Source organism: Thalassophryne amazonica, chromosome 3 (assembly GCF_902500255.1).
Source record: "Thalassophryne amazonica chromosome 3, fThaAma1.1, whole genome shotgun sequence".
Classification (NCBI taxonomy): Eukaryota; Metazoa; Chordata; class Actinopteri; order Batrachoidiformes; family Batrachoididae; genus Thalassophryne; species Thalassophryne amazonica.
In genome coordinates, this window is record NC_047105.1 from 124,060,186 (window position 1) to 124,204,364 (window position 144,179).

Genomic DNA, 144,179 nt, shown 5'->3' on the forward strand with positions numbered 1-144,179 from the left:
ATATATATATATATATATATATATATATATATATATATATAGTGAGATACAATCTGTCCTCACCCATCGTCTCCCTCAGACTGACAGCTGACTTTAATTTCAACCTCTTCCAATAAATTTGTGGCAGCTTGTATTACACTCGAAGGTTAATATCATACAGGATGCTGCTTTTGTAACATTTCACGTAGCCTATTTATTATTTTTCTTTACCGGTAGTTTAATACTGATTCTAATCTTGACAACTACTAAGGACTTTGTTGTTGCCCACATGCAGTGGTGCACACAGTTCCGCTAATCTGCTAAGCAAACATTTTTGTTAGCAGATTAGTTTTTCAGCTAACTTTGAAAACCATCAGCGGACCAATTGATTTCTGCTAAATTTAGTTCCAGTAACTTTCAGTAAAAGTAAGTCCCTTCAGCTGCTCCCTTGTTTGCACTCGGGGTCGCCACAGCAAATCCAAGGTGGATCTGCATGTTGAATTGGCACAGGTTTTACGCCGGATGCCCTTCCTGACGCAACTCCTCATCACATGGAGAAATGTGGCAGGGGTGGAATTTGAACCCGGCACCTTCTGAACTGAAACCAAGTGCTTTAACCACTTGGCCACCACCCCTGCACCCCTTCCAATAACTTTCAGTCCATTAACATTTTTTTGCTGGTATAGTAAGTAAAGCTGAAAAGTCAGAAGAACCATCTGTAAAACCTAAAATCCTACATGTTAATTTCTGTTGTGTGCTTTGCAATAAACAGACCACTGTGAGAAGTTCAGTCCTCCCCCAGTAAAAGTGGACAGACCAACTACTATTGCAAAGAAAGAAAAAGAAAAAAAAAAACAATTTGTTTTCAACATGCCAATAGTCAGTGGGCAGGAGACATGAAGCGCAAAGCACCTTTCACTTATGGTTTCATTTAAAACCAACTAATTCCAGACAGTTTAGCAAAATTAACAGCAACTCTGTCATTTTTTTCAAAGTGTAAATATGATATTGCTCATATTTTTTAAAAGTAATGCACTAATTCCTGAAGGTTTGAGCATTAAACAGACACGTGCTGAAAGGCATAATGGGAAAATTCAAATGAGCGCCTCTCATCACTTCCTCCCCATCAAAATGCAGAGAACACTGCCATCTACTGGATGGGAGTGTAGACCAACATATTCAGAACATCTAATATAAGTGGATCACCGATCACACGCATTGTAAAAACCAACACACAAGTTACAGTAACTTACAGGGGATGTCAAAATTGGCATGTTTTTTGTTTATTTCAGTTTCACAACAGTATATTTATATATATATATATATATATATATATATATATATATATATATATATGAATTTGTATATTTAAAATACCACAATTCACCCCATAGGGATATCCCATAATCTCTTGCACACTAGAGAGTTGCTGCACTCAAACTACATGACGACAATTTCAAATGGACATTATATAACTAAAATGTAACTTTATGCCCTTCATAACATTTGTAACAGCCTGCTGCATGAGACCCTGAAAACCTGCTAAATTTTTTTTCCAAATATTCAGTTTCTTCCAGAATGACATGAACATGAAGCGAACACAGCTCACAGTGATTCCCCGCCCACTGTAAATAACGATGAAACTAGCTGAGCTTCTTGCAGGTTACATAAACAAACACAATAACATCTATTAACCCAGATCATATATTCACGTGAGTTTTAGAGACACGTCTCTGTTTAACACTCAAACCTTCAGAATTTGTGCATTACTTTAAAACCAAAACATATAGCTGATATTTTCACTTTGTAAAAATGACAGAGATGACATTAATTTTGATAACTTGTCCAGAATTAGTTTATTTAAAATTTTAACCATAAGTCAAACCTGCCTTGCTGTGCATATCTCCCGTGACACATCTATAAGACTGTATGGCTGTGAAAGTAAATGATCTTTTGTTTTCACTTCACTTTTTTCCCCCCTTTCTCTTGTCATCAGGTCTGTTTTGTTGAGAAAAGGTTGATCTTAGACAGAAGTGCTGGCTTGCTGTTTTTTTTGTGATTGCCTTTGATTTATTCAAAATTAACAGTAGCTGCATGTGTACTGGAGTCAGTACTAAAAGTTATCGGTTTAGCTTTTAGCTGTAACTTACGCTTTATTTTTTAGGGGTTTATCGGCACCCTCCTCAGAGTGCCGCTCTCACTGGACCAACATCTCTGCTATTTTGGCATTGTGGGATAACTCGCCCACAGTTTGAGCTCACCGGACTACTTTTACGAAACTACTCAGCGGGCCTCTCTTGTTGGAGCGACATCACACAGAATGTGTCTCTCCCCAGATAGATCTCTTTCAGTGTAGCTTCTTGTTCTGACTTTAACATGAAGTTAACACCCAAGTCTTTCATTGCCAACTGTAAATGGTAATCAAACCATTCCAATCATATCTTTCTGAACTCTTCCGCATCAATCTCCATCATGTCAATGTTTACAATGCTCATAAACTCTTAAGTTTCTTAAATATTTATTATGGCCACTCTTAAAACTTCAGTTCTCTTTATAATTTTATTACTGGTAAGTTTTAGAATTGATTTAGATGAGATATACTCATTATCTCACGGGAATATATCACAATTATCTGGGAACTACTTTTTGCACAGGAATTCATCAAGCACATTGGCACGTACTAACACAGAATCCCCAGAAGGGATTGTTCGGCCATAACGAGAGTGTCCACCTTTTAGCTTGTCATAAGCTAAGCTAGTGGCGCTAGTGAGAGTGTGGTTTATCGGTTTAGCTTTATAAAAGCTAAGCTTTCAATTAGCGGATTAATGGGCAGCTTGGTTAGCTGTGCCCACCACTGCCCACCTGTTTATTGATGTGTTAGCAGGACTATACAAACAATACTATCAATAATAATAATAATAATAATAATACATCCATTTTCAGAACCCACTTATTCCAGTTAAAAGTCATGGTGGGGGTTGGAGGGGAGCGGTCAATGGAGCCTATCCCAGTGGTCATTGGGTGACAGGCAGGGAAGATCCTTGACAGGCCACCAGTCTATCGCAGGAGGAACTGGAAGAAACCAGAGCACCCAGTTGCAATCCATGCAAACCTGGGCAAAACATACAAACTCCATGCAGTCTTTTGGTTGAAAGTGAATCTGGCAATGGCAGTAGAGCAAGCATCTCAGCCCACACTCCCTATCCTCAGCCAAGTCCTCTAACTCTCCTGGAGGATTCCGAGGCATTCCTAAGCTAGTTGAGAAAAATAATCTCTCCAGCATATCCTGGGCCTTTCCTGGGGCCTCCTCCCAGTTGGACATGCTTGGAAGTCCTCCCGAGTAATGATGACCAGGGGGCATCATTACTAGACACCGGAACCTCTTCAGCTGATTCTTTTCGATGTGAAAAAGCAGTCCCTCCTGGATATTCGAGTTTCACACGCAATCCCGGAGACAACTGACAGAGGAACCTCATATTGTATCCACAACCTTATTCTTTTGGTCATTATCCAAAGCTCATGACCATAGGTGAGAATAGGACCATAAATTTACTGATAGAGAGCTTCGCCTTCTGGATCAACTCTTTCTTCACAATGAAGGTCCAGACGAAAGACCAGCATCAATCAACCAATCCCAATCTGTCTGTTGATCTCATTACTATTATTATTATTGATGCCACTGTGGAATAGTGGTTAGCACTGTTGCCCGACAGTGAGAAGGTGCCAGGTAGATAATAGCGTTAACAGAACTGTATCTTCAGAGAAAACTTTCAGTGGGGTAATTTGGTTCTTTGCAGTGCATAAAAAAGTGAAAGTCTGGTAAAATAATCCATCAAGAGAAGAAGGAATATCATACAAGAAAAGAGATTAAATTAAATCTCAAATCTCCCATGTGCCTTCTGGGAAACTGTAGCTGAAACTTCGTGTCTTGTTTTTAAGAAAATCATTCGCTGTTCCAACTGTGTAACTCGTGTGGAAAAGGGAAAAGTTAGGCTATGCAGTTTCTTCCGAGCCCAGACAAAGAAGCCTATATACAGTAACTTGTTTAGAAGTGTTGTGGATGTCTTGGTGGCTATCCTCACTACTCTATTCCCTGCACTCTTTACAGATTCAACACATTGTACCATACTGTTTGTATTTCTTAATGCTTGATGTAAATGAAGCCAAAAGACATATTTAGCAACTTGGAGATGTTCATGTATCCATCCCCGACATGTCTAAAGCTTACTGTGAGACATCAGAAGGAAGATTTACTGTAAATTCAACAAATATACCTATAACTGTGTCACACCGATATTCTAACTGCATTTTTATTTCATTATCTCCAAGCAGTTCTTTTTTGTTGTTGTTGAAGTTTTGGCCATTTGCCAACACCTCGATCTCTGTTTCACAAAAGTTTATTTTCTTCTGGCTTTTTGCCATTATTCCAGTGAGGAACACAAGCAACATGTGGTTTTTAAAAAGATGTTTTGTTACCATATGTGGTTAATTGAGGGTAAATGACCATGAACACACACGAGCGTGGTGAGATTTATCAGCGTCTGGTACTGATGTGTGTACAGCCAGCATGCGCTTGTTTGATGAACATGGATTTTTTTTTTTTTACTTACTAAATTTTGTTTGTGTAGCAGCATGTAGAACCTTTCCTATGCAGTTTGGTAAAGGAGGCCCCTGCAGTTCTCCTTTAATACATCTTAAAAATGTCATGATTTGTGATTTCTGAATGCACCTCATACTTGGTATTTATGTGCCCACTGATGAAATATTTTTGAGTGAACCTTAATGACTTGAGTGAGTTGTAGGGACAATATACAAAGAGTTTTATGTTGGGATGATGTTAATGCTGTTGTTCGTGTGCAGTGCAGCAGTTAAATTGCAGCCTGATCAGACAGTCTCAATGCAAACGCTGAAATTTTGCGACATTTTGTGGGATTTGAAACCTCAATACCACACACAAATTACAGTTGGTCTATTTACACTTTCATTCAGTAAATGGCAGTGTTCTCTGCATTTTGACAGAGGGGGGAGGAGGAAGTGATGAGAGCAGCTCATTTGAATTTTCCCATAATGCCTTTTGACACATGTGTCTGTTTAATGCTCAGACCTTCAGAATGTGTGCATTACTTTAAAACCAAAACATATAGCTGATATTTTCACTTTGTAAAAATGACAGAGATGACATTAATTTTGATAACTTGTCTGGAACTAGTTTATTTAAAATTTTAACCATAAGTCAAAACTGCCTTGCTGTGTATTATCTCCTGTGACACATCTGTAACAGTGTATGGCTGTAAAAGTAAATGATTTTTTTTTTCCTCCACTTTTTTCCCCTTTCTCTTGTCATCAGGTCTGTCTTGCAGAGAGAAGGCTCATCTTAGACAGAAGTGCTGGCTTGCTGTTTTTTGTGATTGCCTTTGAATTTACTCAAAAATATCAGTAGCTGCATGTGTACTGGAATTTTCCCATAATGCCCTTTGACACGTGTCTGTTTACATTCAGCGTGCGCTTGTTTGATGAACATGGATTTTTTTCTTTTTACTTATTAAATTTTGTTTGCGTACCAGCATGTAGAACCTGTCCTACGCAGTTTGGTAAAGGAGGCCCTTGCAGTTCCCTTTTAATGCATCTTAAAATGTCATGATTTGTGATTTTTGAATGCACCTCATTCTTGGTATTTATGTGCCCACTGATTAAACATTTTTGAGTAACCCAATCCCTACACAGTTCGCACTATCAGAGCTAAAATCATGTGGCTTCACCTCCTGTCTACTTCAGTGAAAGTGTTGTTTGTTTTGTTCAGCATCCTGGTGAGTTGGTGCTTTACTGTTTTCAACAGTTTGTGTTCAGTCAGCGGTCTGCTGATGCCCATCAGATTCAGGGACTACAAGTCAGGAAGAAACTGAGTGGTTTTCGTCTGTCCATCGTCATCCTCCCTCTAATGCAAAGAGAGAGAGTGTGTGTGTGCCTGATTGTGTGACGGTGGAGCAGCATCAGGGCAATGCATTGGGCAAAAACAGCAACTGAACCCCAGCTTGTACACAATTGGGAAGCAGATCACAGATTGTCCTTCTGTGAGTACCATATGTTGTTCAGGTCAGCCTCCAGACAGACCCGGTGTCTCCTTTTTTGACATCCAGCACTCCAATTGAGTCCCAAAGCAGCAGCAATGACAGAGGGCAGAGGTCCCTCTTCTTAACCCCCACCCTAACCCCTGTAACCCACCCAAAAGTCATATATGTTTCTTATTATATCCATGAGTCCACCTCCATGTAGATCCAGTCCTCACCCAGCTCCAGATTCAACAAATAAGTTAAACATTACAACAATAAATGGGAATCAACGCCCAACAAAACATGCAAGTGAGGGATCGGATGGAAACCAAGCGAAAGATGTTCTCTGCTTAAGAAGAGAAATATCTCTGTTGCTTTGTCGGGAATCCCATGCAGGTAATGTTATAATGTCCATAATCATGGCATAAAATGAATCACATGACCTTGGACTTCTCAGTCACTCCTGCTTGCCAGTAGTTGCAAAGGTGGGGTGACTCAAGCGGGAAAAGAACCTTCACGAGTCTCTTTATGCTCCTTCTTGACTGCGGGTGCAGGGCATTTCCTTTGTCTAAAGGCGGCTCCTGTGGTTGCGGTCCTGATATCATCGGCAAGTGTGTATCTCCACCATCTTGCGGCACTGTTTACATTTAACATAACAGCACCAGTGGAACTTACAGCTGCACCTGTCCACCACCTCCACCTCCTGCGTCTGGAAGCCACGGCCACAGCACATCAGCTCGCAGCCGTCGATGGCCTTGGATGTTCTGTTACACTGGCGCCCCACTGTGCCCAGCATGCCTGGTGTGCGTGGGTCATAGTCGCAGAAATCTGGACTGGGCTCTAGATAGACCAGATCTTCATCTGTGTGAGGTTTGAACTGAGAGTTACGGGGCACGAGGATTTTCGTGGTGCCCACTTTGCGTTGCTCTACTTCAGTGGCACCATCAAACCTCTCCTTGATGAGGTTGCCCACCTTGCGGAATGGCGGCATTGCTCTCCAGCATGTCTTCACCTCACAGGAGCCCGACACACCGTGACATTTACACTCCACACGCATGTGGGACAGAATGGCCTGCAGAGAAATCAAAATGTTAGCTGACAAAAGTTCTGATTTTGCACTGATACATCTACACAGATGGAGAGATGATGGCCACATTACATCGTCCGTATCCCATCCAAAGATACTGTGTATACTGTATCAAACACACTAATAAATGCATTTTTTTTTTTTGGTGTTGAAAGTCAATTTTTTATTTTTTTTTATTTTTCTATGTCAAAATATTTTTATGTCCAGGACAATCAGCAAAACAAAGGTCTTGAAAAATTCAGGGAACAGGCCTGAGATACAAAATCAATGTGTGGATACTGACCTTAACCCTCTGGGGTCTGAGGGCATTTTTTGGACAGTTCACTCGCCTGGCATAAATGTTTTATTATTGCTGTTAACAGCTCTCCCTGCATCGCACAATCAAGTTTTATGTCTCTCTTTTTTCAGGACAACCTATGCTTTCAGAATATATATGTTTTTGTTGTGTTTTATAAGTGTAGTAAAGGTTTATAATCAAAATAGGCAAGGAAAAAATAAAGCGAAAAATAATTTTCCACACACATTTATTCAAAACACACAGCAAACTAAAATAAACAACTGTTTTGACATTTTATAAAGGTAATCTGAGGTCTTGTGTGAAAGACTGCACAACAAAAAGGTTCAAACAATAAACACAAATGCACATTTTGAACAATATACACAAAATGGTCTATGCGTTTTGTTGTCCATTGATATGGTAAACAGTGCTTTATGCAGAGAAAGCAACAGAGTTACCTAGTAACATTCACATGCAAACTAGTGGAGCAATCCTAATAGTTACACACTCTTTGTTTGAGCATGTGAGATTGTCATCAGAGGCTCTCCGTCTGCTCCTGCTTTCACTGATCGCTGTGCATAATGGTGCAGGGCGCACTGAGTATGTACTAATAGTATGTACTCATTGGAGCACCCAGGGAGCTATTCAAACGGGCCATCTAGTAACATATCAGTCCTGGAAATGAGGTAAATCTGCCCTATGATTGGATTTTGGAAAACTATGTGACGGTGAACCAATTCCGATTGGACACTCACATTGCGCACATCATCACCATGATGATGTGCACCATGATGCACTGAGTGTTTCTTTCTCTTTTTGCTCTGTATGCACCACTCTGCATTTAATCATTAGTGATTGATCTCTGCTCCCCTCCACAGTATGTCTTTTTCCTAGTTCTCTCCCTCAGCCCCAACCAGTCCCAGCAGAAGACTGCCCCTCCCTGAGCCTGGTTCTGCTGGAGGTTTCTTCCTGTTAAAAGGGAGTTTTTCTTTCCCACTGTCGCCAAGTGCTTGCTCACAGGGGGTCGTTTTGACAGTTGGGGTTTTTCTGTAATTATTGTATGGCTTTGCCTTGCAATATGAAGCACCTTGGGGCAACTGTTCGTTGTGATTTGGCGCTATATACAACCCCTGGCAATAATTATGGAATCACCGGCCGTGGAGGATGTTCATTCAGTTGTTTAATTTCGTAGAAAAAAAGCAGATCACAGACATGACACAAAACTAAAGTCATTTCAAATGGCAACTTCCTGGCTTTAAGAAACACTATAAGATATCAGGAAAAATAATTGTGGCAGTCAGTAATGGTTACTTTTTTAGACCAAGCAGAGGGAAAAAAATATGGACTCACTCAATTCTGAGGAATAAATTATGGAATCACCCTGTAAATTTTCATTCCCAAAACTAACACCTGCATCAAATCAGATCTGCTCGTTAGTCTGCATCTAAAAAGGAGTGATCACACCTTGGAGAGCTGTTGCACCAAGTGGACTGACATGAATCATGGCTCCAACATGAGAGATGTCAATTGAAACAAAGGAGAGGATTATCAAACTCTTAAAACAGGGTAAATCATCATGCAATGTTGCAAAAGATGTTGGTTGTTCACAGTCAGCTGTGTCTAAACTCTGGACCAAATACAAACAACATGGGAAGGTTGTTAAAGGCAAACATACTGGTAGACCAAGGAAGACATCAAAGCGTCAAGACAGAAAACTTAAAGCAATATGTCTCAAAAATCGAAAATGTACAACAAAACAAATGAGGAACGAATGGGAGGAAACTGGAGTCAACGTCTGTGACCAAACTGTAAGAAACCACCTAAAGGAAATGGGATTTGCATACAGAAAAGCTAAACAAAAGCCACCATTAACACCTAAACAGAAAAAAACAAGGTTACAATGGGCTAAGGAAAAGCAATCGTGGACTGTGGATGACTGGATGAAAGTCATATTCAGTGATGAATCTCAAATCTGCATTGGGCAAGGTGATGATGCTGGATCTTTTGTTTGGTGCCATTCCAATGAGATTTATAAAGATGACTGCCTGAAGAGAACATGTAAATTTCCACAGTCATTGATGATATGGGGCTGCATGTCAGGTAAAGGCACTGGGGAGATGGCTGTCATTACATCGTCAATAAATGCACAAGTTTACGTTGATATTTTGGACACTTTTCTTATCCCATCAATTGAAAGGATGTTTGGGGATGATGAAATCATTTTCCAAGATGATAATGCATCTTGCCATAGAGCAAAAACTGTGAAAACATTCCTTGCAAAAAGACACATAGGGTCAATGTCATGGCCTGCAAATAGTCCGGATTTTAATCCAATTGAAAATCTTTGGTGGAAGTTGAAGAAAATGGTCCATGACAAGGCTCCAACCTGCAAAGCTGATCTGGCAACAGCAATCAGAGAAAGTTGGAGCCAGATTGATGAAGAGTACTGTTTGTCACTCATTACGTCCATGCCTCAGAGACTGCAAGCTGTTATAAAAGCCAGAGGTGGTGCAACAAAATACTAGTGATGTGTTGGAGCGTTCTTTTGTTTTTCATGATTCCATAATTTTTTCGTCAGAATTGAGTGATTCCATATTTTTTTTCCCTCTGCGTGGTCTAAAAAAGTAACTGTTATTGACTGCCACAATTTTTTTTCCTGATTTCTTATAGTGTTTCTTAAAGCCAGAAAGTTGCCATTTGAAATGACTTTAGTTTTGTGTCATGTCTGTGATCTGCTTTTTTTCTACAAAATTAAACAACTGAATGAACATCCTCCGAGGCCGGTGATTCCATAATTTTTGCCAGGGGTTGTAAATGAAATTGATTTGATTTGATTTGATCACACAGCTTCTATGAGGAGTACAAATATGGCTGGCTGGCTCGAAAGTCCGTGGAGTTAACTTTTCAGCAAAAAAAACTTTCTATAATTTAGTAAAACTTGGTCTTAGCCGTCATATACCCCAGAGGGTTAATTTGTAGATCCACACTCAACTGCTGAGATGAACCCTGCCTTTGTTTAAAAGGGAACTCCACTGTTTTTCAACCAGGGTCCCATTTTTAGATGTTTTTGAGTTCATCTTTTCACTTGTGACAAAATCAAAAATTCGGTCCCCCTGCCTTCACGGTGCATGTGTCATTCTGGAGTGTCAGCAGCGATTCACAGATTATCACCAATTTCTGCTTCAAACTGCCACATTTCTACTTATCTGATGGTTAATAATCACATTATTCACTTTGATCACTTTGGGTGTAGAGAGTCAGACTCAGACATGCTACTGTTGCGCTGTGATTGCTCTGCCATCTTTTATGATGAAATAATGCTGAATTTATGTGGAAATGATTGTTGTACAAAAGCTTCAGATATCTGTTGCTGAGACAGATGATGACTGGAGTGCAGTTTTAAGCAGAAACAAGGCGATTATCCGTGAATTGCTGTTGATAGTGCAGCAGATAAGAGAATATTTAGAGTGGAATCCTGCAAATGGTGATAAAAGCATCAAATTCGTCAGAAATAGTCCTCAGACAATCCTCTTTTGATTAACTGATTGGCCACTTGAATTTTCAGTTGGCGTTCAGGTAGAGGTCAATTGAAGAATTGCACAGGAGTCAAAATTAAAAGATGCTCCAATCATACTGAAACCTATTCCACATCATGCCTGATCATAAAGATTCCAAAAAGGTATGAGTTGGACGGTCTGTGACTAAATTCTATGGAGTTATGGGATAAAAACAGCAAGAATGGTGACAAAGGTTTGTACAGGGGTCAAAAGTTAAAGATGCTTCAATTTTGGTAAAAAGTGATGCAAATTACTAGTTGAGTTAACATGGTTTTAAAAAGGAATAGTTTGGACCATGTATCATCCTTACTTATCACGTTATGGGGTAACATATGTCACATGTCATAGAATCCAATAGACTTGTTTGACCTTTACTTTGGAGACCAAGCATTCAACACTGTCAAAACTATTCCGTTTCTTAATCCTATTAGTTCAACCAATAACTTGCATCACTTTTTACCAAAATTGGAGGAACTTTAACTTTTGACCCCTGTACAGAATGAAACTGAGCTTTGTCACCATTCTTGCTGTTTTTATCCCATAACTCCATAGCATTCAGTCACAGATAGTCCAAACTATACCTTTTTGGAATCTTTATAATCAGGCAAATAATGTGGAATATTTTTCAATATGATTGGAGCATCTTTTAATTTTGACCTCTGTGTAATTCTTCAATTGACCCCTACCTATCCACTGATTGAAAAGTCAAGTGGTCAATCTGTTTTTTCAAAAGAGGAGTGTCTAAGAGTATTTCTGCTGAATTTGATGCTTTTATCACCATTTGCATCATTGTTTCAATTATCTGCTGCACTATGACGCTCATAAATGACGCATGTGCAGTGAAGGCAGTGGGACCGATTTTTAGGAGGGAATGTTCAGTCTGCGACACCAGCATTGGCTAGGAATGCAAACACCATCACGGGATAAAGCGCCTTGTAATTGTTCAGGGCAAGTTGAAAATCTCACAGTAAATTGCTTCTTATTGCCAATGCAAGTATCTGGTAGCATGGACAGAATCCTTACAGACATAAAAATGCATGTCTACCTCAGTAAATGTAAATACAGGTTTAACCATCTGGAGTCCTGGCTATTTTTTGGTGTTTTTGACTACTTTTGGTTTTACCTTCATAATTTACCTTAAAAAAAAAAAATTTACCTGGCCTTCTTTGGTGCCATTTTTTCAGCATAACTTCACCTTGTGTGACTTTACAGTTTTTCTTTCATTTTGACATACTGCATTAAAACAGTGACCCTATATTCACCGTAAAACATAAAATTCTGTCATGTTTTGGTCCTGTCATATGTCACATGTCATAGAATCCAATGGACAGTGACCTTGTTTGACCTTTACTTTGGAGACCAAACATTCAGCACAGTCAAAACTATTCCATTTATTAATCCTTTTATTACAATCAATAATTTGCATCATTTACTGAAATTGGAGCAACTTTAACTTTTGACCCCTGTACAAATTGAAACTGACCTTTGTTACAATTTTTTACATTTTAAATTTTCAATTTATTTTCAATTATATAGTGCCAAATCAACACAACTAAGGTCTAACCTTTCCAACCCCCAAAGCAAGCACACAGGCGACAGTGGTAAGGAAAAACTCCCTCTGATGATTTGAGGAAGAAACCTCAAGCAGACCAGACTCAAAGGGGTGACCCTCTGCTTGGGCCATGCTACAAACATAAATTACAGAACAATTCACAGAACAATTCACAGACGAATATACAAGAAATGCTATTGGCGCACAGGACAGGAGGGTCACCAATACGAATACAACTCCCATCTCTGGATGGAGCTGCACCTGCAAAAAACAGAATCAGGCATCAGAAAGACAAAAAATACTATATAATATGCCAGCATTAAACAACAAGAAAAACAGAGAAATACTAAGGTGATCTCCGGCCACTAGCCTTAATCTTCACTAAAAGACCCAGAATTTAGGTAAAGTTGAGGCCGCAGCCCGCTCCAATTACTAATAAATTAATTAAAAGAGTAAAACACCAGTACCAGTATGCTAGGGAAAATAAGTGAGTCTTAAGTCTGGACTTGAAAATCTCCACAGAATCTGACTGTTTTATTGACGCAGGGAGATCATTCCACAGAACAGGGGCACGATAAGAGAAAGCTCTGTGACCCGCAGACTTCTTATTCACCTTAGAGACACAAAGTAGTCCTGCACCCTGAGAACGTAAAGCCCGGGCCGGTACGTAAGGTTTAATTAGGTCAGCTAAGTAGGGAGGTGCCAGTCCATGAATAATTTTATAGGTTAGTAGCAGAACCTTAAAATCTGATCTCACTGGGACAGGAAGCCAGTGAAGGGATGCCAAAATGTGTGTAATGTGGTCAAACTTTCTGCTTCGTGTCAAAAGTCTGGCTGCAGCATTTTGAACCAATTAGAGACCCCTAATGCTAGACTGTGGTAAACCAGAAAACAGAACATTGCAGTAGTCCAATCTAGAAGAGAAAAAAGCATGGATCAGGGTCTCAGCATCAGCCACAGACAGGATGGGATGAATCTTCGCTATATTTCACAGGTGAAAGAAAGCAGTCCTAGTAATATTTCTAATGTGGAGGCCAAAGGACAATGAAGGATCAAAAATTACCCCAAGGTTCCTCACTTTGTCAGTGTGATGTATGACACACGAGCTGAGGCTGAGCATTAACTGGTCAAATTGATGCCGTTGTCTCACTGGACCAAGAACCATCATTTCAGTCAATGTCTCTACAAGTTCAACCCTTTAACGACATACAGATACACAACTGATGACCCAGTCCAGGGCACCATTTAAAGGGTGTATGTACATTGTCACTGTTCCTGGACAATCACAAACTAGACACGTCATTTCCTCATGCAGCTTCTCCAGTACTACAATCCAGGTATCCACTGATTCCACAAAGATCACAGAGATGTTCTTCATCTCCCACTCACACACCATGCTCAGGGTGCCTGTGGATAGGCTGGGTATGATGTCTATCCATGTGTCCGGGATCCTGTGATCTTTCTGGATGTCCACGAGAGCAGCCTGGTCAACCAAGTCAAACGTTTTGTCAAAGTCAACATAGGTTGCAAAGAAATGCTGCTGATATTGACGCTTGCATTGATTGAATGAGCACTCAAAGTACTAAGATGGTCCAAAGAAGAACCCATGAAATATTGAAGTAGATTCAATTCTCATAGTGGATTTAGATTTTTTTTTTTTTACATTTTCTTCAATTTATCAACACAAATAGGTCTTGAATCTCCGTAATGAGAATTTAACATGTTGTGAACTGCTGGGTATTTCTCTGATAGTGTGAAAAAAAACATATTGACACATTTTCGATGCATTGTGTCACAGATGTACATGGTGGGAGCCGTGGTGGAGGTTTGCACTCCAACTCAACTGTCAGGCCCGGCGCCAGAAAAAAATATTAAGGGGGCGATGAGTTTATCACAGGGGGCGGGGTCGCCCCCCCCCCAAAAAAAGAGGGTACCTGCCTCTGAGCGTGGGTAATGAATTGGGTGCGCTCCTAGAAAGCTTGTGTATTTAGGCTACACTGTTGTAAGAGACTGAGTGAGTAAGAGTAAAGAGTGATGACAGTATTTTTTTAATTATTATTGAACGTATAGACCCTCGGTCAAGTGATCTCCTGCATACCACAAAACCAAATCAACAACTGATCTGAGAAACGACACGAGACAGTAGATTAACCCCACATACAGCCCTCCATCACAAGCGCAAACACAGCGCAATTGGGCACGACAGTCACACAACAGGTCAAAGATAAACCTTTCATGTAGATATACAGTGGTCCCTCGTTTATCGTGGGAGTTACGTTCTAAAAATAGCCCGCACTAGGCGAAATCCGTGAAGTAGTCAGTGTTATTTTTTACAATGATTATAGACGTTTTAAGGCTGTAAACCCCTCACTACACACTTTATACACTTTTCTCAAACAGGCATTAACATGTTCTGACTTTTCCCTCCTGTGTAAACACTCTCAAAGTTCAAACCTTAGTAGAAAAATAAGACCAACCTGTTTTCAGGCCCAAACATTTGTTTGAGAAATAAAAATAGAACGTTTTTCCTATAAATAATTATGATGGCTTTTAGAACTAACAAATTTAATTTTAACGATCAACCTACGAGGGTTAGGGACACATAAGAAATTATTAATAGTGACTGACCAGTATTTCACAGTTCCTCTGATCGCGCCTCTTCGTCCTGGCGCCGCACCACTGTCGTGCCTTTTTCCACTCACACCTCACTGCAGGTGTCTTTTTCCGAGTGAAGAACACAGTTATGGGTAGTTGTTGGCGCTCTTTTTTCTTCTGGGCGAGAAGATTCTTACACTCAACAAAAATATAAATGCAACACTTTTGGTTTTGCTCCCATTTTGTATGAGATGAACTCGAAGATCTAAAACTTTTTCCACATACACAATATCACCATTTCCCTCAAATATTGTTCACAAACCAGTCTAAATCTGTGATAGTGAGCACTTTTCCTTTGCTGAGATAATCCATCCCACCTCACAGGTGTGCCATATCAAGATGGTGATTAGACATCATGATTAGTGCACAGGTGTGCCTTAGACTGCCCACAATAAAAAGCCACTCTTAAAGGTGCAGTTGTGTTTTATTGGGGGGGGGATACCAGTCAGTATCTGGTGTGACCACCATTTGCCTCATGCAGTGCAACACATCTCCTTCGCATAGAGTTGATCAGGTTGTCAATTGCGGCCTGTGGAATGTTGGTCCACTCCTCTTCAATGGCTGTGCGAAGTTGCTGGATATTGGCAGGAACTGGTACACGCTGTCGTATACGCCGGTCCAGAGCATCCCAAACATGCTCAATGGGTGACATGTCCGGTGAGTATGCCGGCCATGCAAGAACTGGGACATTTTCAGCTTCCAAGAATTGTGTACAGATCCTTGCAACATGGGGCCGTGCATTATCCTACTGCAACATGAGGTGATGTTCTTGGATGTATGGCACAACAATGGGCCTCAGGATCTCGTCACTGTATCTCTGTGCATTCAAAATGCCATCAATAAAATGCACCTGTGTTCTTCGTCCATAACAGACGCCTGCCCATGCCATAACCCCACCGCCACCATGGGCCGCTCGATCCACAACATTGACATCAGAAAACCGCTCACCCACACAACACCACACACGCTGTCTGCCATCTGCCCTGAACAGTGTGAACCGGGATTCATCCGTGAAGAGAACACCTCTCCAACGTGTCAAACGCCAGCGAATGTGAGCATTTGCCCACTCAAGTCGGTTACGACGACAAACTGGAGTCAGGTCGAGACCCCGATGAGGACGACGAGCATGCAGATGAGCTTCCCTGAGATGGTTTCTGACAGTTTGTGCAGAAATTCTTTGGTTATGCAAACCGATTGTTTCAGCAGCTGTCCGAGTGGCTGGTCTCAGACGATCTTGGAGGTGAACATGCTGGATGTGGAGGTCCTGGGCTGGTGTGGTTACACGTGGTCTGCGGTTGTGAGGCTGGTTGGATGTACTGCCAAATTCTCTGGAACTCCTTTGGAGACGGCTTATGGTAGAGAAATGAACATTCAATACACGAGCAACAGCTCTGGTTGACATTCCTGCTGTCAGCATGCCAACTGCACGCTCCCTCAAATCTTGCAACATCTGTGGCATTGTGCTGTGTGATAAAACTGCACCTTTCAGAGTGGCCTTTTATTGTGGGCAGTCTAAGGCACACCTGTGCACTAATCATGGTGTCTAATCAGCATCTTGATATGGCACACCTGTGAGGTGGGATGGATTATCTCAGCAAAGGAGAAGTGCTCACTATCACAGATTTAGACTGGTTTGTGAACAATATTTGAGGGAAATGGTGATATTGTGTATGTGGAAAAAGTTTTAGATCTTTGAGTTCATCTCATACAAATTGGGAGCAAAACCAAAAGTGTTGCATTTATATTTTTGTTGAGTGTATAAACAGACACACAGAACACAATGCGCGTGCTCTCCCTTTGCGGTGCCGCAACAGGTGTCCCGTCATCTCGACAGAACACTGGCCTGCTTGATGAGGACGCAGAGCACAATGTGCTGTAAAAAAAAAAAAAAAAAAGCATGCAAAATTGGACTAAAAAATCTGCGAAACTGTGAGGCGCTGTATTTTCCAGTATTTCTTTTTCTTTCTTTTTTATTTTTATTTTTGATAACGAGGCGAGGTTGATGACGTGAGGGGACGTCGCCCCCAAACGCCCCCTCGTGGCGCAGGGTCCGTCAACTGTGATCACGAGTTGATTCACTGAGCAGGAAAGAACCCCTCATATTCTGTTCTTGTAGGAAAATAAATGCTTAGATGCTTGAAATTGGATTTTCTGTTGACCCACTGATGATGTGGGAGGAAGCAAACACTACCTTACTTAAAAAAAACTGAATTTTAGGGAGCTTATAACCTTTGCACAGCTGCACTTACCTCTTAACCAACTGTAGTGTTCTACAAGTACACTAATTCACATTTCACAGCATGTCTCTTTAAAAAATGCAGAAGAAAAAGCTGAAAATAACATTAAGTATTTGGAGGATATGGGGTGGTTTTATTGACATTTTTGTGGTTTGTGACTCAGTTGAAATTACCTTCCTGCCAGCCTCGTTGTTGTGCAGGTTCATGAGTGCTCGGCTGGAGGACTGGCCTTTACCTCTCTCCCTCACATCCACAAAGGACTGAGAAAAGGCCACTCCGTACGCAATGTTATCACTGCAGCCAGACCACTGGAACCCTGTGACAGCATATGAATCATATAATATTGTTCATTAAATGATGCTATTTTACTGACATGTTAATTGACTCTTCTCAAACCAGCTGAACACACTTTCCTATACAGTCTTCAATACTTATCCTATTTTTGTTGCACCTTTAATTCTTTGATTTCTTCCACACATCCATCTGAGCATTATTCTTTTCCTGCACTCCCTTCATTGCCCATGTCTCAGCATCATTAGCACATCCATAATAATCTGTCCTCCTGCAGCCTAATAGTGTCTAGATTCCTGTTTTGCCACAAAAATGGCCCTGAACATTTGAGGAACTAGACATTTTTACATTCCAACATTAACCTTTTCAGCAAATTGAGCCAAAGTAGCTTTTCTGTTGGATTAGACCACACAGACCAGCCTTCACTCCTCCATGTGCATCATCAGTAAGCCTGGATTAGGACCCTGTCACCAGATTATCAGTCTTAATTCTTTTGACCACTTTTGTTAGATACTGACCACGACAAAATGAGAACATTCCCCAAGACGTGTAGATTTGGAGATGCCCTGGCCCAGCGATCCAGCCATGACAAGTTGGCCCTTGTAAAAGTCACTTAAATCTTTATGCACCCCCATTTTTTCCTCCTTCAAACAACATCATCTTTAAGGACAAAATGTGAACTTATTGCCTAATATATCCCGCCCACTTACAAGTAGCTGGAGAAGGCCAAGGGGACGCCCCCGTTTCACCTGGCTGCGGCAGCTAAATGGTTATTTTAGAGATGTTGGAATGGACCAGTCGTCTGCCAGGATGGTTGGCATCCAGGCCCCAAGGTGGTTCGGTGGTGTTGTGAATGGAGTGAAGCCCAATGCATGTTCCCAGACTTGAATCAAAAGGTATCATTTTCAACTGTCAGTCCCAGCTATCCCAGTAGTCAGTGGGTGAGAGGGAAGTACACCCTGGACAAGTCGCCAATGTTGTGGTTGATGTGTCTATATCATTGTTGGTCTTACTATTTTTTTTTTTATAAACATGACCTTTAAGCCTTTAACCCAATTCCTTTGGTCACACAACACACCTGATACACTTTTACAGTTGTTCCATCCCAACAAGTCAGTCATTTCTGTACCCAATTCTCCATCTTATTCTACCACTGATTCTATTTAAACTTATTCACTCTTTGGAATTGTTTGCTAGACAACTGCTAGCTAAATTCTGAATCTGATCTTTATTAATGGCCCCTTCACACATAACACGAAGTTGGGTGAAAGAGGCAGAAAATGTCAGATAAAGACTGAAGAAAAAAAACAAAGCGGTGAACCTCGAAAAAATTAACAGATGGTTGGACAGCCATGTACGATCCTGCAGCAACAGTTTTGTGCACGCTTGTGTGCACATGCATGAACAAAATGTAACCACGTGAGAGTTGTGATACCATATCGCACTCACACAGCAGCGGAAGCAATCACATGTTGTACAAATGTACACAAATCAATGAAAATGTGTGAGGACAAAATAATGAGAGGGCACAGAATATTATAAAAACAGTGAATGTACTGTTTAAATATAAGACAATCATGTTTCTGGTAATGATTTGTAATTGATGCCTGATGACAGTCTGTGTTGGAAAGAATTACAATACAAGAATTATTGTCCTGCTGTTCCTTTTTGTTCATGAATCATGGCCATGGACGTAAACAAGGAATTAATGAACTGCCATGAATGAACTGAGACGCTCATATCATGAACACATCAGCTGGCTCTGCACGCCCAAGCTGTCTAGAGTGTGGCGCGCAGAAGGACACCATGTCATGTCATGTCATGACATTTGGATCGCCAGCTGACCATTTGCATGATCACACGGATATTTTCACATGGGGCAGCCTGGGTGATGGAGTCTGTAGTGCGCATTGAGGCATTGCAGAATGTGTAGCAAAGGTGATATGTGGTTTTATTTTTTACCATGTCAGGAGAGCTTGCTGATATGTGCATTGTGATGGTGTGTTGAGAGGTGATGCTCTTCGTGGCATGATATGTGTTCTCCAGCTGTGAGTAGTGATGACACAGTGGTCAGGTGCAGCTGTGACTGAATGGTCATTGCCGTGCATGCTGAGCCATCATCAGAGGCGATCCAAAGTTGATCTAGTGAATTTTTATTTTTTCCCCATGTCGTTATCATTTGCAGACATGTGTGCACCACCGTGCCTTGCACATGGGTGATTGGAGCATATGTGACAATATGTGTTTCCCAGCAGCTGCGATGTGGAGCTGCGCAAGCTGCAGGAACGCAGTCACTGTCAGCTCCCTTCCTGCTTGACTCTGAATGACATCCAACCCATGATGTGATTACATGTCAACCACGGCTCCCTGAACAAATGTATAACTGTAGTGGGTGTGAGTGCATATGATCATGTCTACACGAACATCACATCAACGATGAGCAAAACGTCCACCTGTCCGGAGTAGCAATGCGCTCACATGAATGGGCTCAAGGCTCAGTCAGGCTGTCACATGACGGACAGACTGTGTGGACATTGCAATCCTGTGTCACGTGATGTGCCTGTCCAGTCAGTTGGCACACTGGCGCCGTGACACGCAGCTGGAGTGGCAGGGTTTTTATTTTATCTCTGTTGTGGTGGTGTGGGAATGCTGCTGGCCCGACTGACAAAAATATGCATTGATTAACAGGGGAGCTTTAAGTGGGAGACAGTAAATGGGGTGTTTCTCAGTGACACTACATTGGAGTAAGCAGGTTTATGGAAATGAATGAATGAATGTTTGTGTGGGATCAAAGTTGCCTAAAATGTTGGGGTTCAGTCCCTTGCTCAAAGGCACTTTGACGTTCAGCTGCAATCGGGGATCAGATGGTGTTTTCAGTTAGTGGCAATCTCACACTAACACTTGAGTGGACTTACAATCCACTGAGCTGCTGGTGGTCCCTTGTGGCATCAAGGTGAGCACGGGTTGCACAAAAGACAGAGAGTAGATGATGAATGGAATAACACTGAGCTAACTCACAAATACAAAACCATACCAGAATTTAGTACAAAGGTGTGAAACCATGTTTTTTAGCAGTTGAATCAGTGAATGCAGTCATTTTATTTGCAACAAATGCAAATATTTACAATTATTTACAGAGCATCACCCTCAAAAAAAATGGCAAAGTGAAATACTGATTGAATACAGGACAGCTTGCTCTGGATCCAGTGCTACAGAGTTGATGAGAAGAGGGAGAACAACAGTAACACAGGTACTCATTATGTTTCTAATCCGATGTAATGATATCGATTATTTCACACAGCTGCAGAGGTAGAGAATGAACAATCATCATTTAACTGCTGCTTACATTTACTCATAAGAGAAATGTGAGAATTCTGTCACTTTGTCGTGTGTTGAGATAACATCCAGAAAATTCCATGAACAGTGTTATTAACACATTACAAATATTTAACCTGAATTATTCACTTCTGACATTTTCACATTTAAAATGCAAAATCTGCATTTTTTTTTTCCCCTCCGTCCCCCCTTGTGTTTATGTTGACTTTATGTGTGGGACAGAGTGAGAGTCTTACCCTCTGGACTGACTCCATGCACCGTGTGGTCACAGCCACATTTTTCCAGCTCTCCACTGCTGCAGGCCCGTGTTACCGCAAATGCCACACTGGCTGCTGAGATGGCATACACAAAGGCTGCCTCACGGGTGCCTAAAACACACACACACCAAAAGCCTTTTCAAACACTGAAGATGGAACACTGCAGGCATCATATTGCTGTAAACTAACAGTATGTCAGCCTTCAAACATGCATCTGCTCCTGTGTGTAGCCGTCAAATCACCAGGATGCTGGTCACATTCTTTACTGTCTCACAGGGACCATTTGAACAGTCAAACATATTTTCACTGGCCCTATAAACCGTATTAGAGGCACTTGTTTACTTGTCTTAGTGCTTGTATTGTTACACTTTTTCAACATTTCTAACAGGTTTTGTCAAAATTGGTTCATTCATTCCTGGGGAAGAAACTCCTAAAAATCCAGATGCTCTTTGTCAAATCATAACTTCTCTGGTCAACCCAATAATGTGTGTGCAGGCTATAATCAGAACTGCACACCAGTCCAGGTCACTGCTCTCCTACAACACTCTGCCCCATCATCAGGAGGAGGAGGTAACATTATGCTCTCTTCTTTCACATCTTCTCCCACTGCTGTGTGGGGTTGATGCGCTTTAAGAGTTTTAAAGCTGTAATCTGTTGAGACTCTTTCCCTGATTTCTTTTGGTTCCTGGGCAAAGTACAGCCGGGCATTCATTGTCTTCCTCTATGACAAGGGCCAATGTGGGACTGAACCACCAACAATTTGGTATCATTGTCTGAACATGGACCAAGGAAGCCTGTCATGATAACTACATTATAAACATCACTCATTACTCACTCATCTTCATCTGGTTGGATCGGGTCACGGGGGTAAGAACTCCAGCAGGGGACTCCAAACTTCCCTTTACCGGGCCACATTAACCACCTCTGACTGGGGGATACTGAGATGTTCCCAGGCCAGTGTGGAGATATAATCTCTCCACCTTGTCCTGGGTCTTCCACGGGGTCTCCTCCCAGAATTACGTGCCTGTAACACCTCCCTGAGAAGGCACTTAGTGGGTAGCCTTACCAGACGCCCGAACCACCTCAGGCGGCTCCTTTCAAAGCAAAGGAGCAGTGGCTCTACTCTGAGATCCTCATGGATGACCGAGCTTCTCACCTTATCTCTAATAAAGACACCAGCCACCCTTCTGAGGAAGCCCATTTCAGCTGCTTGTACCCGCAATCTAGTTCTTTTAGATATGACCCAACCCTCATGACCATAGGTGAGAGTAGGAACAAAGATTGAGCAGTAGATCGATCCCTTTTCATTACAACAGTATGGTAAAGTGACTGCAATATCGTCTCTGCTGTGTAGATTCTCAGGCCAATCTCATGCTCCATTGTCCTCTCACTCGTGAACAAGAACCTGAGGTACTTGAACTCCTTCACTTGGGGCAAGACCTCATTCCATAGCCGAAGTAGGCCATCCATGGGTTACCTGGTGAGAACCATGGCCTCATATTTAGAGGTGCTGATCCTCCTCCTATCTGCTTCACATTCGGCAGTGTACCGATCCAGTGAGTGCTGGAGGTCACAGGCTGATGAAGCCAATAGGACCACATCATCTGCAAAAAGCAGTGATGAGACCCTTAGCCCACCAAACTGAAGACCCTCCTCCCCCAACTATGCCTCAATATCCTGTCTATGAATATCACAAACAGGATTGGTAACAAGGCACCACCGTGGCGGTGGCCAGCCTCCACTGGAAAAGATTCCAGTTTACTGCCGAGAACCTAAACAGAACTCTCATTTTGTGAGTACAGAGATTGAATGGCCCTGAGAAGGACCCCCTCACTCCATACCCCTGCAGCACCTCCTATCTCCCGAGGTACCCAATCATACACCTTCTTCAAGTCCACAAAACACATGTAGATTGGATGGGCATACTCCCAGGCACCCTCCAGGATCCTTGTGAGACGAGCTTGTTGGTTGTTCCACGGCCAAGACGGAACCCGCATTTTTCCTCTTCAATCCCAGGTTTGACTCTCAGCCGAACCCGCCTTTCCAGCATCCTGGAGCAGACTTTACCAGGGAGGCTGAGCAGTCTGATGCCCCTGAAATTGGAACACACTCTGATCCTTGTTTTAAAATATGGGTCCAGACCTCAACACAACGTTGAAGAGACGTCTCATCCACGACAGTCCCTCCACACCCTGAGCCTTTAGCATTTCAGGATGTATCTCATCAACCCTCAGGGCTTGGCCACTACGGAGTTGTTTGACTACCAACAGGAAAGCCACCAAGGCACCCAGACAACCCAGAAGAAGTTATAGGCTTATGTGGCTGTGATTGAAGATATTGCGCACAGTGCAGATTTTGCATTTTGCATCACCTCTCTTAGCTTCATAATGGAATAAAGTGGAGAAAGATATTCCTTCACCAAAACATATCAAATCCAGGCTTGCATCTCAGATGTACCTTCTGGCAATTTGTAGCTAAACTTTCAGGTCTTTTTAAGAAAATCCTCCTCTATACCATGTCATCATGAAACTGTATTACTGGTGATACAAAATACAAAGCTGTTCAAATAAAGTCCAAGACATATTCAGTGACAGATTCACCATCAGAGAGCCTCATGCACAATGACCACAAAAGACTCCAAGCTGTCGTTGATGTTAAAGGGGGCAATACACATTATTAAGAACAGGGATATGTAAACTTTTGATCAGGGTCATATGGGTAGTTTCTGTTGTCCTTATGATTTAAAAAAGAGTCAGCACAGTTGTTTGACAATAAATGGCTTCACCCAACCAAAAGCCATGAGTGAAAAAAGTTTTTGTGTTATTCATATTCTCTGAAAAATGGCCAAAAAAAAAAAACAAAAAACTTTTGAGCACAACTCTAAATGCTATGTATATTCTTAACAGTTAATCAGCAATGTCTAACCCTAACCCAGGGTAAATTTGTGTTATGGAATCCGCACATACCTCCGGGCCTAGCCATATGACAAAATTTTCATGTAACTAAACTAGTTCATATAAATGAAGAATAACACATAATTTAAATCCCATGTCTTTCTTTTATTTCCTCTATTATTATTGTTATTTAATGGATAATTTTAACTTTATTATAATGATTGAAAATCACAGACCTTTAAAAATATATTTTTAATGACCGCTCAGGGATCAACTGCAGTACTTTGATGCTCCAGCAGGGGGCCATGGCCCTCCATCTTGGGAATCTGTCCTGAGTTGATGAGGCCAGCACGCATTTGACATTTAAATTCAGAATGTGCTAAAGTTCAACACAATAATTTTTTAATGCCGTCCTTGTGTATTTTTTAGTTATTTGTTGCTGAGATCCAGATTTGACATGCAGAACTTGTTTTCCAGTTTTGATGTGTGTAATGAGTGGCCTATAAAGCAGCGTCTCTCTTACCCTGGGTGACCACTTTGCCAAACACAGGCATGGTTTCCAGAGTGGAGCAGTTCCACCGACGGTTACGAAACTGAAACTGACACTCGTCTATCGCCAGCTGGGCTCCACGCCGCACTGCATCCATTACCTCCACACTCCGCTTACAGATCTGAACCTGGAGCACACAACACAAATCAGAATTGTTGCCACGCTACAAGACAGTGAAATGAAAAGTATATTGTGCTCATTTGCAAACTGTCCTGTGTTCAAGTGCTGTGCTTCATGTTTTTGTGCTGCTGTAGGTGCCTGATGAGCAGGGACTCATTTGGTAAATCACCTGCTGGGGTGATCCACTGGACAGAATACTCACAGGCTTCCACCTGATTTGGAGTAGTTAGGTTGGTTTGAGTGATCTCAGGTGATCATATTTCCCAGAGAATGTGCACATGCTCATACAAAGGCATGGTTAAAACTAGAGCCCTTCATTATAATCCTTCCAAGAATATGTTGGTATCAGCATTATTTTTGCCAATATGATAACTGCTGTCAAGCGTGGCAGGGACCCCATCACCCCTTGGTCACATTAGATACAAGAGACAATTGCAAAGCAACCAGCTACCACGCATTTTCATTCAGAATTGGCATTTTAGAGCAATAAGAGACAAGTGGTTGCTATGCTGCCAGCCAAAAATAGTAGTCTACATTGTGCAAATGCTGAGAGATGGAACCCAGCAAGTGCCATTCCAAGTGAAGGCAGAATAATGGTTTGGTAAACAAATTTTAGGAATCATTACCATTTTTTAAAGAAGACAGACATATTGATATCAGAAAATTTTGACTCTGTCATATCAGTATCATATCAAAAATTCATATCAGTTGGGCTCTAGTTATAACATCTTTAGAGTTGTGGGGTGAGGCGAATACCTGTCTCTGGATCAGACCTCGTAACCTCTCGCATGTTTCTTCATCCCTGATGCTTCCCACCGATGACAGTTTGGCTAAGTACCTGGCAAAAAAAGGACAAGACAAACATTTATGATTCACGATGAAAAGAACAGAGGAAAATTTAGTGTACAAGAAATGTGAAAACATGGACACTTGAATCACTTATAAGAAGTGACTGTGACTGTAGTTCAGAGGCTGCTCGATGTGGCTGGTAACTGTTGTTGAGGCTGTGTTTGGAGTATTTTATTGCAAAGACCTGGAATAATCTGCCTTGTTGAGTGGTGAAACATCCTAACGCATCATCTAAGACATCTCCAGTGCAATAATCGTACTGAGTATAGTTTATTTACATACCGCAGGGGTGGTGGCCAAGTGGTTAATGTGTTTGGTTTCAGTTCAGAAGGTTCTGGGTCCAAATCCCACCCCTGCCACATTTCTCCATGTAATGTGGAGTTGCGTCAGGAAGGGCATCCGGCGTAAAACTTGTGCCAATTCAACATGCAGATCCACCTTGGATTTGCTGTGGCGTGTTGTGCAAACAAGGGAGCAGCCGAAGGAACTTACTTACTACCAACTTAAAGTGCAGAAAGTATTAACAGTGCTTCACTTTTACCCACATTTTGTTATGTTACAGCCTTATTCCAATATAGAGTAAATAAATTTTTTCCCCTCAAAATTCTACTCACCCATAATGACAACATGAAAACAGATATATATTTTTTAAATTCTTGAAAATTGATTTAAAATAAAAATCTAGGAAATCACATGTACATAAGTATTCACACTATTTGCTTAATATTTGTTGATGGAGCAGTTACAGCCTTGAGTCTTCATGAATATAATGCCACAAGCTTGGTGCCCCTATCTTTGGGCAATTTGTCCATTCTTTTTTTGCAGAACCTCTCAAGCTCCATCAGGTTGGATGGGGAGTGTCGGTGCACAGCCATTTTCAGATCTCTCCAAAGATGTTCAATCAGATTCAGGTCTGGGCTCTGGCTGGGCCACTCAAGGACATTCACAGAGTTTTCCTGAAGCCACTCCTTTGATATCTTAGTTGTGTGTTTAGGGTTGTTGTCCTGCTGAAAGATGAACCATCACCCCAGTCTGAGGTCAAGAGCGGTCTGGAGCAGGTATTCATCCAAGCTGTCTCTGTACATTGCTGCATTCATCTTCCCTCAATCCTAACTAGTCTCCCAGTTCCTGCTGCTGAAAAACATCCACACAGCATGATGATGCCATGACCATGCTTCACTGTAGGGATGGTGCCTGTTTCCTCCATACATTACTCCTGGCATTCAAAGAGTTCAATCTTTGTCTCATCAGACCAGAGAATTTTGTTTCTCATGGTCTGAGAGTCCTTCAGGTGCTTTTTGGAAAACTCCAGGTGGGCTGCCATGTGCCTTTTACTAAGGAATGGATTCCGTCTGGACACTCTTGCAGGCCTGATTCGTGGATTACTGCAGAGACGATTGTCCTTCTGGAAGGCTCTCCTCTGTGGAGAGAGAAGAATCTTCCAGGATGCAAACAGGATGCACCTGAGCTCAGTTCTGACCTTCATTTCAAAGGCTGTGAATACTTATGTACATGTGGTTTTTTTATGTATTTATTTTATAAATTTGCAAAAATAAAAAACAACTAAACAAACAACAACAGCCAAAACAAAACAAACAAACAAAAAAAAAACTTTTTTCACATTGGGGTATTATGAGGTATTGTGTGTTTAGAATCTTGAGGAAAAAAATGAATTTCATCCATTTTTGAAAAAGGCTGTAACATAAAAACAACGTGGAAAAAGTGAAGCACTGTGAATACTTGCCGGATGCACTTTATTTATGTGTGTGTGTGTGTGTGTGAGAGAGAGAGAGAGAGAGAGAGAAAATACACTGAAAATGTGTTAGTACTTTTAGCAGCTGTTGACTGCTTCATCTGTTAGGTCCACTTAATGTGCGATTACTGAGGAAATAAGCGGCCCATAACTTTTAATTAATGTAAATTGTTTAGATTGTTGTTATTATATACACACTGTTATTATTATGATCAGTATTATTATTATATTTTATTATGACTTATTTTTTGTCATTTGCTTTTTAAATAGACCCCAAAGAAAATAAGTGTTTTCACTTTTTTGTTATCCATGTATTTTTAACACATTTACAATCATATTATGTACTTGCATTGAACTTACAAAATAAAATCATGCATGCATGTGTGCACACACGCATGCAAGCCAGAATGTAATTAGCAACGTTAGCTAATATGCAGTTTCTCCAAAAATATTAGTCCGAACAACGTTCCGGTTTGGCGCCGTCTATCCTTGACCCAAAATACACTAGTATTCCAAACAGCAAATGTCAGCTGTCCCCAGTCACATGCATGCAGAGCTTTTTGTTTTTTCTGCATTCTATTGCAAGCAGGTGCTTTTAATTTTTACACACACACACACACACACACACACACACACACACACACACACACACACACACACACACACACACACACACACACACACACACACACACACACACACACACACACACACACACACACACAAACAGAGACGGTGGTGGAAAAAAGCAATACTCTTCAGTCATGGTTATGACAACATGACACTTAACTAAAATGACTAAACCAATTGACAAAAAACACAATAAATCAGTAACACGAACAACACTGTTAAACTAACATGAACCACAATAACAACATTTGAAATCCCAAAACTCAGAACCCCCATGGTGCATTGCAGCACGATGTCCATTGTGTACTGGTTTGCTAAAATTGCTAATTTCTCCAAAAATATTGGTCCTATCAACTTTACATTTTCATAGCGTTCATCCTTGACCCAAAATATATAAGCATACCAAACGGCAAATGTCAGCTCTACCTGGTTTCTGCGTAATTGAAGCTACACACGCGTACACACAGAGGTCACTTGGCTCTATATATATATATATATATATCCTGCTAAATTAATTAAAATTGTCTTAATGAAAATTCTAAAAACAGTGCAAACAATCAGTAAACACAATAGCATTAATTATACATAAATAACACTACTACTACTACTACTACTGCTGCTACTACTACTCCTGCTTCTACTACTACTCATAATAATAATATATGGAGTGTGAGCTCGGTAGATGGATTGGGGCAGCATCTGATGTTTTTTTCTGGATGCTGTACCGGACCATCATGATGTAGACGGAGCTGAGCCAATTTACCAGTTGATTTACACTCCTATCCTCACCTATGGTCCTGAACTTTGCCTAAAGACCGACAGAATAAATTCGCTGATGCAAAGAACGGAAATGAGATTCCTCCATCATGTATCTGGACTTACACTCTAGGAGGTACTCAGAGTACAGCCGCTACTTCTTTGCATTGAAATGAACCAGCTGAGGTGGCTCAGGCATCCGGTGTGGATGCCCCCCGGTGGTCTCCCTCGAGATGTCTTCCAGGCACATCCAAATGGGAGGAGGTGTAAGGAAGACCCAAGATATGCTGGAGGGATTATATTTCTCATCTGTCTTGGAAACTCCTTGGGATACCCCAGGAAAAGTTGGAGGACTTGGCTGAGAATAGGGAAGTGTGGGATGAACTGCTTAGTCTACTGCCACCACAACCCAGACCCAGGTAAGTGGCAAAAAATTAATGATGAATAACAATCTGCATAATTCTTGCTAAATTATCAATACAAGCCACAAATACAATATAAGCAATCTGACAGGACAAATTTCAAAATGTTTTTGGACAATTATAAAATCATTTCATGACATCTTTTTGTCATTATTATGTACGTGACGTGTCCCCGCGGTGAACACAGCTTTTCTATGGTTTTCATGTCAACCTATAGTCTGTACATTATACGGATTTTTCCGAGTTTCAGAGTCATACGGACGTACAAATAAAGTTGGATATTCAGGGTTTGGTCTGTAATCAACCGTTTCTGCAGCACGACTTCACTTTGAAGCCGTGAACCATTGAAGCAATGCTTCGATCCACTAGCTCGTTGGTTCTTTGATTCGCTGCTCTTCAGAAACGGTAAGTCCGCTTCTTAACCCCTCTCAAAGCCATTAAAATACCTTGAGTCACTTTTGTGTGGATTAAAGTCACTAACTGGGACTCTTGTCTTGTTGCAGTCAAGAAACGAGAATCGTCCTCCGTTCCGTTGACACAGCTTCAAACGCTACGTGTCTCTCTGCTGAGACAGAGTCCGCTCGGAATAACTTCAAAACGAATTGCCGCTTTAAATAAAATGACACCTCTTTCCAAATGTTGTAATAGAGACAAGAAACAACAATCAAATAAAAAATTTTTTTCCTCCCAAAATGAGACATGCTGTATTTCTTTATAAATTACATCCTGACGTGCAGCACAGCAGCTGCAAGAGCTCAGCTCAGATATATGGAAAGACATTCATGCCAATAATGTCTGAAAGGAAATGCTTTTGACAAAAACTACAGATTTTGTTTATTCCTATTTATGTCCAGAGATCAAGGATCCACCATGCAGAGTTTATTATGTCCAAAGTTTAAGGATCCAATGACCAATTTCATATTTATTTACTTTAAGACTCAATAAAATGTTCAATTTCAAATCAATTTCAATTTAATGGGCTTATAAAGTGCCAAATCACAACAAAATCTAAATATACTAAAACAAATACATCACAATTGTACACATATCACAATTGTGGTATGTGCACTCAACAAAAATATAAACGCAACACTTTTGGTTTTGCTCCCATTTTGTATGAGATGAACTCAAAGATCTAAAACTTTTTCCACATACACAATATCACCATTTCCCTCAAATATTGTTCACAAACCAGTCTAAATCTGTGATACTGAGCACTTCTCCTTTGCTGAGATAATCCATCCCACCTCACAGGTGTGCCATATCAAGATGCTGATTAGACACCATGATTAGTGCACAGGTGTGCCTTAGACTGCCCACAATAAAAGGCCACTCTGAAAGGTGCAGTTTTATCACACAGCACAATGCCACAGATGTCGCAAGATTTGAGGGAGCGTGCAATTGGCATGCTGACAGCAGGAATGTCATCCAGAGCTGTTGCTCATGTATTGAATGTTCATTTCTCTACCATAAGCCGTCTCCAAAGGCGTTTCAGAGAATTTGGCAGTACATCCAACCAGCCTCACAACCGCAGACCACGTGTAACCACACCAGCCCAGGACCTCCACATCCAGCATGTTCACCTCCAAGATCATCTGAGACCAGCCACTCGGACAGCTGCTGAAACAATCGGTTTGCATAACCAAAGAATTTCTGCACAAACTGTCAGAAACCGTCTCAGGGAAGTTAAGCTGCATGGTCGTCTTCCTCATCGGGGTCTCGACCTGACTCCAGTTCGTCGTCGTAACCGAATTGAGTGGGCAAATGCTCACATTCGCTGGTGTTTGGCACGTTGGAGAGGTGTTCTCTTCACGGATGAATCCTGGTTCACACTGTCCAGGGCAGATGGCAGACAGCGTGTGTGGCATCGTGTGGGTGAGCGGTTTTCTGATGTCAGTGTTGTGGATCTAGTGGCCCATGGTGGCGGTGGGGTTATGGTATGGGCAGACATCTGTTACGGACAAAGAATACAGGTCCATTTTATTGATGGCATTTTGAATGCACAGAGATACCGTGACGAGATCCTGAGGCCCGTTGTTGTGCCATACATCCAAGAACATCACCTCATGTTGCAGCAGGATAATGCATGGCCCCATGTTGCAAGGATCTGTACACAATTCTTGGAAGCTGAAAATGTCCCAGTTCTTGAATGGCCGGCATACTCACCGGACATGTCACCCATTGAGCATGTTTTGGATGCGCTGGACCGGCGTATACAACAGCGTGTACCAGTTCCTGCCAATATCCAGCAACTTCGCACAGCCATTGAAGAGGAGTGGACCAACATTCCACAGGCCACAATTGACAACCTGATCAACTCTATGCGAAGGAGATGTGTTGCACTGCATGAGCCAAATGGTGGTCACACCATATACTGACTGGTATCCCCCCCCAATAAAACAAAACTGCACCTTTCAGAGTGGCCTTTTATTGTGGGCAGTCTAAGGCACACCTGTGCACTAATCATGGTGTCCAATCAGCATCTTGATATGGCACACCTGTGAGGTGGGATGGATTATCTCAGCAAAGGACAAGTGCTCACTATCACAGATTTAGACTGGTTTGTGAACAATATTTGAGGGAAATGGTGATATTGTGTATGTGGAAAAAGTTTTAGATCTTTGAGTTCATCTCATACAAAATGGGAGCAAAACCAAAAGTGTTGCATTTATATTTTTGTTGAGTGTATGTATATTTAGTCATGGACATGATGAATATTGTTACCTGCTGGACTGTTTCTAATTTTGATTGGTATCAATGGAAAATGTCTTCTGTGAACTGTCTGTATCTCAATATATTATTATTAAGAATATATGCAGTCATATTTTTATTGATTTTATCAACTGAAAAAAAAAAATCATATATAGATTCAGGTATAATTGAAAGATTTTGGCAATAAATTTGATCCTGTTTACAGTGAATTTTTGTTATAGTGTTGTTTTTTTAGGACATCATATTTATACAATAAGAAGTGTTCACTATGGTCCATGAAGTATAATAAATATATTAAAAAAATGCATCTGTCAGATTTTCACTCTGGATCCAGCCCTGATCACTCATGCTGTTTGATTACCGTTTGATATCACTAACCTTCGGATCTCCTCCTGCACAATATGTGACCCTTAACAGGACTAAGCGGGTTCAGAAAATGAATGAATGAATGAATAAGTAATGTACACATTTATTAACCTCACATGCACACATGCTTGTGAAAGTAAATCAAAACTATTCCATTAACTTAAAAAGTCTGATCAATGGTTAGTCGTCCCAATTTAATCAGATTCAATTCAAATTTTTGACACTGTTTTGCTGGAGCAGCTCTTCAAAGCATGCTGGGTAAAACTTACACAGCAGTTAGTGATGCATAATTAGCAAACATGTTGGACTTTAACCCTTAAAAAATGAAGCAAGGCTACATTCCCATGAGGCTGTGGGAATGTTTTGGTTAAATGTCTGGTTGTGAGGACACTGAGAGGAGGGAAAGTGGCTTATCGTGCACGCCACCTCCAGGCCAGACGGGTCACAGAGATACAGTGCGCACACTCCAGCGTCATATCTGCAGCTGCACCTGACAGAAATAGGCTGCTCATCACTGTAGCGTCTACACTCTCAGCACGGCGGCTAATCACATGTTGAGTCTGAAAAATGTATTTTTCTTCAAACAAGCATCACGTTTTCCATGTTTGAGGCATTTCCTCCTTTTCGTCGCTCAGGATTAACATGTTCGTATGTTTAAGTTTAGAAACAAATTCTGCCACCTTCAAAGAAGAAACATGGATCAGGGATCACGCACGCACACACACCTACGGTCAATTTAGTGTCACCGAGCTAATGTGCCTGCTTTGATGGTGGGAGGAAACAGGCCCCCTGAAGAAGCCACACCGAAATTTTGCAATATAACATTTGTTCGCAGTCCAAACAGAGTTAAATACACTCTATTATAGAGTGAAATCAGCTCTACCGTCTTGTCAAATCACATTTTTCAACTCCAATAAGAGTTGTTCACAACATGATAGAGTTGATTTTACCCTGTGATAGAGTTGATTTAGCACTGTGATCGAGTATATTTAACTCTATCTGAACTGGGACCAAATGTTATGTATATTTTATTCTGCAGCAGTCATGTTTATAATAAGGCACATTGTAATCTCAATAACAAGTCACATCAGGTCCCGATTTGAGAAATAAGTGCTGTATAGGTCCCAAGGCCCATTGATGCCGCTGGAGTTTGGAGTCGGAGAAGAAAGTTTGATCATATTAGCCTAATGTCAGGCTGCCTTCACTGGCTTCCCGTCAGTGTGAGATCACAGTTTAAGGTTTTGTTCTTAACATACAAATTCCTTCATGGACGAGCACTTCTTTATCTGGCTGAGTTAACCCTCTGGGGTCCGAGGGCATTTTTTGGACAGTTCACTAGCCTGGCATAAATGTTTTATTATGGCTGTTAACAGCTCTCCCTGCATCCCACAATCAAGTTTTATGTCTCTTTTTTCAGGACAACCTGTTCTTTCATAATATATATGCTTTTGTTGTGTTTTATAAGTGTAATAAAGGTTTACAATCCAAAATAACAACGGAAAAAGTAAAGTGAAAAATAATTTTCCACACACATTTATTCAAAACACACAGCAAACTATAATAAACAACTATTTTGACACTTTATAAAGGTAATTTGAGGTCTTGTGTGAAAGACTGTACAACAAAAAGTTCAAACAATAAACACAGATGCACATTTTGAACAATATATACAAAATGGTCTATGTGTTTATGCTCCAGTCTGAGGAGCGGCCCCTCTCCCTCACCTCATTGATGTGGTAAACCGTGCTTTACACCAGAGGGAGAGAGCCACAGAGTAATCCAGTAACATTCAAATGCAAACTAGTGGAGCAATCCTGATAGTTACACACTCTTTGTTTGAGCACTTGAGATTGTCATGTGAGGCTCTCTGTCTGCTTTCACTTTTGCTGTGCATAATGGCGCAGGGCGCATTGGAGCTGTTAGGGGGCTATTCAAATGGGCCAACTTGTAAGATATCACTCTTGAAAATGATCTTTGGTTTATCACGTGAGGTAAATCTGCCCTACGATTGGATTTTGGAAAACCATGTAATGGTGAACCAATTCCGATTGGACACTCACATTGCACATGTCATCACACAGCTTCTATGAGGAGTACAAAGATGGCCGACGGTGGATCGAAAGTCTGGGGAGTTAACTTTTCAGCAAAAAAAGTAAGTTTCTATCTCATATCATTAAAAAAAGTTATAATTTAGTAAAGCTTGGTCCCAGCCATCGTATACGACGGCGTCGGCCCCAGAGGGTTAAACCTTATGTGCCAGCCCGTGCTTTTTCTCATCATATGCCTGTTCTGAGGAATATTCTGCCTGCTTAAGTAAAACAGTCTGATTCCACTGATTCATTCAAATCCACATTAAAGGCTAATCTGTTTTCTCTTTTGCATGATTAATATTATCCTGCAGCCGGTTTGCTCGGTGTAAGCATGATCGTGTTAGATGTCAGAGGCTAAGCTGTGTGGGACCTGGTTAGTACTTCGATGGGAGATGTCTTTGGAACACCAGGAGCGGTATGCATTTCTCCAGGTAAAACTGGAGTTGCATCAGGAAGGGCATTCGGCGTAACACTTGCAACAGATACCAATGCAGATCTGTTTCTATTTGCTGTGGTAACCTCGGACAAAATGGGAGCAGCCAAAGGGACAACAACAACAACAACATTATCCTAATTTTTATGTTTGTGCTCTGGCATGCACTGTCAACTGTGGGACCTTATATGCAGACAGGTGTGTGTCTTTCCAAATCATGTCTAATCAACTGAATTTACCCCAGGTGGACTCCAATTAAGTTGTAGAAACATCTCAAGGATGATCAATGGAAACAGGAGGCACCTAAGCTTAATTTTAAGCTCAAGGCCCTGAATACTTATGCCAGGGGTGGGCAATCATGTGCCATGAAGGGCCGAGACACTGCAGGTTTTCCTTGCTACCATCTTAGCAGGTGATTTCATTAATATTCGGGTGTCTCAGTAGTTGATTTCATTGATGACCAAGTGTTTATGTTCAGGGGAGAAGCTCATCAGCAACCCACCTGCTGAGGTGATTGGTTGCAAGGAAAACCTGCAGTGTCTCAGCCCTTGTTGCCCACCCCTGACTTATGCACATGTGATTTCTTAGTGTTTTTTTATTTTTAAAAATTAGCAAAAATCTCAATTTTTTTTTACATTGTCATTATGGGGTATTGTGTGTATAATTTTGAGTGGAAAAAAATATTTCAACCATTTTCGAATAAGGCGGACAAATTGTGGAAAAAGTGAAGTTCCTGATTGCTGTTCATTGGAGGATCACTCCAGTGCTTATCTCCGGATTTTATGTCTATGACTCCCATTGGATAGGACCAGTCCAACACAGTTTACTTCCTCTGCCAAGACCACTAACCATTTCCAGCTGAGTGGGCTGAGACAATGCAGATGAAGTGTCTTTGTCAAGGACATAGACAGGCAGCATAAATGGATTCAAACCCATGTCTACATATTGGCAGGCTAGCTCCTGATCCACTCAGCAACCATGTGTGAAAACTCTACTTTAAAATGAAACAGATTCACAGAGTATGGTGATTGTTCACATTAGTTGAGATATGATGGATTTAAATAGTTGACCAGGAGTCTTTGAGATTTTGTCCTCTTCTGAGATCATGTGGATTCGACCAATTTTAAAGATTTACTATCATAATGAAATTTTCATAATCCTGAAGTTAAAAAAAGACCCCACACTAAAATCTACATAAAATCAAAAAGCAATCTGGATGGGCTCAAAGGAGTTGATCAGAAGGTCCACAATCCTTGTTTGCTCTGATTTGTATGGCTGCTTGCAAACATTTGACTGTTCTTCCAGTAAAATTATTAGCAGGTCAGTGTTTTAGTCACATTCAGTCAAACACAACACTATCTTTTTGTCCCCACAAACATCTGCTGAAGACAGTGTCTTAATGTCAAAATGTCTCTTATTAAAGGCAAATGCCAACAAAATGAACTTGAAGGTTATTATTATTATTCCGCAGAAATCAACTTTTCCCTCCCTTTAAGATTTCTGAAGCTTCTTTTATGAGTCTTGGGTTATGAGTTCTTGAGACCACACATACCTCGTTAAGCCCTTTTTGCCCGTCTTGGTCAACCTGCTGCATGTTTGCAGACTGCACACAAATCAGCAGAAACAAGACTGACTTATAAAACTTTCAAATGCATCACAGGGATGTGCTGAAAGCAGAGATAAACCCAGCTTTATGACATCAGAAAGTTAATTTCCTTTATCTTGGCTATGTCAGCTACAAGTCACAACAGAACTATCAGTTTTGTAAACAAATATGCAGTATTTGTCTTGCCATGGGAGTAATGATGGCAGCAATACTAATACTGAATTATACCGAAAGGGTCAGCTAATATACTGATTTGAATGTTTATTACAGAGGCCCTTTTTTTGAATAGTATAAAAACCTCATTACTTCCACAGATATAATATATTGAGATGTTTCATGCCTTATAGCATGTCAGAATTTAAATTAAAAATGTCAAAGCCAAAATGATAGAATGCACATGTGTGGGCACCCTTTAATAAAGTAAGTCCTACAGTATGTAGGCCCTGAGGCCCACTGGTGCAGGTGCTTATCTCTGGATTCTATGGCTCCCCCCTGGCTGGGGTGACAGGTTATATTACCAGCCAGTAGTGGGAGTATTTACTTAAAATAACCTAGGGAAGTTTTTTCATTCACAAATTCCAAGTAAATTTTACAAGAGGGATTCTTAAGTAAATTTTAGTTGCATATATTAGTTTTTCTAAAATAATAACTCAAGTAACATTTACTAGCAATTATCAATTGAATATTTTCATTGAATTTTGCTTTGTCTTTATTCATAAAAAGTAAAACTTTTCAGCTGTTCCCCTTGTTTTTACTCAAGCGTGCAATTTAGAACTAGAAATTAGGCGGGGGGTGGGGGGGTGGGGGGGGGACGAAGTGCGAGGCCTGCAGGGCTGAAGCCCATAGGCTGGGGGTCTGGGGGCTGCTTTAGGCCCTCAGAAGCCAACGGTTTCTAGAAGATAAGCTCAGATGCATTCTGAGCATCCAGAACAGTAATTTTAATGTTTTGAGAAAACCATAAAGTGCACACCATTTGACTTATGCAATTTGAAACTGTGGATATAAGTACTTTATTCTGAGAATAGCCAGCATTGATTTTATTAACATCCTGGTGTAAATAAGGTATCACCACATGTGTAGAACTCAAAAAGAATGATAGGTTGAGTTTTCATTAAAAAAAAAAAAAAACAACTGCAATGTGGTAAAATGTATTCATAAATATGAAAGAACAGGCGCTTAATTAATAATTATTAACTATCGCATGCTGTATTTTTTTTCTCAAGATTTGTTTTTGCATAAGTTTGAAAAAAAAAAAAAACAGATCATAAGTTTAGGATAAATTACTTATCATGAATTAAATTTTCAAAGTGGCACTAATGACAACACTTATACTGAACATAATTTCACTTGCATAGACTGATTTTGGAGATCAAGCAATAATTGCAAATGGGCTTTCTGAGGTCCCAGATAGCTTTTCTGATTTCCTTTTCTAACTTTCAGAATTTAGTAAATTAGCATATGGTCCATTGATACTTATGTGTAGACACTAGTCCCTAGAGGCAACTATTTTTGGTTTCAAATCTGGGCAAATGCAGTTCCAGAAAATTCAGAATGTGACAAACAAGAAACAGGTGTTGTAAACAAGTCAATGCTGCTAAAAATACAAACTTGCAGAAACAAAGATACTATTCTGACATGGTTTTGCATATAAGACTGACATGGTTTGCACATAAGACTGGCATAGCATGTTTCAAGTACACACATATATGTCAGAAGGTGGGGGGACATAACATATTCTGTCCCCCCTGGTTGAAAAGATGGGGGGGACATGTCCCCCCTATCCCCCACCAAATTGCGCCCATGTTTTCACTCAAGGTTGCCATAGCAGATCCATTTTGGATCTGCATGTTGATTTGGCACAAATTCTACACTGGATGCCCTTCCTGACGCACCTCCACATTACATTGTTTTCACTCAGAGTCACCACAGCAGATCTTGGATCATTAGTTCATGAATGTGTTCATTATAAAACAACCATCGATGCATCTTGATGCATCTTGATGCATCTTTTTTCGAAACAGAATTCCTTTTGTTTCACTGTCTGACAAATTTTAATACTTTTAAATAATTAAGTATAAGTATATTATATATTATATATAGTATATTATTAAAAATAACTATTTTTAATATTCCATGGTTGGCAGAGGTGTTGCCAAGTGGTTAATGCACTTGGTTTCAGTGCAAAAGGTTCCCGGTTCAAACCCCACCCCTGCCGCATTTCTCCATGTTATGTGTAGGTCCATCAGGAAGGACATCCAGTGTAGAATTTGTGCCACATCAACATGCAGATGCAAATTGGATCTGCTGTGAAAACCAGGGGAACAGCTGATAAGTTTTACTTTTTATGAATAAAGACAGAGTAAAATTGAATGAAAATATTCAGTTGATAATTGCTTGTAAATGTTACTTGAGTTATTCTTTTAGAAAAAACTAATATATGCAAGTAAAATTTACTTAAGAATTCTCCTTGTAAAATTTACTTCGAATTTCTGAGTGAAAAAACTTTCCTAGGTTTTTTCAAGTGGATATCGCTCCAAATTTTTTTCAGTGTAGTCGAACCCCTTATCCCACTGATGTACCTGCTCCACAGGTATGATGTAGAGCTACTATTTAATATAGCACAATAAAATCATCACTTTTATATCCAGTTTTGTTTTGACAAGCCCAGGGATGGATACGGGAACATTTCCAAGTCAAAATCTTTTTTTTTTTAAGAAACTGCTCCACTTCACCAAGAAAACTGGGTTTTTAATCAGATTTATATCATCATTTTAATATTGAGTGATCGCTGAAGCTGTGTTTATGTTGTCATGTACACTCTCTAAAAATGAACCACTGTCTCAACAAGAAAACGTGATGCAGAAATTTGCATAGGCTTTTTTTTTTAAAGTTATTTCAACTTACCTGAAGTTATTTCAACTTAAATAGAGATGTCTTGTGGCATTAACTCAGTTAAAAGTTGAAATAACTAAGTTGAAATAACTTTAAAAAATCTATGCAAATTGTTACATCAATTTTTAAAATGTATAAAATGTGTGCAATGTTCCTCTAAAAATATCAAAAATATCAAAGTTTTTAAATACATATAACTTGATTATACTCTTTAATTAAAAAGAAAAAGTTTCTCAAATTATTTTTTTCTATTTTTTATTATGTCTAACTATCTACACTCTAAAAAGGAACTGCTGTCTCTGAAAAAAACTGTAAGAATTTGCATAGATTTTTAAAAGTTATTTCAACTCAAATATTTCAACTTTCAACTAAATTAATGCCACAAGACTTCTCTAGTTAAGTTGAAATAACTTTTTTAAAAATCTATGCAAATAGTGTCATCACTTTTTTCTTTTTAATACAGCGGTTCATTTTTAGAGTGTATTGTTTATATATTCTATAAGAAAATAAAGGCCACTGACACAATTGTTTTTCTTATTTGACCCTTGAATACAAATTGTTATTGAGATATTAAAAAATAAAACATATGGTTCTTCCAGAGGTCTGATAGGTCAAACACCTCTCCACATCTTCATTCACCCTCTCATCTCCTCGTCACAGTGGTCTGATAATCTCTCTGTTTGATGGCCTTCTTCTTCTTCTCTTCCCTTCCAGACAGCCTCATTATTTACCACTCATCACCGTGATAATCCCACTCCCTGCCACTCCACCACATCTGAGCCACGTCCACTCATATCCACTCTCACATGTGACCTCACCCTCAAACGGTTGACTTTGCTTCCTCAGAAATGACACCGTGGCCTTGAAGCCAAATAGATATTCAGTGTCTTCTAAGTTTAATTGTTACATCCCCTAATGTGCGCTTTTCAGCGATGTTCTGTGACATGCTTTTTAGTCCTCATGGTGTAAAAGTTAGCACTGGTACCAGCCAAAAAACAGGTGCATTTAGTCAACAATCAATTAAAACTTCTCAATTGAACACAGCTGATCTCTCTCTTTAAAAAAAAAAATATGAATGAATCTACTCCAGAGTAGCTAAATTTAATATTAGGCATTTTACAAAGTAATAAATCAATCAAACTTGTTGCAGTCCAAATAGGCATACCATTACATACAATACATAAAACAAACATATAGCGTAAAAAGGCATTATATCAGCTAATATTAAAAAAAAAAAAAAAAAAAAAATGTGGGGCGTCCCAATGTTTTCCTCACTATAAATTGCTTTTCTATCAATTACAATTCACAAATCATTTTTAAGACAAATCGTTTCAAGACATTTTTTTAAATTTTATTTTATTTATACAGTGGTCCCTCGTTTATCTCGGGAGTTACGTTCTAAAAAGAAGCTGCGATAAGCAAAATTCACGAAGTAGTCAACTCTATTTTTTGCAATTATTATAGATGTTTTAAGGCTGTAAACCCCTCACTACACACTTTATACACTTTTCTCAAACAGGCATTAACATTTTCTCACTTTTCTCTCCTGTGTAAACGCTCTCTTTTTTCTTCTGGGCGAGAAGATTATAAACAGACATAAGCAGAACTCTCCCTTCGCTCACTGCCTCCGGAGGTATAGTTGCGGGACCCGCAAAGAATCCAAGTCCTCTCTCAGTGGCCACGGAGCTCTGCGGCTGCGGTCAACATCCGCATCAAAACAGTGAGCGTAGTCTCTGGACCTGTTGCCAGATTTGGCACAGCTCCGCACAGCAGACAGGAGGGCGGTGTGAGTGGCCCGCTGCTGCGTTTACTGAGCCCGCAGACTCAGTAAGCGCATCGGAGGCAGTGAGAGCAATCGTGGTGATGCCGACCGGTGCCACGACCGGCCCGCCTGATAAGGACACAGAACACAATGCGCTGTTAAAAAAAAAACATGGAAAATTGCACCAAAAAAAAAAATCCGCGAAACTGCGAGGCCGTGAAAGGTGAACCGCGTTATAGCGAGGGACCACTGTATTACCTTCATCTCTCAATATTATTCGATGTACTGTTGCACGCATCATCAGCCCTACACATGGACCTGTCGTGCTACTTTCAGACATGCAGCTAGGACAGTTTACCAAAGTGTCTGACACTGAAATAATTCAAGATTCAGCCACGGGTTGTAAGGTGTCCACCAGTCCTTCCAGCCTGCCACCTGACAATGCACAGCAACATATGGCCATTTCATCTTCATTTGAACGATGTTAAAAAACACAGGTTTTCATGGTGCATTGTAATGTTTTATGTGACTGCAGCTGAAAATTCACAGAATTAAACCACAAATAAAAAAAAATGTAATGCAATGCTAAAATGACCTTGGTTGTATAAGCATTGTGTTCTTTATAATTTGCAGTTGTTTAATTAATTATTATGATCCAATTATCTTACATACAATTTGTAGATGTTCAGTAAAGCCCCTCTATCAATCACTTAATCAAAAACAATATTTACGTATTAACAGCGTCTGAAGGAGGCCTGTGCGTGTGTGTGTGTGTACATGAGCTTTTGACAAAAGCGGAAGTTGTGCAAATCAAGGAGTATATGTAGATCACCCTCTGTGCATTTGCAGGTATTAATGACACAAATTTAACTCCACAGGAAGTTAACTTTGAGTTAGCTTCAAAATGTCTTGTAAATGACTCCAGAGGTATTACCAGGTTACAAAAGCAGCGTTTTCAGTTTTAGAAGTGTTTATTTCTCACTATCTTTTACATAATATATGACAAAGAGGATATATTTACACATAAACAAAACTGAGTTTTGCAGCTAGCTACCAACCTGTGACATCACCATGCTAACATTCAAGAAATGTCTTGTAAATAAGTTCAGAGGTGTTATTAGGTTCCAAAAATGGTGTTTTCAGTTTTAGAAGTGTTTATTTCTCACTAGGTTTTACATAATATATGAGAAACATGTACATAAACCAACCCAGTCTCACGGATTGTCATGATTCAGCAGCATGGGATATATATTAATCTATTTGTTCATCATTGTCATGGTTCGGTCCTGTTCAAGACTTTGATTCCTTCTTTCTTTTCCTCCTCTTCAGCTCCTGCTTTGTTTTATTAGTGGATTATTTTCATCATGTGTTTATTCTGTGTTCCATTTTGCTTTGTCACTTTGTTTCTTTGTCACTTTGTATTCCTTTGTCATGATTCAGTTCCATTCTAGTTTTGTCTTGCCAGTTTGTGTTTTCATTTTTATCATGAATTTATCACATTTACTGTATATGCTTAGTCACATGTTCTGATTATTTTTTTTATCATTGGTGTTGCTCATTAGATTTGCAGTTCAATCCATAGTCATTTTGCCTTCGTCAGTTATTGTATTCTCTTGTCTCAGCCAGTAAGTGTTTCATCCTAGCTTTGTTTAATTTAATGTTCCTTGTTTTTCTCTCTTTAGACTTGTCACCGTATTTCTTAGTTCTGCCCCTTTTTGTTTCGCTCACACATTATTGATTGTCTAGAACGCGTCACGTTATTCAATTAGTTTTTCTGTCACCTACTTATCTTGCTTTGCACTGCTTTGTTTTGCCCTCCTGCACTTTCTTGCCTTTCTTCCCTCTTCTTTGTTCACTAAACCCCACCTCCTTCCAGAACCTTCCACACCTGCTCCATATCACCCTGATTAGTCTGCTCCTATTAAAACCCACACAGTTCCACAGCTCACTTGATTGTTGACTTTGACCACTTTCTCGCCTCTCATCTTGTCCAGTTTGCACTCTAGTATTTTTGACCTTGCTTGTGTACTCCGTCCTCCGCCTCGTCGTAGCCCTGAACTCTGCCTGTTTTTGACTCTGCCTTTGCTCTGCCTGCTATACTCCTTGACGCCGTTGGTATGAACCCTGCTCATTTCTTGACCAAGACCCTGCCTGTTCCATGTCTGGTACCTCTGCCTGTATGTCTGACTTCATGTGTACCAAACCCACTGCCTGGTCATCAGGTAAAGCTACTTATTCTCCACAACCAACCATGTCTGCAAGTTTGCACAGGTCTCCTGCTGCTTCTTGCATCAAACCATCACCAGCCCTGATATTGTCATATTGTCACAAAAAGTGCCAAATTTTCATCATGGGAGCACAAATTCATTCTAATTCATTCTGTGATGGCTGCACGTAATTAAAAGTGCAGCGGGGGGGGGGGGGGGGTCAGGGGTGGTTCAGGTTAGGGTTGGGGGTAGGGTTAGTAATAGTGAGTTAAAAAAAACCCTGTCATGAAAATTTTAATCATTTTGTGACAGGAGGACGATAAACAAAATGTGAGACTGGGCTGACATAAACACACAAAACAAAGCGGTTTTGGAGAGAGCAGCCACTGACGTCATGGTGCAGCTCTACTCTGACTGGCTTTCACCCCTGCCACTCAAAAACAAAACAGAACAGATTGAAACAGAATGTGACATTTTATTAACCTCTTAAAAGATATCAAGGTTAGCCATCTTTGAACTTGTCCAAGGTCTGTGCCCCAAGAAGGTTCCCTGTGAATTTGAAGACTGTGGCCGTGATAGGACTGGACTTATGCTGAGCACAGACAGACAGACAGACAGACAAACAGATAAACAGTTGGACAGATGGACGCAAAGCCTTTGCAATACCTGATGGCCATATTTGATGGCCCTCGGGTAAAAACTGATATTAAAAATTTGTAAAGCCACTCTGACAGCTGGCATTTGTAGCGTTTAAAAAACAGAGACAAAGCTGAAAAAACACTGTCCAGGAAGCAGCCACATGACCTGCAAGGGTTAAACACCACAGAACCCATGTGAACCCATGTGTGAACCCATGCAGTGGCCACCAGTAGTGGCGCTGAGGCCTGGTGAGTACAGCACGCCAGTCGCTGCCATGAACACTCCAGCCACATGCCTTCTGTGTGACAGTGGTGACAGTACCTTCTTAAAGCGGAAAGATAACGGTGCTGAGATCAAGACTGGATGATAAAATCATTTGCAGTATTCTCTGACTGGGGAAAGTTTTTGTGAAGTGCCAGGGAATCCTGGACCTCACAATGTGAACCGCTGTCCTCGAGCTGTCTGAGGTTATTTGTGTTCCCACGTCTTCCCTGACCAATGCAGAGCGAGTCCAGTTCATCTCTGCCCAGCTCCAGTCTGGTCGACTGCAGTTGTGATCCTCCCATCAAAGCCACGTGTGATGTCTGATACCTTTTTTGTTGGGGAGCAGAACCTTGGACGGGGTTCTGAGTGTGGGTCAGAACATCCAGCTGGGAGACCGTCAGAAAGAAAGAACACCGAAAACCAACAATGACAGCAGGACGCTGCCCTCTGATGGGCAGCAAAATCCCCCAAAAGACATAAAAAGCTGGACATGGTCCTGCTGGCCTGACACTGACCCTGGAAACGTTTCATAAACATTCAGTTGTGTTTCAGGCCTCTGAGGCTTTATCTGTTCGTTCTGCTGCATACAGCCTTCACTCTCAGCCAAGGTTAACAAAACACCCCAAGAAGGAGACAGAGGAGTCCACCCATGGAAGGACAGACACACACACCTTCATCCCCCGTCTCATCATTCCTCTCCTTGTGTCTCTCTGCTCTGTGCCAATCGCGTGCCTCCATTCCAGGGGCCTAAAGCCCAGTGGAGCCAGTGGTGTTGTAAAGGCTGCCATGTGTAATGCAACACAAACACACAGCGTCCTGCGAACACACCACAGGCCAGGTGGAATGCTGCTTAACACACACACACACACACACACACACACACACACACACACACACACACACACACACACACACACACACACACACACACACACACAGAGCCTCAAGGGAGGCCAGACATCAGACAGCAGGAAACACATCTGATGAACAGGGAATGTCAGCTAACACTAAAATAGTAGATACCACACAATGTGCATGTGATCTGATACCAACTCACATGAAGCGCCGTCGACTGAAAACAAGAAAGAAAAGTGACTGAGAGCATATGACCATCGCAGAGCCACTGTCAGGTTTGCTTGACGTCATCATGTGACCTCAATGATGACAGAGGACTCATCAGAGAATCTCTCTCTCTCTCTCTCTCTCTCTCTCTCTCTCTATATATATATATATATGAGGTCTGTTAGAAAAGTATCTGACCTTTTTATTTTTTGCAAAAACCTGATGGATTTGAATCACGTGTGCTTGCATGAGCCAACCTGGGCATCATTTTTCGGAGTCCAGCATGTCCTATGAGGCTTCAACACAGAGTTGCTTTTGTTCCGCCGTCAGCAGCTTCGGCATGAATTTCGCTGCAACTCTTTTCATGGCCAAATCTTCTGTCACAGTGGAATGTACTGAAAAAGTGCTGATGTCCACCTCTTCCGCAATTTCTCGGACAGTCACACAACGGTCCCACATCACCACAGCGTTCACTTTGGAAATGATCTGGTCATTTCAGCATGTTGATGGCTGACCGGAGTGCGGCTCGCTCTCCACCGTTGTGCGGACGTATTTAAACCGGTTGTACCGCTCCTTAATCTGTGTGATGCCCATAACATTGTCACCGAAAGCTGTCTGAATCTTCCGAATGGTTTCCATCTGGCTGTCGCCCAGTTTCTGGCAAAATTTGATGCGGCGCTGCTCCAGTCGTTCCGCCATTTTCCTTGCAATGAAAATCCGACAAGAGACTACACACGTCCTCACACAAAGGCTGCTTGCCAGCAAATGACGCAATCGACAGGCGTGAAAAAATTCACGCATGCACACAAAGGTTCAAGGTTGGCTCATGCAAGCACGCGTGATTCAAATCCATCAGGTTTTTGAAAAAAATAAAAAGGTCTGATACTTTTCTAACAGACCTCGTATGTATATATACGAGGGTAGGCTGAAAAGTTCTAAGGCTCCCCATGAAGGAGTAATGCATTAACTGCATTATAGTGAGCCTTAGACCTTTTCAGCCTACCCTCGTGTGTGTATATATATATATATATATATATATATATATATATATATATATATATATATATATATATATATATATATATACAAGGTCTGTCAATAAAAACAGTCCTTTTTATTTTTTAAAAAAATTATATGGATTTGAATCACGTGCGATTACATCAGCCAAGGTTGAACCCTCGTGCGCATGCTTGAGTTTTTCCACGCCTGTCGATGACGTCATTCGCCTGTGAGCACGGCTTGTGGGAGGAGTGCTCCACCCCCCTCGTCGGATTTTTTTCTTGTGAGAAAATGGCCGAACGCTTGGAGCAGCGCTGCTACATTAAATTCTGCCAGAAACTTGGCGACAGCCAGGCAGAAATGATTCGAAAAAATCCAAACGGCTTTCGGAGATGAAGCCATGAGCAGCACACGGATTAAGGAGTGGTACAACCAGTTTAAAGACGGGCGCGTAACGGTGGAGAGCGAGCCGCGCTCCGGTCGGCCATCAACGAGCCAAAATGACGAGATCGTTTCCAAAGTGCACGCTGTGGTATGCGGGATTGTCGTGTGACTGTCCGAGAAATTGTGGAGGAAGTCGCCATCAACAGGACTTCGGCACATTCCATCGTGACGGAAAATTTGGGCATGAAACGAGTGGCGGCGAAGTTCGTGCCAAAGTTGCTGATGGCGGAGCAAAAGCAACATTGTGTCGAAGTCTCACAGGACATGCTGGACTCCATTCGCACTGATCCCAGCTTTATGGACACCATAATCACCGGTGATGAGTCCTGGGTGTACGGGTACGACCCGGAAACCAAATTCCAGTCGTCAGAGTGGAAGCATTCTATACTCAACAAAAATATAAACGCAACACTTTTGGTTTTGCTCCCATTTTGTATGAGATGAACTCAAAGATCTAAAACTTTTTCCACATACACAATATCACCATTTCCCTCAAATATTGTTCACAAACCAGTCTAAATCTGTGATAGTGAGCACTACTCCTTTGCTGAGATAAACCATCCCACCTCACAGGTGTGCCATATCAAGATGCTGATTAGACACCATGATTAGTGCACAGGTGTGCCTTAGACTGCCCACAATAAAAGGCCACTCTGAAAGGTGCAGTTTTGTTTTATTGGGGGGATACCAGTCAGTATCTGGTGTGACCACCATTTGCCTCATGCAGTGCAACACATCTCCTTCGCATCATCCGTGAAGGAGAACACCTCTCCAACGGGCCAAACGGCAGCGGATGTGAGCATTTGCCCACTCAATTGGTTACGACGACGAACTGGAGTCAGGTCGAGACCCCGATGAGGACGTCGAGCATGCAGATGAGCTTCCCTGAGACAGTTTCTGACAGTTTGTGCAGAAATTCTTTGGTTATGCAAACCAATTGTTTCAGCAGCTGTCCGAGTGGCTGGTCTCAGACGATCTTGGAGGTGAACATGCTGGATGTGGAGGTCCTGGGCTGGTGTGGTTACACATGGTCTACGGTTGTGAGGCCGGTTGGATGTACTGCCAAATTCTCTGAAACGCCTTTGGAGACGGCTTATGTAGAGAATGAACCTTCAATACACGAGCAACAGCTCTGGTTGACATTCCTGCTGTCAGCATGCCAAATTGCACGCTCCTTCAATCTTGCGACATCTGTGCATTGTGCTGTGTGATAAAACTGCACCTTTCAGAGTGGCCTTTTATTGTGGGCAGTCTAAGGCACACCTGTGCACTAATCATGGTGTCTAATCAGCATCTTGATATGGCACACCTGTGAGGTGGGATGGATTATCTCAGCAAAGGAGAAGTGCTCACTATCACAGATTTAGACTGGTTGTGAACAATATTTGAGAAAATGGTGATATTGTGTATGTGGAAAAAGTTTTAGATCTTTGAGTTCATCTCATACAAAATGGAAGCAAAACCAAAAGTGTTGCGTTTATACTTTTGTTGAGTACATCGCCAAGACCGAAGAAGGCGCGCCAAGTGCGCAGCAACATCAAGGTAATGCTGACTGTTTTTTTTACTCCCGTGGTGTGGTACCACCACAAGTACGCACCCACAGGTCAAAAACATAACAAAGGAGTATTACAGGGATATCCTCTGTCGTTTACGTGATGGTGTGCGGCGCAAGAGACCAGAGTTGTGGGCCAGAGGAAATCGGTGCCTCCACCACAACAACGCGCCAGCTCATTCCTCTCATTTAATTCATACTTATTTGACCAAAAACCAGGACTCCGGTGGTTCAACAGGCGCCTTACTCTCCTGACATGGCCCCTTGCGACTTCTGGCTCTTCCCAAAACTTAAAATACCATTAAAAGGAACGCGATTTGAGACAAGAGAGGACATCATGGCTGCGACGATGGCGGAGCTGCGCGCCATCCCGAAAAAGGCTTTCTTGGAATGCTTCCAACAGTGGCGACACCGCTGGGAGAAGTGTGTGGAGTCCCAAGGAGAGTACTTCGAGGGTGATTAGGTTTCCAACCCTCCAGGTAAGCCAGTTTTTTTCCCAGCCAATGGTCCGATACTTTATTGACAGACCTCGTATATATATATATATATATATATATATATACGAGGGCTGTCAATAAAGTAACGGTCCTTTTTATTTTTTTCAAAAACTATATGGATTTCATTCATATGTTTTTATGTCAGACATGCTGAACCCTCGTGCGCATGTGTGAGTTTTTCCACGCCTGTCGGTGACGTCATTCGCCTGTGAGCACTCCTTGTGGGAGGAGTCGTCCAGCCCCTCGTCGGAATTCCTTTGTCTGAGAAGTTGCTGAGAGACTGGCGCGTTGTTTGATCAAAATTTTTTCTAAACCTGTGAGACACATCGAAGTGGACACGGTTCGAAAAATTAAGCTGGTTTTCAGTGAAAATTTTAACGGCTGATGAGAGATTTTGAGGTGATTCTGTCGCTTTAAGGACTTCCCACGGTGAGAGACGTCGCTCAGCGCTCTCAGCCGCCGTCGTCAGCCTGTTCAAGCTGAAAACCTCCACATTTCAGGCTCTATTGATCCAGGACGTCGTGAGAGAACAGAGAAGTTTCAGAAGAAGTCGGTTTCAGCATTTTATCCGGATATTCCACTGTTAAAGGAGATTTTTTTAATGAAAGACGTGCGGACGGGTCCGCGCGTCGAGACGCAGCCGACGCGGTGCGGCGGCACAGGAAAAACACCTCCGTGTTGATAACCATTTGTAAAATCCAGGCGGCTTTTGATGGCTTTCAGTGGAGTGAGTATATGAGAAATTGTTTAACAGCAGGACATGTTCCAACTTGTCCTTAAGGCTTCCAACAGAGGTGTTTTTCCTGTGGCGGAGCGTCGCGGCGGCTGCGTCCCGACACGCGGACCCATCCGCACGTCTTTCATTAAAAAAATCTCCTTTAACAGTGGAATATCCGGATAAAATGCTGAAACCGACTTCTTCTGAAACTTCTCTGTTCTCTCACGACGTCCTGGATCAATAGAACCTGAAATGTGGAGGTTTTCAGCTTGAACAGGCTGATGACGCCGCCTGAGAGCGCTGCGCGACGTCTCGCACCGTGGGAAGTCCTTAAAGCGACAGAGTCACCTCAAAATCTCTCATCAGCCATTAAAATTTTCACTGAAAACCAGCTTAATTTTTCGAACCGTGTCCACTTCGATGTGTCTCACAGGTTTAGAAAAAATTTTGATCAAACAAAGCGCCAGTCTCTCAGCAACTTCTCAGACAAAGGAATTCCGACGAGGGGCTGGACGACTCCTCCCACAAGGAGTGCTCACAGGCGAATGACGTCACCGACAGGCGTGGAAAAACTCACGCATGCGCACGAGGGTTCAAGCATGTCTGACGTAAAAACATATGAATGAAATCCATATAGTTTTTGAAAAAAATAAAAAGGACCGTTACTTTATTGACAGCCCTCGTATATATATATATATATATATATATATATATATATATATATATATATATATATATATATATATATATATATATCCTGTGCTTTTATTTTGATGTGTTTTGTTGCGTGTGTGTTGGTTTCCTGTTTTGCATCCTCCCAAATGGCTACACCTGGAGCGGGCTTGGGCTTGTTTTGGCCAATGACTGTAGGCGTGGTGGTGGAAGTCAGGGGATCGGGGACACTTTATAGGATGGGAGTGTTTGTAGGCGGGGAGAGGCAACAGTGAGAAGACGCGAGCACTGGAGAGAACAACGAGAACGGCACGGTGGAGGAGAGCTCGGGTTGGAGCAGCAGTAGCAGCAGCAATCGTGGTGGCAGTGGCAGTGACGACGACGAATGGTGGTGTGGAGCCAAGTACAACGTGTAACATGGCAGGTGGGCAGAGTTACTCTCCCCCTGCACGTAAGTGATTGTTTGGTACTCTGGCGTGGGGGGAACCTGACGGTTGTTATTAGCCTGTGTTGCCATGTGAATGAGTGACTGCCTTGAGTTTTATGTCGCAGCTTTGGCTCTGTCGGTTGGAGGACTTCCAGAGGGAGAATTAACAGGTTGGAAAACCAGAGCACGACGCGCATCACGGCAGCTGGGCAGAGTCTCTCTGCCCCTGTGTGTAAGTTTCATTTAGTGCTCTGGGAGGATTTCAGCTCTGTGCTTTTGGAAGGGTTGTTTACTGCTCCGAGCTCCCTGTGTTTCAGGCGTCCTGGAGAGGCAAAGCTCGTGTTATACAGCCGGACTCCACAACTAGCTCCCCCCCTCCGCTTCCTCGTGCTTGGACTGATTTTTTTTTTCCTTTTAGTATATTTTTGTATATTTTACTTCTATCTTGTAATAAATTATTAATATTAATGGTTCACTGTTTGGTATTTTGGTTGGTTGCACTGCTTGCCTCATTTTAAAAGAACCTCTTTGGTATTTTACTATCTGAGGTCCTAGTACTCACCAAACACTAGGTGGCGTTGTCTGGCTGTTTTATTTATCCGTCTCGGCCATGATAGAAATTTTGGCATTGTCAGCAGGATCTGACCAAAGACCATTAAGTTCTGTTTTATTGTAAGTATTGTTTTGAAAATGATGATAATGCTAGTTTTTCCCAGTGCGCCTTGGTTGCCGAAGTTTCATGGGCCAAACAGCGACATTAAGTATGGGGAGTGGAAAGAACACATGTCCGGTATTATTAATTCACAAAGTTGAATTTTTATTGGGAGCCTTGGCTGGAGAGGCCAGATTACAAATTAATGTGTCAGATGTTGGAGAGCGAGACACGAGTGCTAAAATCTTTACGTGTCTTGATTCACTTTATGGTGAAAACGTTCCTGTTGCAGTACTCAGGTCCCGTTTTTTTCGTCTGTGTTCAAAAACCCAATGAGTTGGTTGAGTCTTTTACTCTTCATTGGAGAGCACTTTATTGTAGGCTGCAGCAACACAGCCCTGATGATGTACCTACCGAGAGTAATCTGCGGGATCAAATGCTGCTGGGACTTCGAGAGGGACCTTTGTCACAAACCCTTCGAACATATGTACGTCGTAACCCAGACCTTGATTTTTCCACTGTGCACCGGGAAGCTTTGCTCCTGGAGGAGGAACAGCGTGGACGAGTGGGTATTGATACTGCATGCTCAGCTGCTGTTGGTGAGTCACAATCTTATACACCACCTGGAGTATCTTATACATCTTATACACTAGCTGGAGAGAGGCTCTGAAACAAGAAATTATGAATGACATTAAAGACCAGATGAAAGGGCTTACCCAAGGAATAATGAACAAAATAAAACTGCTTCTACAGCATTCCGTAGCAGATCTCCCTTCCGTGCGCTATCCACCAATATCGAGGCAAAGATTTCATAATTCCAATGAACAGACCAGAGACAGTCAGCCAATATGTAAGCAGTGTAGACAAGCCGGTCATATGGCAGGGGTCCTGGTACACCGCCTTTAAACTAGCTACCCCTGCTGCTGAGGTCCAAGCAGTAGGGACAGCCTCTGAGGCTGATTATCAGGGGGCCAAAACTCAGTTTGTGGAAAAATGCCCAACTATTGAAGTTTGTGTTGGCGGTGTCTGGAATATTGGACACTAGTTCACAAGTAACCATAATTCAACAAAGTGTAATCAGGGGTCGAAATACATTTTTTAATCTACTTGCACTGGTGCTAGTAACCAAAAAAAAAAAAAAGAAGACCCACCAAAAAAAAAAAAAAAAAAAAAAAGTTACTTGCACAACTAAAAGTCAGTCTGATATCAACCTTAAAACTCCTCCTCTGATGTGTCAGACTCTTCCTCTCTGGGGAGAGTTCGAGGGGAGAGCAGGAGCAACAGACAGTTTTTATTCACGTGCGCACGTGAATTAATCGTCCGTGAAGATTATTTTGTTTATTAACTACACCGATATATAATAAAACAAATTGTAACTGGTTTATAACACAATTATGACAGTTTGAGGGGAGAGAGAGCGAGGAACCGCAGCAGCAGCCAGTTTTTTTTTCACGTGCGCGTGCGAAATTATCGTTCGTGTAGATAATTTTATTAACTATACAGATGTATAATAAAACAAATGGTGACTGGTTTAGAACACAATGATGACAGAGTTTGAGGGGAGAGAGAGTGAGGAACTGCAGCGGCAGCCAGTTTTTTTTTCTTTTCTTTGTTTACATGTGCGCACGAATGAGACAGGAGGTCCTCAAACTGGAGCTCCTGCATCTCCAGTTATTTGCTACAGCTCCTGCAGCAAATAATGAAACTCCCCGAATTGGGAACATCTTATGAGGATGTTGTGAACCCAGGGACGGCGCCGCTGGTGACGTTTGTCAGCTTTCCACAACAAATAGACCACAGCAATTCGCTCCATGTGTGAGAGTCATAAAACGCAGGGAAGATGAAGACAACACACTGGAAATTGTTTTTTTCCATATTTATTCCTTTACTGGTTCATTCTACTGGTGCTTATAGTTGATAAAACTTGGATATAGTTACTGTGTAGGCTCTCAGTTGTCCAGGTGGTTTCCATAGGAGAGAAGCTTGAATCTTCGGCTGGACTGATAATGCAGACTGAGGTCCACTGGTGCCCTCTCTGCGGTGCTGGTATAGCCTTTTGTGTAAAGGTTGCTTAGTCTCACCTATGTAGTGTTCGTTACAGTTTTCCTGACATCTGATAGAATACACTACATTGCTCTGTTTGTAACTAGGGATCCTGTCCTTAGGGTGAACTAATTTCTGTCTCAAGGTGTTAACCGGTTTAAAGTTAAACTGGATTTGTGCTGTCTGAAGATCCTCTGTAGTTTTTCCCCTACTCCTGCTAATAAGGGAGAGACACTCCTCTTCTTCTTGTCTCCGTCTCTTGTCTATCTGGTCTGTTTGTTCAGTCCAGTTGAAGATTCAAGCTTCTTTCCTTGGATAAAGTTACTTGCACCAGTGCTAGTGCAGTATAAAATTATGTGCACCGCTCAAATAATACATGCACAAACTAGCACATGCACGTACTAATTCAACCCCTGGTCATGGAACAATATTTCCCCCAGATTGAAAGAGATACAACTCCCCTGGTGTTCGCTGTGAAAGCCGCAAATGGTCTTAGTATACCATATTCTGGGTATGCAATTATGGACTTTGAAATTAAAGGAGTAAAAATCCCAGACAAAGGCGTTGTTATTTTTAAGGACAACTGTTCTACTCATCCACTGCTTATTGGAATGAATGTGATTGGTGCATGTTGGGATGTTGTCTTTAAGCATGAGAAGTCTGCTCTTTTCGCTCAGAAATTGAAACCCTGGAAAGTGTGACAGAAAGCGTTTGCTGTATGCTAGAGGGCCACCACAAAGGCAAATAATGGGTTTATGTGTTATGTTCGACCAGCTCGTCGGCACATGGTTCAGGTACCACCCAAAAGTGAAATCATTGTGTGGGGAAGGCTTGTACAGGGCCTAGTAGTTCTGATTATTCTGCAGTACTGGAGGCTATGCCTAATGCGGAAGCATGGGGAGTTGCCAGAACCATGTTGGTCGTGCGAGGTGGGAGGGTACCTGTCAGTGTCTGTTAAAGATAAAAAAGTGCTTTGACACTATATGACCCCTTCATTATTTTATTGGATCCAAGATGATTTCATTTTTCAACCTGCCCATGGAATATTAAAATCTGGATGAAAAGCATCATGAATCAAATCTTTTCAGTCTTAACCCTGAACGAACTCCAAGTGGTTGCTAATTATTGATCATTCATGACTAATCAGCATTTGACTGCAGTGCATCAGTTTACGTACAAAAGCACCATATTTGAGATACGGTGAGGAAAATAAGTATTTGAACACCCTGCTATTTTACAAGTTCTCCCACTTAGAAATCATGGAGGGGTCTGAAATTTTCATTTTAGGTGCATGTCCACTGTGAGAGACATAATCCCAAAAAAAATAAATAAAAAATCAGAATATCACAATGTATGATTTTTTAAAATAATTTATTTGTATGTTACTGCTGCAAATAAGTATTTGATCCCCTACCAACCAGCAAGAATTCTGGCTCACACATACCTGTTAGTTTTTCTTTAAGAAGCCCTCTTATTCTGCACTCTTTACCTGTATTAATTGCACCTGTTTGAACTTGTTACCTGTATAAAAGACATCTGTTCACACACTCAATCAATCACACTCCAACCTGTCCACCATAGCCAAGACCAAAGAGCTGTCTAAAGACACCAGGGACAAAACTGTAGACCTACACAAGGTTGGGATGGACTACAGGACAACAGGCAAGCAGCTTGGTAGAAGACAACAACTGTTATGATTATTTATTAGAAAGTGGAAGAAACACAAGAGATTGTCAATCCCCTCGGTCTGGGATACCATGCAAGATCTCACTTTGTGGGTAAGGATGATTCTGAGAAAGCTCAGAACTACACAGGAGGACCTGGTCAATGACCTGAAGAGAGCTGGGACCACAGTCGCAAAGATACATTAGTAACACATGATGCTGTCTGGTTTAAAATCCTGCAGGGCAGCAAGGTCCCCCTGCTCAAGCCAGCCATGTTCAGGCCGTTTGAAGTTCACCAGTGACCATCTGGATAATCCAGAGGAGGCATGGGAGAAGGTCATGTGGTCAGATGAGACCAGAATAGAGCTTTTTGGAATCAACTCCACTTATTATGTTTAGAGGATGAGAACAACCCCAAGAAAACCATCCCAACCATGAAGCATGGGGGTGGAAACATCATCCTCTGGGGGTGCTCTTCTGCAAAGGGGACAGGACGACTGCACCGTATTGAAGGGAGGACGGATGGGGTCATGTATTGCGAGATTTTGGCAAACAACCTCCTTCCCTCAGTAAGAGCATTGAAGATGGGTCATGGCAGGGTCTTCCAGCATGACAATGACCCCAAACACACAGCCAGGGCAACTAAGGAGGGGCTCCATAAGAAGCATTTCAAGGTCCTGGAGTGGCCTGGCCAGTCTCCAGACCTGAACTCAATAGAAAATCTTTGGAGGGAGCTGAAATTCCAAACCTGAAAGATCTAGAGAAGATCTGTATGGAGGAGTGGACCAAAATCCCTGCTGCAGTGTGTGCAAACCTGGTGAAATACTACAGGAAACCTTTGACCTCTGTAATTGCAAAACAAAGTGTAACTGTACCAAATATTAACATTGATTTTCACAGGTGTTGAAATACTTATTTGCAGCAGTAACATACAAATAAATTATTAAAAAAAATCATACATTGTGATTTCCGGATTTTTTTTTTAGATTATGTCTCTCACAGTGGACATGCACCTAAGATGAAATTTCAGACCCCTCCATGATTTCTAAGTGGGAGAACTTGCAAAACCGCAGGGTGTTCAAATACTTAATTTCCTCACTGTATAAAAATGACAGTTATTAAATCAAGTTACTTTGTTATGAAAAGTATTTAAAAGGAAGTTGACCTACATGTGCTGCTGAGCAGCAGGAAACTAACGAGGTTTTTTTTTTTTATTGCTCATATCAGAGAACAACAAAAGACAATCTGTGCATTGTGGATGTAATGATAGTGTGATTTTTCCTTGGCGCTATTAAAAAAATACTTATGGTCTACTGCTGTTGTTTAAACTGTGCAAAGAAGTGCTTGGCCTGGACATCCAAACCAGTTATTGCTCCCTAAAACACATTGTTTATTTACTGATTAAGTCAGTGACGTGATATCGCCACAGCTGTATCCGCCATGGCAATCCCGGACAAATGGGAGCAGCTGAATGGGTAAAAACAACAACATTATTTATTGTTTATTTATTTATATTTTATGTTATTATTATTTACAGGGCTGTGCCTTCCTGGCTACAGTCAGGGAATTTCCAAAGCCTCTTTTCACATAATACCAGAATTTTACCAGCCCACAGACATCCTGAACACTTTGTTTGCAAACATGTCATCATTTCAGCAGCATTTGACATTTGATATCCGTGAGAGTGTTGTGCGACATTCAAGCAGCACTCATGCAATATGAATGCAGACATTTTCGCTGTGAATCTGTGCGATATTTGTCCACATTCAGGTGGCATGTGCTGATGTGTCATTAGTATCAATTCAGTGAGATACCAACTGAGAATGTGTCACTAATACCCGTGTTTTATTGCAACTTTGTGTCTCCAGCTACTCTCCAACAGTCGCAGGCAGCTCAATAAGATACTGCCTTAAGGGGACTGGCGTTGCTCCACATATGGCAGCCACACATGCAGGAGCTGTGGTCTGTCCCTATCTCACAAGTGTAACCATGTAGCTGCTGCAGCCAAGTGATACATGGGCATTCCTTTGCCATTTTCCAGTCACTCTGGTTCTCAGCACCTTCATGCTGGAACATGTTCAGGAAAATGTGTCACATTACCACAGTTTTGCAGTTGATGATCCCCCATAATGCAAGTAGTACAGCTTAAGGCCCCTTCACACATAACACGAAATTGGGTGAAAGAAGCCGAAACCGTCTGAAAATCTGTGAACAAAAATCAAAATGGGGAACCACGAAACATTCCACCTGCTGTCGGGAGGGACACATGATCGGACAGGCGTGCACTATACCGTGGCAACAGTTTCATGCACACACACGAGCCTGCACAAAGTGCACAGTGCAAGCACCTGGAATGAGTGGCACCACATTGCACCACTGCTGTAGGGGTAAAAAACACACAAACCAAAAAAACAAACACTGCAATTTTTAATATTTAATGCCTCTTATCGAGCAGACAAAACAAGTATGATCCTTCTGTTCCTCTGTGTATGACCCATGGTCATAGACGTACAGTCATGAAATGACATTAATGAAGCAGTGCGCTCTTATCATGTCCACATCTGCTGGTGCCACGTGTCCAGCCAGCCCCGTGCGTGTGTCCAGCCGGCCCTGTGTGTCCAGCGAGCGGCATGCCAAAAGACACCGTGTCATGTGGACCATAGCTTACATGGTGGATGTGACATTCAGATCACCAGCTGAGTGTACACATGATCAGACGGCCCTTTTCTCCTGGCACAGCCTGCCGATGTGCACGCTCTGTGGTCCCTGCAGCCCGTTGCAAAGGTGATATATGTTTTAATGCATTTCCACGTGAGGACAGCATGCACACCCACGCACCTCACAGTGGAGAGTTGTAGGGTAATGTCCTTCATAACACAGTACGTGTTCTCCAGCTGTGACTTGTAGGTCCACAGATCTCAACAGCAGCGGCTCGCGCGGACACACCCACCTTTTCGATCAGGTCACAGAACAAGGTGTCACTCTCTGTTCCTTTTTTCTGTGATTATTTTATTATGGGTTTGTTATGTAATTATGTATGTAGTTATTGTTGTATGTATTTATTTAATTGTCCTATTCTCTGTGTTTTTAATTTAACACATCATGTGCACTTGAACTGTGCTGTCTGCTGGAACGGACGAGAGCATGAGAGCCTGCCCACACATGTGCATTGCTGGAGTGTTGTTCTTGTTGTTGATGGCAAGACATATGTCCTCCAGCTGAGTTGCAAGTACACAGTGGTCAGCTGTTCCACCTGTGCACTGCACTGGACAGCGATCACACTCCTGGACCCTCAGCCACAGCTGACAATGCTGGATCATGGTATGTGTGTGTGTGGGGGGGGGGATGACACTCTACATGCCATTTGTGTGTGTGTGTGTGTGTGGGGGGGGGGGATTGAGCACATCACACCATATGTGTTACTTGGTAAAGGCACACTCGTGTAGCACTTTCATTTTAAAGCTCGAATGTTGCCATCTGCACTCCACTATCATGCTGGGAGCATGAAAAGCCCTGCCTTTTCTAATTTGGCTGACATCTACTGAGAGGGGGTCGAATGGGCACTCACAGGGCACTCGCTGTCTTTCAGCCAGTGGTGTGCGCAAATGGTGTGGCCACGGCTGTACGAGGCATTTGAGGCAGCTCCGATTTTCGATGAGTGGCATACATTTCCTCCTTCGTGTGCCAGTTGGCTTCACTCGTGTTATGTGTGAAGGGGCCCTTATTTGGGTTCCCCCATGTGACCACTTTATTGACATAAACTCATTGCAGCAGCACCCAAGGATTCTCCAAAGAAACATGGTACAAATGAAAGGGATCAGAAGGCTGATGGAAACCCTGTATGCTCTGAACAAACCTGACTTCCTTTTATGACATTTTTGTGACTTCATCGTAACAACATTTAACACCAATAAATCACAAATATTTTTATGAACAATATAAACTTTAGATCATCTCTAGTCCTATTGGTTGCGGAAATATAGCAGACAGTATTTTTTTTGTTTGCTATTTTTATTGACTTTGACCTTTTTTTAGTCATCTCTAAAGTTAATCATCTTCAAATATTTGCCCAAGTAATATTCCCAACAAGTTTTAAAAAAAAAAAAATCCAGTCATTTTTTAGTTATGTTGTAGACATTTAACACATTTAACACCAATAAATCACAAATATTTTTATGAACAATATAAACTTTAGATCATCTCTAGTCCTATTGGTTGCGGAATATAGCAGACAGTATTTTTTTGTTTGCTATTTTTATTGACTTTGACCTTTTTTTAGTCATCTCTAAAGTTAATCATCTTCAAATATTTGCCCAAGTAATATTCCCAACAAGTTTTTAAAAAAAAAAATCCAGTCATTTTTTAGTTATGTTGTAGACAGACAAACAGATGCACACACACACACACACACACACACACACACACACACACACACACACACACACACACAACACAGCACACACACACACACACACACACCACACACACACACACACACACACACACACACACACACACACCTGTGTCCATTTACAATGCTGTGCTTTGCCTGTGTGCAGGGTAAAAATATTCACTTCTTCTCTTGGCTCATTGGTTGGTATGCAGTTATCACAAGCATACAGTGAAGCACCAGGACCCTCAAGACTTGGATGATTGTCCTCCTGAAAAGCATTGCCGTATAACTCTGACCAGAGACTTTGTGACTTCATAAACTCTTCTCAGACCTCACAGGTCGAGTTCCTAGAGACATGAATGTCACTGCCAAGGTAAGTAAATCTCTCAACAAGTTCAAAACTCTGAGCACGTACAGAAACACTGCTGACAGCTGAGTCCTGAAAGTTGTTAAAAGGCTCATTGTTAATCTTGAGCCAGGACGATTGGAAACCAAGACGCACTGACTCCCCACTCAGCTTCTCAATTGCTGCAACCAGGTCATCTGTTGATTCCACAAAGATCATGGCAAGTCCAATCTGGGAGCATGTGCTGGTGCTGTGCTTTTCCGCATCCACGACACCATGGAACCACTTTGGGTCCTGGATGGCCATCACCAAGGCAGACAACCGGTCCATTCCCACATTTGTAAAATAGCCATATATGTGCCGCAGCCAGGTGAAATGTGGGCAACCCCTTGGCTTTCTCCAGCTACTGGGGTCCTCAACACCCAGGCAATTGTGTGCTGGATCATGCACAGAGAAATGGGCCACACGACCAAAGTGTGAACGCTGACACTCCTTCACAATGCAGATGACTATGGCATCAGATCAGTGACAAAACCCCACTTGCGCAAATAATCACTCAGCACGCGCAATTTATGTCTGCGCATGCGCGCAAAGGACCTCACTGGAGAAATGAGTTTAAACTTAATATTAAATCTCTATTATTGATTGAATCCAATAATGTTTTAAAAGTAGTTTCTTTTCTAGACAAATTTGATTTGTAAATGTTTGCTTGCCCTATATTTTCTTTTCTTTTATTATTTGTAAACAATATTCAATAACCCCCTTGTGTTCTTGTATTCATATTTTTTATGTATACAGTTATTTCAGGATTTTGTTTGGATTTGATTCATGAATAAATAATTTTATTTTTTTTAAGGAGACACTGTTGTCTCCTTCAGGGAGGTGGTGGCGTCATGGTTTGCACGTGATTCAAGAGGTTTTAATTTGTCATCTGATGGTTAATAATCACATTATTCCTTTTGTTCGTTGGGTGAGTCAGTCTGCAGATGAGTGTCAGAAGGTGTTTTTTAGGACTTTCTGTAATTTGTTATGAAACAATGCTGAATTTATGTTGAAAAGATTGTTGTACAAAGCTTCAGAGATCTGTCGCTGAGATAGACGATGACTGGAGTCAAGTTTTAAGCAGAAACAAGGTGATAATCGCTTAATGCCGTTGTCTCCAACTGACTTCCGTGTCAGAGGAGGGCTGTCAATCAAACCTCGCTCTCCAGACATGGCCAATCACAGCTGAGCCAGTGCCGACCTGGTTCCCTCCCCCCATAGTGCCATAAGTTTCAAGCGAGTGAGCAGGAATTCTCTGTGCGCGAGCAGAAATAAACTTCACGCGAGCAGAAATAAACTTTGCAAATGCAGAGATCAAATTCGAGCGGCTGGGGAGAGTGCTAGTCCTCGTGCAATTAATATATACGCATGAATGCATTTTTACGCGAGTGTGGGGTTTTGTCACTGATCTGACACCATAGGTGACACTCCTCATCTTAGTCTCTCTTAGTAACATTTGATCCACAAAGCTGAGTGAATTGTTCCTTTCTACTAAATGTAACTATGTCACTTGGCTTCACAACCAACATCGAATCCAAGTAAACACTGAGCAGAATAGGGCCCATAACCTATCCCTGATGGACCCCAGTCTTGTGATGGAGACCTTCCCACTGTCGCCAAGTGCTTGCTCATAGGGGGTCGTTTTGACCGTTGGGGTTTTTCTGTAATTATTGTATGGCTTTTGCCTTATAATATAAAGCGCCTTGGGGCGACTGTTTGTTGTGATTTGGCGCTATATAAATAAAATTGATTTGATTTGATGTCAGCATGATGTGGTATGAGGGTGGTTTTGGTGCTAAGCTTTGTTTTTTTATCTCTGAATATTTTGTTAAGCTCATTTCATGTCGAGCGGAACTTATCACTATTTTCAATATTACACGCTAATGCAAAGAAAACTACTACTCACCAGTTCTTTCCCTGGCATGAACATTTTTGGGATCTGCACAGACATGTTGCTGACTTTCATATCCAGATAAATACATCATCTCATGATGCAAACAGATGGAGTTTATCTCATCCAGTTATACTCCAGACCACCAAACCAATCCCACCTTGTCCTCACTGGTAAGATCATGTAAAGTATGTAAAGTATTCCAATTTTTCTAGCCCAAGTGGTTTTGTGGCATTTATTATGTAAAGTGCTCCCCAGATCACATGGAAGTAAATCCTGGCACTCCATGTCTCTATCCGACTTGAAGCAGCTATGACAACCCAACTTACCTTCACCTTTTTATACTTACCTGACGTGCACAATAATTTTCCAAAGCCGGTCCAGACAAATTTTAACTATGTCATCATGATCAAATTATGATGTCTATTTAAGGAAAGAGACAGACATGTCAGAATCACAAAATCAATGGAATAACTTTAAAAGGTGATATATATATATATATATATATATATATATATATATATATATATATATATATATATATATATATATACATAGGGGGTCGTTTTGACCGTTGGGGTTGACCATTGACCGTTTGACCATTGGGGTTTTTATGTAATTATTGTATGGCTTTTGCCTTACAATATAAAGTGCCTTGGGGCAACTGTTTGTTGTGATTTGGCGCTATATAACTAAAATTGATTTGATTTTTGATTTAAAGAGGTGAGTGACTTTGCCTACAGACAGCAATTGCATATAGGCTAATGATGATGTTCAACAACTTATTGGAGCACCTGTGAATTTTCAGGATGCCTGACTGCAGTATAATAACCCTGGAGCCATTGCAACTTTGGCCATCGTCTTTTGCTTTTCAGAAAAGGACAAGCAGGTCTTTCTTCCGGTCTGTATAGAACACCTGCTCCCAGATGGAAGCCAAGATGCAATCTTGCCAGGAGAGATTCAAGCAGTTGGAGAACAACATCTCCACGTGCCTGAAGATTTTTTCAGCACAGCAACCACAGACTCCTGCAGCACTTCCTGCCTTTTTCCCTACTTTTATTTTCATTGGGATTTGGTAGTTCACAGATGACTGTAGTATCATCCACAAGAACTGTGGCAGCGGGGCTGTCCACCAGACGAGCAGGAAGTAGCCAACCCAGTGCATCAGAGGTAGAGTCCTCTGTAAGGACCATGCTGTCACCTGTGATGACTGTGGGAGCATGAGCTGAGCGTTTGGATGAACTTAATACTTTCTTTTCTCTGCGAACAAGATGAGGGTGACCAGACCACAGCTCATGTGTCACTTCCTCACAGGTTCCTGTAATAAATGTCTCTTTGTCAAACCAAAATGCCTTCACAGATATTTTCTGTGTTACCTCTACAACCTCTATTTGCCACAGTTGGCTTTGTCTCTTGTGGGTGAAATACAATGTGTCCTCGGACAGGAAACATTAGTTACTCAAAGGTAATTCCTGAAGGTTTATCTTTCAAGGATTAAGAGATCTACTGTTTCACAGAATCTGCATTGCTCCTTCACATCCTGAGGTTTGACGATTGGTCAGACACGATATAGCAGTGATTTTTAAGAGGGTGCACCTTCAGTTCTTCATGAGAGGTGATTTGCCGCGGGGCTATGCTACAGTTCATAAAGGTGTCCCTAAAACTGCCAACTGTATGTTTGGAGCCAAATACGATGACCTCTCTCTCTGTCACACACGTACGCATGCAAACACCACCAGTGTTGCCACATTAAATTTGACAATTACTTTATATTAGTTACTATAAACAGTCACATTATGCAATTACTTTACACAGTTACTTCATTAGCAGCTGCGTACAACTTGTTGGAAGCTGCTGAATGTAACTAATAAAGCAACTAGTAATCTAACTTGGTTATTTTTAAGATTGAGTACTCAGAAAAGCAACTACTACTTACTTTGCTAATTACTTACTTTCCTGATTACTCAACCTTAAGAGTAACCAAGTTAGATTACTAGTTACTTTATTAGTTACATTACTTATTAGTTACAAGTTGTCAGCACCTCCTAATAAAGTAACTGACACTGTCATAGCATGACAATCATTGATGTATTTAAGGATCATGAAGTAGAACTGCTATCAACTGTTCATGTGGACTTTAAACAAAATATTATTACTCTGTTAGGCTTTATAGGAGAATGTCAAATGTATTTGGTCCTTTGAAATACTTTAAAACCAGTTGATGAGTTGCTGCATGCTACACACCCTAATTCCAATGAAGTTGGGAAGTTGTGTAAATGTAAATGATTGTGATTTATACAATGATTTGCAAATCTTCTTCAACGTACATTTAGTTGAATACATCACAAAGACAAGATATTTAATGTTCAAACTGCTAAACTTTATTGTTTTGTGCAAATATTTGCTCATTTTGAAATGGATGCCTGCAACACGTTTCAAAAAAGCTGGGACAGTGATATGTTTACCACTGTGTTACATCACCTTTTCTTCTAACAATACTCAGTAAGTGTTTGGGAACTGAGGACACTAATTGTTGAAGTTTGTAGGTGGAATTATTTCCCATTCTTGCTTGATATACAGCTTCAGTTGTTCAACAGTCCGGGATCTCCGTTGTCGTATTTTGCGCTTCATAATGCGTCACACATTTTCAATGGGTGACAGGTCTGGACTGCAGGCAGGTCAGTCTCGTACCCTCACTCTTTTACTACGAAACCACGCTGTTGTAACATGCAGAATGTGGCTTGGCATTGTCTTGCTGAAATAAGCAGGGACGTCCCTGAAAAAGACTCTGCTTGGATGGCAGCATGTGTTGCTCCAAAACCTGGATGTACCTTTCAGCATTGATGGTGCCATCACAGATGTGTAAGTTGCCCATGCCATGGACACTAACACACTGTTGAACTTTGCGCTGGTAAATTTTGTGCTGGTAAAAATCTGCATGGTCTTTTTCCTCTTTTGTCTGGAGGACACGACGTCCATAATTTCCAAAAAACAATTTGAAATGTGGACTCATCACACCACAGCATACTTTTCCACCTTGTGTCTGTCCATTTCAAATTAGCTTGGGCCCAGAGAAGGCGGCAGCATTTCTGGATGTTGTTGATGTATGGCTTTTGCTTTGCATGATAGAGTTTTACCTTGCACTCGTGGATGTAGCGATGAACTATGTTAACTGCCAATGGTTTTCTGAAGTGTTCCTGAGCCCACGCGGTAAGATCCTTTACACAATGATTTGGTTTTTAATGCAGTGTCGCCTGAGGGATCGAAGGTCATAGGCATTCAATGTTGGTTTTTCAACCTTGCCGCTTACGTGTAGAGAAGTTCTCCAGATTCCTCTGAATCTTTTGATTATATTAGGGACTGTAGATGATGGAATCCCTAAATTCCTTGCAACTAAATGTTGAGAAACATTGTTCTTAAACTGTTGGACTATTTTTTCACACAATTGTTCACAAAGTGGTGATCCTCGCCCCATCTTTGCTTGTGAATGGCTGAGCCTTTTGGGGATGCTCTTTTATACCCAGTCATGACACTTACAATTAGTGTCCTCAGTTCCCAAACGCTTATTGAGTGTTGTTAGAAGGAAAGGTGATGTAACACAGTGGTAAACATACCCCTGCCCCAGCTTTTTTGAAGCATGTTGCAAGCATCTGTTTCAAAATTAGCAAATATTTACATAAAAATAAAGTCTATCAGTTTGAACATTAAATACGTATCTTGTCTTTGTGGTGTATTCAACTGACTATTGGTTGAAGAGGATTTGCAATTCACTTTATTCTGTTTTTATTTATATTTTACACAACATCCCAACTTCATTGGAATTGGGGTTGTACTAACCACGAGCTTGTTGTTTTGAATTCAGCCTGTGAGAGTAGCTTTGATTCAAAGCTTTAATTGAAAGCTCAAAAAAGTACTTCAGTTACCGTCTTTGCATTGAATTATGTGATATCCTAACATGACATCAAACATTATCAATCAATAAAGAGGTATCATAGCTTAGTTAGTCCACAGTCAGCTTGTTTTGAATTTAGACTGTGAGAGTAGCTTCTATTTGAAGCTTTGATTCAAAGCTCATAAACTTCAGAGTGCTTCAGTTGCAGACATTGTGTTGAATTATGTGATATCCTAACTTGATATCAAACATAAAATATTATCAATCAATAAAGAGGTATCATAGCTTAGTTAGTCCGCAGTCGGCTTGTTGTTTGGAATTTAGCCTGTGAGATGAGCTTCGATTCAAAGCTTTGATTCGAGCTTTGATTCAAACCTTTGATTCAAACCTTTGATTCACAGATCAAAAATTCCAGAGTGCATTAGTTGCAGTGTTTGCATTGAATTATGTGATGTCCTACCTTGATATGAAACATTATTGCTAAAGAGTTAGCATAGCTTAGTTAGTCCACAGTCAGCTTTTTGTTTGAATTAAGCCAGCAAAACATTCAAGTCAAAGGTTTGAAGCACGCCTTTAGATTCCAAATAGTGCTTCATGCCGATCTTTGCTTCTGATTATGTGAAGTGTAACGATCGCAAAAGCATCCAAATGAAATTAGACAAAAGTAGCTGGAAGCTAAACTGGAAACAAGTCTGTGGCGGTTGTTGTGTACCAATAATTTATCAGAGTATTACAGCCACAGTGGCGGCAGGTGAGTGAAACTCGTGCACAGCCCATGAGTGATTTCTCCATTGTCCATTAAAATGAGATAAAACAACATGAAAAAACAATTGCATTTCCGAGGGGAAAGTTTGTTGCTTAAATTAAAACTTCATCCTCAGGTCACATGATTGTGAAAGGTTTTTAACATTCCACAGAGTTTCATATGACTCAGCCAGGAAGTGGGCTTTACTCTCAATAACTGAAATTAAATGAAAAAAACTGAAATGAAGTGTTGGAACACATTTCAGTACACACTGACACTGACAGGTAGTTGCATACTCTGACTCTGAACAAACCATACTTAGTGCCCTGTCCCACTGGCGTTTAGGAGGATTTGCGGATGGAATGCACAGAAAAGTGGCCCACATCCGCCAAAAAACCGCAATAACCGTGTAACATTCCTGTATGAGTCGGCCGCCATCTGAACATGTCCGTGATCATCCGCAGAGGCACACATGTCCACAGCCAGGATTTTTGAGCGGCTCAAAAATCCTGCTGCGGATGAGATCTGCATCACTGCCTGAACACATACTGAAGACATACGCAGGACATACACAACCAACGCACCGCATATCAATCAATCAATCAATTTTTTTTTTTATATAGCGCCAAATCACAACAAACAGTTGCCCCAAGGTGCTTTATATTGTAAGGCAAGGCCATACAATAATTATGTAAAACCCCAACGGTCAAAACGACCCCCTGTGAGCAAGCACTTGGCTACAGTGGGAAGGAAAAACTCCCTTTTAACAGGAAGAAACCTCCAGCAGAACCAGGCTCAGGGAGGGGCAGTCTTCTGCTGGGACTGGTTGGGGCTGAGGGAGAGAACCAGGAAAAAGACATGCTGTGGAGGGGTCACCTGATCCAGCCCTAACTATAAGCTTTAGCAAAAAGGAAAGTTTTAAGCCTAATCTTAAAAGTAGAGAGGGTGTCTGTCTCCCTGATCTGAATTGGGAGCTGGTTCCACAGGAGAGGAGCCTGAAAGCTGAAGGCTCTGCCTCCCATTCTACTCTTACAAACCCTAGGAACTACAAGTAAGCCTGCAGTCTGAGAGCGAAGCGCTCTATTGGGGTGATATGGTACTACGAGGTCCCTAAGATAAGATGGGACCTGATTATTCAAAACCTTATAAGTAAGAAGAAGAATTTTAAATTCTATTCTAGAATTAACAGGAAGCCAATGAAGAGAGGCCAATATGGGTGAGATATGCTCTCTCCTTCTAGTCCCCGTTAGTACTCTAGCTGCAGCATTTTGAATTAACTGAAGGCTTTTCAGGGAACTTTTAGGACAACCTGATAATAATGAATTACAATAGTCCAGCCTAGAGGAAATAAATGCATGAATTAGTTTTTCAGCATCACTCTGAGACAAGACCTTTCTAATTTTAGAGATATTGCGTAAATGCAAAAAAGCAGTCCTACATATTTGTTTAATATGAGCTTTGAATGACATATCCTGATCAAAAATGACTCCAAGATTTCTCACAGTATTACTAGAGGTCAGGGTAATGCCATCCAGAGTAAGGATCTGGTTAGACACCATGTTTCTAAGATTTGTGGGGCCAAGTACAATAACTTCAGTTTTATCTGAGTTTAAAAGCAGGAAATTAGAGGTCATCCATGTCTTTATGTCTGTAAGACAATCCTGCAGTTTAGCTAATTGGTGTGTGTCCTCTGGCTTCATGGATAGATAAAGCTGGGTATCATCTGCGTAACAATGAAAATTTAAGCAATACCGTCTAATAATACTGCCTAAGGGAAGCATGTATAAAGTGAATAAAATTGGTCCTAGCACAGAACCTTGTGGAACTCCATAATTAACCTTAGTCTGTGAAGAAGATTCCCCATTTACATGAACAAATTGTAATCTATTAGACAAATATGATTCAAACCACCGCAGCGCAGTGCCTTTAATACCTATGGCATGCTCTAATCTCTGTAATAAAATTTTATGGTCAACAGTATCAAAAGCAGCACTGAGGTGTAACAGAACAAGCACAGAGATGAGTCCACTGTCCGAGGCCATAAGAAGATCATTTGTAACCTTCACTAATGCTGTTTCTGTACTATGATGAATTCTAAAACCTGACTGAAACTCTCCAATAGACCATTCCTCTGCAGATTGATCAGTTAGCGGTTTTACAACTACCCTTTCAGAATTTTGAGAGAAAGGAAGGTTGGAGATTGGCCTATAATTAGCTAAGATGCTGGGTCAAGTGAGTGATGGCATATCCCCTGTCATCCGCTGATATCCGCAACCGACGGGTTGGCGTGGCTTGGTGGCGGCCCGGGACAGCGTGCAAAACAGATATGACGCGTGCCCAGCACGGCCACATCACGGTCGCAAATGGTATGTCGCGCATGCAGACAGAGTGGGCACAGATGGAGCGAGTGCATCCCGGCCCACTTGCCCCTCATGGGGCGCCTCCGCGGGATCGCCTTCGCTTCTGTTCCCTGTTATATCCGCTTTTCCTCCTCATGTATTCGCTGATCACCCCGGGACATTTGTCATTTTCCGCCCACCTTTGTTGCAGACGCTCAGCTTTTTGTCTCTCAATTTCATGCGCAAATCCTCCTAAACGCCAGTGGGACAGGGCCCTTAGTTATTATCATGTTTGAGTGTATTTTGTTTCTCAATACTTTGAGGTGGCAGCACCCTAACACCCTCAAGTGACCAGGCACCCCTGCAATAATAGACTGATGGCAATACATTCCAAAATGACATGTATAATGCAAATTATTATTTGGGTTAATATGGTTCTATAAAGGGATCATTTGGACCATCTGTCATGCTTACTTATCATGTTACAGGGTAACATGTCACATGTCATAGAATCCAGTGGACAACGACTTTGTTTGACCTTTACTTTGGAGACCAAACATTCAGCACAGTCAAACTATTCCATTTATTAATCCTTTTATTTCAATCAATAATTTGCATCGTTTACTGAAATTGGAGCAACTTGAACTTTTGACCCCTGTACAAACTGAAACTGACCTTTGTTACAATTTTTTATGTTTTAAATTTTCAATTTTCAATTTATTTTCAATTATGTAGTGCCAAATCACAACAAAGTTGCCTCACGGTGCTTCACACAACTAAGGTCTAACCTTTCCAACCCCCAAAGCAAGCACACAGGCGACAGTGGTAAGGAAAAACTCCCTCTGATGATTTGAGGAAGAAACCTCAAGCAGACCAGACTCAAAGGGGTGACCCTCTGCTTGGGCCATGCTACCAACACAATTTACAAAACAAAACAATTCTGTTTTTACCACATAACTCCAGAGCATTCACTCATAGATAGTCCAAACTATACCTTTTTGGAATCATTATGATCAGACAAATAATGTGGTATAGTTTTCAACATAATTGAAGCATTTTTACATTTTGACCTCTGTGTAATTCTTCATTGACCCCTACCTTGCTACAGCTGCCACCCTGGGATGGCTGTACTAGATTTTTGTGGAGGCCATGATAAACTGAGGCTGCATTCTAAGTGCTGTTTCGTCACCTTAAGTTGTACCGATTAGGTCAAAATTGATGACTGGCTCATGGACTAATACTCTGGACGTGATGGTCCTGCTGAGCCATTGCAGTTGTCTGACTTAAGCATCTACACACTGGTTAAGGGTGCATGTGTTGTGTCTTCAGCATTGCTTTGTAGCTCATGATAATCTGACACTGATGCACAGCAGTGATAAAAATGTCTGCTGCTTGCATAAACCTATAGCATCCATAAAACAGGACCAAAATCCTGTCAAACCTGGCATTCTCTCAACACCTCCATCATGTCTAATGTGTATTTATATGAAAATATCCTTCTGTTTGCTTTTCTAGCACTGAGTACACAGCAGACAGACAAATATAGCATGGATGGGAAGCATGGGCCAGAGCTGCAAGAAAGAATCTAAGAAATATATTTTTCATGTGGAGCTCACAGACCTGCAGGCAGCACTCCAACCCATCACTGCAGGGCACGATGAAACACTGGCAATATTTCTTCTGCAGTTTTAGACCAATGAAACACACTAGTTGCAGTGAAATGTTGAGTTTCACAAACACAACAGAATAGTAAACTCTTACTTACTGATCCAACAGACAGCAAAGGTAATAAAGTGTGTCCGTAAAGACAAGAGACAAGTGACAAGAGAGACTCTGACATGACCTCGTTTAATCCTTCCCACCCCTTTACTCACAGTGGACACCGACAAGATGTAGCACATCTAACTGCAGGCCCAAATCTGGAGTGGACAGGTTTGTGAACTGGTGTGATGCCCATCAACTGCAGATTAATACTAATAAAACATGGAAATGTTGGTGGACCCCAGGGCTGTTGGGGACCGTAGTGTGGTCACCATACATGGACGTAAAATTGAGCAGGTGCATTCATATAAATATCTGGGGGTTTACATCGAGAATAACTTAAGCTGGCACACGCAAGTGTCAAGTGTTTGTGCCCGTATCCACCAGCACATGCACTTTCTTCGTCGATCTACTATGTTGTTGTTTTTGATGTATGGGTGGTATGTATCATATATGTTGTTGTGTAGCAGACTCCTCTGTCCAAGGCAAATTTCTCCTTAGGGAGACAAATAAAGACACTTTGACTTTGACACATACCTGTAGAGGGCAGTATTATTTGCTTTTGATGCACTTGTTGCTTCCTTGGTTTCATAGAGCCTATGCAATGTCAGTGGACAGGAGCATTATGTATTTTTGCTAAAGATTTGATTTAGCATATATAAACAAAGCTGGCAGCCAATATGGCAGCCAAAATCCTTTGTCGTTTCTCATATTTCAGTCGAAACAAAAAAATACTCTTTTCATAAAAGTTTGTTAAATGTGAGAATTTTCTATGTAAGTCATTGTAACAAATACCTTTGTGGCTATTAATTCATGTCTATGCACAATTTAGATGGCAGTGTTAGTGATAAATTTAGTTTAAAGGAGTGAATGTCAGCAGACAACCAGGGCACACTGGTGCGAAACTCAGCGTGGGGTTCAGTGTCAGCTAATCCTGCTTTACTAATGTTCCCTAGCTTTACTAACTCCAATATGGTAGAATAGGACTAGTTTTAGTGTAGTTTAGCTTAGTTTAGTGTCCCAAATGCTGTCTAATAGCTCCATATCAATTAGCTGGTAGAAAGTACTTGGTAGATTTAGTTATTGTACTGAAATTGGTACAATCGGTGGCCATCTTGAAAAATGGTGGCCATATTGAAATTTTGTGTGGCTATCCAAATTTTTCAAAAGAGTTAGTCTTAATGAGCAATTGTATTTTTCTGCTTATCTGCTGCACCACTAATAATGCAGAATATAATGTCTGACACCCTTCACCTTAATGCTTCATCATGTATTTTCTGTAAACTGCTGTGTAGCTTTACAAGATTAACAGGTTGATAAACAGTTTATTCCAATCCACTCATGCTTCATCAAAAATTAACACTGCTGTGTCTGCAATTTCACAATCCGAAAATATTTAGGTCATTTTTTTTAATATGTGCTTCTTGTGTGTGTGTGCATCTGTGTGTGTGTGTGCATGTGTGTGTGTGTGTGTGTGTGTCTGTGTGTGTGTGTGCATGTGTGTGTGTGATGGGAATCTGTGTCGAGAACGGTCATAGTCCATTTTTGTCAAATGGATTATTTGCTAAAGCTGAGTCAAGGGTATTTATTCTGCCTAATTCTGGCTCTCGATGACAGTTTCCTTGCATCTGTGGAGTGACAGCACCACATCACATTGTGGCTGTCTAGAAGGAGGAGAGATGTGTCAGGCAAGTCAAGGAATACAAACACAACACATTCTGATTAAATGCAGATGGGACACAGGTGGATGAAATAAATCATGGATTAAATTATTTCATTATTATGTTCCCAATATTTTGTTCCAGCATGGTGGATCATGAGTATACCACCTGCAGTTTGTTATTACAGTCACATCGCACCTCACACATGATCATGTTCTCACTGAATCCGCCCTGACACTGTCAGTGCTGCACAACACACTGTGCTTTTTCATTCTTTCTACAAGTTTTCATGTGTCCACATGTAGGTTCAACCATAAACTACAGCCAGAAAAAGCAGCTGTCCAGCCACAAGTGTCCATCTTTTTGAGGAGGTGGGGCGGAATTTATTCTTTTTTTTTTTTTTTTTTCCTGTGGCTGCATTTCAGAACCATGGACAGCTTCTGGCCTACAGTTTGTAGAATCACCCACTGAGGATTAGAATAACTGTAATGGTGATCAGGTTGATGGCAGGTGGATGATTTATGAGTAGTAGTGGGTTTGGATGATGTTAGTGTTGATCTGTGCATCACTCATGTATGTATATATATGTTTGCGATGGTATATGTTTGTGATGGTTTGCACGCTGATGCCAATTGATTGCAATGTGTGGACAATGTGTCTACATTTATAAATTAGCCAGTGATTGTTTGCAACCTTCTCCATTCTGTCTGAGAGTGATCACACTCAGTTTGAGTTGGACTGCCATTGTTTATAGACAAGGGGTGTCCCACCAGGCAATTGCCTTGTGATCTAAAGTGGTTGCATTGAGGTTCAGGGTGCTGCACACTTAATCTCCACGCGACCATTTGGTCACTGCAACACCTTGCGACATGATTCACTGTATTCACTGGATGACCACCAGCTTTTCCTACTTGTAAGGAAGTTTCTGTCCTCTTTTTACGCTGAAGTGACTGGGGTATAACTAGTAATACAGGTCCACTGTGCACAGTTTTTCCCATTGCAGCCACAGGGGCCTATAACTCCTTCAATATTCTCATGGGTGTCTTACTGGCTTCCCTCACTGGTCTCCCTATATGGAAACTTAGTTTTTGAGAATTTTGTACTCTACGCAGAATTAAAATACAGTACCATAGTGTTTGTTTTTCTTTATAAATGATGTAAATAAAATTCAATACATATTAATTGACTTGGAGATGTGGATGTAACATCCCTTTTCAGAGAGGAGTCAGAGAGGAGGATGTTGAGAAAACTGCTCACCATCCGGGATAACACCTCCCACCCCCTGCATGCCATACTGATGTCCTGTCACAGCACCTTCAGCCAAAGACTGAAGCCACCAAGGTGCACCACAGAACACCACACGAGGTCTTTCCTACCTGTGGCATTCAGACTGTATAACTTCTCCCCTTCTGCAGAATGAATACATAACGATCAGAGTTTTTCAGTTACTCAGAGCTATGTGCAATACTGTCAACATCTTGTGTAAGTGTCTTCAGTCATTTTGCATAAACATGTTGTATTCACTGTTATTGTAAAAAAGAAAGAAAGAAAAAACAATGTTTACTGTTTACTGTTTTGGCACTCTAGAAAAACAATTTCCTTTGAGATTAATAAAGTTCTTCTTCTTCTTATTCTTGAGTTGTCTAACAACAACTTGTCCAAGGTTAAAAGATAAACCTTTATATATAACCTTTATATGAAGAGTTCAGGCGCAAAACCCCGTAAACGCCACGCCCACAGAAAATGAGATAACCATTGCAAGTGAAAGCTTACTGAGGCTTGTATCCAATAACAAAATCAATTCTGCTGCAACACCCCATAAATCCTGTGGTAAAGATGCAAGTCAAGATGCGGTTTGTATGCAGAACCTCATAAGCGCCATCCCAGTTTGTGCGCAAAACCACATAGTGAACAGTGCACCACTCACTGGCATGTATCTCGGTCACGTGACGCAAAGATTGCAGCGCCCACAAGAGCTTCTCTGATGCTGTGTTTACACATAACAATGACGCGTCACGAATGCCACAAAGTATACATTCTTGGCTGTTGATCACAAATGTGATGATTTGAGGCAGAGGCGTCAGGTGTCCTCAGGAACTGCTGCAACCTGTTACCACGTAACAGCGCATTGTTAAGTTCTGTCACTTTGTGAATGAGGTGAATTGTCTCCACAAACACACCCATATTCATCCATCTGCTGATGAACAATTCAGATCGCTCCAGTTTGCTCCTTTAAATCCACACCAGAAGAACTTTGTGACTGCATGCTTAGTTGGGCTCTATGCCATGGAGTGGTGCAGAGAGGAGGAGGAGATGGAGAGACCCAGATGTGTGGCTACACGTGGCTCTTGTCTCGCTCATTTTCCCAAACATCAGATGCAGCAGCAGGTGGAACACCTGCAGGAGCACGCTGAGGAGCATTGGAATGAAACTTTTTGCCGACTTGGCATCTCTGTCCTAGTGTACGTTAAAGTGATGGACTTACTGAGTTTTGTAAACAAACTGAAGGTGTAAAATATCAGGTTTTGCAGCCAAATATATTAAAGGTTGCTAATTAACCATCTGGGGTCTGAGCGCATTTTTTGGACAGTTCACTCGCCTGGCATAAATGTTTTATTTTTGCTGTTAACAGCTCTCCCTGCATCCCACAATCAAGTTTTATGTCTCTTTTTTCAAGACAACCTGTACTTTCAGAATATATATGCTATAGTTGTGTTTTATAAGTGTAATAAAGGTTTACAATCAGATGTAAGAAAGGAAAAAGTAAAGCGGAAAATAATTTTCCACACACATTTATTCAAAACACACAGTAAACTATAATAAAAAACTGTTTTGAAACTTTATAAAGGTAATTTGGGCTCTTGTGTGAAAGACTGTACAACAAAAAGGTTCAAACAATAAACACAAATGCACATTTTGAACATATTGAATTTTGAACAACATGAATATATATAAAATGGTCTATGTGTTTTGTTTGTCTTCATCTCAAAGCAATTTCTGTCTGCTATTACACAAAGGTCACATCACAAACGTCTACTGTGTTTTTGAGTGTTCTGTCCTGCTCTGAAAGCAGCTTTGACACTTTGGCCCATTTACACTCTGAGGAGCGCCCCCCCCCCCCCCCCTGCTCCACTGATATGGTAACAGTGCTTTATGCTGGAGCGAGAGAGCTTGCCACAGGCTTATTCAATAACATTCACAGGTAATGAAGAGTGGAGCATCTCTAAAACTCACACACTCTGTGTTTGAGCATGTGAGATTGTCATCAGAGGCCCTCTGTCTGCTCACTTTCACTGATCACTGTGCGTAATGGTGCAGGGTGCATTGGAGAAAGCAGCCAGATGGCTATTCAAATGAGCCAACTAGTAACACATCACTACTAAAAACAATCTTTGGTTTATCACGTGAGGTAAATCTACCCTACGATTGGACTTTTGAAAACCATGTGATAGTGAACCAATTCTGATTGGACACTCACATTGCATACGTCATCACACAGCTTCTATGAGGAGTACAAAGATGGCCGATGGCTAGCTTGAAAGTCCGTGGAGTTAACTTTTCCGCAAAAAACTAAGTTTGTATCTCATATCATTAAAAAGTTATTTATAATTTAGTAAAGCTTGGTCTCAGCCATCGTATACAACAACATTGGCCCCAGAGGGTTAACATATTTCTGAATAAAGGTTGATTTTTGAGATTCTGCTATTTTGTTCAGTGCACCATAACCATTTCATAACAAGAAAGAATGATTCAAGGAGAAGTATAACTTCCATCAGGTAAATATCCTTATTTAAAACAAGTGTGGTCTGGTAGAGATACAGGGTTTTGCGCCTGAACTCTTCATATATAACAACACAATCTCTTTGTGAATTTATACATCCGCTATTATGGAGCCTATGGATCCCTTGTTTGCATGTTGGGCCTCCAAGAATTTATTTACAGCACAGAGCTCCTTTTTCATCATAGGAAAGAGGTAAGAGTCTGATGGTGCCACATCAGCTTGAATAGGATGGTTGATCAAGAAGTTGGAATCCAAACTTAGTGATAGGAGCCCTTTTCCCAACATCCCATAGGACTTTTTCTTGCAGCTGCCTCGAGAGATCAGAGTAGCAAGTTCTGGAGACATTCTAACCCCTAGTTTGTGTACCTGTAGCATGCATCCAAAAAGGAGGACATCACATTGCCTGCAGACATCACTGAATTGGCCTTCTTTGGAATGGGATAATCTAGATAATTGATTGGAAGTGGAGTTTCATGTCACAGAATTAAAAAAAAAAAAAATTCAAATGCATGAAAGCCCAAAGGTCTCTAAATGTCTTCATGCCACTGTTTACTTCTGATGTTGTGCAATCTGATTTATACTTGTTCTCGAACAGCAAGAATTACTGAGCTCAAAAGCACTTCAGATATGATGATGACACCACGCCCACCACTCAGGAGCTGTCCTGATGAGTAAGAGCAAACTAATAAATGCAACAGGCACTCAGGTACTGCAGTACTGCTACCCAAAGTGTTTGGACCGGCAAAAGCACTAAAGCGGAAATGACTACCAAAGAAAGTCATTCTACAGTAGTATGATATCATAGTATCTTCATCCAACAGACAAAAACTTTGTGTGCCTCCAGAAAAAACAAGGTCAGTCTTCATTGTATGAGAGAGAGAGAGAGATGATCCAATGGGAGAGAGAATGCAGTACGAGGAAAAAGTGTTAAAAAGAGAACCAAAAAACGATAATACAGGATGGAGTACAATTAACAAGGTTACTGCAAAACTACCGGCATGCGCTACTGTAGTACTCTGTGTGTTTTGGTGTATTTATATGCTGCTGGCTCCACTGAAGCTCATTTCCCACTAAAAATAACACACTGTGCCAACACCACAACCCTCACACACAAACACACTTTCACACACATTTCATAAAGGCGCAGTAAATGCCATGAAATTAACCTTCTGCCTGCTGTTAGTGCCTTGGCCCTGAAAACTTCAGAGCCAACTGCAGTCTGAGACTGTTGGGTTGCTGCTACAATTCTTGCAAACGTCATAAAAGCTCAGAACTTCTCATCCTTTTTCCTGTTCTGTATAATCATCTTTTTCTTAAAACATGGTGGTCAGTGTGTCTGATGGACTTGACCCAAACAGCCCTGCCCTGCGCCTCCTCCCCAACTCAGCCTCATTTCCTTCAGGTCTTCCTTTACTGTTCAGTGTTTGCATGGACAGGGTAATGGGGACGTTTATGGAGCCATATCTATTATTTTAAAATCAATTTTTGATTTATCTTGATAATTATTTTAATGGATTTAGGGCAGTTGATAGTTATCTCCTTTTCCAAATGCTTTCTTTCAGGGACTCCTCATGCAGCAGTCACTCCTCTTTAATATCTTTTGGATTTGTGACATTGGAGGGAGACATTGAAGGGAGACATTGGAGAGGAAAAGGCAGGGTGGGATATTTATAACCATTCGAATTCTTACTCTTGGTAATTTCTGCAAAATGATCCACCCTATAAACTCATCCTCACTTCATATTTTTAAGCCTCCAATGACCATACGCAGACTTGACGGGCCGGGAGGACAGATTTAAATTTGAAATGTGGGTGAGCAGACATAAGTACAAAGCTTAGAAATACATGTTACATTGATTTTCACAGTGCATCACTTTTTCCACATTTTATGTCACAGCTTTATTCCAAAATGGAGGAAATGAATTTTTTTTCCCTCAAAATTCTACTCACGACACCCCATAATGACAACATGAAATATATATATATATATATATATATATATATATATATATATATATATATATATATATATACACATAACTAAGAAATCACATATGCAGTGGTCCCTCGTTTATCGCGGGAGTTATGTTCTAAAAATAGCCCGCAAAAGGTGAAACCCGCGAAGTAGTCAGCGTTATTTTTATAGACATTTTAAGGCTGTAAAACCCCTCACTACACACTTTATACACTTTTCTCAAACAGGCATTAACATTTTCTCACTTTTCTCTCGAGTGTAAACACTCTGAAAGTTCAAATCTTAGTAGAAAAATAAGACCAATCTATTTTCAGGCCCAAACGTTTTTTGAGAAATAAAAATAGAACATTTTCCTATAAATAATTATTATTTATTATTATTATTATTATTATTAATTATTATTAAATAATTATGATGGCTTTTAGAACTAACAAATTTAATTTTAACGATCAACCTACGAGGTTGGGCACATAAGAAATTATTAATAGTGACTGACCAGTGTTTCACAGGTCCTCTGATCGTGCCTCTTTGTCCTGGCGGTGCGCCGCAGTCGTGCCTTTTTCCACTGAGTCACACCTCGGTGTTGTTTACCGAGTGAAGAACACAGTTATGGGTAGTTGTTGGCGCTCTTTTTTCTTCTGGGCGAGAAGATTCTTATAAACAGACACGCAGAACACAATGCGCGTACTCTCCCTTCACGGTTCCACAAACGACCTGCTTGATGAGGATGCAGAACACAATGCACTGTAAAAAAAAAAAAGCATGCAAAGTTGGGCTAAAAAATCCGCGAAACTGCGAGGCCGCGAAAGGTGAACTGTGTTATAGCGAGGGACCACTGTACATAAGTACATCTTGGTGCACCTATCTTTGGGCAGTTTTGCTCATTCCTCTTTGCAGCACTTCTCACATGCCATCATGTTAGATGGGGAGCGTCGGTGCACAGCCATTTTCAGATCTCTCCAGAGATTTTCAATCGTATTCAGATCTGGGCTCTGGCTGGACCACTCAAGGACATTCACAGAGTTGTCCTGAAGCCACTCCTTTGATATCTTGGCTGTGTGCGTCGGGTCATTGAATGTCTGAGGTCAAGAGCGCTCTGGAGAAGGTTTCATCCAGGATGTCTCTGTAGATTGATGTAATCATCTTTCCCTCAATCCTGACTAGTCTCCCAGTTCCTGCTGCTGAAAAACATCCTCACTGCATGAAGCTGCCACCACTATGCTTCCATGGTTGCCATGCACCTTTTGCTAAAGAGTGGCTTCTGTCTGGCCACTCCACCATACAGGCCTGATGTGTGGATTTTGTGTGGTTATCCTTCTGGAAGGTTTTCTTCTCTCCAAAGAGGAATGCTGGAGCTCTGACAGAGTGACCATCGGGTTCTCAATCACTCAGTTTAGATGGGCAACCAGCTGTAGGAAGAGTCCTGGAGGATCCAAACTTCTTCCATTTACAGATGATGTAGGCCATTGTGCTCAATGAGACCTTCTAAGCAGCAACAATGTTTCTGTACCCTTCCCCAGATTTGTGCCTTGAGACTATCCTGTGTCAGAGGTGTACAAGCAATTCATTTGACTTCATGTTTGGTTTGTACTCTGACATGCACTGTCAACTGTGGGACCTTATATGTAGACAGGTGTGTGCCTTTCTAAATCATGTTCAATCAACTGAATTTACCCCACATGGACTCCAGTTAAGCTGTAGAAACATCTCAAGGATGATCAGTGGAAATAAGTTGCACCTGAGCTCATTTTTGAGCTTCATGGCAAAATCTCACTCACTTTCTCGCTTATCTGGGACCAGGTTGCAGGGGCAACAGCTCCAGCAGGGGACCCCAGAAGTCCCTTTCCCGGGCCACATTGACCACCTCTAAGTGGAGGATCCTGAAGCATTCCCAGGCCAGTGTGGAGATATAATATCTCCACCTAGTCCCGGGTTTTCCTCTGGATCTCCTCCTAGAGGGATGTGTCTGGAACACCTCTCTAGGGAGGCACCCAGGGAGCATCCTTACCAAATGCCAAACCGCCTCAGTTACCTACTGGAAAGAGCTTCATGGCAAAGGCTGTGAATACTTTTGTACATGTGATTTCTTAGGTTTTATATATATATATATATATATATATATATATATATATATATATATATATATATATATATATATATATCTATATATATATATATATATATATATATATATATATATATATATATATATATTTGCAAAATCTCCAAAATACCTTTTTTTGCATTGTCATTATGGGGTATTGTGTGTAGATCTTTGAGGGGAAAAATGAATTTCATCCATTTTGGAAAAAGGCTGTAGCATTAAAAAAAGGTGAAAAATGTGAAGTGTTGTGTATACTTTCCAGAAGCACTGTAAAACTAAAGCTGGCACACCACGTTTCCGGTGCCAGATAATGATCAAGAGTAATAACTATAAGTATAAACATAAGTTAATGTTATTGTTGCAATGAGCTGCTTTATCTTTAAAACTGAGTGGGATCACAATGCCTGTAGGTATAGATTTTCTATTGGAGTCTGTTATGGCATATATTAACTCCCTGAATGTGTAATGGACAGCATGGTGACTTATTGGTTAGCATTGCTGCCTCACAGCAAGGAGGTCATGGGATCACTTCCCACCTTTCTGTGTGGAGTTTGCATGTTCTCCTTGTGTTTGCGTGGATTCCCTCCAGGTGGTTCCTCCCACTTCCAAAGACAAAGACATGCAGGTTAGATGAAATGATGTCTCTAAATTGACAGTAGGTGTGTATGTCTGTGAATATGTTTGTTTGTCAATATGTGGCCCTGTGTGTATTCATATATATATATATACAGTGAGGAAAATACACTCAACAAAAATATAAATGCAACACTTTTGGTTTTGCTCCCATTTTGTATGAGATGAACTCAAAGATCTAAAACTTTTTCCACATACACAATATCACCATTTCCCTTAAATATTGTTCACAAACCAGTCTAAATCTGTGATAGTGAGCACTTCTCCTTTGCTGAGATAATCCATCCCACCTCACAGGTGTGCCATACCAAGATGCTGATTAGACACCATGATTAGTGCACAGGTGTGCCTTAGACTGCCCACAATAAAAGGCCACTCTGAAAGGTGCAGTTTTATCACACAGCACAATGCCACAGATGTCGCAAGATTTGAAGGAGCGTGCAGTTGGCATGCTGACAGCAGGAATGTCAACCAGAGCTGTTGCTCGTGTATTGAATGTTCATTTCTCTACCATAAGCCGTCTCCAAAGGCGTTTCAGAGAATTTGGCAGTACATCCAACCAGCCTCACAACCGCAGACCACATGTAACCACACCAGCCCAGGACCTCCACATCCAGCATGTTCACCTCCAAGATCGTCTGAGACCAGCCACTCGGACAGCTGCTGAAACAATCGGTTTGCATAACCAAAGAATTTCTGCACAAACTGTCAGAAACCGTCTCAGGGAAGCTCATCTGCATGCTCGTCGTCCTCATCGGGGTCTCGACCTGACTCCAGTTCGTCGTCGTAACCGACTTGAGTGGGCAAATGCTCACATTCGCTGGTGTTTGGCACGTTGGAGAGGTGTTCTCTTCATGGATGAATCCCGGTTCACACTGTTCAGGGCAGATGGCAGACAGCGTGTGTTGGCATCGTGTGGGTGAGTGGTTTTCTGATGTCAGTGTTGTGGATCGAGTGGCCCATGGTGGCGGTGGGGTTATGGTATGGGCAGGCGTCTGTTATGGACGAAGAACACAGGTGCATTTTATTGATGGCATTTTGAATGCACAGAGATACCGTGACGAGATCCTGAGGCCCATTGTTGTGCCAACATCCAAGAACATCACCTCATGTTGCAGCATGATAATGCACGGCCCCATGTTGCAAGGATCTGTACACAATTCTTGGAAGCTGAAAATGTCCCAGTTCTTGCATGGCCGGCATACTCACCGGACATGTCACCCATTGAGTATGTTTGGGATGCTCTGGACCGGCGTATACGACAGCGTGTACCAGTTCCTGCCAATATCCAGCAACTTCGCACAGCCATTGAAGAGGAGTGGACCAACATTCCACAGGCCACAATTGACAACCTGATCAACTCTATGCGAAGGAGATGTGTTGCACTGCATGAGGCAAATGGTGGTCACAAAGATACTGACTGGTATCCCCCCCCCCCAATAAAACAAAACTGCACCTTTCAGAGTGGCCTTTTATTGTGGGCAGTCTACGGCACACCTGTGCACTAATCATGGTGTCTAATCAGCATCTTGATATGGCACACCTGTGAGGTGGGATGGATTATCTCAGCAAAGGAGAAGTGCTCACTATCACAGATTTAGACTGGTTTGTGAACAATATTTAAGGGAAATGGTGATATTGTGTATGTGGAAAAAGTTTTAGATCTTTGAGTTCATCTCATACAAAATGGGAGCAAAACCAAAAGTGTTGCGTTTATATTTTTGTTGAGTGTAAGTATTTGAACACCCTGTGGTTTTGCAAGTTCTCCCACTTAGAAATCATGGAGGGGTCTGAAATTTTCATCTTAGGTGCATGTCCACTGTGAGAGACATAATCTGAAAAATAATTTAAAAAATCATAATCTAAAATATAATCTATCATCATCTATAATCATCTATAATCAATCATAATCTAAAAAAAATCCTAATCTAAAAAAAAAATCTGGAAATCACAATGTATGATTTTTTTTTCATAATTTATTTGTATGTTACTGCTGCAAATAAGTATTTGAACACCTACCAACCAGCAAGAATTCTGGCTCACACAGACCTGTTCATTTTTCTTTAAGAAGCCCTCTTATTCTGCACTCTTTACCTGTATTAATTGCACCTGTTTGAACTTGTTACGTGTATAAAAGACACCTGTTCACACACTCAATCAATCACACTCCAACCTGTCCACCATAGCCAAGACCTTGGTAGAAGACAACAACTGTTATGATTATTTATTAGAAAGTGAAAGAAACACAAGATGACTGTCAATCTCCCTCGGTCTGGGATTCCATGCAAGATCTCACTTTGTGGGGTAAGGATGATTCTGAGAAAGCACAGAACTACACAGGAGGACCTGGTCAATGACCTGAAGAGAGCTGGGACCACAGTCACAAAGATTACATTAGTAACACATGATGCTGTCATGGTTTAAAATCCTGCAGGGCAGCAAGGTCCCCCTGCTCAAGCCAGCACATGTCCAGGCCCGTTTGAAGTTCACCAGTGACCATCTGGATGATCCAGAGGAGGCATGGGAGAAGTTCATGTGGTCAGAAGAGACCAGAATACAGCTTTATGGAATCAACTCCACTTACCATGTTTAGAGGATGAGAACAACCCAAGAAAACCATTCCAACTGTGAAGCAAGGGGGGTGGGAAACATCATCCTCTGGGGGTGCTCTTCTGCAAAGGGGACAGGACGACTGCACTATATTGAAGGGAGGATGGATGGGGTCATGTATTGCGAGATTTTGGCAAACAACCTCCTTTCCTCAGTAAGAGCATTGAGGATGGGTCATGGCTGGGTCTTCCAGCATGACAATGACCCCAAACACACAGCCAGGGCAACTAAGGAGGGGCTCCGTAAGAAGCATTTCAAGGTCCTGGAGTGGCCTGGCCAGTCTCCAGACCTGAACTCAATAGAAAATCTTTGGAGGGAGCTGAAACTCCAAACCTGAAAGATCTAGAGAAGATCTGTATGGAGGAGTGGACCAAAATCCCTGCTGCAGTGTGTGCAAACCTGTTGAAAAACTACAGAAAACATTTGACCTCTGTAATTGCAAACAAAGACTACTGTACCAAATATTAACATTGATTTTCACAGGTGTTGAAATACTTATTTCCAGCAGTAACATACAAATAAATTATTAAAAAATCATACATTGTGATTTCCGGATTTGTTTTTTTTTTTAGATTATGCCTCTCACAGTGGACATGCACCTAAGATGAAATTTTCAGACCCCTCCATGATTTCTAAGTGGGAGAACTTGCAAAATTGCAGGGTGTTCAAATACTTATTTTCCTCACTGTATACAACCCCTGGCAAAAATTATGGAATCACCGGCTTCGGAGGATGTTCATTCAGTTGTTTAATTTTGTAGAAAAAAAGCATATCACAGACATGACACAAAACTAAAGTCATTTTTCAATTTCTCTCAATTCTGAGGAAAAAATTATGGAATCATGAAAAACAAAAAGAACGCTCCAACACATCACTAGTATTTTGTTGCACCACCTCTGGCTTTTATAACAGCTTGCAGTCTCTGAGGCATGGACTTAATGAGTGACAAACAGTACTCTTCATCAATCTGGCTCCAACGTTCTCTGATTGCTGTTGCCAGATCAGCTTTGCAGGTTGGAGCCTTGTCATGGATCATTGTCTTCAAATTCCACCAAAGATTTTCAATTGGATTAAGATCCGGACTATTTGCAGGCCATGACATTGACCCTATGTGTCTTTTTGCAAGGAATGTTTTCACAGTTTTTGCTCTATGGCAAGATGCATTATCATCTTGAAAAATGATTTCATCATCCCCAAACATCCTTTCAATTGATGGGATAAGAAAAGTGTCCAAAATGTCAAGGTAAACTTGTGTATTTATTGATGATGTAATGACAGCCATCTCCCCAGTGCCTTTACCTGACATGCAGCCCCATATCATCAATGACTGTGGAAATGTACATGTTCTCTTCAGGCAGTCATCTTTATAAATCTCATTGGAACGGCACCAAACAAAAGTTCCAGCATCATCACCTTGCCCAATGCAGATTCGAGATTCATCACTGAATATGACTTTCATCCAGTCATCCACAGTCCACGATTGCTTTTCCTTAGCCCATTGTAACCTTGTTTTTTTTTTCTGTTTAGGTGTTAATGATGGCTTTCGTTTAGCTTTTCTGTATGTAAATCCCATTTCCTTTAGGCGGTTTCTTACAGTTCGGTCACAGACGTTGACTCCAGTTGCCTCCCATTCGTTCCTCATTTGTTTTGTTGTGCATTTTCGATTTTTGAGACATATTGCTTTAAGTTTTCTGTCTGATGCTTTGATGTCTTCCTTGTCTACCAGTATGTTTGCCTTTAACAACCTTCCCATGTTGTTTGTATTTGGTCCAGAGTTTAGACACAGCTGACTGTGAAAAACCAACATCTTTTGCAACATTGCATGATGATTTACCCTCTTTTAAGAGTTTGATAATCCTCTCCTTTGTTTCAATTGACATCTCGTCGCGGCTGCCTTTCTCTGGCGTTCAGCTGAGAGGCGCCTGTTTAGGCCTCTACTGGTGGTTGGCTCTCACTGCGGTATAGTATCACTTCCTGTTCCGGAGCACAGCGGTGTTTTTCTGTATCTGTTAGCTGTTTACTCTGCGCAGTTAGATTGATCTAGTTATCTAGATTACGATTTGTTTCCCAGTGTAATCTTTACGTGCCTTAACTAAAGCACTCCTTCTGCTGAATCACCTCTAAATTATTTACACATTATTCACTTTGCGTGTTTTTAGGAATCCGCTAGCTTAGCGTAGCTATTAGCTCTTAGCCGATTTAGCATGGCGGCTTCTCCTGTCTCTCCCGCACTTTTCTGCTCTGGGTGTGAAATGTTTAGTTATTCCTCGGCCTCCTTTAGCAGTAACGGTACTTGTAATAAGTGTAGCTTATTCGTAGCTTTGGAGGCCAGGCTGGGCGAATTGGAGACTCGGCTCCGCACCGTGGAAAATTCTACAGTTAGCCAGGCCCCTGTAGTCGGTGCGGACCAAGGTAGCTTAGCCGCCGTTAGTTCCCCTCTGGCAGATCCCGAGCAGCCGGGAAAGCAGGCCGACTGGGTGACTGTGAGGAGGAAGCGTAGCCCTAAACAGAAGCCCCGTGTACACCGCCAACCCGTTCACATCTCTAACCGTTTTTCCCCACTCGACGACACACCCGCCGAGGATCAAACTCTGGTTATTGGCGACTCTGTTTTGAGAAATGTGAAGTTAGCGACACCAGCAACCATAGTCAATTGTCTTCCGGGGGCCAGAGCAGGCGACATTGAAGGAAATTTGAAACTGCTGGCTAAGGCTAAGCGTAAATTTGGTAAGATTGTAATTCACGTCGGCAGTAATGACACCCGGTTACGCCAATCGGAGGTCACTAAAATTAACATTAAATCGGTGTGTAACTTTGCAAAAACAATGTCGGACTCTGTAGTTTTCTCTGGGCCCCTCTCCAATCAGACCGGGAGTGACATGTTTAGCCGCATGTTCTCCTTGAATTGCTGTCTGTCTGAGTGGTGTCCAAAAAATGAGGTGGGCTTCATAGATAATTGGCAAAGCTTCTGGGGAAAACCTGGTCTTGTTAGGAGAGACGGCATCCATCCCACTTTGGATGGAGCAGCTCTCATTTCTAGAAATCTGGCCAATTTTCTTAAATCCTCCAAACCGTGACTATCCAGGGTTGGGACCAGGAAGCAGAGTTGTAGTCTTACACACCTCTCTGCAGCTTCTCTCCCCCTGCCATCCCCTCATTACCCCATCCCCGTAGAGACGGTGCCTGCTCCCAGACTACCAATAACCAGCAAAAATCTATTTAAGCATAAAAATTCAAAAAGAAAAAATAATATAGCACCTTCAACTGCACCACAGACTAAATCAGTTAAATGTGGTCTATTAAACATTAGGTCTCTCTCTTCTAAGTCCCTGTTGGTAAATGATATAATAATTGATCAACATATTGATTTATTCTGCCTAACAGAAACCTGGTTACAGCAGGATGAATATGTTAGTTTAAATGAGTCAACACCCCCGAGTCACACTAACTGTCAGAATGCTCGTAGCACGGGCCGGGGCGGAGGATTAGCAGCAATCTTCCATTCCAGCTTATTAATTAATCCAAAACCCAGACAGAGCTTTAATTCATTTGAAAGCTTGTCTCTTAGTCTTGTCCATCCAAATTGGAAGTCCCAAAAACCAGTTTTATTTGTTATTATCTATCGTCCACCTGGTCGTTACTGTGAGTTTCTCTGTGAATTTTCAGACCTTTTGTCTGACTTAGTGCTTAGCTCAGATAAGATAATTATAGTGGGCGATTTTAACATCCACACAGATGCTGAGAATGACAGCCTCAACACTGCATTTAATCTATTATTAGACTCTATTGGCTTTGCTCAAAAAGTAAATGAGTCCACCCACCACTTTAATCATATCTTAGATCTTGTTCTGACTTATGGTATGGAAATAGAAGACTTAACAGTATTCCCTGAAAACTCCCTTCTGTCTGATCATTTCTTAATAACATTTACATTTACTCTGATGGACTACCCAGCAGCAGGGAATAAGTTTCATTACACTAGAAGTCTTTCAGAAAGCGCTGTAACTAGGTTTAAGGATATGATTCCTTCTTTATGTTCTCTAATGCCATATAACAACACAGTGCAGAGTAGCTACCTAAACTCTGTAAGGGAGATAGAGTATCTCGTCAATAGTTTTACATCCTCATTGAAGACAACTTTGGATGCTGTAGCTCCTCTGAAAAAGAGAGCTTTAAATCAGAAGTGTCTGACTCCGTGGTATAACTCACAAACTCGTAGCTTAAAGCAGATAACCCGTAAGTTGGAGAGGAAATGGCGTCTCACTAATTTAGAAGATCTTCACTTAGCCTGGAAAAAGAGTCTGTTGCTCTATAAAAAAGCCCTCCGTAAAGCTAGGACATCTTTCTACTCATCACTAATTGAAGAAAATAAGAACAACCCCAGGTTTCTTTTCAGCACTGTAGCCAGGCTGACAAAGAGTCAGAGCTCTATTGAGCTGAGTATTCCATTAACTTTAACTAGTAATGACTTCATGACTTTCTTTGCTAACAAAATTTTAACTATTAGAGAAAAAATACTCATAACCATCCCAAAGACGTATCGTTATCTTTGGCTGCTTTCAGTGATGCCGGTATTTGGTTAGACTCTTTCTCTCCGATTGTTCTGTCTGAGTTATTTTCATTAGTTACTTCATCCAAACCATCAACATGTTTATTAGACCCCATTCCTACCAGGCTGCTCAAGGAAGCCCTACCATTATTTAATGCTTCGATCTTAAATATGATCAATCTATCTTTGTTAGTTGGCTATGTACCACAGGCTTTTAAGGTGGCAGTAATTAAACCATTACTTAAAAAGCCATCACTTGACCCAGCTATCTTAGCTAATTATAGGCCAATCTCCAACCTTCCTTTTCTCTCAAAAATTCTTGAAAGGGTAGTTGTAAAACAGCTAACTGAGCATCTGCAGAGGAATGGTCTATTTGAAGAGTTTCAGTCAGGTTTTAGAATTCATCATAGTACAGAAACAACATTAGTGAAGGTTACAAATGATCTTCTTATGGCCTCGGACAGTGGACTCATCTCTGTGCTTGTTCTGTTAGACCTCAGTGCTGCTTTTGATACTGTTGACCATAAAATTTTATTACAGAGATTAGAGCATGCCATAGGTATTAAAGGCACTGCGCTGCGGTGGTTTGAATCATATTTGTCTAATAGATTACAATTTGTTCATGTAAATGGGGAATCTTCTTCACAGACTAAAGTTAATTATGGAGTTCCACAAGGTTCTGTGCTAGGACCAATTTTATTCACTTTATATATGCTTCCCTTAGGCAGTATTATTAGACGGTATTGCTTAAATTTTCATTGTTACGCAGATGATACCCAGCTTTATCTATCCATGAAGCCAGAGGACACACACCAATTAGCTAAACTGCAGGATTGTCTTACAGACATAAAGACATGGATGACCTCTAATTTCCTGCTTTTAAACTCAGATAAAACTGAAGTTATTGTACTTGGCCCCACAAATCTTAGAAACATGGTGTCTAACCAGATCCTTACTCTGGATGGCATTACCCTGACCTCTAGTAATACTGTGAGAAATCTTGGAGTCATTTTTGATCAGGATATGTCATTCAAAGCGCATATTAAACAAATATGTAGGACTGCTTTTTGCATTTACGCAATATCTCTAAAATCAGAAAGGTCTTGTCTCAGAGTGATGCTGAAAAACTAATTCATGCATTTATTTCCTCTAGGCTGGACTATTGTAATTCATTATTATCAGGTTGTCCTAAAAGTTCCCTAAAAAGCCTTCAGTTAATTCAAAATGCTGCAGCTAGAGTACTGACGGGGACTAGAAGGAGAGAGCATATCTCACCTATATTGGCCTCTCTTCATTGGCTTCCTGTTAATTCTAGAATAGAATTTAAAATTCTTCTTCTTACTTATAAGGTTTTGAATAATCAGGTCCCATCTTATCTTAGGGACCTCGTAGTACCATATCACCCCAATAGAGCGCTTCGCTCTCAGACTGCAGGCTTACTTGTAGTTCCTAGGGTTTATAAGAGTAGAATGGGAGGCAGAGCCTTCAGCTTTCAGGCTCCTCTCCTGTGGAACCAGCTCCCAATTCAGATCAGGGAGACAGGACACCCTCTCTACTTTTAAGATTAGGCTTAAAACTTTCCTTTTTGCTAAAGCTTATAGTTAGGGCTGGATCAGGTGACCCTGAACCATCCCTTAGTTATGCTGCTATAGACGTAGACTGCTGGGGGGTTCCCATGATGCACTGTTTCTTTCTCTTTTTGCTCTGTATGCACCACTCTGCATTTAATCATTAGTGATCGATCTCTGCTCCCCTCCACAGCATGTCTTTTTCCTGGTTCTCTCCCTCAGCCCCAACCAGTCCCAGCAGAAGACTGCCCCTCCCTGAGCCTGGTTCTGCTGGAGGTTTCTTCCTGTTAAAAGGGAGTTTTTCCTTCCCACTGTAGCCAAGTGCTTGCTCACAGGGGGTCGTTTTGACCGTTGGGGTTTTACATAATTATTGTATGGCCTTGCCTTACAATATAAAGCGCCTTGGGGCAACTGTTTGTTGTGATTTGGCGCTATATAAAAAAAATTGATTGATTGATTGATCTCTCGTGTTGGAGCCATGATTCATGTCAGTCCACTTGATGCAACAGCTCTCCAAGGTGTGATCACTCCTTTTTAGATGCAGACTAACGAGCAGATCTGATTTGATGCAGGTGTTAGTTTTGGGGATGAAAATTTACTGGGTGATTCCATAATTTATTCCTCAGACTTAAGTGAGTCCATATTTTTTTCCCTCTGCTTGGTCTAAAAAAGTAACCGTTACTGACTGCCACAATTTTTTTTCTTGATTTCTTACAGTGTTTCTTAAAGCCAGAAAGATGCCATTTGAAATGACTTTAGTTTTGTGTCATGTCTGTGATCTGCTTTTTTTTCTACAAAATTAAACAACTGAATGAACATCCTCTGAGGCCGGTGATTCCATAATTATTGCCAGGGGTTGTATATATATATATATATATATATATATTTAAACTCAGCCACATGGGGTGTGCAGCCAGTACATTCTGAGTGCCGGTCCCAAGCCCGGATAAATGAGGAGGGTTGCGTCAGGAAGGGCATCCGGCGTAAAACAAGCCAAGCCAACTATGCAGACTCAGAATCGAATTCCCATACCGGATCGGTCGCGGCCCGGGTTAACAACGTCCGCCACCGGTGCTATTGCCCAACAGGGTGCTGGTGGAAAATTGGGCTACTGCTGGGCGAAGACGACGAAGAAGAGGATGAAAACGTTGCCACGAACAGCGGGAGAAGAAGAAAACTAGAAGGGTGGAAATGAGAGTGGGGACTTTGAATGTTGGTAGTATGACTGGTAAAGGGAGAGAGCTGGCTGATATGATGGAGAGGAGAAAGGTAGACATATTGTGTGTGCAAGAGACCAAGTGGACGGGAAGTAAGAGCAGGAGCATCGGCGGTGGGTACAAGTTGTTGTACCATGGTGAGGACAGGAAGAGAAATGGTGTTGGGGTCATTTTAAAGGAAGAGTATGTTAAAAGTGTGTTGGAGATTAAGCGAGTGTCTGACAGGGTGATGAGTATGAAGTTGGAAATTGAAGGGGTGATGATGAATATCATCAGTGCATATGCCCCACAGGTAGGTTGTGAGATGAAGGAGAAAGAAGATTTCTGGAGGGTGTTAGATGAGGTGGTGGAGAGTGTGCCCAAGCATGAAAGAGTGGTGATAGGAGCAGACTTCAATGGGCATGTTGGTGAAGGGAACAGAGGTGATGAGGAAGTAATGGGTAGATATGGTATCAAGGATAGGAATGGCGAAGGACAGATGGTAGTTGATTTTGCAAAATGGATGGAAATGGCTGTGGTAAATACCTACTTTAAGAAAAGGGAGGAGCACAGGGTAACATATAAGAGTGGAGGAAGGTGCACACAGGTGGACTACATTCTTTATAGGAGATGCAAGCTAAAATAAATCACAGACTGTAAGGTGGTAGCAGGAGAGAGTGTCACTAGACAGCATAGGATGGTTGTTTGTAGGATGACTTTAGAGGTAAAGAAGAAGAAGAGAGTGAGAGCTCAACAAAGGATCAGATGGTGGAAGCTGAAGGAGGAAGACTGTTGTGTGAAATTTAGCGAGCAGGTGAGAGAAGCACTAGTTGGAGGGGAAGCAATTTTGGACAACTGGAAAAGTACTGCAGATGTGGTGAGGGAGACAGCTAGGACAGTACTGGGTATGACATCTGGACAGTGGAAGGAAGACAAGGAGACTTGGTGGTGGAATGAAGAGGTCCAGGAAAGCATAAGGAGAAAGAGGTTGGCGAAAAAGTTTTGGGATAGTCGGAGAGATGAAGAAAGTAGACAGGAGTACAAGGAGATGCGGCGTAAGGCGAGAAGAGAAGTGGCAAAAGCAAAGGAAAAGTCATATTGCGAGCTGTACAAGAAGTTGAATAGTAAGGAAGGAGAAAAGGACTTGTACCGATTGGCCAGACAAAGGGACAGAGGTGGAAAGGATGTGCAGCAGGTTAGGGTGGTAAAAGATGCACATGGTAATGTGCTGACAAGTGAGGAGTGTGTGCTGAGAAGGTGGAGGGAATATTTTGAAGAGTTGATGAATAAAGAAAATGAGCGAGAGAAAAGGCTGGATGATGTGGTGAGAGTAAATCAGGAAGTAAAAGAGATTAGCAAGGAAGAAGTGAGGGCTGCTATGAAGAGGATGAAGAGTGGAAAGGCAGTTGGTCCAGATGACATTCCCATGGAGGCATGGAAATGTCTAGGAGAGATGGCAGTAGAGTTTCTAACCAGATTGTTTAATAAAATCTTGGAAAGTGAGAGGATGCTTGAGGAGTGGAGACGAAGTGTGCTGGTTCCTATTTTCAAGAACAAGGGTGATGTGCAGAGCTGCAGTAACTACAGAGGCATAAAGCTGATCAGCCATAGCATGAAGTTATGGGAAAGAGTAGTAGAAGCTAGGCTTAGAAAACAGGTGAAGATCTGTGAGCAACAATATGGTTTCATGCTGAGAAAGAGCACTACAGATGCAATGTTTGCTCTGAGAATACTGTTGGAAAAGTACAGAGAAGGACAGAAAGAGTTACATTGTGTGTTTGTGGACTTAGAAAAAGCTTATGATAGGGTGCCAAGAGAAGAGTTGTGGCATTGTATGAGGAAGTCTGTAGTGGCAGAGAAGTACGTTAGGGTAGTGCAGGACATGTACAAGAATAGTGTGACAGCGGTGAGATGCACAGTTGGAATGACAGACTCATTCAAGGTGGAGGTGGGATTACACCAAGGATCAGCTCTGAGTCCTTTCTTGTTTGCAGTGGTGATGGACAGGTTGACAGATGAGATCAGACAGGAGTCCCCATGGACTAAGATGTTTGCAGATGACATTGTGATCTGTAGTGAGAGTAGAGAGCAAGTTGAGTCTAGTCTGGAGAAGTGGAGATATGCTTTGGAGAGAAGGGGAATGAAAGTCAGTAGAAGCAAGACTGAGTACATGTGTGTGAATGAGAGGGAGCCCAGTGGAATAGTGCAGTTACAAGGAGTAGAAGTGGTGAAAGTCGATGAGTTTAAATATTTGGGGTCAACTGTTCAAAGTAATGGAGAGTGTGGTAGAGAGGTGAAGAGGAGAGTGCAGGCAGGGTGGAGTGGGTGGAGAAAGGTGGCAGGAGTGATTTATGACCAAAGAATATCAGCAAGAGTGAAGGGGAAAGTTTACAAAACAGTAGTGAGACCAGCTATACTGTATGGTTTAGAGACAGTGGCACTAACAAAAAGACAGGAGGCAGAGCTGGAGGTGGCAGAGCTGAAGATGTTGAGATTCTCTTTGGGAGTGACAAGAATGGACAAGATTAGGAATGAACATATCAGAGGGACAGTTCAGGTGGGACGGTTTGGCGACAAAGTCAGAGAGGCGAGATTGAGATGGTTTGGACATGTGCAGAGGAGGGACCCAGTGTATATAGGGAGAAGGATGCTGAGGATGGAAACACCAGGCAGGAGGAGAAGAGGGAGACCAAAGAGGAGGTTCATGGATGTGCTGAGAGAGGACATGCAGGTGGTTGGTGTGACAGAGGAAGATACAGAGGACAGGGTGAGATGGAAACGATTGATCTGCTGTGGCGACCCCTAACGGGAACAGCCGAAAGACAAAGAAGAAGATATATATATATATATTTAAAAAAGATAGTGCTGAATGGAGTGAGGTATGCCCTTTAAGTGTTCCAGCATAATGGTAAAGTATTATTGTTTGCATGTCTTGTAGTGTTATAATCAAATGTGCAACTTATTTTTCCCAGAAAAAATGTGTTTTAATATGTGAACTTTATAATCAAAAGAATAGAAATTGACTTTGTGAGTTGTCAATTGAAAATTCCTCTCTTCAGACTTCGTCCCATGGCTGATTAGCACCTAAAGTGAAGCTTGCAGGTTTGACTAATTTACCAAAACTGAGCGGTGGAACTCCCCCCCCCCTACCCTTTCACACAGGCGAGGGGGCTTTTTTGAAAGATACTGCTGTATTGTTGCGCAGTAGTGATGGTAAAACCTCATTAACACCAATTCTGAGGCACTGAGGCAGCCACCAATTGAATGCGGTGTGAAGAATGTTGTCATTCTTTATTTTATTGTTTACATGGTTCAATTTCACCCATCCAAGAGGTGTTAATGTGCCCATATGTGTGATGCCCAGACTGACTTTTTCCATATTACTGATAGTGTTCACAAAAGGATCTCGTCCACCCTAAAGGCTTCCCTTTGGAGTGGACAAGATTTAGAACATTCACCCGAACATGCTGAATGTCCTTCAGCTGCTGTTGATGAGGACGTCTCCACCAGCAGTATTATGTCTGCTGAAAGCTTTGTTTTCTTCTCTGTGGTCCTGCCAGAACTGCCTCTTGTCTTTCAGCATTCCTGGTGTTTCCTCGACAGCACAAGCTGCCACCACGCTAATCCGGTCATCCAGAGCGATTCCCCACGGCTGCGAATGTGTCAAGATTACTGCACACAATGCGCTGATGCGAGGGCTTTAAATAACACGTCGCAGTTCTACCTCATTCATGTGTTTGTGTGTGAACGACATATGAGGCGCCAGCCTGGACCTTAATGCCAAGGTCTGTGATTTCTCTGGTTACCCATCAGCTGCCATGTATTTAGCGCTGCACCGTGGTTAGCCAGGACATGTGCACGTATGTTCACACTAAAAAGAAGACATAACAAGACAGTGGTGTGGCAGGTGGTACTGCTTCCTCAGAGTCAAATGGTCAGGGGCTTCACCCAATGCCTGCTGGGATAGACTCCAGCCCCTCCATGACACCTAACTGGAATGAGTGGGTATAGAAAATTAGATTAGATTAGATAGAACTTCATTAATCCCTTGGGAAGACTCCCTCAGGGAAATTGAGGTTGCAGCAGCATTGTATAGCAGCACACAGAGCATCAAAAGTGAAAGTAAAAAACATATATAAATATTAATACACAAAAATACCACACATACTGATCGCTACTGGTTTACTGGCGACTGCTATTCCTCTCCTTCCTGTCCTCTGTCTTCCTGTTACTCCTCCCTCCCTCTTGAGTGATACAGTCTGATGGCTTGAATGAATGAATTATCAGAACTGCAAATTTGAAATAAGTTGTATCAGTTATTTTCAACACAAGTTGATTTGTTACATAACTTCAAATGTGAACACAGTGTTTTCCCCCTGCTATGATCCATCAGGTGTAACTTAAAAAATAATCTCAGTATAATTTGAGGATGAATTCAAATCTGACTTGAAGTGCAAGTCCACATGAAACCGACACAAGCTTCATGAAGCAGTTCATTTTAATTAACATGATCAAAATAAGATATAATCCATTATTAGTCCCATACAGGGAAATTTTCAATGCCACAGCAGCAGTGGGAATAATAAATGTGAGTACAGCATAACAGATCTGCAAATAGAAGGCAACATAAACACGTAGAGGTGTCACCCCAAGAGAATAAAAAAATAGAGAAATATTCTATACATTGTAAGCAGGATATAAATACTATATATAGTGAGTAGAGTAAGAAATTTATACCACAACATGGAAGATCCTGCATCCAGGTTGACCAGGCGCATGAGTCAGTTCACGAGGAAAGATCGTAAGAGAATCGGGAACACCACCAGAGGGTCACGACACCAGCTACCAGTTTGTACGAGCAAACAACCAGGATTCTAAAACCAGCCCGACCAACCCGAGCACAGGCTGGACTGACTGCAAGAAAGCTGATGACTCAAGACCCCACGTGTGTATATGGCAGTGCTTGGATTTTTATCAGAGTCAACATGGCACTGATAGGCTTCCTCAGGAAGTCAATGTGACTGTGGACAACAACTGTAGGTAAACTCATAAGTGACAGTCAGCTGTGGCACATAAACCAGGCTGACGCACTGCACAGGGCTGAACCCCCTCAGCCAGATCACTGCAACGACTGGATATGAGAACAGATTCAGGACTGGGGTGACCATCCATCACCTTCTCTTATTGGCAGGGTGCAAGATGTCTTTCTGGAGAGGCCTTTCAAAGCTGTAAATCACTCTCTATAAAGCACTCATCCCATTTAGTGTTCATTGTGTTAATCAATTAGTTCACACGCTTCAAGGCATCAGAAACTTATTTCTGCTGTCATTATGTGTGAGATATATTGTAACAAAATACTTGGCACATCAGGAGTATTGTGAGGTTCGGAGGAGCCTCAGGGGGTTAAAGGACGTTTCCACCTAAAGTTAAGCGTCAATCTGAACTGAACTTTTCTGGTGGGACTCATTTAATTGTTTTTGCTCCTGTTTGTTTATTTGTCTGTGAACAGAATGTAACCCACAATTTTTCATATATCGTGATAAGATTTTTTTTTTTTAGTGAAGATTCATATCCTGATAGGCAAGAAGTGATTAAATTTTCAGGGTCATAGGTCAAAAGTCAAAGTTTGGAAAAACCTTTGAAAAATCCATTGAAGGAATTTTCAAAAAATCATAACTCTGTCAAATAAGATCACATTTCTTTCATATTTGAGAGTTTTATGTAGGACTGTGTTCTTTATCAATTGACAACATTTGATCCGGATCTGATTTGGATTACAGATTTTATGGCCATTTAAATGTAACATTGAAAACCCCATTTGTTGTAGATTTTACATTATATCATAATCAAACATGCCCCAATCACTCTCATGTTTGAAAGTGAGGTGCAGACTGACACTCACTATCACCTGACAAAGTATGATCTGGATCTGATCTGAATTGAGGATTTTGTGGAAATTTGTATTTAATATTGAAAAGCCCATTTGGTGTATATTTTGCATTCTAATCCAGTTACATTTTTTTGCAGCTGATCTGCTCTGTGTCAGCCTGATCCCGTCAGATCTCAGAAGCTAAGCAGTGCGGGACCTGGTTAGTAGTTGGATGGGAGACCTCTTTGGGACACCAGCGGCTGTGTGTGTTTCTCCAGGTAACATTGGAGTCGCATCAGGAAGGGCATCCGGCATAAAACCTGTGCCAAATATCAATGCGGATCTGGTTATATCCACTGTGGCGACCCCGAACACAAAACGGGAGCAGCCGAATGGACAACAATCCAATTACATTTTTTTCTGCAAATCTGATTGGTTGATCGTGTGAGATTTGAGACCGTATAATATCAAGGTAACGGTGGGAAAAAATTCGCCCGACAAGATGTCATTCCTGTTGAATGTCATGCGCAATATTGTCGGGACGCGGAACTGACGATTTATGCGATGAGACACACAATTCAACAGAACACCGGCCGGGCGTGCTGCTAGCTGTTAGCACTGTTAGCTGAGAGTGAGAGAAAGTCACGTACCGCCATCGAAATCGGTGAATTTAAGCTACCATATGAAAGTACTGATGTGGATTCTGATACAGAATTAACTTTTCACATTTGGTGGATTTGATGGATTTTCACATTTGATGGATTACTGCACACCCTAACCACTGTTGGAGCGACACTGCCTCACGGTAAGCCTCGCCGACCAAATTACCTACAGCAAAATAAACTGTGCAAACGATGGCATTAGATTAGAATGGGAATAACATCTGTTTTACCCACTCTGCGTTGCCCGTAAAACTCAATTTGCAACTGTATAACCAGCATGAACGTCCGCAAATCATCAGACACAACAGGGTTATTCTGTAAGCATATCTCAAACAAAAGTGCCTCAATCACTCTCATTTTTCTGTTATGGATTTACCTACACCACCAAAACTGGATGGAGGTTCCAATTTTATGCCTGTTTGTCTATCTTCCAGTTATAAGTCAATAATCAAGTGCCAAAAAGCAAAGACAAATGTTCTGTGAAAACTATCTGAAAAAGAATTCAGAAACTGAAAAAGTTGAAAAACTAGAAGTACTCAGAGAGCGCAAACCTCCACCAAGGCCATAGGGTCACTGACGTCACATGGAATACCCTTTGGCAAAGAGACTTATTCCACGTCGTTTCACACATCTACCGTCATGTTTCAGATTCAGTGGTTAACCCTTTGGGGTCCGAGGGCATTTTTTGGACAGTTCACTCGCCTGGCATAAATGTTTTATTTTTGCTGTTAACAGCTCTCCCTGCATCCCACAATCAGGTTTTATGTCTTTTTTTTTCAGGACAACCTGTACTTTCAAAATATATATGCTATAGTTGTGTTTTATAAGTGTAATAAAGGTTTACAATCAGAAATAAGAAAGGAAAAAGTAAAGCGGCAAATAATTTTCCACACACATTTATTCAAAACACACAGCAAACTATAATAAACAACTGTTTTGACACTTTATAAAGGTAATTTGGGCTCTTGTGTGAAAGTGTGTACAACAAAAAGGTTCAAACAATAAACACAAATGCACATATTGAACAATATATACAAAATGGTCTATGCGTTTTGCTTGTCTTCATCTCAAAGCAATTTCTGTCTGCTATTACACAAAGGTCACATCACAAACTTCTACTATGAAGTTGACTGTGTGTTTGTTCTCTCCTGTTCTGAAAGCAACATTCACACTTCAAGGCTCATTCAGTTTGAGGAGTGGCCCCTCCCCCATCGCTCCATTGATATGGTAAACAGTGCTTTAGGCTGGAGCGAGAGAGCTTGCCGCAGGCTTATCCAGTAACATTCACAGGAAAACTAGTCGACTGTCGACTAGTCGACACACTGTTTGAGCACGTGAGATTGTATGAGAGGCTCTCCATCTGCTCTGTCTGTTCACTTTCACTTTTGCTGTGTGTAATGGCGCAGGGCGCATTGGAGCAGCCAGGGGGCTATTCAAATGGGCCAGTTACTAACACATTACCCCTAAAAACAATCTTTGGTGTGTCAAGTGCGGTGAATCTGCCCTACGATTGGATTTTGGAAAACCATGTGACGGTGAACCAATTCCGAATGGACACTCACATTGCTCACAACATCACACAGCTTCTATGAGGAGTACAAAGATGGTGGACAGTGGCTCGAAAGTCCACGGAGTTAACTTTTCCAGAAAAAAAAGTAAGTTTCTATCTCATATCATTAAAAAGTTATTTAGAATTTAGTAAAGCTTGGTCTCAGCCGTCGTATACGACGGCATTGGCTCCAGAGGGTTAAACTCTTAAATCTTCAACAAATGTATGTATAAAGAGAAACTGCATGAACTACACAAGTTTTTTTTTTTTTCTAATAACAAGTTTATTCAGTGAGGAGAAACAAATGCTAAATTATTGTTGTGTTGTAACTTAATTTTTGTTGAGCCTTTGTGACCCGTCTTCATGAAGTTAAATGCAAAAATGTTGAAATTGGCCCTATCCTGCAATGATAAAGAATCCTTAAAAAATTACTGGATCCAGATCGTGACAGATCATTACAAAAATTTAATGACTTCTAGGTTAGGCCAAGATACAACCCTGGTAAAAAATTTCATTGAAATCTGTTGAGGATTTTTTGAGTAATCCTGCTAACAAACCAACCAACTAACCAACCAATCAAGGGTGCAATTTAGAACTAGAAATTGGGGGGGGGGGGATAAAGTGCGAGGCCCGCAGGGCCGAAGCTCATAGGCCAGGGGTGTGGGGGCTGCCTTAGGCCCCCAGAAGCCAACGGTTTCTAGAAGATAAGCTCAGATGTATTTGAGCATCCAGAACAGTAATTTTAATGTTTTGAGTAGACCATAAATTGGACACCATTTGGCTTATGCAATTTGAAACTGTGGATATAAGTACTTTCTGAGAATAGCCAGCATTGATTTTATTAACATCCTGGTGTAAATAAGGTATCACCACATGTGTAGAACTCAAAAAGAATGATAGGTTGAGTTTTCATTAAAAAAACAACTGCAATGTGGTAAAATGTATTCATAAATATGAAAGAACAGGCTCTTAATAATTATTAACTATCGCATACTGTATTTTTTTCCTCAAGATTTGTTTTTGCATAAGTTTGAAAAAACAACAGATCAGAAGTTTAGGATAAATTACTTATCATGAATTTAATTTATGAAGTGGAACTAATTTCAACACTCATACTGAACATAATTTCGCTTGCATAGACTGATTTTGGAGATCAAGCAATAATTGCAGATGGGCTTTCTGAGGTCCCAGATAGGTTTTCTGATTTCCTTTTCTAACTTTCAGAATTTAGTAAATTAGCATATGGTCCATTGATACTTATGTGTACACACTAGTCCCTGGAGGCAGCTATTTTTGGTTTCAAATCTGGGCAAATGCAGTCCCAGAAAATTCCAAATGTGACAAACAAGAAACAGGTGTTGTAAACAAGTCAATGCTGCTAAAAATACAAACTTGCAGAAACAAAGATACTATTCTGACATGGTTTGCACATAAGACTGACATAGCATGTTTCAAGTACACACATATATGTCAGAAGGTGGGGGGGGGGGGCATACCATATTCTGTCCCCCCTGGTTGAAAAGGTGGGGGGACATGTCCCCCCTATCCCCCACCAAATTGTGCCCATGCAATCAATCAATCAACCAACCAACCAACCAACAAACAAATGGACGCGACCAAAAACATAACCTCCTAATACATACTCCTGACATTTGATCACATGTGATTTAGCTTATGATCACCCACTTCTAACAGGACTTTGACCTTGAAAATTTTTTACAAGGTAAAATTTTGTGAAATTGGAAACTAGTGTTGGCGGAGATTTGCGCTCTATGAGCACAGTGCTCTAGTTTAATAGTGAAGGAGCGGCCTTTGACATATACTCATTCAGCTAAATCAGCAGTCATTGTTTTTCTGTGGTGGTGGTAGGCACTCTTTGAGTGCTACTTATTTTATACTGTTTAACCACCATGTGTTTAATTTTTTCTTTACCTTGCAGTTACCAGCTTTTAAGCATTTTTTTTGAAAGAATTTTAAGTGTACCATTAGAATCAGTAGATCAGTGCAGTGGTATTAAGCTACAAATAAACTGCAGCACTCACAGAGTGCATACCTCAGCCAAGGAAAAACAAAGATAACTCCAGAAGTGAAAATTTCAGCAGACTGTTGGAATCAGTCAACACAACCAATTCAGGCAATGAATAAACTACAACGCTTTTATATCATTATCCGTTGATCAAATTTCTCCCTTTCCTCCAAAAATGTGTAAGAACTTACTGAATTAGTTGGAACATTTTGTACTTCTTTTTATTTATCTTTATCTATCTATCTATCTATATATATACGAGGTCTGTCCATAAAGTATCATACCTTTTTATTTTTTTTAAACTATATGGATTTCATTCATATGTTTTTACGTCAGACAAGCTTGAACCCTTGTGCGCATGCATGAGTTTTTCCACGCCTGTCGGTGACGTCATTCGCCTGTGAGCACGCCTTGTGGAAGGAGTGGTCCCGCCCCGTCGTGTCCAGCTCTCCACAATTTCACTGATACTTACTGGACTGGTAAGCATTGAAAGCCGAGATAGACATGTCCAAACTTGTCCTCTGACAGGCCGAAACGGAGGTGTTCCTTTGTCTCGCTTCCAAAGCAAATCCGTTGTGACGCGCGAAGCCTCCGCGCGGCTTTCCATGACAAAATCTCTTGTTAAAAGTGAAATCTGCCAGAAAATGGCTGATGTCCAGCTCTTGTGATAACCAGAGAAAGAACACACGACGGTCTCATATCCACAGAGCCATCAGCTCAGAAATGGTCCGGTGGCTTGTGCCGCGTCGTCGCAGCTCGGAGCGCGGCGCGCTGAGCGTCCTTAAAGGGGTCCTTAAAGCTGTACTAACAGACCTTATTCTCTGTGAAGCCCGTAAAATTTTCAACGAAAGCCAGATAAATTTTTCCAATAGTTTCCAGGTGCCAGTCTCTAACAGCTTCTGAAAACATTCTGATGGAAAAAAAACCCCAAATCATTCTGCAATTTCCAGACAATGAAAATCCGACGACGGGGCGGGACCACTCCTTCCACAAGGCGTGCTCACAGGCGAATGACGTCACCGACAGGCGTGGAAAAACTCACGCATGCGCACAAGGGTTCAAGCTTGTCTGACGTGAAAACATATGAATCAAATCCATATAGTTAAAAAAAATAAATAAAAAGGTACGATACTTTATGGACAGACCTCGTATATATATATATATATATATATATATATATATATATATATTTTTTTTTTTTTTTAACCCATGGAATCATGTTGTCATTGTTTGTATACTGTGCATATGTGTTGGATATTTCTTCAAATTATATTGTTCATGTTCTTTCTTTTACCTCCGCCAAGGAGGTTATGTTTTCGGTCGCATTTGTTTGTCTGTCTGTCTGTTTGTCAGCAGGATAACTCAAAAGGTTTTGAACGGATTTTGATGAAATTTTGTGGAGTGGTTGGAAATGATGAGGAACAAGTGATTAAATTTTAGCAATCCGGATCCCGATGCTAACACGTTAGCATGTCTATGGTATTTTCAGTGTTAAAAGTTAGCATTAAGAAGTTGCAGCTGTCATCACGTTCGGGTGCATTTGTTTTCAAATTGTAATATTTCTTAAATTTATTTTTGTTTATATATTAATAATCTAATGATTATTATATGCAATTTTAGAGAAAGAGACAAAAAAATTTTTTTTGTCTGTCTGTTTGTCAGCAGGATAACTCAAAAACTTTTGAATGGATTTTGATGAAATTTTGTGGCGTGGTGGAACAAGAGGAACAAGCGATTAAATTTTAGTGGTGATCCGGATCATGATCCGGATCCAGGAACTTTTTAAAGGATTCTTCACCATTGTAGGATAGGGGGAATTTTGACATTCTAGTTTCTAACTCCACAAAAACAAGGCAGAAAGGCTTGAAAAAAAATTAGGTTGTAACATAGTCAAATTCAGTAAGGTGTCATCTCATTTGATGTAGCTTCAAATGTTATGGAGCTAGATCCAGAAGAAAACCGCCACTGCAAAGAGGAAATCCCTCATGACAAACTATACAGGGCTGGGGAGCACAATGAATTTATTAGATGAGGGACTATCATTTGGCATTATTATATTTTAGTGGCAATGAATATCACTATCCAGATTACTTCACTTAGCAAAAGCAAAGTGATGAGTCAGCAGTATACTCAGCAGTGGTTAAGTTCTGGTTCACTGCACATCACTGAACAAAGTACACAAGGTGCAAAACCCACTCCCAGGTGTTGATGAATCATGCCTAGGATCCAGAAAACCCAGAGGCTGACATCAGCACCTTACTGTCGCATATATTCTGCTTCGGTGGTTATGTTTTCGGTCGCGTTTGTTTGTTTGTCTGTTTGTCAGCAGGATAACTCAAAACGTTTTGAACGGATTTTGATGAAATTTTGTGGAGTGGTTGGATATGACAAGAGGAACAAGTGATTACATTTTAGTGGTGATCCGGATCACGATCCGGATCCCGATGCTAACACATTAGCATGTCTACGGCATTTTCAATGTTAAAAGTTAGCATTAAGCAATTGCAGCTGTCATCACATTTGGGTGCATTTGTTTTCAAATTGTAATATTTCTTAAATTTATTTTTGTTTATATATTAATAATCTAATGATTATTATATACAATTTTAGAGAAAGAGACAAAAAGAAATAGATCACTGTGCCAAGGAGGGAATCTCTTTAGGGTCAGTGATCCTGTGGCCTTGTTTAGAGAAGTGTTTCATAAATGTTAAAACATTCATATATTTGCAGTTTAGTTGAATAATAAACTGAATTTTGTCTCTTATTTGTTTTTGTCTATAAGCACATGCAATATCAATATCAGTGCTCAGATGACAGTAGCTTCTGGGAAAGGTGCAAGTTGCAATAAACTGTGATGCCAAGCACTAAGGATACATGCTATCCACTCACAGCAGATGAAACTTTTGTTTTACTACTGACCAAACATCATTGTTAGACTTTTTTAGGTTCAATGATTCCACGGCGTGTAGATGTTATGGCGTTAGTGACCCCATGGCCTTGGCGGAGGTTTGCACTCTCCGAGTGCTTCTAGTTATCAATAATGAATTTTAAAAAAGCTGGTGTATTGTTCAAATTGTTGTCAATAAGCTGTTGTTGTTTTGCCTTCGTCACATGCTTCTTTGCTCTGTCTGTTTGTATGTCTATATCCAATAGCGTCCAGGGCCAGTTTTTTCTGCGTCTGATGGTACTACTCCTGGAAATGAAATGACAATGGAGGTACTAAGCCAGGCTTGATGAAACCCCCAATTCTGCAGTGAAACTACAACCCACGTTCACGCAACCACAGTCCATCTGGAAAGTATTCACAGCACTTCACTTATTCTATATTTTATGTTGCAGCATTAATCCAAAATGGTGTAAATACATTTTTTCCCCCACAAAATTCTCTTTACCACACTCCATAATGACAATATGAAAAAAGCATTTTTGAAATTTTTGCTTTTTTTTTTTTAAATCTAAGAAATCACATATACATAAGGATTCATGGCCTTTACTCAAAACGTTTTTGACACATTTTGGGCAGCAATTGCAGCCTCAAGCCTTCTTGAATATGATGCTACAAGCTTGGTGCACCTATCGTTGTGGAGTGCTGTCCATTCTTCTTTGCAGCACCTCTCAAGCACGACCAGGTTGGATGGGGAGCATCTGTGCACAGCCATTTTCAGATCTCTCCAGAGATGTTCAATCAGATTCAGGTCACAGAGCCGCTCTTTTGATATCTTAGCTGTGTTCTGAGTGTCACTGTTATGCTGAAAGATGAACCGTCCCCCAGTCTGACATCCAGAGCGCTCTGGAGCAGATTTTCATCCAGGATGGCTCTGTACATTGCTGCATTCATTTTTCCCTCAATCCTGACGAGTCTCCCAGTTCCTGCTGCTGGAAAATGTCCACACAACATGATGCGGCCACCACCATGCTTCACTGTAGGGATGGTGCCTGGTTTCCTCCACACATGATGCCTGGCATTCCCACTAAAGACTTCAATCTTTGTCTCATCAGAGCAGAGAATTTTTTTTCTTATGGTCTGAAAGTCCTTCAGGTGCCCTTTGGCAAACTACTAAGCAGTGGCTTCCGTCTGGCCACTCTACCACACAGGCCTGATTGGTGGATTGCTGCAGAGATGGTTGTCATTTTGGAAGGTTCTCCTCTCTCCACAGAGATATGCTGGTGATATGATAGAGTGACCATCGGATTTGTGCCTCAAGACAATCCTGTCTTGGAGGTCTACAGACAATTCCTTTCACTTCATGCTTGGTTTGTGCTCTGACATGCACTGTCAAATGTAGGATCTTATTTGTAGCCAGGTGTGTGCCTTTCAAAATCATGTCCAATTAGCTGAATTTACTCCAGGTGGACTCCAATTAAGCTGTAGCAACATCTCAAGGATGATCAGTGTAAACAGGATGCATCTGAGCACAATTTTGAGCTTCATGGTGTTGGGAAAGTGTAGTGACACGGACCCACAACAGGGGGCGCAAATGAACGGTCAATAGATGAGCCAAAATATAACAATTTAATGTTGTGAATGTGCACAACGAACATACAGACAATCTCAGAATATCACAACAGTCAATACACAAAGGTGACGTGTGGGCAGGCTCGAGGATAGAAGACGTCTGTCCTGAGGAGAGCCGGAACCACACGATTTCCGCCGCCCCAGAACCTGGTGAATACTGGAGCCGCCAAGTCCCGAATTCCCAGGTGATCACCGTCCCCGACTGTCGGATCTGGTACTGCTGGCGAAGAACAAAGACAGTCAAGTGTGGGTGTGTGTACACCCAGTAACAATAACGGTGGGAATGCCACCTCCACCTCACACTCAGCGCGTTGCAGCGGTCTCAGCTGAAAAGGAGCGCCGTCTTGCACAGCCTCCTCAAAAACGACCGGTTCTCCTACAAACACTCACAATAAACAGATTTACAAAAGGCTGAGGATATTACCTCCAATGAAGTATGATATCTCGGCAACGAGGTGGAGATGACATCTGGTCTTTATGGAGTGAGATGATGTTGAGTAGATGGGTGACAGCTGTCAAGAGGTAATGAGCAACAGCTGTCACCCCCGGCTGTGTCCATGGCAGCAGCGCCCTCTCGTGCCTGAAGCCCGCACTTCAGGCAGAGCGCCCACTGGTGGTGGGCCAGCAGTACCTCCTCTTCTGGCGGCCCACACACAACACATGGCAAAGGCTGTGAATACTTAAGTGATTTCTTAATTCTTTATTTTTAATAAATTTACAAAAATGACAAAAAAAAACTTTTTTCATGTTGTCATTATGGGGTGTTGTGAGTGAGTAGAATTTTGATGAAAAACAATTTGATGTATTTTGGAATAAAGCTGCAATGTAACAAAAATGTAGACCAACTGAAGCTCTGTGAATACTTTCTGGATGCACTGTAGTTTTGAAACACACACCACACACTGTGGTTCTGTTGTGCAGCAGCAACAGCTGCGACAGTAGCTGTGACTGCTCCACTAATTGCATGCTGTAGAGACAATGCAGGTGCACTTACTTGATGACTCAGGTTTAAACGGGTTTAATTAAACAATGCCTTAATCTCTCCATTTTTCCAAACAATGCTTCCTGGTTCTCAGTTTTGATCCCTGCTTCTTATTCGAGTTGGTGGCGTTATCGTGGTTGGCCGGTATTATCAATATCCCTGCCATTGGGCAAATTTGTATTGTTTATATCATCTACCGTTTATACCGCTCAGTCCTTCACAGCATGTTGACATAACAATGCTTGGTATAAATAGTGGTATGCTATTTAAGCCTTTCATCGCTATTGTTTTCTTGGCTGCCCCACATCATCCATCCATCCATCCATCCATCCATCCATCCATCCATCCATCCATCCATCCATCCATCCATCCATCCAGCCATCCATCCATCCATCCATCCATGGGGGACAGATGGATGGGGAGGTGATGGTCTAGTGGTTAAGGCGTTGGGCTTGCGACCAGAAGATCCTCGGTTCAAGTCCCAGCCTGACTGGAAAATTACTAAGGGCCCTTGGGCAAGGTCTTTAATCCCCTATTGCTCCCGGTGTGTAGTGGGTGCCTTGTATGGCAGCACCATGACATCTGGGTGAATGTGAGGCATTATTGTAAAGCGCTTTTAGCGTCTGATGCAGATGGAAAAGCGCTATATAAATGCATTCCATTTACCATTTACCATTTATCCATCCATCCGCACCACCTGTTGAGTGTTGTGCGTGGCTGGATCCTTTCCCAGATCTCACTGGGTGGAAAAATATCATGTGGCATACAGCTACACACCAGAGTCCCTGGCCCTGACCACAAAAAGCTAAAGGATCATGTGGTTTCTCATCCTTATCAGGTTGAGCCCCTAGTTCAGACTGTGAGTCCAGAACCTGAGGCAACAGCTGAATTTATAACCTTTCCTCACTACAAATTAAATATTATTCACTCTTGAACATTTTGTCATAGTTGAAGAGGGGCCACAGAGTATGAACAGAATGTATGAACTTTCCATTGCTGCAAGACTACACACTGGTTGGAAGTGTAAAAGTGTTTCTTACACAGTAATTTTATTGACAGTTCCTCATTTCATTTCACTTCTATAGATAGATAGATACATAGATACATGCAATTCCTGACTAACTGCATACTGGAGGCAGTTCTTGAAAGAGAGATAAACTCACTACTCACTAGCACATTACCCATGGAATCCACGGGCCCTAGATTGGGTAGTGTTTATAAAATAGGGAGCTGGCATTTTTCAAGTGTGGTAATAAATTATGCAACATTTCTAAAATAAGTTAGAATGGCGTGTGAGTCCAGAATGCTTTAGACCTCAACAGTTTTACGAAGAACTCAACCCTTTTATTTCATGTTAATTACATAATTTTTTTTATGTTAATTTACTGCCGTAATGTATTTATAAATTGTTTAGGTTGTTGTTATATCCACATTAATATTATTATTATAGAGCCTTTTTGTATCATGCACCCACCCTGTGGAACAGTCTTCCTGTGACCGTGAGGCAGTCTGAGTCCGTGGACATTTTTAAGTCAAGACTCAAAACCTATTTTTATTATCTTTCTTATGAATAGTTTTTATTTTTATTCGTTTTATTCTTTTACTTCTGTTTTTATTTATGTATTTGATTTTTTTTTATTCATTTTTAATTATTTATTAAATTTTATGTTGACTTGTTTTATGTAAGGCACCTTGAGATGGCTTTTGCTGTGATTTGGCACATTATCAGCTTATTAAATTAAATTAAATTAAATTAATTATTATTATTATTATTATTATTATTATTATTATTATTATTATTATTATTATTATTATTATTATTATTATTAGTTCTGTTTTTTTATTTGATTTTTTAAATGGACCACAATGGAAATAAATGTTTTCACTTTCTTGTGTCATCCATGTATTTTTAATGTATTCAGAATTACATTATATACTTACATTAAACTTACAAAATAAAATCATGCATGCACACTTTTAATATATAGATGATTTACCGCCCCCTGCTGGAATGGCGTGAGTCCAGAATATATCAACATTCATTGTTCAGCGTTGTTAGCTAATATCGATAGTTTCTCTAAAAATATTGGTCCTATCAACGTTCTGTTTTGATGGCGTTCATCTTTGGCCAAAAATGCATAAACATACCAAACGGTAAATGTCAGCTTCCCTCAGTTTCTCAATGATCGAAGCCGTACACATCCACACAGAGGCAACTTGGCTATATTATATTATATATTATTATATTAGACACCTACGTATTATTATATAATAGGTGTCTTCACACACACACACACACACACACACACACACACACACACACACACACACACACACACACACACACACACACACACACACACACACACACACACACACACACACACACACACACATCTATCTATCTATCTATCTATCTATCTATCTATCTATCTATCTATCTATCTATCTATCTATCTATCTATCTATCTATCTATCTATCTATCTATCTATCTATCTATCTATCTATCTATCTATCTATCTATCTATCTATCTATCTATCACAAATCACAATATATGATTTTTTAATAATTTATTTATATGATACTGCTGCAAATAAGTATTTGAACACCTACCAACCAGCAAGAATTCTGGCTCACACAGACCTGTTAATTTTTCTTTAAGAAGCCCTCTTATTCTGCACTCTTTACCTGTATTAATTGCACCTGTTTCAACTTGTTACCTGTATAAAAGACACCTGTTCACACACTCAATCAATCACACTCCAACCTGTCCACCATAGCCAAGACCAAAGAGCTGTCTAAGGACACCAGGGACAAAACTGTAGACCTGCACAAGGCTAGGATGGACTACAGGACAACAAGCAAGCAGCTTGGTAGAAGACAACAACTGTTATGATTATTTATTAGAAAGTGAAAGAAACACAAGATGACTGTCAATCTCCCTCGGTCTGGGATTCCATGCAAGATCTCACTTTGTGCGGTAAGGACGATTCTGAGAAAGCTCAGAACTACACAGGAGGACCTGGTCAATGACCTGAAGAGAGCTGGGACCACAGTCACAAAGATTACATTAGTAACACATGATGCTGTCATGGTTTAAAATCCTGCAGGGCAGCAAGGTCCCCCTGCTCAAGCCAGCACATGTCCAGGCCCATTTGAAGTTCACCAGTGACCATCTGGATGATCCAGAGGAGGCATGGGAGAAGGTCATGTTGTCAGATGAGACCAGAATAGAGCTTTTTGGAATCAACTCCACTTACCATGTTTACAGGATGAGAACAACCCCAAGAAAACCATCCCAACTGCGAAACATGGGGGTGGAAACATCATACTCTGGGGGTGGTCTTCTATAAAGGGGACAGGATGACTGCACCGTATTGAAGGGAGGATGGATGGGGTCATGTATTGCGAGATTTTGGCAAACAACCTCCTTCCCTCAGTAAGAGCATTGAAGATGGGTCATGGCTGGGTCTTCCAGCATGACAATGACCCCAAACACACAGCCAGGGCAACTAAGGAGGGGCTCCATAAGAAGCATTTCAAGGTCCTGGAGTGGCCTTGCCAGTCTCCAGACCAGAACTCAATCGAAAATCTTTGGAGGGAGCTGAAACTCCAAACCTGAAAGATTTGGAGAAGATCTGTGTGGAGGTGTGGACCAAAATTCCTGCTGCAGTGTGTGCAAACCTGGTGAAAAACTACAGGAAACATTTGACCTCTGTAATTGCAAACAAAGGCTACTGTACCAAATATTAACATTAATTTTCACAGGTGTTGAAATACTTATTTGCAGCAGTAACATACAAATAAACTATTAAAAAAATTATTCATTGTGATTTACGGATTTTTTGTTTTTTTTTAGATTATGTCTCTCACAGTGGACATGCACCTAAGATGAAAATTTCAGACCCCTCCATGATTTCTAAGTGGGAGAACTTGCAAAATCACAGGGTGTTCAAATACTTTATTTCCCTCACTATATATATATATATATATATATATACGTATATATATATATATATATATATATATACAGTATATACTGCCTTATTCACTTCACTGTCATGAATTCATTCCCAGTCTTTCAAAAAAAGAAACAATTCTCAGTCACACCAAAAATCAGACTGCCTATGTGCACCTGGCTTTCACCGTGCAACCATGAATCTCTGAAATGGGTGTATAGAAGACGCCCAGATCATTATGGGATCCACGTCCACAGAAATTATATTTTTCTCAATTTTTCATATTACTGTATTTTCAGGAGTATAAGTTACATCTGTCAAAAAATGTCTCTTGAAGAGGAAAATACCATATGTAAGTCCCACTGTAGTATCAGTCACACCCGACTATAAACTGCACCTTTTTCTGTGTGATGAGTATTTTAATTTGGGATTTTTGTGCATTGTTGTTGTGTATTTTTTATTGCTGATGTTTTTTTTCTTATTATTATTGGAGTTTATTTTATTTAGTGGTATGATTCTTGTGAAAGTTCTATTTAAATTGTCATTATAGTTATTATTATTAATAACAAACTTGGGAATTTTTGGTGTATAAGTTGCACCAACGTGCAAGTCCCAGGGTCTCCCAAACTAGTAAAAAAACGTACCTTATAACTTATACTCAGGAAAATATGGTCATATAAAGAGTTTTGAAAATATCACATCTGTTAGAGATTGAGTAACATGTATTGGGAGGCTAAAGCACATTAGTTAAATTGCCCAATACATTAGTGCATTGCACAGTGGCACACATAATTAGTGCACTTGCATGACTGGAAGCGCCACCTCCTTTGGATCGTCTGGCTCCCCAGTAGCAAGTGATGCAATCGCAGAGTTACATCAGGTTTATATAAGCAATGTTATGTGACATGTCAAAAGTTGAATTAAAGATGAACTCTGCCAAGCTACGCTACTGCTCCAAGTACAACGAGGCCCTCTGCTGTTTTATGGTGACCTGCATTGGAGACAGGACATTTGGACACCTTAATCAAGCCTTTGATGGCATTTCACAGAGATTTTTGTGAATCTCAAACATCAGTCAGCATCAGCCACTTCATGTCTTAGTGTGAATGGCCCTTACTTTTCATCCTGATCACCCTCTTTTGTTTTGGTGAGCTACGGTTATCCTTGATTCTGGTCAGTTATCTTATGCACCTGTTCATGTTCCTGACCTTTGATCCTCGTTGCTGACATTGGATTCTGAATGATGAGCTTCAATTCTGATCACTGAGCTCTAATCCTGACCTGATTGTTGGCCTTTTATCACCTTATTACTGAGCTTTGATCCTAAATTCTGGTCTTTGACCCTGTAATCCTGATCAAATTCCAGCCTTTCGGATCAAGGTCAGGGGATGTCTTTTGACCAGGAGCTTCACCTAAATTAAATGCTTTCTTCCTTGGCCCATTCTAAACCTTTCCACCAAATTTTGTTGATATTGGACCATTAGTTCTTGAGAAATTCTACATGCAAACAAACAAACAAACTGACATGGGTAGTCACATAACCTCCATGGTGGAAATGATAGATGTTCTTTTGCATGTTTAGGACTATACAACATTATTACAAAGAAGGGCACTCAGTGGAACACAAACCTCCGCCAACTTGCCTACACCTCCTGTGCCAAAGAACAAAGTTGTTCAGTTGTCATAAGTACATCAAAATGTATTTAAAAATGCCTGGATCCATCCGTTTGTCCAGATCTTCTCTAAAATGTAGTGTTTCTTTGTTGGCACCATACCCCACCCCTCAATCACTTCATGAACATTAATTCAGTAGTTTTTTCTGTAATCCTGCCAACAAGAAAACACGAGTAAAACCACAAGCTTCTTTGGTGGAAGTCAAAAGATAAAAACAATGACAGTCTCAGGTAACAGGAAATATGATGTGCAGCTCCAACCACAAGACTTATTGCTGTTCCTAGTCTGGAAAAAAATATGCCAGAGGACATGATAAGAAAGATGATGGGTTGATGACCTTAATGACCTATCTAAAGAAAACAAATTTCATACTTTTATATCCAGAAAAAATAGCATTAAAGTGCTTGTTAATGGAATATTAAAATATACATACAGTATATTTTCCATGCAGTTTTAACAAGAAGAATGAATATTTTTGCTGCCTTTTCTTTGTCAAGCTGATCCTTGAGAATTTCTTAATTTCTAATTGCAACACTCATTAATGTAAAGTGTTGTTTTTGCCTATATTGTGCAGTTTAGTGATGCTGCTGTACTTATATGCTCTCGCACTGGGTTTAGTGACTCAACATGCTGCATCTGTATCATGTAACCTGTGCAAAAAGAGCTATAACACTGATTTAAGCACAAACTGGAACCCCTCAGAAAGCCTGTAGGTGATGCCATGGAAATGCTTGAACATCTTTAAAATTTTTCCAAGGTGAAAACAAAACTGTACCACAATGATGATTTGATGATCCCAGTTTATCACAGACAACCTCTGGATTTTTCCAAGTTATGGTCCAGGCTTCAAACTGTGACCTTCCAGGATACATGTCTGTAAAAGTGAGAATGTGGTTTTATTTCTTTATTTGCTGTTTTGCAGTTGTGAGTCTGTTTTGGTTCAGGGCACAATGGAAACACACCTCACCAGGTATGGACGACAAGACAACATCGGGACATGTCAGAAGTCCATCACAGGTGCTACACCTCCTCTAGATAACCCTCTCAACTTGGGAGAATGTGTCATCATCATAACTCCCCATGAACTCACTGGATTAACATTATCCACATCCTCGCTACCCATTGTTTACATGCGCTATGAGATGTCGGAACTCTGATTTCGCTAGCAATGCATTCTGGAAAGTGCAGGGGCCGCCAAGGGGATTATGGGATATGTTAAAGTACCAAATTATTTTTCTGGCATTTTTAAATCCTAGGTGTCGACCCTTGAGCCTAAGATGGTTATGGTTCCATTGTTGTTTGTCTGTCTTCTTCCTTTGATCCTGCAATCAAGATCAAAGTATTCATCTTCATCAAGTGGCAGAAAACTACTCAGCAAACCTGATATCAGGAGATAAAAACTGAAGTTATTCACCCCAATTTGTACCAAACCTGGCACACATATGGAAGTGGGTACTAAAATTGCCCTGAAAAGGTCAAATTTGCCAAAGGTCAATCAGTGGGGCCAAGCACATGTCTGTCTGTGTTTATTGACCTACTCCTCCCAGCTCCTCTTTGCTGATTCCTATTAAACATGGTGTGTCAATTAATTTCCCTTAAAGAATTACTTTTGTCAAACATGAAGATCAATAGACTTGATTTTCATCTTGATTTGGACCAAATGTGGCTCACACGTCGGTGGCTTCCAGAAATGCAGTGGCAAGGTCAGCCAGGGGTCAATCACTTGTGTAAAGTTCAAGGTAACTGAGGTCAGACTGCCACAGCTTTTACATAGCCCTTCATACCCTCATGTACTATTGCAGAAAGCTGAAAGATCAAAGTCAAGCTGTATCCACAACTGCACCAAAATTTACTCAAACTCTTCCCTGACCCAAAGTCTGCCTTTCCAAGACATTTTTTTGAAATCCATTCAAAACCTTTTGAGATGTTCTGCAAACAAAGAGACAGAAAAAGGCGAATAGACAAAATATACCCTTTATGGCAGGAATACTAAATCCATTAAAACTCTAATGTTATGTGCTAAACTCACTGGATTTTGTCCACACAAAGCTTAAGCAATGTACAACCCCACTTCCAGTAAAGTTGGGATGTTGTGTGAAATGTAAAACAAAAAACAGAATACAATAATTTGCAAATCCTCTTCAACCTATATTCAACTGAATACACCACAAAGACAAGATATTTAATGTTCAAACTGATAAACTTTATTGTTTTTGTGCAAATATTTGCTCATTTTGAAATGGATGCCTGCAACATGTTTCAAAAAAGCTGGGACAGTGGTATGTTTACCACTGTTACATCACCTTTCCTTCTAACAACACTCAATAAGCATTTGGGAACTAAGGACACTAATTGTGAGTGTCATGATTGGGTATAAAAGGAGCATCCCCAAAAGGCTCAGCCGTTCACAAGCAAAGATGGGGTGAGGATCACCACTTTGTGAACAACTGTGGGAAAAATAGTCCAACACTTTAAGAACAGTGTTTCTCAACATTCAATTGCAAGGAATTTAGGGATTCCATCATCTACAGTCCATAATATAATCAAAAGATTCAGAGAATCTGGAGAACTTTCTACATGTAAGCGGCAAGGCCGAAAACCAACATTGAATGCCCGTGACCTTCGATCCCTCAGGCGGCACTGCATTAAAAACTGACATCATTGCATAAAGGATCTTACCGCGTGGGATCAGGAACACTTCAAAAAACCATTGTCAGTTAACACAGTTCGTCACTACATCTACAAGTGCAAGTTAAAACTCTACTATGCAAAGCGAAAGCTGTACATCAACAACATCCAGAAATGCCACCACCTGGTAAACATACCACTGTTCCAGCTTTTTTGAAACCTGCTGCAGGCATCCATTTCAAAATGAGCAAATACCTGCACAAAAACAATAAAGTTTATCAGGTTGAACATTAAATATCTTGTCTTTGTGATGTATTCAATTGAATATAGGTTGAAGAGGATTTGCAAATTATTATATTCTGTTTTTATTTACATTTTACACAACATCCCAACTTCATTGGAATTAGGATTGTAAATCTGCTGCACATCATACAATTAGTCTTGAATCCAGATGAATTCAGCTCTTGTTGAATCTGCTCTATATGTACAACATGCATAGTTTGATCACATGGTCACTCGCTTCACGCCTGTTTGATGCAAGAATATTCCTGCTTGCTTAATAGTTTTCCATCCTTTGACCCTGAGGGTACCTGCACTGGTTTGGAGGTGAATCTTACAGTTGAGGGTTTGCTGAGGTGTTGACAGCCGTGCAGCTCTGTATGGATTTCATGTAATGCTGTTGAAGAGACTGGCAGCTCTGCAGCCTGTCTGAACACGTCTGCTCTCTGCTGCCGTCACCACGCCTTCATCCCCAAACAGCACAATTACCCCATGCTCAGTGACGGAGTTCAAGGCAGCCACTGCTGTTTGGCAAGGCTTTAATTTGACTTATTCTGAGGAGTCTGTCAACGGTAACAGTGAGGCTGTCTGCAGTGCCATCACCATGCAAAAATACTCAGCTCACAAAGGACACAAGAAAGAAGAAGGTGAGAAATAAAACCTATTCCTGACAGCGTAAGTTCATGATCAGTCCTTTGTAAGATCGTGGTTTGTTATTACACTCCCGTGTTAAACACGTTTCACATCACTGGCCTTGACTTCCTCATAAATAAACCCTGCTGGACCGATTCTCACAGGATGTCCTCCTAAATTATCAGCACTGGCTGTAAATTTGCTGAAGGTAGGAGGATTGAATGGCAGCAGAAAATGGAGCGGAGCCCGCATAGGAATGCAAAAACCCACCTAACCACCTCCCACAGGCTGCTGGGAGAGCAGGCACACACACGCGACCCGACCGACCGGCCTGAGGAAGAGGTGGCACCGCACAACACAACCGTAAAATCACAACGAGCCTCATCCTGAAGACAACATGTGTCAGAAAACATCTCGCAACAGTAAATACCAACAAACAGTCAGTATTGCTGCCTGTCGACATCATCTGATGTTACAGTACACGCGCATGTAAAGAAGAACAAAATTAACAGCAAGCTAACTGCAGGAGACGATTAAACTGTGCTGCTGATAATTTACCTCCAACAACCTCTAGAGGAGGACAGAGGTTATGTCAACAGCCCGAATGTCTGATTTTTGATGACAGGGAAGAGTTGAACTGGTTATATTTTGATGGTGATCTGGATTTGCCTCAGAATGTTTCATTTGATCACTTTCTTTAACACTGCATGATACATTTTCCTTTGACATAATTTGTTTTCTTTTTTTTTATTTTAGTTGCCCTGGGCTGCTCAAGGTCCCCACATTGGCTCTGGTCCAGATCAGCACCAGGTTTACACTGGATGTCGGTTGGTAAGGTTAGACCTTACTTGTGTGAAGCGTCTTGAGGCAACTTTGTTGTGATTTGGCACTATATAAATGAAATAAATTGAAATTGAAATGTCTTTTCTGACTCAGCTTCAGTTTGACTTGGAGAAATGTGCTCATGCCTCCTCAAATACTAATCAGGATCTACTCTGCTTCACTTCTGAGATCTGACCAGATCATGTCTGCAAAGAACAGTGTGAGCTTTATGACATCATAAAGCACTATAATCTTACCACACAATTTATATTAGGTATTGACACAGATGTAATCCAGGAAAGGTTCCTCTTCATGTTCTGTGTTAATTCAGTATTTCTACTTTGTTATTTGGTGTTGGCAGTAAATCTGCTGTAAAGCACCCAAGTAAGGATAGAATGTGTTCTCGAAATGCCTTACTACTTCTAAAGTGTCAGCAAAATATGTTTTACTGTCCCACATTTGCATAATATTAACTCATATCCCAGTGACTTTTCTGACTGTGAAGTGAGCTCTGCTTGCTCACAAAAACATCACATTATTTGTTTTAATATGGTTCTTAAGGGTACACTTGCATCATCGGTGATGAAACTTGTTTGATTTCACTACTCATTCATTTCCAATTGCAAGAAAATTAGCAGCAACACTAAAAAAAAAAAAAAAAAAAAAAATGCTCCACTAATTTCAAGAAGTGCTCCAATCGTAACACTCAGAGGAATTATGTCGATTCTGGTAACTTAATTTAGACAAACATAATTCATGTGAGTGTCACCAACTGAAGCATTTCCTTTGGGTTTCTTTTTTTCATTGTATAATGAAATTCATTTTTTTTTCTTTTACATTCTACTTATTTGGATACACCAAAAATATTCTGATGTTGGGTTTCAAGCATCATTTCTTAGAGGGCTGAGGCTCACTTGGATGAGAATAGTGCCTTCCTATTTAAAAATAATTTTTAAAAAGGTCCTCACAATTTTGCACACTTTTATGCATTTTCTCATCATGTTAAATATATATTGCCCCCTCTGTCAAATAAAGCACCACTTTCATGCACAGAACATCAATAATTTTCCTACGTGCAGAATAGAAAGTTGAATATTACAGAAAGAACGTTTTTTTTTTATTTATTTATTTTTTTTTTGTGGGGTTTCTCTTACTATGCGTGCCTGCGCGTGTGCGTGCGCATGTGTGTGGCTGGTTAAATTAATTGATTTATTTACCTATAAACAATTATTCGCAGTGCAGAATAAAAAAAAGAGAAAAGAAACACTCATATTAAATTATCAAAAGAAAATAAAATATCTGCACTATAAGCAAACTGTTATAGGCATATACGTGTGATGTCATAAAGGTATCAAAAGAATGTGATAAACTTATTTCCATAGTGGAACTAAAACAACACCGGCGCCCACTGAGAGCTGATGATGGACAACAGGAGGTAGGACAAGTGAATGAGAGACAGAACCATGGTCCACTTTAGAAAACGATAAAAAAAAAAAAAATTTGGAGACCAACTTACAGCCAGTTACTTGCGTTGGCCGAGAGGAGCGCGCAGCAGAGCATCAGGACGCACCGCACAACATATTCCTCGGTCATCTCGATGTGGATGGAGAGGGAAGAAGGTGAGAGTTAAAGTCCCGGAGTGGAGAGGAGTCGGAAGTCACAAGGAAACACCAGGGTCCGGAGGAGGCTGTTAATCCATCGTCCTACATCCAGCGGAACACGAACCGGGGAAGCGCGCAGCTTCACCGTCCATCCGACCGGTTCTCCCCTCCCTCCCTCTTACACCCCACACTCAGAAGGGACGGGGAGAGGGGAAAAGAGGGATGCTAAAAATACGGGCTGAATCAGACCCTTCTTCTCAATCAACGTGTTTGTCTTCCTTTTCAGCTGCGCGTTAACGCGCGAGGACAGGCGGCCAACTCAAAGACAACATAATGACCCCTGAGGCTTTTACGGGCTTCTTCTCCAAGTCTTTATTGCCCGCTGCACGGTGCCACTCGCGGACAAGCAGGGTTCTGCTGTCAGCGCGCCGTGGGTGCGCACACTCTGCGTAAATACGCACGGGCCGTCCTCACACAGCGGCGTCTCTCGGCGCGTCTGCCAGGGGACGGAGCGCGCGCTGACTTTAGCGGAGGGGCGGCGCGATTATTCAGAGGTATGGCAGCGAGATGGGAGTTTTTTGGGGGGTGAAGGAGGCGGGTTTTGTGCGTAAGGTGGAGAGTGTGTGCTTTAGAGGCCTCCTGGGAGGATGCATTAGCGCAGCCATTCACTAATACCCCCACTCCTCTCCAACGCGCACATTTACGCGCCCACTTCTTGGCAGCGCCCCGCTCGCCTGTCATACACAAATATTTTGCGGTCAACAGGCTATTTAAAGCTTGGCTGCAAAATGTCTGCATTTGAAACCAGCAAATCCCAATAATATGACCGATGTCAGCTGCAGATATTGATTGATGAAAAAGTTTCAGGCGTGTAATAAGGTGTGCTGGTTTGTTGGGATACACAGAGGAAACAATATGACTCACCTGATCCATGCAGAACAAAACACAGATGGAGAACCACTGTGAAATGACTATTATTATTAAGGTTTTGGGATAACTTTTTAAGCAATGCACATTTTTATCTCTGCAGGAATGAATGCTGACTGCAGAGTCCATCATTGCAAATGCGTTTTTCAAACCTACAGGACCATATTTTTAATACTGAAGATCCCACTGTTTCCAAACATAGCAAATATGTCAGCCTGAATTATGAGGGAATGTTCCTAAAACATGCACAGACACGGTGAGTATTTGCAGAAATGCTGCAGCCTTACATGGTGCAGAGGTAGGCTGGAATATTTCAATAACCTCAGAACCACTGACTTAGTTTATGAACCATAACAGTAAAGTCACAGTTCAATCACCCGTGTCCTTTGCAAATGCAAGCAGAGGGTCATACAGTAACTAAATATTTGCTGACACTTTAAACACACCACTTTGTCCATTTTATGTTTAAGTATGCAAGACATGCAGACTGATGATGCAGCTTTAATGAATACAATCAATGTCAGCAGCTGCCAAAAAAACACAAAAGGCTTTGTCTGTACACTTAAGTTTTCATTCTGTGAGGAATCACTGATTAAGAGGCTCAGTGACTTGAATATTAATTAATATTTTCTTGAATAAACGCAGGCTTAGTGGATTAGTGGTTAGCACTTTCCTTCCCAGGGACAACATCATGGGATTGATCCCCATGACCATTCTGTGTGGAGTTTGAATGTTCTTGTTTTTGTGTGCGTTCCCTCCGGGTGCTCCGGCTTCCTCCCACATCCAAAGACCAGCACCTAAGTGGCTCTACTCTACTCTTTTCTACTCTTCTTTTTACTCTTCCTTTTTAGATATTTAGATATACCTTAGTATACTAGCATAGTTCCACCTTAGAAGAATTGGAATATAATATATAAGATATACCTTACCGAATTTTCATGCAGGTTAGGTGAATTGGAAACTTTAAATTGTTCGTAGGTGTGTGTGCGGGTGTGAATGTGTTTGTTTGTCTATAAAGTATTAGGAGAAATAGGTTGGTGTAAAAAATTGGAAAAGTTAGAGATATGATGAAAGTTGACAGAAGTACAAGGGAATGTGGCTAAAGGTGAAAAGAGATGTGGGAAAGCCAAGGAAAAGAAAGGAAGCTGAACAAGAAGGAAAGAGAAAAGGACTTGTACAGATTGGCCAGACAAAGGGGCCAAGTTGGAAAGGATATACAGCATGTTAGCATGATAATGGATACAGATGGTAATGTGCTGACAAATGAGAGTGTGTTGAGAAGGTGGACGAAATATTTTGAAGAGCTGATGAATGCAGAAAATGGGAGGGAGAGAAGGCTGAATGATGTGTAAAGAGTAAGTCAGGAAGTGCAGGAGATTATGAAGCAAGGAGAGCTATGAAAAGGATGAAGAGTAGAAAGGCAGTTGGTCCAGATGACATTCCAGAGGAGGCATGGACATGTTTAGGTGAGATGGCAGTGGAGTCTTAACCAGATTGTTGAATAAAATCATGGAATGCTGGATGTCTAGCAACTTCCTGCTTTTAAACTCTGACGAGATTGAAATGATGGTTCATGGTCCAGTGAGACATCAGCATCAATCTGACCAGCTAACGCTTAGCCTAGGCTCATGTGTCATACATCACACTGACAAAGTCAGCAACCTTGGGGTAAATTTGATCCTACGTTGTCCTTTGACTTCCACATTAGAGATATTACGAGGACTGCTTTCTCCACCTGCAAAATATACCGAAGATTCGTCCCATCCTGTCTATGGCTGATGCTGAGACCCTGATTCATGCGTTTGTTTCTTCTAGACTGGACTACTGCAATGTTCTGTTTTCTGATTTACAGTAGTCCAGCATTAGGGCTCTCCACGTGGTTCAAAATGCTGCTGCCAGACTTTTGACAGGAAGCAGAAAGTTTGACCACATTACACCCATTTTGTCATCTTTTCACTGTCTTCCTGTCCCTGTGAGATCAGATTTTAAGGTTCTGTTACTAACCTATAAAATTATTCATGGACTGGCACCTCGCTACTTACATACTGGCATAGTATGTTACTATGATTTTTACACTTTTAAATTAATTTTATTAGTAAACAGAGCATGCTGGGACCTCAACTTTATCTTTATAGGCTGGGTCTTTTAGTGAAGCTTAGGGCTAGTGGCCGACGATCACCTTAGTATTTCCTGTTTTTCCTGATTCTGTTTTTTTCTCTCTGTTTGAGGTGCGGCTCCATTCGGAGATGGGAGTGGGTTTCTTCTTCTGCAGGACTCTCGCCCTGTGCACGAGCATAGACTCCCAAAATTTCATGTATATTTGTATTGTCAATTGTGTCGGTAGCGTGTCCCAAGCAGAGGGTCACCCCTTTGAGTCTGGTCTGCTTGAGGTTTCTTCCTTACCACTGTCACCTGTGTGCTTGCTCTAGGGGTTGGTAAGGTTAGACCTTACTTGTGTGAAGTGCCTTGAAGCAACTTTGTTGTGATGTGGAGCTATATAAATGAAATAAATTGAATTAAATTCAGTTGAATTGGAATATGATGCTTGAGAAGTGGAGAAGTGTCCTGATTCTGATTTGTAAGAACAAGGGTCATGTGCAGAGCTGCAGTAACTACAGAGGCATGAAGTTGATCAGCCACAGCACTAAATTATGGGAAAGAGTAATGGAATCTAGGATGAGGTGAAGTTCATGTTGGGAAAGAGCACTACAGGTGCAATGTTTGCTCTGAAAGTGTTGATGGAGAAGTATAGAGAAGGTTGGAAGTAGTTGCATTTTGTGTATTTTCCACAACTTTTGCTGACAGAGTGTTGATGGGGAGGTGATGGTCTAGTGGTTAAGCAGTGGGCTTGAGACCAGATGTTCATCAGTTCAAGTCCCTGTCTCGCCAGAAAATCACTTGTGGGAGCCCAGTGGAATAGTGCAGTTACAAAGACTAGAGATGGAAAGGTAGATGAGTTTCAGTATTTTGGGTCAACTGTCCAAAGTAATGGAAAGTGTGGCAGGCAGGTGAAGAAAAGAATGCAGGCAGGGTGGAGTGGGTGGAGAAAGGTGGCAGGAGTGATTTTTGATAGAAAAATATCTGCAAGAGTGAATCACAAAGTTTCCAAGACAGTAGTGAGCCCAACAATGTTGTAAGGGAGGACATGCAAGTCATTGGCATCACAGAAGACAGGAGATTGGTGATCTGCTGTGGCAAACCCGAATGAGAGGCCCCAAAAGAAGAAGAAGATGTTTTATGAAACCAGAACGTTTGGCTATTTCATAATGAATGTTTCAGGGCAACATCTGTGACTCTTTTGTTTTCTATGAAAAATGTAGCCATCCTCTGTTCATTCATGGGCTTACTGCCAAATCTGACCAAAGAACATCTAAGGTTATTAAACAACATTTGCAATCCAGCCTCAGTACACCATGGTCTACACTGAAATGCTTTTTCACCATCAGTGTGTGTAGGAGTCAATGAAGGATTAGACAAGGGTCAAAATTTTAAAGTGTGCCAATCATGTTGTAAATCATAGCACATTATTTGTCCAATCATAAAGCTTGTAGAGTAGCTCGACAATTCAAGCTTCTCTACTATGGAAACCACCTGGACCATAGAGAGTCTTCACAGAATCATAAAGATTCCAAAAAGCTGTAGTTTGGACTACATTTGATTGAAATATATGGAGTTATGGGGGTAACTGTACAGGGACCACAAAGAAAAGTTGTTCCAGTTTTGGTAAAAGGTTATGAAAATCAATGCTAGAGCTAAGATTTTAAATAATAATAATAGTAATTAGCAATATCTTTGACTGTTTTAAATGTATCTAAAGTAGCAGGCAAACAAGGTCAGTGTCAATTGGATTTGATAACTTGTGACTTATGTTACCACATAACATGATAACTAAGTTAAACAGTTGGTGCAAACTATTCCTTTTTGACATCTTAACAAATGTGAAAAGGCCTGTCAGGATGCCTTGGACTAATGACCCTTCTATCACCATGGTGACACAAACTGGCACACACTAAAGCATTCTGGGAAAGCACAGGTTTTAAATTGCCCTTTACTTTACACTCCTGCACCATCACCCCAGTAACGCTCAAGTTTTCTGACATGGCACACAAACAACTCCACCGCTGCTCAACGCACAAAGTTGTTGAACCTTTAGTTTGCACTTTGTACAAACATGCTACTTCCAATAGATCAATGCTGTTCAATATTCCTTCCCACTGTAGCCAAGTGCTTGCTCACAGGGGGTCGTTTTGACCGTTGGGGTTTTACATAATTATTGTATGGCCTTGCCTTACAATATAAAGCGCCTTGGGGCAACTGTTTGTTGTGATTTGGCGCTATATAAAAAAATTGATTGAAATTGATTGATTGAATATTGACTGAAGATATCAACAATGACATCATGCTGTCATGTCCACTCTATAAAGAATTTAATTTACTTGTGAGTTTTATGCAGGATGTGCATAGGCAACGCTGTGGTGTCTGCAGAAAACATGTTTCAGACTAGCTGTGAGCAGCCTTCTCTCCAGAAGCCCGATTTTAGATCAAATATATCCCCCCCACCACCTCACTGTTTTACAGCCGGTGCACAACATATCCCAGGTCAACAGGACACAACACGAATATTCTAAAATTAAGTTATCATTTTACAAATAATGAATGTTTATGAGTTCAATAGAACGAATATTTAATTCGGTGAAAGATGGCTAGACTCGTTGAATGGATGTGATGTCGTGCACTGACTTCCTGTACTTCCAAAAAAAAAAAAAAAGACTTTGCGTACTTCCTCAGTCCAGCGAAAAATCATGTCAGAAATTTGTGCAGGTTTTCATCCTAACTTCGTCCTCTTCATCCTAACAGGTGTTTATGCCTCCGGACAGCTTATGACGTGGTGGATTTGTTTTGTTTTGTTTTGTGTGTGTGTGTGTGTGTGTGTGTGTGTGTGTGTGTGTGTGTGTGTGTGTGTGTGTGTGTGTGTTAGAATTAGCACCGTCAATTAGCTCATTCAAATCATCATCCATCAACAAAACAAACTTCACCAGTGTGCATTGGTACAAAACGTATGGAACCAAATTTGCACGGTAGATGGAACCAAATTTGCGCGGTAGATGCAATGCAACACAAATGGGACAAATAATCCATGTCACGTGACATACAAAGCATCAATCAAATGACAAGGATCTACTCAGCCATTATATGAAAGACATTAGCATGTATGAATAAATAATTTATATTCCATGTTAAAAATTTTAAGGGCAAAATAAGACAAGGTGTCAAATAGTGATGCACTGTCAGAGGGCCAAGAAAGGCTATGCTTACAGTGACTTTGTTAATGCTGTTTGATTGGGGGGAGGGGATGTTGACATATCCCCACCCCTCCTCAAGAAAGCTGGACACTGGTATCTGGCCTGTCTTAACAGTCATAAGGTGTGAGGTGGGGTACAGGACAGGGACAGGACCCTAGGGCCACATATAGACAGACCAACACATTTGTGTCGACACATGGTTAATTTAAAGTTTCCAACTCATCTAACCTGCATGTCTTTGGATGTGGGAGGAAACACCCAGAGAGAATCCACGTGAACACAGAGAGAACATGCAAGCACCACACAGAAAGGTCCCAGGTGGGATGTGATCTCACAACTTTCTTGCTGTGAGGCAATAGTGCTATCCACTAAGCCACCGTGCTGCCCAAGTCACCGAATGAGAGTTCATTTCCATCAACATTAAGAAATACAAACAATATGGGACTGTGTGGTAAATCTGTGTCATGTAGCGGCCTAGTCTCACCTTTTTTGGGGGTTTAGGGTTAGGCTACTGTCACAGAATTTGTTAGGGCCCCATCACACATAACACGAAAGACGCAGAAACTGGAAGAAAATCCACAAACTAAAAACAAAATGGGGAACCATGAAACATTCCACCTGCTGTCATGAGGGAGGCACGGTTGCACAGGTGTGCACAATACATCAGGGACGGTTTTGTGCACGTGCACGAGAGTGCATGAACACAATGAGAGCAGCTGGAACGTGTTGCACCACATCGCTCCTCTTGTGGAGGAAAAAAAAACAAACAGAACGTTGCAACTCTGTTGTGGAGGAAAAAAACATTGCACCTCTGTTGTGGAGGAAAAAATAAAAATAAAACCAGCTGGAACATGTTGTACCACATCGTGCATCTGCTGTGGAGAAAAAAATAAAAACCACACACCATAAAAAACACCTCAATTTATTGAATCCCTCTCATCGAGCAGAGAATACATGTATGAACCATCTGTTCCTCTGTAGATGATCCATGGTCATAGATGTACATTCATGACATGACATGAATGAAGCAGTTCGCCCTTATCATGTCCACATCTGCTGGCCTGGCATGTCCAGTCGGCTCTGCATGCATGTCTGGCCCGACGCGTGTCCTCTGGGCGGTGCGCTGCAGGACAGATACTGTGTCATGTGGAACAGCGCTCACGTGGGTGACGTGACATTCAGATCGTCCGCTGCTTGTTATGATCTGACAGTCCATTTCACCTGGGACAGCCTGTCAATGTGTGCACTGTGCCCTTGCTTGCTGTAGCCCATTGCAAAGGCAATATATGTTTTATGTATTTCCATGTGAGGACAGCAAGCAGACACACGTGTGTCACAGTGTACAGTTGTAGGGTCATATCCTTCAAAACACAATACGTGTTCCCCAGCTGTGATGTCCAGAACCAGAGATCTCAACAGCTGCTGCTGTTGGTGTCCATTCAGAGCATAGACCAGTGTGTCACTCTCTGTTTCTGTGTTATGTGATCATTTTTTTTTATTTATTTGTTATGTAATTATGTATGTACTGTAGTTATTGTAGTACTTATTTATATACCTGGCCTGGATGTGGTCTCTGTGTTTTTAATGTGACATGTCCTGTGACATGTCCTGTGCACTGAGCCATCATTTGCAGCTGTCAGTGAGTCTCTGGCTGGTGATCAGCTAAGAGGCGCCTCGTCATGCTGTGTGCACTCAGACGTGGCTGGCCAGTCTCCATCTATACATACATATCAGCATTTCATGACACACACACACACACACACACACACCACATGTGTTGGGTGGAACTGTTACACTGACACGCCACATGTGTGTCGCTTTACAACGCCACACTCATGGGGCACTTAGACAAATTTCAGATCCAGCTCGAAAGTGATTGTCTGCTCACTATTTTTGTACCAACAGCACAAATGGCACCACATTTTCCAAGTGTCCAGCGAGCGATGTTGAATGTTCGAGTGTGTCACCTGGAATTTGGTTGACACCTGCTGTGAGAGGGATCGAATGGGCTCTCACAGGGCACTCTCTGTGTTTCGGCCGCTGGTGTGCATGAATAGTTGTAGCGACAGGTGTATGAGCCGTGAGAGGTGGCTCCGATTTTTCATGAATGGCATGCAATTCGTCCTTCGTGCGCTAGTGGGCTTCAGTCATGTTTTGTGTGAAGGGGCCCTTACATTTTAATTACACGGTTAACTTTTGGTCACTATTTTTAACCCTTGACATTCCCCGGTGCTCCCTGTTCCCCGTCCTGATTACCTCAAATTTTGTGATACATGATAAAATATTTTCATAATACCATCATGAAATGTATTATATTTTTGTGATGGTATCACAAGCTAATATATTAAATCACTTTTCATGATGTCATCATGTTTTTGTCATGCAGTCAGGTTGCATGCAGACAGTTCTCAAAAACTGAGTGAACATCATCGATGGAGACAAGTGAGGGAAGCCACCAAGACAACCAGACAACTCTGAAGGAGTTATACGCTTCTATGGATGTGAGTAGACAAAGTGGGAATGCTGCAACAATTGCCTGTTGTATCATAATTCACAGAAAAGTGATCAAATCCAGGATAAGGTTTCCCATGTGCCTTCTAGAAACTGCAGTTTTGCATATTATTTCTTTAAAAAAAAAAAAGTCACACTCACTCATCTTCAACCGTTTATCCAGGATCGGGCCATAGGAGCAACAGCTCCAGCAGGGCACCCCAGACTTCCCTTTCCCATGCCACATTGACCACCTCTGACTGGAGGATCCAGAGGCGTTCCCAGGCCAGTGTGGGGATATAATCTCTCCACCTAGCCCTGGGTCTTCCCCGGGGTCTCCTCCCAGATGGACGTGCCCAGAACACCTCCCTCGGGAGGCGCCCAGGAGGCATGCTTACCAGATGCCCGAACAACTTCAGCTGGCTCCTTTCAACATGAAGGAGCAGCGGCTCTACTCCGAGCTCCCCACGGATGACAGAACTTTTCACCCTATCTCTAAGGGAGACACCAGCCACCCTCCTAAGGAAGCCCATATCAGCCGCTTGTACCCACGATCTACTTCTTTCGGTCATGACCCAACCCTGATGACTATAGGTGAGCGTAGGAACAAAGATTGACTAGCAGATCAAGAGCTTTGCCTTTTGGCTCAGTTCTGTTTTCGTCACAACAGTATGGTAGAGCGAATGCAACACCGCCCCTGCTGTGCCAATTCTGTGGCCAATTTCATGCTCCATTGTCCCCTCACTTGTGAACAAGACCCCAAGGTACAGTGAGGAAAATAAGATTTTGCAAGTTCTCCCACTTAGAAATCATGGAGGGGTCTGAAATTTTCATCTTAGGTGCACGTCCACTGTGAGAGACATAATCTAAAAATAAAAAAAAAAATCCAGAAATCACAATGTATGATTTTTTAATACTTTATTTGTATGTTACTGCTGCAAATAAGTATTTGATCCCCTACCAACTAACAAGAATTCTGGCTCACACAGACCTGTTCATTTTTCTTTAAGAAGCCCTCTTATTCTGCACTGTTTACCTGTATTAATTGCACCTGTTTGAACTTGTTACCTGTATAAAAGACACCTGTTCACACACTCAATCAATCACAGCCCAACCTGTCCACCATAGCCAAGACCAAAGAGCTGTCTAAGGACACGAGGGACAAAACTGTAGACCTGCACAAGGCTGGGATGGACTACAGGACAACAGGCAAGCAGCTTGGTAGAAGACAACTGTTATGATTATTTATTAGAAAGTGGAAGAAACACAAGATGACTGTCAATCTCCCTTGGGCTGGGATTCCATGCAAGAGCTCACTTTGTGGGGTAAGGTGATTCTGAGAAAGCTCAGAACTACACAGGAGGACCTGGTCAATGACCTGAAGAGAGCTGGGACCACAGTCACAAAGATTACATTAGTAACACATGATGCTGTCATGGTTTAAAATCCTGCTCAAGCCAGCACATGTCCAGGCCCATTTGAAATTCACCAGTGACTATCTGGATGATCCAGAGGAGGCATGGGAGAAGGTCATGTGGTCAGATGAGACCAGAGTAGAGCATTTTGGAATCAACTCCACTTACCATGTTTAGAGGATGAGAACAACCCCAAGAAAACCATCCCAACCATGAAGCATGGGGGTGGAAACATTATACTTTGGGGGTGCTCTTCTGCAAAGGGGACAGGACAACTGCACCGTATTGAAGGGAGGATGGATGGGGTCATGTATTGCGAGAATTTGGCAAACAACCTCCTTCCCTCAGTAAGAGCATTGAAGATGGGTCATAGCTGGGTCTTCCAGCATGACAATGACCCCAAACACACAGCCAGGGCAACTAAGGAGGGGCTCCGTAAGAAGCATTTCAAGGTCCTGGAGTAGCCTGGCGAGTCTCCAGACCTGAACTCAATAGAAAATCTTTGGAGGATGCTGAAACTCCAAACCTGAAAGATCTGGAGATCTGTATGGAGGAGTGGACCAAAATCCCTGTTGCAGAGTGTGCAAACCTGGTGAAAAACTACAGGAAATGTTTGACCTCTGTAATTGCAAACAAAGGCTACTGTATCAAATATTAACATTGATTTTCACAGGTGTTGAAATATTTATTTGCAGCAGTAACATACAAATAAATTATTTAAAAAACCATACATTGTGATTTCCAGATTTTTTTTTTTTTTTAGATTATGTCTCTCACAGTGGACATGCACCTAAGATGAAAATTTCAGACCCCTCCATGATTTCTAAGTGGGAGAACTTGCAAAATCGCAGGGTGTTCAAATACTTATTTTCCTCACTGTACTTGAACTCCTTCACTTGGGGTAAGACCGTCTTCCCTACCTGTAGTAGGCAATCCATCGGTTTTCTGCTGAGAACCATGGCCTCAGATTTATAGGTGCTGATGCTCATCCCAACACCTTCACACTCGGCTGCAGATGAAGCCAGTTGGACCACATCATCTGCAAAAAGCAGTGATGAGACCCTGAGCCCACTAATGTGGAAATCCTCCTCCCCCCGACTATACCTCGATTTCCTGTCCATAAATATCAAAAACATGATTGGTGACAAGGAGCAGTCATGGCGGAGGCCAGCCCTCCAGAAAAAAGTTCGACTTACTGCCGAGCACCCGAACACAGCTCTTGCTTTGTGAGTACAGAGATTTGATGGCCCTGAATTCGGACCCCCTCACTCCAAACTCCTGCAACACCTCCCACAGTATCTCCTGTGGTACCCGATCATATGCTTTCTCCAAGTCCACAAAACACATGTAGACTGGATGGGCATACTCCCAGGCAGCCTCCAGGATCCTTGTGAGAGTGACGAGCTGGTCGGTTGTTCCATGACTAGGACAGAACCCGCATTGTTCCTCTTCAGTCAGAGGTTAGACTATCAGCCAAACCCTCCTTTCCAGCACCCTGGAGTAGACTTTACCGGGGAGGCTGAGTAATTTGATGCCCTTGTAGTTGGCACACACTATCTAGTCCCCCTTTTTAAATATGGGGACCACCATGTCGGCCTCTTCTGAATGTTCTCTGTTCTCTCACTATGTCCTGGGTGAATTAAGCCTTAAATTAGGATGTTTTCAGGTCGAAAAAGGCCAACGACGGCGCCTGGAAGCGCTGCGTGACGTCCCGCTCCGTGGGAAGTCCTTACAGCGACAGAAACACCCCATAATCTCTCATCAGCCATTAAACTTTTCATCGAAAAGCAGCTAAATTTCTCGAATAGTGTCCACTCGGATATTCCTCACAGGTCCTGAAAAAATTTTGATAAAGCAACGCGCGCCGTCTCGAGCAGCGTGTGAAACAAAGGAATTCAGCCGAGAGGGCTGGACCACATCTCACTCAAGGCCTGCCCACAGGGAAATGACGTCACTGACGCATGAAAAAACTCATGCATGCGCACAAGGGTTCAAGCATGATTGGTGTAATCGCACGTTATTCAAATCCATATAGTTAAAAAAAAATAAAAGTGTCGGTTTCTTATCTAATACACCTCGTATATGTTTTTGGGTTTCCTCCTCAGCATTGCAGAACCTACAGGATACATTGGCATATTTATTCCTATAGTTGCATTTTACTGCCAGCATTCTTGTTCTTGCCATCATGATGCTATGTGCTTACATCCTGTTTAGTTTGTCCAGGTAGGGTTTCCTTTTTCCTACTTCCAACGTTTTTACGTTTTCAATGTAATGTTTTACCTTTGATTTGATCTCTCCTTGTTCTTTGATATTCTTCTTTAGCTATTCGCCTATTTTCCTTTTTATATCTCCTTTGCTTGTTTGATCCGTTATCTGCAGTTTTTCCTTAATCCTGTTAACTTCCTTTTCGATGGTTTACTATTGTTGTTGATTATTCTTTTCATTAGGTCTGATCCTACTGTATTTATCCTTTTTTGGAAGTTGACCTTGTTTTTTTGTATTATATGGTCTATATCCCAGAGCCCTGTTTCCGCATACATGATTTCTCTCGGTGTTGCTGTTGGTAGCATTAGAAGCTGTTTTAATATATTGTCCAAGATTTGGTTCCTCATTTTCCCCTCCTTTTTTGTTGTTACCACTGACTCTCCTGCATACACAATTATTGGGATTATGCATGATTCCACTAGTTGCCAGATAACTCTCATCTCTATTCCTCTTAGGTCTGGGCTTCCTGCTATTTGTAGGATGGTTTGTAAGGCTCCTTCTGCTTTCTTTTTTGCTTCTTCTATTTGGTCGGCTTGGTTGTTGTTATTGTTGATTATTTTCCCTAGGTATTTGTAATTTACTTGTTCAGAAAATGGATGGATGGATAACATGTTGGTATTTGCATTTTGTGATAATATTCAGTGGGTCACCTCCCCATAATCACTTACAGAGGTAATAGGAGAAATAGTTGGGGATTATGACAGCAGATATAAATTGGCAGGCCTCAATTACGTTGCTAGTAGTTTTGAGCCATGCCTGGTTCAAGGGTAGGAATCGAATATTGTTAAGAGAACAAATGCAACATATGTCTACATACATTCAGTTATTAATTGTCAAGATTTTCAAATGAATGGGCATGTACAGTAGTGTTCAGAATAATAGTAGTGCTATGTGACTAAAAAGATTAATCCAGGTTTTGAGTATATTTCTTATTGTTACATGGGAAACAAGGTACCAGTAGATTCAGTAGATTCTCACAAATCCAACAAGACCAAGCATTCATGATATGCACACGCTTAAGGCTATGCGATTGGGCTATTACTAAAAAAAAGTAGAAAAGGGGGTGTTCACAATAATAGTAGCATCTGCTGATGCTACAAACTCAAAACTATTATGTTCAAAGTGCTTTTATAGCAATCCTGTGAATCACTAAACTAGTATTTAGTTGTATAACCACAGTTTTTCATTATTTCTTCACATCTGTGAAGCATTAATTTTGTTGGTTTGGAGCCATGATTTTGCTTAGTTACTAGTGCGCTTGGGGTAATTGTCTTGTTGAAACACCCATTTCAAGGGCATGTCCTCTTCAGCATAAGGCAACATGACCTCTTCACACCTCTTCTTGACATATCCAAACTGATCCATGGTGCCTGGTATGCGATATATAGGCCCAACACCATAGTAGGAGAAACATGCCCATATCATGATGTTTGCACCACCATGCTTCACTGTCTTCACTGTGAACTGTGGCTTGAATTCAGAGTTTGGGGGTCATCTCACAAACTGTCTGCAGCCCTTGGACCCAAAAAGAACAATTTTACTCTCATCAGTCCACAAAATATTGCTCCATTTCTCTTTAGGCCAGTTGATGTGTTCTTTGGCAAATTGTAACCTCTTCTGAACATGTCTTTTATTTAACAGAGGGACTTTGTTGGGGATTCTTGCAAATAAATTAGCTTCACACAGGCGTCTTCTAACTGTCACAGCACTTACAGGTAACTGCAGACTGTCTTTGATTATCCTGGAGCTGATCAAAGGGTGAGCCTTTGCCATTCTGGTTACTCTTCTATCCATTTTCTTTCACACGTCTCTGGTTTTTTTTGTCCATTTTAAAGCATTGGAGATCATTGTAGATGAACAGCCTATACTTTTTTTGCACCTGTGTATAAGTTTTCCCCTCTCCAATCAACCTTTTAATCAAACTATGCTGTTCTTCTGAACAATGTCTTGATCATCCCATTTTCCTCAGGCTTTCAAAGAGAAAAGCATGTTCAACAGGTGCTGGCTTCATCCTTACATAGGGGACACCTGATTCACACCTGTTTTTTCCACAAAATTGATGAACTCACTGACTGAATGCCACACTACTATTATTTTGAACACCCCCTTTTCTACTTTTTTTTTACTAATAGCCCAATTTCATAGCCTTAAGAGTGTGCATATCATGAATGCTTGGTCTTGTTGGATTTGTGAGACTCTACTGAATCTACTGGTACCTTGTTTCCTATGTAACAATAAGAAATATACTCAAAACCTGGATTAATCTTTTTAGTCACATAGCACTACTGTTATTCTGAACACTACTGTATGTACATATATAGCATTCAGAAAAAGTCGAGAGAGTATAGAAAATACAAATAAAAATGCATTGATTCTCACATTTGCTTTAAGTTCTGCTTCATTGCAGAAAGTATGAACCCAAGAATATTCATGTTTTTTTGGGTCAACTTCATTTCATTTGTTAATATGTTGTCTATTCAGAGCTGAAACACATTCCAAAAAAGTTGAGTCAGTGCAGTTTAGGGTGAATAATCAGGTAACAAAAAATAAATAATGATGTTAATTCAAACAGGCGATGGCAACAGGTGATTGTCAGGTAATAATCATGATTGGTACAAAAGCAGTATCCACAAAAGGCTGAGCGATTGAGGAGCAAAGATAGGGAGAGAATGTCCAGTTTATTTTTAAATATTTCTGTAACGTTCTCATACTCCGTGTTGATAACCATTTGTAAAAACCAGGAGGCTTTTAATGGCTTTCAGTAGAGTGAGTATCTGAGAAATTGTTTAACAGCTGGACATGTTCCAACTTGTCCTTAAGGTTTCCAACGGAGGTGTTTTTGCTGTGGCGGCGCACCGCGCCAGCTGCCTGCCGACGCGCCAGTCCGTCCGCACGTCTTTCATTACAAAATCTCCTTTAACAGTGGAATGTCCGGATAAACTGCTGATCCCGAGCTCTTCTGAAACTTCTCTGTTCTCTCACGACGTCCTGGGTTAACAGAGGCTTAAATTTGGAGGTTTTCAGCTTGACACAGGCTGACGACAGCGCCTCAGAGCACGGCGCGATGTCCCGCTCCGTGGGAAGTCCTTAAAGCGACACTAACACTCCATAATCTCTCATCAGCCGTTAAAATTTTCACCGAAAACCAGCTGAATTTCTCGAATGGTGTCCACTTTGATCTGCCTCACAGGTTCTGAAAAAATTTTGATAACGCAAAGCGCCAGTCTCTCAGCAAGTTGTTAGACAAAGGAATTCCGACGGGAGGGGTGGACCACTCCTTACTCAAAGCCTGCCCACAGGCGAATGACGTAACCGACAGGCGTGAAAAAACTCTCGCATGCCCACGAGCGTTCAAGCTTGTCTGATGTAATTGCACGTGATTCAAATCCATATACTTTTTGAAAAAATAAAAAGGTCCGATACTTTTCTCACAGACCTCGTAAGTGTCCTTTTTATGTTCTAGGGACCAGGTCTGTGAATTAGCTATTATGCTGTGTTTACACATCACGACGACAAGTCACGAATGCCACGAAGTACACATTCTTGGCCGCTGATCATGAATGTGATGATTCGGGGCAGAGGCGTCAGGTGTCCTCAGGAACTGCTGCAACCTGTTACCACGCGTTACGATTAATGGCACATGTTGCCGGAGAATTATCAGGAACCATTACCCATGGTCAAGAATAGTGTTCCGCGTTGTTACGCACTATCTCGTGCTATTGCGCGTAACAGCGCATTGTTAAGTTCTGTCACGTTGTGAACGAGGTGAATTGTCTCCACACACACACCCATATTCATCCAACCAAATTCGGATCACTCCAGTTTCAATCAATCAATCAATTTTTTTATATAGCGCCAAATCACAACAAACAGTTGCCCCAAGGCGCTTTATATTGTAAGGCAAGGCCATACAATAATTATGTAAAACCCCAACGGTCAAAACGACCCCCTGTGAGCAAGCACTTGGCTACAGTGGGAAGGAAAAACTCCCTTTTAACAGGAAGAAACCTCCAGCAGAACCAGGCTCAGGGAGGGGCAGTCTTCTGCTGGGACTGGTTGGGGCTGAGGGAGAGAACCAAGAAAAAGACATGCTGTGGAGGGGAGCAGAGATCGATCACTAATGATTAAATGCAGAGTGGTGCATACAGAGCAAAAAGAGAAAGAAACAGTGCATCATGGGAACCCCCCAGCAGTCTACGTCTATAGCAGCATAACTAAGGGATGGTTCAGGGTCACCTGATCCAGCCCTAACTATAAGCTTTAGCAAAAAGGAAAGTTTTAAGCCTAATCTTAAAAGTAGAGAGGGTGTCTGTCTCCCTGATCTGAATTGGGAGCTGGTTCCACAGGAGAGGAGCCTGAAAGCTGAAGGCTCTGCCTCCCATTCTACTCTTACAAACCCTAGGAACCACAAGTAAGCCTGCAGTCTGAGAGCGAAGCGCTCTATTGGGGTGATATGGTACTACGAGGTCCCTAAGATAAGATGGGACCTGATTATTCAAAACCTTATAAGTAAGAAGAAGAATTTTAAATTCTATTCTAGAATTAACAGGAAGCCAATGAAGAGAGGCCAATATGGGTGAGATATGCTCTCTCCTTCTAGTCCCCGTCAGTACTCTAGCTGCAGCATTTTGAATTAACTGAAGGCTTTTTAGGGAACTTTTAGGACAACCTGATAATAATGAATTACAATAGTCCAGCCTAGAGGAAATAAATGCATGAATTAGTTTTTCAGCATCACTCTGAGACAAGACCTTTCTGATTTTAGAGATATTGCGTAAATGCAAAAAAGCAGTCCTACATATTTGTTTAATATGCGCTTTGAATGACATATCCTGATCAAAAATGACTCCAAGATTTCTCACAGTATTACTAGAGGTCAGGGTAATGCCATCCAGAGTAAGGATCTGGTTAGACACCATGTTTCTAAGATTTGTGGGGCCAAGTACAATAACTTCAGTTTTATCTGAGTTTAAAAGCAGGAAATTAGAGGTCATCCATGTCTTTATGTCTGTAAGACAATCCTGCAGTTTAGCTAATTGGTGTGTGTCCTCTGGCTTCATGGATAGATAAAGCTGGGTATCATCTGCGTAACAATGAAAATTAAAGCAATACCGTCTAATAATACTGCCTAAGGGAAGCATGTATAAAGTAAATAAAATTGGTCCTAGCACAGAACCTTGTGGAACTCCATAATTAACTTTAGTCTGTGAAGAAGATTCCCCATTTACATGAACAAATTGTAATCTATTAGACAAATATGATTCAAACCACCGCAGCGCAGTGCCTTTAATACCTATGGCATGCTCTAATCTCTGTAATAAAATTTTATGGTCAACAGTATCAAAAGCAGCACTGAGGTCTAACAGAACAAGCACAGAGATGAGTCCACTGTCCGAGGCCATAAGAAGATCATTTGTAACCTTCACTAATGCTGTTTCTGTACTATGATGAATTCTAAAACCTGACTGAAACTCTTCAAATAGACCATTCCTCTGCAGATGATCAGTTAGCTGTTTTACAACTACCCTTTCAAGAATTTTTGAGAGAAAAGGAAGGTTGGAGATTGGCCTATAATTAGCTAAGATAGCTGGGTCAAGTGATGGCTTTTTAAGTAATGGTTTAATTACTGCCACCTTAAAAGCCTGTGGTACATAGCCAACTAACAAAGATAGATTGATCATATTTAAGATCGAAGCATTAAATAATGGTAGGGCTTCCTTGAGCAGCCTGGTAGGAATGGGGTCTAATAAACATGTTGATGGTTTGGATGAAGTAACTAATGAGAATAACTCAGACAGAACAATCGGAGAGAAAGAGTCTAACCAAATACCGGCATCACTGAAAGCAGCCAAAGATAACGATACGTCTTTGGGATGGTTATGAGTAATTTTTTCTCTAATAGTTAAAATTTTGTTAGCAAAGAAAGTCATGAAGTCATTACTAGTTAAAGTTAATGGAATACTCAGCTCAATAGAGCTCTGACTCTTTGTCAGCCTGGCTACAGTGCTGAAAAGAAACCTGGGGTTGTTCTTATTTTCTTCAATTAGTGATGAGTAGAAAGATGTCCTAGCTTTACGGAGGGCTTTTTTATAGAGCAACAGACTCTTTTTCCAGGCTAAGTGAAGATCTTCTAAATTAGTGAGACGCCATTTCCTCTCCAACTTACGGGTTATCTGCTTTAAGCTACGAGTTTGTGAGTTATACCACGGAGTCAGACACTTCTGATTTAAAGCTCTCTTTTTCAGAGGAGCTACAGCATCCAAAGTTGTCTTCAATGAGGATGTAAAACTATTGACGAGATACTCTATCTCCCTTACAGAGTTTAGGTAGCTACTCTGCACTGTGTTGGTATATGGCATTAGAGAACATAAAGAAGGAATCATATCCTTAAACCTAGTTACAGCGCTTTCTGAAAGACTTCTAGTGTAATGAAACTTATTCCCCACTGATGGGTAGTCCATCAGAGTAAATGTAAATGTTATTAAGAAATGATCAGACAGAAGGGAGTTTTCAGGGAATACTGTTAAGTCTTCTATTTCCATACCATAAGTCAGAACAAGATCTAAGATATGATTAAAGTGGTGGGTGGACTCATTTACTTTTTGAGCAAAGCCAATAGAGTCTAATAATAGATTAAATGCAGTGTTGAGGCTGTCATTCTCAGCATCTGTGTGGATGTTAAAATCGCCCACTATAATTATCTTATCTGAGCTAAGCACTAAGTCAGACAAAAGGTCTGAAAATTCACAGAGAAACTCACAGTAACGACCAGGTGGACGATAGATAATAACAAATAAAACTGGTTTTTGGGACTTCCAATTTGGATGGACAAGACTAAGAGACAAGCTTTCAAATGAATTAAAGCTCTGTCTGGGTTTTGGATTAATTAATAAGCTGGAATGGAAGATTGCTGCTAATCCTCCACCCCGGCCCGTGCTACGAGCATTCTGACAGTTAGTGTGACTCGGGGGTGTTGACTCATTTAAACTAACATATTCATCCTGCTGTAACCAGGTTTCTGTTAGGCAGAATAAATCAATATGTTGATCAATTATTATATCATTTACCAACAGGGACTTAGAAGAGAGAGACCTAATGTTTAATAGACCACATTTAACTGTTTTAGTCTGTGGTGCAGTTGAAGGTGCTATATTATTTTTTCTTTTTGACTTTTTATGCTTAAATAGATTTTTGCTGGTTATTGGTAGTCTGGGAGCAGGCACCGTCTCTACGGGGATGGGGTAATGAGGGGATGGCAGGGGGAGAGAAGCTGCAGAGAGGTGTGTAAGACTACAACTCTGCTTCCTGGTCCCAACCCTGGATAGTCACGGTTTGGAGGATTTAAGAAAATTGGCCAGATTTCTAGAAATGAGAGCTGCTCCATCCAAAGTGGGATGGATGCCGTCTCTCCTAACAAGACCAGGTTTTCCCCAGAAGCTTTGCCAATTATCTATGAAGCCCACCTCATTTTTTGGACACCACTCAGACAGCCAGCAATTCAAGGAGAACATGCGGCTAAACATGTCACTCCCGGTCCGATTGGGGAGGGGCCCAGAGAAAACTACAGAGTCCGACATTGTTTTTGCAAAGTTACACACCGATTTAATGTTAATTTTAGTGACCTCCGATTGGCGTAACCGGGTGTCATTACTGCCGACGTGAATTACAATCTTACCAAATTTACGCTTAGCCTTAGCCAGCAGTTTCAAATTTCCTTCAATGTCGCCTGCTCTGGCCCCCGGAAGACAATTGACTATGGTTGCTGGTGTCGCTAACTTCACATTTCTCAAAACAGAGTCACCAATAACCAGAGTTTGATCCTCGGCGGGTGTGTCGTCGAGTGGGAAAAAACGGTTAGAGATGTGAACGGGTTGGCGGTGTACACGGGGCTTCTGTTTAGGGCTACGCTTCCTCCTCACAGTCACCCAGTCGGCCTGCTTTCCCGGCTGCTCGGGATCTGCCAGGGGGGAACTAACGGCGGCTAAGCTACCTTGGTCCGCACCGACTACAGGGGCCTGGCTAGCTGTAGAATTTTCCACGGTGCGGAGCCGAGTCTCCAATTCGCCCAGCCTGGCCTCCAAAGCTACGAATAAGCTACACTTATTACAAGTACCATTACTGCTAAAGGAGGCCGAGGAATAACTAAACATTTCACACCCAGAGCAGAAAAGTGCGGGAGAGACAGGAGAAGCCGCCATGCTAAATCGGCTAAGAGCTAGTAGCTACGCTAAGCTAGCGGATTCCTAAAAACACGCAAAGTGAATAATGTGTAAATAATTTAGAGGTGATTCAGCAGAAGGAGTGCTTTAGTTAAGGCACGTAAAGATTACACTGGGAAACAAATCGTAATCTAGATAACTAGATCAATCTAACTGCGCAGATTAAACAGCTAACAGATACAGAAAAACACCGCTGTGCTCCGGAACAGGAAGTGATACAATACCGCAGTGAGAGCCAACCACCAGTAGAGGCAAGCAAAAATTTGTTTTGTTTATCAGAAGAACTTTGTGACTGCATGCGTAGTTGGCCTCTGTGCCATGGAGTGGCGCAGAGAGGAGGAGGAGGACAGAGCCAGATGTGTGGCTTAATGCAGCTCTCGTCTCGTGCATTTTCCCAAACATCAGGCACATGCAGCAGGTGGAACACCTGCAGGAGCGCGCTGAAGAGCACTGAAATTTGACTTTAAGCCAACTTGGTGTCAGCAATCAAACTGAATCCGATATAGCAGGGTTTAATTGTGCGCGCGCTTCTTCCTCCGCCGGACTGGAGGAGGTGCAGAGATGTCTGGCTGCACGTGAGTCTCCTATCGCTCCTCTGGTTCCTCTGGCTCAGACTCATTCTCCCGCTCATCAGTTACAACAGCAGGTGGAACACCTGCAGGAGCATCCTGAGGAGCTTCAGCAGGAACTGTGGACCGACATTTGGAGCCAAGTTTAATTATGCGCACGTGACAGAAAACTGATTCGCCGTGGCACGCAGTGAAATGTGACGCCGCGTTCAAGTCCTGTCAAAACTTGACAGTTTCCGTGTCACTTCGTAATAACGCGTGACAGTTTGGGCTCCAAGAACCATCACAGGAACCACTACGAACGTTGTCACGTTCTATTAAGGATCAATACTCATCAAGATGGATCAGTACGCTCAGTTGCGACCTCCACGACATGAGACGAAATGAGGGTGGTGTGTGACATTCGTGGAAGATTTTTTGACAGGCAAAAACATGCTCCACGAATATCAAGAATATCACGCACCGACACGCACTATTAAGAAACCTATTCAGATGCGTTAAGTCACATTAAGAATGTCAGGAATATGTCACGAATGACAGAAAAATGACATTCGTAACACGTCTTGGTTATGTGTAAACGCACCTTTAGCTATCTGACCTATGAACGTGGCATCGGTTAATGTAACAATGCTTTTTGTTCTGTCCCTATCAAATAAACAAAGAAGAAGACAATGGGGCTCAAGGAAAGATTGGAAGAGATTTGCATATTTCTCCTTCTACAGTGCATAATATCCTTAAAAAAATAATCAGGGAATCTGAAAGAATGCCAGAGCATAAAGAGGTAAGCCCCTGACACATAGGAAGAATGTGCAGGAACCAGCCCGACACGGCAAATATTGCCATAATCCGACACAGTTGGGAGGGAAAGAGGCATGGTCAGCAGTGTCAGAATGCATCCAGATTACCTCGTCCACACCTGCATGATGGCATCTAACGTGTATGTAGACAACAGGTAGAGGACACAGACTGCTGTCAGACGGCCATAAAAGATGCTGAAGACTGCCCGATGTCCAAACGTCTGGATGGCAAACACTGAACCAGAGTGGGAGGGAGCACTGTTTTCCTCCCTTTGCACAGTCCCTGTTGGTACTGGACATTGGAGTACAACCGACATATTGTTTCTCTTATCTTTCTCTCTCTTAGCTTTCTCTTATCGTACCCCTGTTCTGTGGAATGATCTCCCTGCGTCAATAAAACAATCAGATTCTGTAGAGACTGTGTGTGTAGAGTAGGTGCTGGACTGATGACATGATTGCTGTGTGTGTGTTCATAACGGCTGAATGAGCAGCTATGTGTGCGCGCGTGCACGCCGTTGACAGCTACTGGACACTTCTGTCAGTGGGCCATACTGTCCCATGCGTCAGATGGAGCACCTTTCCAGGGAACTTTAATTTCTTTTTTGTGTTTTGGCTCACTTAAGCAGCACAATGCAACTCTGTGCACCGCGAAGGATGGATTATCATGTGGGATTTATTTTTGCGTGGTTGATTACAGCACACAGCAGTAAGAGGATTTTAACCATAGGCTGCAGTCCCGGCTCCACATCCACACTGCGCTGTGAAACACTCCTGGGCCATTGTTGGAGATGAGATTCATGTTTATTAATGCTGTTATGGCCTGGCACAACAGTTCTATGTCATATCTCTTACAGAGTTTGAAGGTGATCATATATTACAGCGGAGAGATCCATTCAGCTTTGAGCCTGATGCGTGCAATGACACCTTACTGTGCATGAGACCATGGAGAGGTGCAGCTGCCTGTGGTATATACAGATATGATGGAGACAATAGTTCACATTATTTTTGTCGCCCATCGGAAGGAATGGACAAATATCTGTACTGTAATTTCTATTGTGGATATAACAGCCTGTTGAGATTTGCGGCAGCATGCGTGCAGTAGCGCAGTGCACTTTCTGTTTGATAGTTGCTGTTCATATTCACTGTACATGATGAAGCGTGCACATGCAGGTCATACCGACAGGCTTTGCCATGCCAGAGCCATCTTGAGGTTCCCTCATACTCTCAAATCATTTCAGATCCTTTTTTGTCACCATCACAATATGTAAATTGTGGTCAGATGGTGCTCAGATTGCAAATGAACTTCTGTTGGATAGGTGTCCCATCTCGACGGTGCCCGGAGGGTTAGGGTTTTAAACATGTGCAACACACTCAGGGCTGCCGGACAGTTGGGACCAACAGTTGGGATGAACCGGGATTCATCCGTGAAGAGAACACCTCTCCAACGTGCCAAACGCCAGCAAATGTGAGCATTTGCCCACTCAAGTCGGTTACGACGACGAACTGGAGTCAGGTCAAGACCCCGATGAGGACGACGAGCATGCAGATGAGCTTCCCTGAGACGGTTTCTGACAGTTTGTGCAGAAATTCTTTGGTTATGCAAACTGATTGTTTCAGCAGCTGTCCGAGTGGCTGGTCTCAGACGATCTTGGAGGTGAACATGCTGGATGTGGAGGTCCTGGGCTGGTGTGGTTACATGTGGTCTGCGGTTGTGAGGCTGGTTGGATGTACTGCCAAATTCTCCGAAACGCCTTTGGAGACGGCTTATGGTAGAGAAATGAACATTCAATACACGAGCAACAGCTCTGGTTGACATTCCTGCTGTCAGCATGCCAATTGCACGCTCCCTCAAATCTTGCGACATCTGTGGCATTGTGCTGTGTGATAAAACTGCACCTTTCAGAGTGGCCTTTTATTGTGGGCAGTCTAAGGCACACCTGTGCACTAATCATGGTGTCAAATCAGCATCTTGATATGGCACACCTGTGAGGTGGGATGGATTATCTCAGTGCTCACTATCACAGATTTAGACTGGTTTGTGAACAATATTTGAGGGAAATGGTGATATTGTGTATGTGGAAAAAGTTTTAGATCTTTGAGTTCATCTCATACAAAATGGGAGCAAAACCAAAAGTGTTGCCTTTATATTTTTGTTGAGTGTATTAAAAAATAGATAAGAAGGAAGCAGGCCTATTGGGACAGATAATCTGCTGACCAGGTGTCATGAACAAGTTCCAAAGATGAGGAAATTGCTCAAAGAAAAGGAACCATGATATACAACCCCAATTCCAATGAAGTTGGGGTGTTGTGTAAAATGTAAATAAAAACAGAATACAATGATTTGCAAATCCTCTTCAACCTATATTCAATTGAATACACCACAAAGACAAGATATTTAATGTTCAAACTGATAAACTTTATTGTTTTTGTGCAAATATTTGCTCATTTTGAAATGGATGCCTGCAACACGTTTCAAAAAAGCTGGGACAGTGGTATGTTTACCACTGTGTTACATCACCTTTCCTTCCAACAAGGGGAGTTGTATGAAGTGGTTTAGTTAACTAAAAAGTGACGAAGCAAGGTAAAGACAGCTTTTATCCAACTCAAGCTACAAATTTGGAAACACAGATAAATATTTTTTGCCTATTCTGTTTTTAATAATCCATCCATCCATCCATCCATCCATCCATCCATCCATCCATCCATCCATCCATCCATCCATCCATCCATCCATCCATCCATCCATCCATCCATCCATCCATCCATCCATCCATCCATCAACCCACTTAGATCTTTGAGTTCATCTCATACAAAATGGGAGCAAAACCAAAAGTGTTGCGTTTATATTTTTGTTGAATGTATATTATCTTTATTCACACATATGGCACAAATACAGATTAAAAGAAAACAGATAAAAATACAAAGTCAAAGTAAATGTAAGTATCTCTGCTCCTTTTTTTCTTCTGTTTTTTGGATTTTCCATAACAATTTGGTACACAAGGCTGAGTGACTGGTGCACTGTTGTGTCAGGAAACACATCTGGTGTAAAACAAGTCCTAAATCTACTCTACATGCAGATCTGTATTTCATCCACTGTTGTGACCCTGAACAAAATTACTTGGTGTATGCAAGCAAAAACAACCAAGATTGTCTGATTGTCTCTTGATTTTTTTTCATCTATTCAAAGTAATGGAAAGTGTGTTCAAGAGGTGAAGAAGAAAGTACAAGTAGGATGGAGCAGGTGGAGAAGAATGGAGGTGTTTCTGCAAGAGTGAAAGTGAAAGTCTTCAAATTGGTAGTAACAAATGTTCTGTTGCACAGCTTAGAGGTGGTGGTGCTACCAAATAGGCTGGAGGTGGCAGATGCAAAATGCTACAATTTTCCTTTGGACTGACAAGGTAGGACAGGATTAAGAATGAGCATATCAGAGAAACAGTACAACTGTTTGCAGCCAAAGTCACAGAGGTGAAATTTACAGGATTTGGGCATGTACAGAGGAGGGGTATACAGGGAGAAGGATGCTGAGGATGGAGCCTCCAGGTAGGAGGAGAAGAGAGAAGACAAAGGAGGTTTACGGATGTTGTGAGGGAGGACATGTAGATGTGACAACATGTTCTCCCAAAAAAAAGATACAGAGGACAGGGTGAGATGCAGATAGATGATCTGCTGTGGTGATTCCTAATGGGAGCAGCAGAAAGAAGGAGATGATTGCCTTTGCAGTAATTCAGCATTGCATCATTTCCACTCTGCCATCACTTCACTTCTCCACAGTCGGCATTGGAGGGCTTCAGCTCGACTGGATAAAACAAGCAGTGTTGTGGACAAACAAACAAACAAACAGAAACTGCAGAGCATCTGACATTTGATTCCAAATCACTACTTGAGATATAAAAGCAACAGCTTGTTGTGATGCACACAGTCAACATGCCGAGGAAGAAGCAAAACAGAAAAAATAACATACAGTCCACAATTTTCAAAAAAACACTGTGTTAATGGGCCATGTGAAGAATTTTCATTTATCTTGCAGGCTCTTGTGGTTGGACTCAGCATTGAAATACATGAGTGAAATTTGATGAAAATGGTGTGTAAGGACTACTTCCGTTACACTGGCAGACTCTGGTAACATTGTTTAACTAATGCTGAGAAATAGTTGAAAATTAAAAGCACATTAACCATTGAATATCCTGACATTTTTCAACAGAATGTAGTAGATATCAAGATACTGTACCAAACAGTTGAGTTGACCAGTAAATAACTAGAGTGTTGCCCGTGGGGATCCACAGGCTCTCGATTGGATAGTCTTTATGAAATAGGCAGCTGTCATTTTTCAAGGGTGGTAATAAATTAAGCAAAGCTTAATTTTGGATGAGCTGGAATGATGTGTGAGTCCTGAATGTTTTTAGAACCTTAGACCTCAACAATTTTTAGAAGTGAAACTCAACCCTTTTATTTCTTGTTAATTATGGAATTTTTTAATGTTAATTTACTGTCTTAATGTATTTATACATTGTTTAGGTTCTTGTTATCATATACACACTATTATTATTATAATT

General features: G+C 41.4%; 1 protein-coding gene and 1 long non-coding RNA gene across 2 annotated transcripts; both read right to left on the reverse strand.

Annotated features, from left to right (window-relative positions):
* Window positions 1–5,283: 5,283 nt before the first annotated feature.
* Window positions 5,284–118,113, reverse strand: wnt4 (wingless-type MMTV integration site family, member 4). Its single transcript, XM_034167408.1, has 6 exons — window positions 117,557–118,113; window positions 25,599–25,680; window positions 24,696–24,849; window positions 21,258–21,389; window positions 17,568–17,710; window positions 5,284–7,101 (listed from the first exon to the last, which is right to left on the reverse strand). Exons 1-6 carry the CDS (start codon window positions 117,631–117,633, stop codon window positions 6,631–6,633), a joined length of 1,059 nt encoding a protein of 352 aa, XP_034023299.1. The 5' UTR covers window positions 117,634–118,113; the 3' UTR covers window positions 5,284–6,630.
* On the reverse strand, window positions 26,918–47,000 carry LOC117507544. Its single transcript, XR_004559744.1, has 3 exons — window positions 46,988–47,000; window positions 39,971–39,980; window positions 26,918–27,111 (listed from the first exon to the last, which is right to left on the reverse strand). It is a non-coding gene; the product is annotated as an uncharacterized LOC117507544 (long non-coding RNA).
* Window positions 118,114–144,179: the final 26,066 nt, after the last annotated feature.

Coding starts and splice junctions, on each gene's coding strand:
- wnt4 (XM_034167408.1), bottom strand. CDS start 117,633: ATGACCGAGGAATATGTTGTGCGGTGCGTCCTGATGCTCTGCTGCGCG. Junction 21,390..24,695: donor TGGCAAAGTGGTCACCCAGG/GTAAGAGAGACG, acceptor TGTGTGTTTTAG/GCACCCGTGAGGCAGCCTTT. Junction 7,102..17,567: donor ACAACGAGGCTGGCAGGAAG/GTAATTTCAACT, acceptor ATTTCTCTGCAG/GCCATTCTGTCCCACATGCG.